The sequence below is a fragment of the Podarcis vaucheri genome (genome assembly GCF_965113315.1).
Source record: "Podarcis vaucheri genome assembly, chromosome: 6".
Taxonomy (NCBI): Eukaryota; Metazoa; Chordata; class Lepidosauria; order Squamata; family Lacertidae; genus Podarcis; species Podarcis vaucheri.
The window spans coordinates 90,423,183-90,567,361 of record NC_138764.1 but is presented as its reverse complement, the minus strand read 5'-3'; the positions used below and the strand labels follow the sequence as shown (position 1 = coordinate 90,567,361).

The 144,179-nt window shown below is 44.2% G+C and overlaps 2 protein-coding genes and 2 long non-coding RNA genes across 9 annotated transcripts; 2 read left to right on the top strand and 2 right to left on the bottom strand.

The window, feature by feature from the left end:
• Window positions 1-15,222: 15,222 nt before the first annotated feature.
• LOC309534401 lies at window positions 15,223-16,790 on the bottom strand. Its single transcript, XR_014220681.1, has 2 exons — window positions 16,474-16,790; window positions 15,223-15,536 (listed from the first exon to the last, which is right to left on the bottom strand). It is a non-coding gene; the product is annotated as an uncharacterized lncRNA (long non-coding RNA).
• A 98-nt stretch (window positions 16,791-16,888) lies between these two features.
• Window positions 16,889-33,709, top strand: CYP24A1 (cytochrome P450 family 24 subfamily A member 1). 2 transcript variants are annotated; one of them, XM_082226170.1, is made up of 12 exons: window positions 16,889-16,990; window positions 18,808-18,998; window positions 20,124-20,217; window positions 22,018-22,114; window positions 23,134-23,225; window positions 24,536-24,647; window positions 26,126-26,271; window positions 27,782-27,948; window positions 28,554-28,632; window positions 29,845-30,036; window positions 30,925-31,037; window positions 31,884-33,709. In XM_082226170.1, the coding sequence occupies exons 2-11, from the start codon at window positions 18,844-18,846 to the stop codon at window positions 31,033-31,035; spliced, it is 1,245 nt and encodes a 414-aa protein (XP_082082296.1). In that variant the 5' UTR covers window positions 16,889-16,990; window positions 18,808-18,843; the 3' UTR covers window positions 31,036-31,037; window positions 31,884-33,709. The 2 variants fall into 2 exon arrangements, with proteins under 2 accessions (XP_082082296.1, XP_082082295.1); XM_082226169.1 differs by having other exon boundaries at window positions 16,982-17,804.
• LOC309534461 lies at window positions 21,129-21,384 on the bottom strand. Its single transcript, XR_014220749.1, has 2 exons — window positions 21,237-21,384; window positions 21,129-21,182 (listed from the first exon to the last, which is right to left on the bottom strand). It is a non-coding gene; the product is annotated as an uncharacterized lncRNA (long non-coding RNA).
• Window positions 33,710-84,036: 50,327 nt separating the features above from the next.
• On the top strand, window positions 84,037-136,911 carry BCAS1 (brain enriched myelin associated protein 1). Of its 5 annotated transcripts, XM_082226057.1 has the most exons (13): window positions 84,037-84,190; window positions 88,565-88,644; window positions 90,171-90,258; window positions 97,807-98,375; window positions 111,535-111,711; window positions 115,192-115,236; window positions 117,941-118,075; window positions 120,370-120,405; window positions 121,700-121,927; window positions 124,840-125,001; window positions 125,790-125,855; window positions 131,186-131,431; window positions 133,821-136,911. In XM_082226057.1, exons 2-13 carry the CDS (start codon window positions 88,573-88,575, stop codon window positions 133,893-133,895), a joined length of 1,899 nt encoding a protein of 632 aa, XP_082082183.1. In that variant the 5' UTR covers window positions 84,037-84,190; window positions 88,565-88,572; the 3' UTR covers window positions 133,896-136,911. The 5 variants fall into 5 exon arrangements, with proteins under 5 accessions (XP_082082183.1, XP_082082186.1, XP_082082185.1 ...); XM_082226060.1 differs by lacking the exon at window positions 117,941-118,075; XM_082226059.1 differs by lacking the exon at window positions 125,790-125,855.
• The last annotated feature ends 7,268 nt before the right edge of the window (window positions 136,912-144,179 follow it).

Below are 144,179 nucleotides of genomic sequence, written 5' to 3'. Positions count from 1 at the left end.
ACACCAGAGGGTCAAACCAAAGGGCCAGAGTAAAATGTGAAGATTAATGTGTAGGCAAACAGGAGAGCTTCCACACTGCACAACAGAGGAATCCAAAGCAGCAGTTGCACCAGTGGAAATTCATTGCTCAGCAGATCCCACCATCTATTGTGCAACAAAATTGCCAGCAAGCTGTGCAAAAACATTTCACCAGCAGGACAAACATACCACCAAGTGGCTTCATCTTACTGCTACCTTGGCTACAACCACTGTAGTACTGTGCCAAAACTTGTACAGTGGTACCTCGGGTTACATACGCTTCAGGTTACATACGTTTCAGGTTATAGACTCCGCTAACCCAGAAATAGTACCTTGGATTAAGAACTTTGCTTCAGGATGAGAACAGAAATCTTGCTCTGGCGGCGCAGCGGTAGCAGGAGGCCCCATTAGCTAAAGTGGTGCTTCAGGTTAAGAACAGTTTCAGGTTAAGAACGGACCTACAGAACAAATTAAGTTCTTAACCCGAGGTACCACTGCATTCCAATTTCTTGAAAGTGTTTTTTTCCCTAAGAAAAAGGATTCAATTTTTCTCTCTCCTTCTCAGGGCACTTAAGAATATCTTTGGAATGTATGTGGGTACAGACTTTCCAGATTCCCTTCTTCTTGTTGGCTCAGCCTGGTGTGTGTGTTTCCTTCCAGTTAACATTTCCCCTACACTCTCCAGCCTCCCTGGCTGCTGACACTTCCAAATGCCCCCCTCCGGAGTTTAACTGAGGAGCGGGCACCCAGGAAGGCTGCAGAGTGCAGGTGGAACAATTTGTAGCATTAGTGAAATCACATCCATAGGCATTCTTCAACCACCTGAGGGTATTTCTTCCTCTCCTTTGGTAACATTCTAATGCAATTTCACTAACTGACGAAATATGGTCTGAACTTAATTACAGGAGGGTTGAGGTTTTTTTAGCAAATGACTACAATTCACACCTCTGATATACTTAATAGTTTTTAAAAAACAACAACAATATTTTGCAAAGGTGAGTGAGTTGCTTCCTCTTCTCCAAAGGGAATTACCCTAGGTGGGTTCTTTCTCCCAGAGACCCAATGACTTCCACATATGAATAATCCCTGCTATGTCTGAGTCAAAAAGAATTTCAGATAAAAGTGAGGGGGGATGTTGTTGTGAAGGCTAGGATGGCTTTACAGCTTGACAAAGAACTCTTTCCCCCGCATGCACAGGCAAGACTGGTCCTGGGTACATGTTGCTGAGACGGAGACTTATTTTAACTCCCTGGCCTTTAAAAGTGAAAGCCGTGTCCTTGGCACAATCAGATGAACTCTCTGAACTCGCTGTCCTTTACTGCAAGGAGGCGGCTGGCTGCTTTGAAGTTGTGTGGGATGCCTTCCTGGTTTTTCTGCTTCTTTCCACAAATGTGAACAATGTCATGCTTGCATAACAATAGAATCATCGCAGTGGCAACACCACAAAATCCAACACAATCAAGGGTCCCTTAAGAAGGCGAATGCAGCTGCATTTCATAGTCATGCATTCTTGCTAAGTCATCCTTACAGCTAACCTCCTTGAGGATATATGGTTATGGAGGAATTCTTATTTATTTCACAGACAACTGAAGGCAGCCCTGTTCAGAAAGCTTTTTTTAAAATTACTTTTTTATTCAAAATTAAAACAAAACATATTATCCAGAAACATATCATCCTTATTTTCCCCCTTTTTTCCTCCCTCCCACGCCCTCCCCCCACAGAACCCACCCACCCCCGCCCCCCAACTTTCCTCAGTTCCAGTCTTTGATTTCTCTAAAAACGCTGTTTTCTGCATGCTACACAGTTGTATAGATCCTCAAGCTATTTAAGTAATAATTATCAATAAAAGGTTTGTGAATGTTTATTCAAAACCAGCCAAGGAGTCCAGTTTGCTTTGTTGCGTCTTCAAATACTTTGTAAAGGGTTCCCATTCATCCTTAAAGTCACAGTTATCCTTGTCCCGTAGCCTATATGTCAGTTTTGCCAGTTCTGCATAGTCCATCAATTTTTCTTGCCATGATTCTTTAGTTGGGGTTTCTTCAGTCTTCCATCCTGGTGCTAAGAAAACTCTCACGGCCTGTTTCAGGAAGCTTTTAATGCTTGATTCACACACACACACACACCCCACACTATTTTTGTTGGAAGCCACACAGAGTGGCTGGGGCAACCCAGTCAGATGCATAGAGTATCATCATCATCATCATCATCATCATCATCATTATCATTATTAGTGTTAGAGAAAGAACAACTATTTGTTTACCACCACCCTTCAGTCATATTCTGAAATGACAGAAAGGTATTTTCTGAGCCAGCTTCCTGGTTATGGATTTGAGACTAGCACCCAAAGGTGCTGAGACAAGCCCCAGGGCCCATTTAGATCAGCGTTTTATTGCGGTTTATTCTGCAACATGTTCTTTATACGGTAGCAGCACATTCATGGTGGATTTATTCTGCTTTAGTTTTGTTCTGCAATGTTTCCCCAGCAATGCCACATTATTGCTGTCCAGAGGGGCCATATAGCACCACTAAAATGGGACAAAAACCAGAACATTTCCAGCATGATGTGAAGGAATTTGAGCAGGAAGTTGCAGGCTACGCACTGATTGGAAAGGAAGCAGTGTGACCACCCCGAACCTTTTGCAAGTGCAAACCGTATTGACAGCAGAATTGCATCATGGACACAAATAATCATGAATGCATAACAAAGACCCCCCCCACACACACACACATTCCACATCCCAGAGCTGATGACTAGTAGTTGAATCAAGCTCCATCTGCACTGTACATTTAAAGCAGTATTATACCACTTTAAACATTATGACATTCCCCAAAGAATTCTGGGAACTGTAGTTTCGCAAGGCTGCTGAGAGTTGCTGGGAGACCATTCCCAGAGTCCTCTGGGAAAAGGGATTCTACTTTGGGAATGGTAGCTCTGTGGGGGGAGCAGGGGGAATCTGTCCTCTCCCCCATGCTTTTCAACATTTACATGCGGCCGCTGGGAGAGATCATCAGGAGGTTTGGGCTGGGTGTTCATCAGTATGCGGATGATACCCAGCTCTACCTCTCTTTTAAATCAGAACCAGTGAAGGCGGTGAAGGTCCTGTGTGAGTGTCTGGAGGCGGTTGGAGGATGGATGGCGGCTAACAGATTGAGGTTGAATCCTGACAAGACAGAAGTACTGTTTTTGGGGGACAGGAGGCGGGCAGGTGTGGAGGATTCCCTGGTCCTGAATGGGGTAACTGTGCCCCTGAAGGACCAGGTGCGCAGCCTGGGAGTCATTTTGGACCCACAGCTGTCCATGGAGGCACAGGTCAAATCTGTGTCCAGGGCAGCTGTTTACCAGCTCCATCTGGTACGTAGGCTGAGACCCTACCTGCCTGCGGACTGTCTCGCCAGAGTGGTGCATGCTCTGGTTATCTCCCGCTTGGACTACTGCAATGCACTCTACGTGGGGCTACCTTTGAAGGTGACTCGGAAACTACAACTAATCCAGAATGCGGCAGCTAGACTGGTGACTGGGAGTGGCCGCCGAGACCATATAACACCGGTCTTGAAAGACCTGCATTGGCTCCCAGTACGTTTCCGAGCACAATTCAAAGTGTTGGTGCTGACCTTTAAAGCCCTAAACGGCCTCGGTCCAGTATACCTGAAGGAGCGTCTCCACCCCCATCATTCTGCCCGGACGCTGAGGTCCAGCGCCGAGGGCCTTCTGGCGGTTCCCTCATTGCGAGAAGCAAAGCTACAGGGAACCAGGCAGAGGGCCTTCTCGGTAGTGGCGCCCGCCCTGTGGAACGCCCTCCCAGCAGATGTCAAAGCAATAAACAACTACCTGACATTCAGGAGACATCTTAAGGCAGCCCTGTTCAGGGAAGTTTTTAACGTGTGATATTTTATTGTATTTTTGGTTTTTATGGAAGCCGCCCAGAGTGGCTGGGGAGGCCCAGCCAGATGGGCGGGGTATAAATAAATTATTATTATTATTATTATTATTATTATTATTATTATTATTATTATTATTATTTTAGTGCCCTGTCACAAGTTACAGTTCCCAGAATTCTTTGGGAGAAGCCATGATGTTTGAAGTGGCGTGACACTGCTTTAAATCATAGCTGTCAGCTTTTCCATTTTCTTGCGAGGAATCCTATTCGGAATAAGGGAATTTCCCTTAAAAAGGGGGAAATGTTGACATCTATGCTTTAAATGTATGGTGTGAATGTGGCCAATGTTATCACATTATCGGTGAATAGAGGGACACTCTTTTTTAAAAATAGAGGGACACTCTTGCAGGACAAAAGAAAAAAGAAAATCCCAAAACATTTGTGGTATGAAAATTTACAGGATTTCAGCAGGAAGGAACTGGGCATGCACTGATTAGAAATGAAGCAGTACATGTGCTTTGAAACTTTTGCAGCTGCAAAAAGTATTGAAAGGAAGATCACATATAGCTGCCCCGTCGTGAACACATATCACCACGTGCGCACAATTTAACAAAAGATCTTCGAGTGGGTGGGGGAGGGGGCCTTGTATGTTCTTTCAGTATTGACCCTACTAGAGTAACTAGAAATGTGTCGCCTTCCCTTTCCAAAGTTCCCTCTCTCCACCCCCCCCCCAATCTTTTCCTTCTTATTTCATCACTTAAGCAAACTCCCTGGGGGCTTGAGCGGGAGACGAATGCTGGTAAGGGCTTCTGATCTGCTCTAATTGGAGGCTGGGCCCTCTGAAGGGATAAATGGTGCAATCATCCCCCCGTCCCGTCCCGTCCCCCCACCCTGTGGCAATATGTGCACTCCGTAATCCAAACCATTCCTGAGGAGGGAGAATCGCAGCTGGGCTGGGAATGGAAAAGACAGGCAGGATCCAAGGCAAAGAGTCTGTCCAAGGAGCCTCCTCGGCCCGACTCATCTAATCTTTAACATCAATGCACAAGAATGGAGATATCTAACCTGGTGCTTAGAGGGCGCAGAGTTCAATCAACTGTGGCCCAAGAGTTTGAATTAACTGTCATTGAGACGGCAGGAAAATGGAGTGTGTGTGTGTGTGTGTGTGTGTGTGTGTGTGAGAGAGAGAGAGAGAGAGAGAGAGAGAGAGAGAGAGAGACTTCTGCAGGAATTCCAAAAGTTGGGGAAGAGGCATTTCAAAAGGCATTGATAAAGCTTTAGAGCAGACCTTGGCTGAAAGCATACAGGTGGGAGAGACAGGCGACAGGCTGGCAGAGATAACAAAGAGACACAAATCTGGGTGGACGAGGAGTATTGAAGATCATGACCCCAATAACCGAATCCTGAGTAACAGAACCAACTTGCCTAGAAGAGACTGGTATGTGAGCCCACACAGAACTCAGTAAAGAACTAATCTAAAGCCTGCAAGTGCTTTGTCCCAATGAAACGTGGTGGTCGTGGTTCTTTAGGGATTCATGGAGTGATTTTTGGACAAGCAAGCAAGCATGCCCGGATTTTGCAGATGAGCCTGGCTCAGGAACAGACCCACTGGAAATGGGAGTTCGGGCTCAATATAGACCTAGCCTGGATGGATTTTTCAGCAGAAGCAGGTGTTATCAATTGGACCTTTTAAGCAGGAACGTGTGACTGGGCTGGCTGGTTGCCAGATCCACACACACACACACACCCCAGTTACTATAAATATCATGCTAGTTTAACCTGCCTGTCTGAACACCTTCCCCTGGGACCCGCTGCTCAATTCTTTTTTATACTACCTGTCTGCTATTTTAATCTTGAAAGAGGTAATTAAAAGTCTGGTGACATCTCGTGTGCCATCTCTTTTAACTGGCTGGTGAATTTGGAAGGAGGATTTCCCAAAGATGTTGTTCCTCCTTGACAGTGGCAAGGCGCACAGTGGTGGCAAAGCAGATGGTGGCAACAAGATCAAGGTGGCAGTACCAGGTGGCAGATCAAGGCAGCCTCAAGTGGCAAAACGGGACACACCACCCCTGGGTGAAGAAGACACCTAGATGTCCTCATAAGAGCAAAATCCATACAAAGTGTAGGCAGTTCAAAATGCTGTTGCTTGCTATGCCAACAGAGTTACAAAAGCAAGCAATCAATAGATTTTATACAAATAAATAAATAGTGGCCTTGGTCAGCATTTGGTTTCTAGTAATATTAATGGACGCGGTGGCGCTGTGGGTTAAACCACAGAGCCTAGGACTTGCCGGCCAGAAGGTTGGCGGTTCGAATCCCCACGACGGGGTGAGCTCCTGTTGCTCGGTCCCTGCTGCTGCCAACCTAGCAGTTCGAAAGCACATCAAAGTGCAAGTAGATAAATAGGTACTGCTCCGGCGGGAAGGTAAACGGCATTTCCGTGCACTGCTCTGGTTCACCAGAAGCGGCTTAGTCATGCTGGCCACATGACCCGGAAGCTGTATGCCGGCTCCCTCGGCCAATAAAGCGAGATGAGCGCTGCAACCCCAGAGTCGGTCACGACTGGACCTAATGGTCAGGGGTCCCTTTACCTTTACCCTTTAATATTAATGTGAAATCTGAAGTCCATCTAGGACCATAGAAATGTAGAGTTGGAAAGGACCCTGTGAGTCATCTAGCCCAACCCTCTGCAATGCAGAAATCCCAGCTGAAGCCTCACTGACAGATAGCCACCCAACTTTTGTTTAAAAACCTCAAGTGAAGCTGAGTGTGCTACCATTCAAAGAGCTCTCACCATCAAAAAGTTCTTCCTAATGCTTTGTTGGAATCTCCTCTTTCGTACCTTCGGGAGCAGCAGAAAACAAGCTTGCTCCATCTTCCATGTGACAGCCCTTCAGATATTTAAAGATGGTTATCATATAATCTCTCCTCTGCAAACCCCTTCTTTATGTGTCGGGTGGGTTCAGCAATTACCCAGAAGTGAAGTGCACTTTGTACCTGCTCAGAGGCATGTCCCTCCCATCTTCCACCACATCAGAGCTGAGCCGCAATGTTGCCAGGTGAAAACCCTGGCACAGGTTATATTTCAGGCATGGCATGCACTTAGCTCTGGGAATAAGGGGCTCAGCAGTGTGAGAGGAGTAAGGGATGCAAAGTCTGCCCTGTATCCACACACACACACACACACTTTTCCTGAGGTCAGCCTTGTGCATTCTCTCTTTTTTGCTTGCTCTCAAAGGAAGGTGGAGGGACGGGAACAAACTGCACCCCAGGGCAGTTTCTCAGCATCAGCAGAGCCCATAGCTCCGAGTTCAGCAGTGTCTCGAAGGCTGGAAGGTTACTTGCTTATCGTCAGTTTATTGTCTTTCTCAACAGCTCCAATTACTCACTTGGCGGTGAAAGATTGACAAAGTCATCTCTGTGTTTCACTTAGAACAGCACTGGAAAGGGGCGTATAGTCCGTCAAAATCCGTTGCAAACCATGCTCAGCGCCGCTTTTATCAAAGCACAAGTTGCACGTGTGGTCCTGAATGACATCCACATAGATCACTTTCCTGGTGTGTGTGCCACATCATTCGATACATCGCACCAGGAAGGGGGCTTGAGCACAAGGAATTCACATTCCAGTATCTTGTTGCAGGTAACACTTATTTTTACTTATCCAAGCCCTCTAACTGTGCCTGTGTATGTGTGGTACTGCAGCAAAATGTTGCAGTGTGGATTGCTTCTGTTCAGCTACTCCATTCCATCCCTGTTTTTCATTTTACTCTTTTTCAGCCATCAGGTAGCATTCTGTGTCAACTCAGCATGCTCATTCCTTACAGAGCTGCTTTTGTGGTTTCCCCTCCTCAGGATTTCGCCACACACAAATACCACAGGTTTCTCCTAAGCATGTGGATATCTCTTGCTTGTTTGTGGGTAGCCCTGTTCTGGCTACATAAATGACAGCACATCAGGGGAATGATGATAAATTTCTGGAGATGCACCAAGGAAGTAGAACAGTTCATCAGCCTCAGCATTTGACATCTTGAGAATTTCAGTGTTTGTGTTTTAAGGACCAAAACAGACCCAATGTTCAAATCAGAGATTTGATTGGGGCACGGAATAGGTTCAACCAACTTTTCCCTCATGCCACTTCTCCAGTTTAAATTATTCTGTTTCCTACAGTCTCAAAGCTACTCAGGATTCCTCGTGGCTGTACAGTGGTACCTTGGGTTAAGAACTTAATTCATTCTGGAGGTCCGTTCTTAACCTGAAACTGTTCTTAACCTGAGGTACCACTTTAGCTAATGGGGCCTCTTGCTGCCGGCGCGCCACCACCACACAATTTCTGTTCTCATCCTGAAGCAAAGTTCTTAACCCGAGGTACTATTTCTGGGTTAGTGGAGTCTGTAACCTGAAGTGTCTGTAACCTGAAGTGTCTGTAACCCGAGATACCACTGTATTTACACACCAACCACCACCAGCCAAACAACCAATCAACCTTGCATGTTAAATGCATTCATTTAACTCTATGAAGCTTGGAAATAGAATGGTTACTGCATTTATTCCTCCCCCTTTCCCCCAAGGAGCTGAAGATGGCATACATGCATGGCTGTCTTAAGCATATGTGGTGCTGGGGTGCAAAGATCCGCCTGGCGCCCGCCCCCCCCCCCCGTTGCCCAGTCCCAGGTGCACAGGTGGGGGGAGCCAGCCAGCCGCCTCAGCGTCTCACTGCTCAGTCGCAAAGCCGCCCAAAGACTCTCTTTAACACCATGTGGTGCAAATAATTCATAGCGTTGAAACATTTGAGATGGAAGGATTTGAAGATTGCATACCTGAATACTTGGGCAGAGCCAGCTGAAATGAAGTTCTTTCTCTGAAAGGATCCAAAGGTTGGGGAATTATGTAAGAGACTTTACAAAGGGCTTAGCGAGATCTATTTTTGCATTGCAAACCTACCTTAGCCACACTTCATACGAGTCCTGAACATATCAGTTTTTGGGGGCTCTTGTGTTTGCTTACTGATAAAAAGGCTATGCAGTGCACTCCCTGTTGCAACATTTATGACTCAAAAAGGCTTCTCACAAAGGCTATCTGACTAAGCCCTTGTTTAGTGTGCATTGGAGGAAGGAGCAGGGAGTAGAAACATTCCTACACCTTTCGGTTTTTCTAGCTGGATTCTGCTCCTGTCGAAGGCAACCTCCTTGTTTTGCCACTCTACCGAGCTGATTTTCAAGTCAAAGTCCTTCTTAGAAAGAAGGTGTGCTTATCTTCTTCATTTATCGGCTTATATTAACACCCAGCTTTCCTCTGGTGGAGTTTGCTGCCACAAATATGAGTCTTCTCCCTCCTCCCAAGTCTTTCCCTCACAACAACCCCATGAGGTTGGTTTGGTTGAGAGGGATGGGATGGCTGGCCGGTGCAATGCATCCACTTCCAGTGGCACACAGGTATCAGGCTGAAGCAGGTCACTTCAGAGGTATTTGGGGCCTCCACCCAAAGTCAGGATCTCCCAGAGGCATGTGGGTGAGAACAGGATGCTGGGATAGATATGGGCTATTGACTTGGCCCAGCAGGTTCATCATCATCATCATCATCACCATCATCATTTATTTATACCCCGCTCATCTGGCTGGGTTTCCCCAGCCACTCTGGGTGGCTTCCAACAAAATAATAAAATACAATAGTCTGTCAAACATTAAAAGCTTCCCTAAACAGGGCTGCCTTCAGATGTCTTCTAAAAGTCTGGTAGTTGTTGTTCTCTTTGACATCCGGTGGGAGGGCGTTCCACAGGGAGGGCGCCACTACCGAGAAGGCCCTCTGCCTGGTTCCCTGTAACTTGGCTTCTGACAGCGAGGGAACCACCAGAAGGCCCTCAGTGCTGGACCTCAGTGTCTGGGCAGAATGATGGGGGTGGAGATGCTCCTTCAGGTATACTGCACCGAGGCCTTTTAGGACTTTAAAGGTCTGCACCAACACTTTGAATTGTGCCTGGAAACGTACTGGGAGCCAATGTAGTGTAGGTCTTTCAAGACTGGTGTTATGTGGTCTTGGCGGCCGCTCCCAGTCACCAGTCTAGCGGCTGCATTCTGGATTAGTTGTAGTTTCCGGGTCACCTTCAAAGCTATCTTCTTATGAAGTGGCTCTTCCCAAAGTGGTTTGAAGTGAAGCTGGATGGTCCCAAAGCTTTGGATTTACTTTTTGAAAATACCAGGACAGCCATCATAGCTTCAATGCAGGCCGTTGAGCCTAATACTATGTAGGACATCTGCCACTGCCATCTGTGTATGAAGATAGCTGTTAAAGGAGGAAAATAAAGGCTGAAAATTCAGAACTGTCTGCAGAGGGGAATGAGAGAAGCCTACCTTTCCCCACAAGGACACTTAGAGGAGCAGGGTCCCTGATCAGGGCTAGGCTTTGCTCCACCCCAGTGACTTTCAGGACTTCAGCCTCCCCCTGTGTGCTTTCAGAAAACCTACCATGTAGTTATTCAGTGGGAGAATCAGAAGCAAGACTTTGCTGACAGATAAGAGGATCTGCCCATTTTGGCTTCTCATCCATCGCTCCATTTTGAAGTTCAGATCTTTGCATTCCCACACCAGCCTGCACTTATTATTTTAAACAAGTCCCTCATGAAAATTCATCAGCATTTTGTGCAAATCCCTCCTACTATATAACCTGTCCGTATGCAATTTTGCTGAAGGTGCAGAGCAATTTTCCCCTAACGTAATGCATCTCTGTTGGTTGTTTTTACTAAGTTCTTTTAACTTGCTTTTAATATTCTGCTTTAATTGGCGTAACCCACGCTGGGACCTTAGGGCAAAAGGAGGGTATTAATTATAATAAAATAAATAAACACAAGAATACATACATAATTGCATTTTAATGTACACTTTATGCGAACATATGCATCTTTGTACACATGACTTGTCTGAAGGACTACATTGCAAAATTCAAGGGAATGTGAATCCCAAAGCATGGCTGACCAAACCGGTCATGCTCCCCTAAATCCACCTCTGGCGGCATGCTAGAAGTTTATAAAATTATACAGTGGTACCTCGGGTTACAGACGCTTCAGGTTACAGACTCCGCTAACCCAGAAATAGTACCTCGGGTTAAGAACTTTGCTTCAGGGTGAAAACAGAAATCGTGCTCCAGCGACAGCAGGAGGCCCCATTAGCTAAAGTGGTGCTTCAGGTTAAGAACAGTTTCAGGTTAAGAATGGACCTCCAGAACAAATTAAGATCTTAACCCGAGGTACCACTGTACATGGCATGGAGAAAGCAGACAGAGCAAAGCTTTCCCCCCTCCCTCTCTCATACTAACACTAGAACTCATAGACATCCATTGAAGTGGAATTTTGGACGCTTCGAGACAGGTAAAAGAAACTACCTCTCCACACAGAGCATAGTTAAACTATGGAACTCTCTCCCACTGCAGTCAGGGGTGGCCAGCAATTTGGATGGCTTTAAAAGAGGATGGGACCAAGTCATGGGGGAGGGTAAGGCTATTCTCTGCCTCCAGAGTCCAAGGCAGTGATGCTTCTGAATGGCAGCTGATGGAAAACCCAGGAGGGGAGAGGGCTTTTGTGCTCAGGTCCTGCTCACGAGTTTCCCACAGGCATCTGGGTGTCCACTGTGATGTCCACTGCTCCAGCCGGCTCTTCTTACGTTAGGGTGGCAGACTTCCCATACTGCAGATTTTGCAGGCTGTTCCAAGTATGAGGCATTGGAGCAACGTTTTATCTGCCAAAGCCAGAGGTTTCTAGACACACACTCCATCCAGGCAGGTAAGAGGCATTATAAGGACACAATCTATGCAGGCAGCAGCAACAGCAAGGACTGTGGCCTGATGAGAGAGGCATGGGCTGTGGGCGAGATAAACAGACCTGAGTTTTCCCATCCCTGCTCTCAAAACTCAAAACAACATGAACCTGTGCCAATTCTCAGTTCAGTACAAGCAAGTTAATAATGCGGATGCAAAATCAGTTCAAGTGATGTGAGAGGCCCTGGTTGTTTTGAGATCTCAAGGCAATGTTGGAACATGCTTTTCAATGAAAGGTTATAGCTAGCAACGCAGCTCTGTTCAGCAAGCAGAATAGCCCTGTTTAATTACTAGCGAAATTGCAGTTACCCAGTGAGATGATGATACCGATCTTTAATTAGTTATAGTTTTGATGGAAATCTCTACAGGTTTCAAATACTAGTGGTTTGCCTTTTCATGCTGCAAATGGATAGAGGATTCTTTCAGTGCCTCTCCAAACAAAAATAACTTTGGTTTGCATAAAGAAAGCATTGCTGTGTTATTTCTTGCCTCGCCACACACAAACACAAAAGCCTAGCTGATTCAAAAGGGAGGAATAGCTCCTTCATGTAAAGCCAACATCCTGCTTGACTTGAGAGAGTGACAGAGACCAAAGTAGATCTCAAATGTACCCTTCATATTTTAGGGCATGTTTTTGTCCGCTGGTTTAGTCTGGCATTTATTTGTATTGCCATCCTGTTTATGGGTGAAAACAGGCATGCGCACAGGAGATCTGTGATCATATTTTCCATTTCCAGGAAAGGCAATTGCAGAGGAGTCAAATTCTGATTTGATCAGCAGTGTTGGGTGTTCAAATTCTGTCCCCTGTGCTCTTTCCCCATCTAAATCACACACAAATGTATCCACATGTGAACACTCACAAATCTGCCACCAAAACTTCAGCAGAAAATAACCTGTGCTATTATTCTCCACCCTCCCCAAGAGCAAATTCTAGCAGCAAATTCAGGGACGTGAGCTTGATCAAGGAACCAGCTGCAATTAAAATTGGATTGCCTCCCTTCACACACCCCAAGTTGCTTTAAATTGAGAAATATAGGGAAATATTTTTGACTCCAAGGCAAAAGGGCCAGGTCTATCCCACTGCATCCATCAGACTACACTGTGTAACATACCAAATGTAGTGCTTAAATTTCCAACAAGTCTGCCTTGGAAGTCGCTGCCCATAAATGGCTACCATCCATATGGGCTATGTTCCAGCTCTGCTGTTGAAAACCAGTGCCTGAATACCAGTTACTACAAATTGCAGGTGGGCAGAATACTATTGTGTTCGTGTCCTGATTGAACATGTATCTGGTTAACCACTGTGAGGACAGGATCCTGAACTTGATGGACTATTCACTTAATCCAGCAGGCTCTTCTTATGGTCTATAGACATTATACAGGTGTCCTGGCTATGCAGTTTTAGATGCTTGATTTCTGTAATTAATTAAAGCAAACCTACCCTCCTGCTCACCCACACAGTTTACTTACCTATGTTGGTTTTTTGAATTTTTACTAATTTTGTGTGTTTTGAGGATTGGTTTCATTGGTTTTCTTAAGTGTTTCCTGGATTTTAGTTGCTCAATCTACAATCTTAATATGTACATGTTGCGAATATGTGGCTTATAAATCTCTCAACATAATTTTAAAAATACTGTATGTCTGAGGTTGCCTACAGGTACTGTACTTTCACATGCTCACAATTAAAGATGTAGACAAAGTATACAAAGCAGCACTTTCATGTTTATTCCATTCATGCATTATTCCATTCATCCCAATGCAATGTGAATGAAGCCAGGGAGTCTGGTGGACTGGTGATGGAAATGTTGCTGTCACGTGTCCTGCAAAGAGGCCATATCCCACCCTCACCACGGCCCTCCAAACACTATCAGTCCATGTGCACCCATCAATGAGAGGACTGCCTTCTTACATAGCAAGCTCTTGGAGACTGCTATGGATGGCCCGGCCTTCAGGCATTCAGTGGGTGGCTTAGCACAGTGACACAAGGGAAGTTTCTCCAAAGAGAAGTTCGCTTTGCTCTGTCCTGGGCAAAGTCCAAGTTATTTGGCAGCTTCTCCTTTCTTACTTGGTTTTGAAAGCCACTTAGTTGGTTTCTGCAGCACACGTGATTAATTTCTTTTTATTTTTATGGGATTTCAAATAACAATAACAATATAGGTAAAGGAGCCCTGGGTGGTTAAGACCAGTCAAAGGCGACTATGGGGTTGCGGCACTCATCTCGCTTTCAGGCTAAGGGAGCCAGCGTTTGTCCAGCTTTCCGGGCCATGTGGCCAGCGTGACTAAGCCGCTTCTGGCACAACAAAACACAGTGACACAAACCAGAGCACATGGAAATGCCATTTATCTTCCCGCCACAGTGGTACCTATTTATCTATTTGCACTGGTGTGCTTTTGAACTGCTAGGTCAGCAGGAGCTGGGACAGAGCAATGGGAGCTCACCCCATTGTGTGGATTCAAACTGCCGACCTTCCAATCGGCAAGCCCAAAGGGCTTAGTGGTTTAGACCACAGTGCCATTCACATCCTACTGATGATATAACAATATGGCCCTATAAGGATACCAATCTACCACATATTCATTAAAGTAAAATGCAAATATGCTGCACCGATCACTATTTCTGGATTTGCTAATTGCATTCGTTTGTAGATTTTACAAAGCTATCTGACCTTTTTGAAAATGACTGGGGAGATAATTATGGCTGTAGTCCAATACACATTCACCTGGGAGCACATATATATGAAATTAATAGGACTACTAAATATGCCTGGAAATGAGGCCAACCCCACCTGCATGTTTTGAAATATACAGTATTTTTTTATGTGTCTAGCGCAGTGTTTCCCAACCGGTGTTCCGCGGCACACTAGTGTGCCGTGAGACACCGGCTGGTGTGCCGTGGGAGGGAGGCGGGCGAGTCGGGCGGCGAGAGGCGGCGGCGGCGGCGAGGATCCGCGTCGAGCCGGGGGCAGCTCCGCGGTGGTGGTGCCGAGCGGCGGGGCAGCGCGCGCAAAAGGGAGGAGCGCGAGACAGCGGAGGAGGAGGAGGCCGGCATGTCCGGGCAGCAGCAGCAACAACTCCCGGCGACGGCTCCTCCTCCGCCCGCTATCGCCGCCACCACCACAACAGCCGCCGCCGCCTCAGCTGCCGCCGTCCCTCAGTCCCTCGCTCTGCTGCCTCCTCCCACCCCGGCAAGGGGAAGGGAAAAAACTTTCACTTTTGTGCGTCCCTCCCGGCGTGACGCTGCGCGCTGACGTCACGGGGCGGGGCTTTAATGGTGGTGTGCCGCGAGATTTTTTTCCGGTAAACAGGTGTGCCGTTGCCCAAAAATGTTTGGGAAACACTGGTCTAGCGGCACCAGGGAGTGGAAAGTGGCCAAGATTTTTCAAGCAATCATCTCTGATCCTGCAAAACCATCTTGTTCTGGGTGTTCTAAAGTTCATCAACCAACCTGCCCCCCCTTTTTGCTAGAAATTGAACATGTGTTTGTCCTGCACATGGGAAGGATCTGAAGATGGACAAGGAATGGCTGTTATGTCTGAAACATTTATTGTGACCTTTACAAAAAACAAAATAGGAGGCAATGATTAAGTACTTAACGAAGGGAATAGCAGATGTCTTGACTTCCTCGCCTGTGGGTTACATCACAACCACAGGGCTGGAATCAAATCTCCTTTTCCATTCCAGAAACTTCAAAAACAGCTTATGAAAACGGGGAGTGGCGTGCATCTTAGCAGGAAACTTCTGCCTCAGGCCAGTTCTGTACTTCCTGATGTAACAACTACATTCTCATTCAGCCTTCTTTATATTTATTCCAGCATTTCAGCAAGGGGGTAGCCCCTGATGTGGAAGGAAAGAACTGGTCTGCTGCCTATAAACTATAAATCTCTCTTCCCCATCCCCAACTCGGAAGCGTGTGATGATCCACTAAACTTTAATAACAAACAATATGCAAATTGCAATAACAAACAAATGCCAATTGCCATGTGCAAACTGTTAATGAATATGACTAAGCTGTGGGCCTTTCTTAAATTCACCTCACCTCTGGACCTGCCTCAAAACTGTGGCAGAGAGGGACTCACTACTGAAGACAAATCTCAGGCACTAGGAACAACCTAGATCGGATACTATTCATGTTATCTGGACGTGTGAGCAGATAGCTTTGAAAAAAGTAAATTTCAGGCATGGGATATGAGCCAAATCCAGCACACTGAAAAGGGGAGAAGGGTTAACTGTTTGCCACTTCACTGTGGTCTAAACTTATATCTGGACGGGGGCTTCATGTACGGTATATTTACTAGATGTCCAGGTAAGAGTGCATAGGGTTTCAGCCTAGGCTAAAACAATCTGATGCTCAATTACCAAAAAGTAATTTCCATTGAAACTAGCTAGACATATTGCTGAGTAAAAAAATCACAGGATCGGGCCTAAGTCCTTGAGCCCACCCACCAAACTAGACCACGCACCAATATCATATACCCCCCCACCCCACTGAGCGCTAACAGCTACTGGCGGGGGGGGGGTCGTTTAGGGAATTTTAACCCTATCCCGCCCGGCGCCGGTGTCCCAATTAAAATGGTGCAAACTTCGCGGCGCGTAGTTTCCTTATAGAAACAAATCGGTGCGCGATGCGACGCCACAGGTTACTCCGTGACATCTGCAAACTCCATTCGGACTCCTCTTTCGCTTTTTTTTAGCTGGCGCGCCAAGAGAACATCCTCGCCTCCCAATTTCTACCTGGCTCTGGAACTGACGGTGCAATCCTACGCCTACTTACCTGAGAGTAAGTCCAACTGAACTCAATGGGACTTACTCCTGAGCCTAGGGCCGTCCTAGTAGCGCACGCTACTTTCAGTTGTTGGCGCAAAGATCGGAGGCTCCTTCAAAACGAAGGGAAAACTCTGGGCAAGAAGGCCGGGATAGTGGGGAAGGGGGGGTGGGGAAGGTGTCGAAAGACAAGGATCTCGCCGAGGGCATCCCGAGCCGTTTTAGCCTCGCGGAGAGGCTTCCCCAGCTGCCTTCGTCCTGCATCCACCGCGCGGGAGGGAGGCGACAGCGGGTGGGTCGGGATTTCGCCCGGAAAGTCACCTGATCCGCCCCGCAACCCGCCAGCCCCGCCGCGGCTTCCCACGAGGGCCGCCCGCCGCAGCCGCCCCTCCCCGCGCCCTGCTCTCCTCCCCTCCCTTCCCATTGGCCCCGGAGGAGAGTCCGGCGTCCAGCCCCGGAGGTTTATAAAAGCCGCGCTCCCAGCCGTCGATGGGACCTTCTAACACCTGGAGCCGGCGCGTTTAGTGGTTATTTCTTTGTCTGTCTCTCTAGTTTTTTCCTCTTGCATGGAGTTAGATCTCTTGAAACCAGATCTCTTGAGAGCAAGCAGCCCGCCGCAACCACAGCCCCGACGGCCGATCGCGAAGTCCTCCCCCGAGGCTAGTTTGCGCCGGGGGAAACTCTCCTCTCCCCTTTCTCGGCTTCTGCGCAGATCTCCGCATCGTTGCGCAGCGCGATCCTGTGGCTTAAAGCGCGCGGCTGTTAGCGGGGTCGGCACTTTCCTGCACGACCCTCTTAGTGCTGCTACCCCGTCGGGCTAGGAGCCCGCCTCTCTTTTTTCCTCACCACCTGCATTTAAATTCAACTTGCTGCATGCGAAGTTTTACCGGCTTCCTGCTGCGCGCGGCTTTTAAGGTTAGATCCAGCCTGTGGCCAAATCCCACCGAGCGCCGGAGCTCAGGTTAGATCCCTCCGCTGGAGAGAGAGACCCCGACGTGGTTGTGTGTGCGTCTCGATCCACGTGCGGCGAGCTCGATTCCTTCAGGCTCCCTCCCTCGGACCATTCCGGGCATCATGAGCGCCCCCTTAAAGCGAGCCCCGCTGCTGGGCTCCCTCGTGAAGCGGCGAGGCCCTGGCAGCGCGCCCGCCCCTCCGCAGCAGCAGCAGCTGCTGCCCACCTCGTCGGTGTGCGCCTTGCAGCCCAAGGAGGAGATGCCCGTCTGCCCCAGGCAGGCGCCCCACGCGCTTTCCGCGCTGCCTGGCCCCACCAAGTGGCCTCTGATGGGCAGCCTCTTGGATATCCTCTGGAAAGGGGGCCTCAAGAGACAGCACGAGACGCTGGTGAGTAACTTCGGCGAGCCTCCACCACCAATCTTTACAGGTCCTATGGCACAAACCACCTGCGGGATGCCTTGGGTTCGAAATCCTTTTGGCACAGCCCCTAAAACAGCCCAAGGCAGCCCCATAACTCAGTGCTCCATCAGAGGAAGCCACAAGTGTAGTCCTGGCCATCTCGGGTAAAAACTTGGGTCTTCAGTGGCATAGCCGGGAAGCCTTGACCGAGAGTGCTTCCAGACTACCTACTTGCTGGGCGTTCATTATTATTTGTTTGCATGGTGTGTTTGTGTGTCAAATATATTGCGTGAAATTCTGTCAATTTCCAGTGCAATCACTCATCCCTTTCCTTATCCTTTGGGGGAAACTGATTGGTTGCACCAGACCTGAAGTTGCCAGTGTGTGATTGAGAGCCAGTGTGGTGTAGTGGTTAAGAGCGATAGACTCGTAATCTGGGGAACCGGGTCCTCCACATGCAACTGCTGGGTGACCTTGGGCCAGTCACACTTCTCTGAAGTCTCTCAGCCCCACTCACCTCAGAGTGTTTGTTGTGGGGGAAGAAGGGAAAGGAGAATGTTAGCCACTTTGAGACTCCTTCAGATAGTGATAAAGCGGGATATCAAATCCAAACTCTTCTTCTTCATCATGGTGCCTGAAAATAGCTGTAATCTGGAAGCGTCCATTGATGGATAGACTGGGGATACAAAACATGTGGTTTCGGACCAGTTGCTGTTCTAGAGTAAGGTTACCAGATGTCCTCGTTTCCCAGGGACAGTCCCCGGATTTACAAATCAGTCCCCATACAAAATCCATTGTTGTGTCCCTGGATTCATTGAAAAAAATCTGGTAACCTTATCCTAGAGGGGAGTGATGCTGGCTTGCAGGTGCTTTATCTTCTACTCGCATTGTCACCTGGGGTGAATCTCCGTAAGTGCACACTTGTATGTGCAACTTGGATCCACAGTGGCTCTCCTCTTTACCCTCCCTTTCCTTCTCCCTTTGGCTGCAGGCCGATTACCACCGCAAGTTTGGCAAGATCTTCCGCATGAAACTTGGTGCTTTTGATTCGGTGCACATCGGTGCACCCTGCTTGCTCGAGGCCCTCTACAGAAAAGAGAGTGCCTACCCACAGCGCCTTGAGATCAAGCCTTGGAAAGCCTACCGGGACTACCGTAAAGAGGGCTATGGTCTGCTTATCCTGTGAGTTAGGATTGAGTTAGGAGTTAGGATAGTGAGTGGCATGCATAGCTGGGGGCAGAGCCAGTGGGCAATGAAGGAAGGCACTCACAGCATCCTGCTGAAATCACGAAGTATCACAAAACTTCCTATGATGCTAGTGGCTTGGCACAGAGTTCCAAGTGATGTTAAGAACAGGATGGTTTTCTCGTGCTTATAAATTTAGCTGGGGGAAAGCCGCATTGATCAAGACCGAATCAAGCAACTGCTTTAATTTGCTTAATTTGTTTTTTTGCGTTTGATTAAAGAAAACAAAAACTTTTGTACCTCTCCTCAGCTATTTGTGCCGTGTGTGAATGTTGTTCAATAGAAGGTTGTCCACAGAAACTAAATGTCCGTTCTGGCCTATGGAGGTTTTACATTCATATTGTGAAAATAGTTCAGCATAAGCCATTTCAGAGCATCTTCTGTGTACAATCTGGTGCACTGTCAGCATCAAGCTGCATGTTATGCTGGGAGATCTCTGACTCCTCCTCTCCAAAATGCTTTTTAATAATTAATTAATTAATTAATAATAGTAAGCTTTAGGAAAATCAACCAGTCTGGTCACAGCTCTGGGACTGGGAGAAGGGTCTGAGTTATTTTCTCTGCTTTAACATGTTTCCCCTCAGCAGAAAAAAATATGGGGGGGGGGAATTAGGTATGACAGGCGAAGCACTTTGAGATAAAATGCACTATCTTGCTAATGCCACCATCTTTCAAATCAGAAGGGGAATAGAGAATGTGGGGAACATTCTGTAAAACTGATTTTGAGCGTCACTTTTGAAAACTACCCAGGAAGTGATGCTTTTAAGCATAAGGCCATTTTTTACACTGTCAGATTCATCTTAGGCATTTTCTAACCTTCCTTGGCATATATTAGCATTTATCTGTAAATTGCTCAAACCTAGTATTTGCTCAAGGCACATCCAGCTAATATACTGCTTTTAGATTTCAGCCATCAGCATATTCTGACATTTCACATTAATCCACACACAGTGCTAACTTAAGTAGAAAATGTCAGCATTTGCAGCATGTCTGGAATCTAGTATAGTAGACATGTGTAAATGAGGATCTCCTTTAACTTCTTTCTCTTTTTCATTCACACAGAGAAGGAAAAGACTGGCAGCGAGTAAGAAGTGCATTTCAGAAGAAATTAATGAAGCCCACAGAAATTATGAAACTGGACACCAAAATCAATGAGGTATTCATAAGGACTTATGCTTAATTTTGTCTTCTAAGTTGTTAAGGCTTTAATTCAATAGCCGCTGAACACTGTAAAGCTTACTTCTCCGTAGACATGCATAGGATTAAACTGTAAAGCATCATGAAATCCAGTTTGGGTCTCATCCAGGCACAGATGTAATTGAATATTTTGAGCTACCTTATTTGTGAATGGACTCATTTAGAAGAGGGAGGTAAGAAACAATCCCTGCAAAAATCTCAATTCATTCACACACATAAATCCCTGCATGTAAAAACCTAGTATATCAAATAGAGGGCTATACTAGAACTTTCTCCCTGATGTGCCAAGTTTCTATATTCAGGGTGAGCTTTTATATGGAGTAATGCGTGCAAAATGCAGTCCCCCATTTTCAGTTCCAAAGGTTGAGTCCATTGAGACTATACACTTGATTTTGATGAATGCATGGCTCTGCAGTCAATCAGTTCCACAAGTTATGCGTCCATCTCTGCCTTTGGTATTGGCTGTGAATGGATTCACGTAACCAGACAAATGTTGGTTGCCAAGTAATGAGATTTTGTTTGCTAGTCTATAGAATCCAGAGTTCATTGGACCCTTTCAGTCTCACTTGATTTTTTTCGCCAGCACATGGCAACTGAAGTTGTTGGTGCTCATGGTGGGAGCAGCACTGAACTGACTGGGCAATATTCAAGTTTTATCTATTGAAATTAGTGAACCTAACATAGCCATGTTTATTAATTTCCTTGGGTCTACCTTATTAAAACTTAGTTGAATATCACCCATTGACTCCAATTTGGAGGCTGCCAGAGAAATCCCCCTTTTCTCTGTAGATGTGCACCTATGATTTTGCAGGACTCATTAAATCCCAGTTTATTTGCCCACCCAGGGCAGAAACAAATTAACTTTTAAGAAACTTTTATTGATAAATGCAATACTTACAAACACAAACCAGGACACTAAACAAACTTATTATACATAGATACATACACCTCTCAACTTAGATTACAAAAAAAGAAAACAAACATACAAACTAAACATACAGACATAAATCTTGACTTTCCTCCACCTATATGTGGCTTCCTTTGTTTCTTTTCTTCTTTTCGCAGTGTTATCAATATTATGAAACAAGTTAACTTGAGTTAGTTGAGACGTTACACTTGGAAGCGTCTTTACAAATCACAACAAAGATACTGTATTTTTTGCTCTATAAGACTCACTTTTTCCCTCCTAAAAAGTAAGGGGAAATGTGTGTGTGTCTTATGGAGCGAATGCAGGCTGCGCAGCTATCCCAGAAGCCAGAACAGCAAGAGGGATTGCTGCTTTCACTGCGCAGCGATCCCTCTTGCTGTTCTGTCTTCTGAGATTCAGAATATATTTTTTCTTGTTTTCCTCCTCCAAAAACTAGGTGCGTCTTGTGGTCTGGTGTGTCTTAGAGAGCGAAAAATACGGTACATTAATCATTTGCCCACTGCTGTGAGATATTCTCCAATAGCAGCTGATGTACATCAACCTTTACAGACATGAGGTGGAGCTAGTGAGTTGACTAATGATACAAGAACAAAGAATTCTCAGAGTGGTCTACAAACCTATCAGTACTAACAAAATGGAGTTTTTATAAGCCTTATCTGTGGAGCTTTATTTTCAGCTTAGAAGGGGGGCGGGAATAACACATTCCTGTACTATGGAACATGTGTGTGTGTGCATGCGCACGTATGTGCATTGCAAAAGAGTGTTTGTAAAAATAATGACCTGTGCATATTTTGCGTTTCACCAATATTCCACATTTAATTCCTTTTTTAGGTTCTAGATGATTTTATGCATCGGATAGACACACTTTGTAACAAGAATGGAGAAATAGAAGATTTGTATTCTGAACTGAACAAATGGTCATTTGAAAGTAAGTTTCCGTTTAGCCTGGGGTAGGTAACAAAAGCACAAGGCATGCTGCCACTCTTCCTCTTTTCCATCTTCCTTTCATCGTGTGAACTGCAGTGACTGATAGTTTGCAGTCACTGGGATTTCCCCCCCATATGGGGTAGATCCAAATTACATATTTGTGACTTTAAGCCCAGGCATAGGCAAACTCAGCCCTCCAGATGTTTTGGGACTACAACTCCCATCCCCCCTAGCTAACAGGGCTAGTGGTCAGGGATGATGGGAATTGTAGTCTCAAAACATCTGGAGGGCTGAGTTTGCCTATGCCTGCTTTAAGCCTAAAGCCTGCCTTCAAGGATCACACTATGCTCAGCCTGATGTAAGTAAGCTTCTTTTTGTTACTTTAAATACGATTGTGGCGTCTTTATTCTTTTAAGAGGGATAAAAAGGGAACTTACCAGGAACATACAATTCAATACTAAATTGTATGATAGTGAGAGGCCTACACAAGCCTGCAACCAGCTATCTGCTATGCTGTGTAAAGGGGAATGCACTCTGCTAAGTAAAAGGAACTTGCTAACGCAAGTTAGGAAGGATATTAATAAACAATATATCCTCTCTTGCCTTCCTGAACATTCCCACACTGCTACCCCAGTCATGTTGGACACATGAGCAGGTTCATTTGATTCCCCCCCCCCCCAGTGTTCACGGCAGACTAGGGAAAGAATCACTCTATATGAGTTCTGGCTGGGTGTGTAATGTCAAATGATGGTTTGGCATTGCATCTGAAATAAACCATAGTGCAGAGTGTGGCTTAACTCTTTGTTCCTCATCCCCAAACAAAATGAACTTTGTATGTGCAATTTGCTTGTCTATACCTCTTGTTTCTATGGGCTTTCCCTTTGCACCCCTTCTTCAGTTATATATAAGGATGTAAGTTATCTTCAGACAAGGATTTGTGAGGCTCTTTTTTCTTTTGCTTCTGCTATAAAATGCCCTGATGGCAGTGCATCGATCCTTACGTTTTCTTTTCTATGATAGGTATTTGTCTGGTACTGTACGGGAAGAGATTTGGGCTCCTGCAGCAGGACACTGGAGATGAAGGCCTGAACTTTATCAAGGCCGTAAAAACGGTATGAAAAAATGACACGCTGAACATTTTAGCCATTTGATGGACAGCAATGTAGGAAGTTGCCTGATGTAGTGGTGGTAAACATAACTCTGAATAGTCTGTGCTAGCCCTCTCCCAATCTAGTGTCCTTTGTACTTCAACTCACACCAGGTCAGTGGGATGCAAATGCGCTGGTGGAGCCAATCCAGCACTCCTGCCAGCCCATTTGCATGTCACCATGCCCCTCCCCTTTCTGGTACGCTGCGGAAACTCAACCAAGTGGAGGTCAGGTAAGGAGTGCAGTCTTGCTCCATCAAGGTTGGGGGATGCTGATACAGTCAAACCTCTGTTTACCTAACCCTCTGGTTACGTACACTTCAGGATGCACATGCGGCAAACCCAGAAGTATTTTACCGGGTTTCACCCCATGTGCATGTGCAGAAGCGGTCCTCAGGTTGCGGAAACCTTGGGATCTGACCGGACCTCTGGAACGGATCCTGTCCGCAACCAGAGGTACCACTATATAAACCAACTGAAAGCAGATCTCCAGGGTTTCGGACGGGAGTCTTTTCCTACTCCTACCTGGAAATTATGGGAACTCTGCATGCAAAACGTGCTCTACCACTGATGATGTAGTTGTGACGTTCTCTAGAAAATAGTGGTTTTCTTAAGTAATTTCTGGCATGAATGGACCACTCATGGGAATGGACGATTGAGTAAATTGATTGAGTGAATTGACTAAAGGGTCTTTTATATCTAGAAGGAGCATGAATAAAGATGCTCAGGAGCTGCAGGAATTCTATTGACTCAGCCCTTCTATGCATTGCACAGAAATAGTACTTGGTGCCCAGTAGGATGGCTATGTTCTGCCTCCTCTGTTGGAGGCAGTATGTGTCTCTGAATGCTGGCTGCTGGGAATTGCAAGTGGGAGAGTGCTGTTGCACCCAGGGGTCCAGCTTTTAGGCTTCCTGTGGACATTTGGCTGGCCATCAAAAACAGGAAGCTGGATCAGATGGTCTTCCAGGCTATTTCAGCAGGGCTCTTAACCAGATGCCTAGGAAACACTTAAAGCAGGACCTGGGTGTGCTCTGCTCACTTGCAATTCCCAGCAATTGGTATTCCAAGGCATACTATCTCCAACAGTGAAGGCAGACCACCCAGTACCATGACTAGTAGGCATTGACAGCCTTGTCCATGAACTTGTCACATCCTCTTTCAAAGCCGTTCTCTTCTCTGCTGCAATCACCGGTTTGATTCCTGCTCTTCTTTGTTTTAGTGCACGTTTTGTTTCATTTTAATAATGCAGTTCATCTCTTCGTTGCCATTTTGCAGATGATGAGTACATTTGGGAAGATGATGGTGACCCCCGTTGAGCTCCACAAAAGCCTGAATACTAAAGTTTGGCAGGCTCACACAAAGGCGTGGGACAATATCTTTAAGACAGGTAGCTGAGCACACCTTGTGGCACTGGCGGTATTTTGCTTTGCATCTTACAATTTAGCAACTGTACTGCACTTGACCTGAAAGTTAATGTATCAGTTACTCTCGATATACATTTGAAGTCTTCTCTGTGGAGCACATGGCAGCATATCTGGAGTTAGCACGTGTTATTTTTCACAACAACCCTGTGAGGTTGGTCAGACTAAAATATAGTAATTTCCCCATTAAGCTCCATGACTGAACCAATAATTAAAGCCAGGTGTCCCTGGTCTGAGTTTAGTGCATTCCCTCCTACCCCCCCCCGCCCTCCCCCCAAAAAACTTGGCTTGCCAGAGTGGCTGTTTAGCTTCTTGTTATATATGCCCACTATAAAATATGAAACTGAAATTGGTTATGGGGAGATATCAGGCTTGAGGGATCTAATTTCTTCTTTGCAAGAACCATGCGATCTACCAATTGGAGCCAGGTGCAAAAGAAATATACTCAAAGTAATGAATGCCGAGCCCAGGAATTTGTGTTTTTTCAGTACTAGAACTGAGTAGACCTCACAGTCCTTCCACACACAAAATCACTCCTGTGTGTGAAGCATTCCTTATTTTGGTGGTATCACTTAGGATGGGGAGAAGGGCATCCTTTTGTTGCTCCCATAGTTGGGAGCCTGAGATCCTTGGTGATCTACAACAGCCCTATCTTCTGCCCACCCCTAGCTAATTGGGTCGCTTGAGTTCACCACGGAAGACTCAAAAGCTCTGGTAGAATAGACCAGTGCGTAAAGCAACTTCAGATTGCTTGGCTCTCTTCTCTCAAAGAGATGGCCCTCTGTTCTTCAGGCATTTCGTAAGTGTATGCTGCAAGCTTCCTCTGAAGGAGCTCAGGGTAGCATTTCTGTAGCCTCACAACGACCCTGTGAGGTTGGTTAAGCTATGAGAGAGTAGCCTGCCTAAGATCAAACCAGAGAGTTGAATCTGGTTTTCCCATATCTAAAATTCTTCCCCTTTGCAAACAGAGTGGGAGGTGCAGTATTTAAAACTTTAGGCAGTGGCTAGCATGTTTGAATGATCCTCTCTGTTAAGTTGTGGGTGAACATATCAGACGACACAGCAATTCTTCAAACAGCTCTTGTTTATTCACAGGCCAGGACAGAACTGAACTGAAGGGTTCAGTCAGCCTGCTTATATAGAGCTCCAGTACAACGTTACTGTAACAACTTTCTAAAACTATCCAATCACTGAACGTCACTTTCGACCCCTTATTTGCATAACTATCTACAGTATCCCCCTGCTGGCCCAGGGTGATAACTTTAGTAAATAACACTCTCTATAATACAATACAATAAAAGCCTGCACATAGAAAACTATTCAACGATTGTCCTCGACACCTAGTTTTCTGTGTGCAAGGAATTTCTGATACAGAGGAACATTGCAACTTACAAGGCCTATAAGCATTGCAATTGCTCAGTACTTCCTCTCTTCCCTCCCGCAGTGAAATGCTCCATTGACAGCAGGCTGCAGAAACACTCTGCCAACCCCAGCGAGGATTTCCTCTGTGACATTTACTTTGGGAGTCAGCTTTCAAAGAAGGAGCTGTATGCTGCCATCACGGAACTCCAAATTGCTGGAGTTGAAACGGTAAATCCTAGCTTGCTTCTCTGTATTCGTGGCAAGGATCCTCTTAACGGTCACCCAGCTAAAAAGATGATAGCCTCCTCTTTCCTGTGACCCATTTTCCTCATTTGATTTCCTCCCTTCTTGTTCTTACTAATTATCATCACCATCATTGCCGTTTAATAGGTTGCAATCCTGTTCCTCCCCTGAACAATGCCTTAACATCTGCTAAGTCTCCCCTGGGTTGTGCCATGTTGTTTTTGATGCAACTTTTCAAAAATCTAAATACAGAAGGCCTAATGCAGGGATAGGGACGCGGGTGGCGCTGTGAGTTAAACCACAGAGCCTAGGGCTGGCCGATCAGAAGGTCGGCGGTTCGAATCCCCGCGACGGGGTGAGCTCCCGTCGCTCGGTCCCTGCTCCTGCCAACCTAGCAGTTCGAAAGCACCTCAAAGTGCAAGTAGATAAATAGGTACTGCTCTGGCGGGAAGGTAAATGGCGTTTCCGTGCACTGCTCTGGTTCGTCAGAAGCAGCTTAGTCATGTTGGCCACATGACCCGGAAGCTGTACGCCGGCTCCCTCAGCCAATAAAGCGAGATGAGCGCTGCAACCCCAGAGTCGGCCACGACTGGACCTAATGGTTCCTTTACCTTTAATGCAGGGATGGAGAACCTATGGCCCTTCAGTTTCTGGTACTGCAGCTTTCATCAGCCTCAGCTGGCATGGTCATGGGAGATGAGAGTTGGTTAGGTAACATATACAGTGGTACCTCGGGTTAAGAATTTAATTCATTCTGGAGGTCTGTTCTTAACCTGAAACTGTTCTTAACCTGAGATACCACTTTAGCTAATGGGGCCAGCCACTGCGCTGCCACCACCCAATTTCTGTTCTCATCCTGAGGCAAAGTTCTTAACCCGAGGTACTATTTCTGGGTTGTTGGAGTCTGTAACCTGAAGTGTCTGTAACCCGAGGTACCACTGTAGTGCATCACTGATATCTCATTCCTCTCCTGATGTTTCTAAATGCCTTTTGTACTACAGTGGTACCTTGGTTCTCAAACGGCTTAGTTGCCGAACAAATTGGCTCCTGAACGCCGCAAACCCAGAAGTGTTCCAGTTTGCAGACGTTTTTCGGAAGCCAAACATCCAACACGGCTTCCGACTGAGTGCAGGAAACTCCTGTAGCCAATTGGAAGCTGCGTCTTGGTTTTTGAACCGTTTCAGGAGTCGAAAAGACTTCCAGAACGGATTAAGTTCAAGAACCAAGGTTCCACTGTACTAGGAATCCAGGTGGTCTGAAGAAGAAGAAGAATATTTATATACCGCCCTATGCCCGCAGGTCTCCTAGGCTAGAGCAGAGCTCAGTTTTGAAACGTAAAGAAGCCAGCTGCAGATAATACATATAAATATTCTCCCATTGTGAAAGGCTTCATGTTGTTGTTGTTGTTGTTGTTGTTGTTGTTGTAGCAGCTCCTTACTCATGTTAACGTAGCAGCCCTGAGTGAGCTCAGTCAGTCTCTCTTACCGTTTTGCAGACAGCCAACAGTCTGCTCTGGGCTCTCTACAACATCTCCTGCAACCCTCACGTCCAGGCAAAGCTACTTGAGGAAATACTGGCTGTGGTCTCTGCTGAAGAGACCCCAAATGCTGAACATCTGAAGAAGATGCCCTATTTAAAGGCGTGCCTGAAAGAATCTATGAGGTAAATTTCCCTGCCTAGCATGAAAATAAACTGTCTCTCTTTTCTTTGGCTACACCCATTTAAAGCTTTTCGAACAGGCGAAACTGACAGGGAAGATCAGAAACCAGGAAGATCAAGTATTTTTTAAAGACTGGAGTAAATTTATTTCAAAGACCACTGTAAACAGTTAAAACCATTGGCAGGGATATAATGACACTTGTAATGTGGAATTAACTATGGTAACCATGGATATGTAACAGATGGATAACGGTAGAAGATGCAAAATTTAATCTTAAATATGGAACCCATGGAGGGAGGGAAGAAAGTCCGAAGGTTCAAAGTCAAAAGAACCTTTTATTTCAATGTTTGAAATGCTTAACGTTTAAATGTATAAAATTGTGTAAAACCAATAAAAAAAAATTTAAAACGTTAAGCATTTTGAACAGTTATGACTTCCCCTAAAGAATCTTGGGAACTGTAGTTTGTGAAGGGTGCTGAGTTGTTAGAAGCACCCTTAACAAACTACAGGATTCTCAGGATTCTTACCATGATGTCATCATCCGGCTCCTGGTAGATCTGTCTTGTAATCATAGTAAAAAAGGTGCTTTGTTGTTTTTTTGCTGTAGGTTAACTCCATCTGTGCCATTTACTACTCGGACCCTGGACCAAGAAATGGTCCTTGGAGACTACGCTCTTCCTAAAGGGGTGAGTCACATTTTCCAGCAGCAAAATTAACTTCAGATGCAAAGGACTTCCCCTGTCTAAGCTGTTGTGTACTGTGATTTATACATGGTATGAGTGTAGAATTGCAGCTGCAAAGTCACTTTTCTAACACATCGTACTCTTGAAGGAGCTAATTTTCAGAGTGCACAGTTAAGTCACTCCAATGGAATTTGAGCACCGTAAGGTGTAATCAATTATTGCGACAACGTGAGACGTATAGGGGGAAACAGAGTGTGTCTAGCTGGCTTGACATGTTGCTTTGCAGTGCAGGTCAGTTTGACTTAATTTATGAAAGAGGTTCCTGAGATCAAGCTTGCCTGCAAAACACACCCTCTCCAGGCTTTGCACATTTTCTTCTGACGTAGCTCTTATGCCTTTAATACTGACAGGCAAAAATGCTCATCCAGATCTGCCTCACCGTTTCCCCCCAAAGAAAACCCAATCTTTTCCACTGAATCAGAGCCAATGGCAATCGAGTTTTCTCTGGATTGACGTTTGCTCAATTTATCACTTAAAGAACAGGTTTTCTGGGGGAAAGCTATGGGGCAACTGCTTGGATCCATGCTAAGCACAGGGCAAGCTCAAGTCTGGATGAGTGCAGCTCCCCACCCCCATGTGGTAATCTGCTGCAGCAGAAACAGCACCGGTTGAATTTCTGAGTTTTCCACTATTAAAGGTATAGGCCTGAAAATTTGGGTGCAGACTGAAGCCTGATGACATCTGGATCAAACTAAGCTTTGTCTCACATTGCACCTTGTTTGCTTGGTGTGTTTTTTTTTTAAAAAGCACGCTTAGCCTTTAAAACACTCACAGGCAAGAGAATAGTATCTATTTTCTACTCTGAATTGGCTCTGAAGGCAATTTCACTGAAAAGATTAAGGCCTCATCTGCTTTCTTCCGTTTTGAAACTCCTGCCTGGAAATAAATCCCAACTTGAAGTTTGTTTGGAGCTTCTTAGAATTTTTCTTTAAAGTCTCCTGGCTGTTGCTCCATGTTTTTCTCGCTTGCCTTGGAAGCGCAACAGCCTTTATGCAACATCATGGTTCTGTCAGAGAAAACAGCTTTTCATTTTTCCTGCAGCCCTTTTTTTCCATTAGCAACACAAGGCTTGATGTTCTGTCTTTAGAAAAACTGCACCTGGCTGACCTTCACTCCCCTCTCTCGCTCGCCCCATGCTGTTTTCCATGTTTACAGACGGTGTTGATGATCAACAGCCATTCTCTGGGATGCAACGAAGAATACTTCAATGACTGGACTCAATTTAAGCCAGAGCGTTGGCTCCAGAAGAACATAAATCCTTTTGCTCATGTTCCGTTCGGGATTGGAAAAAGGATGTGCATCGGACGCCGCCTGGCAGAGCTACAGCTTCAATTAGCTCTCTGTTGGGTAAGATGTTTGCAATTACATCTTCTCACCCTCCTTCAAATAGCAGTCACTGTGTGTGTGTGTGTGTGTGTGTGTGTGTGTGTGTGTGTAGGGCTGAGTACATAAAAATTTACCTATGCCCCAGCCTTCATCACAAGACCCTAAGGTGTGTTCCATACATCAAATCCTATTGGTTGTATCCTGCTAAGTTTCACATGGAGTAAACCCATTGAAATTATCGGACCTAAGTAAGTCGTGTGCTATTAGCATTGAATGTTGTTGTTGTTGTTGTTGTTTAGTTGTGTCCGACTCTTCGTGACCCCATGGACCAGAGCACACCAGGCACCCCGTCCTCTACCACCTCCCGCAGTTTGGTCAAACTCATGCTAGCAGCTTCGAGAAAAACTGTCCAGCCATCTTGTACTCTGTCGTGCCCTTCTCCTTGTGCCCTCCATCTTTCCCAACATCAGGGTCTTTTCCAGGGAGTCTTCTCTTCTCATGAGGTGGCCAAAGTATTGGAGCCTCAGCTTCAGGATCTGTCCTTCAGTGAGCACTCAGGGCTGATTTCCTTCAGAATGGATAGATTTGATCTTCTTGCGGTCCATGGGACTCTCAAGGCTCTCAAGCATTGAATACACCCATATAAATGAAGTGGGTGAAACTGTTAGGTACCCCCCTCCCCTGGGCCATGTGAACAGGTGGGAGGGGCTGCTCACTTGTCAGTCATATTGGACATCACAGCGAGGGATTAGCCTGCCATGTTAAACTTGGTATGGATCATAGCTGTGTCATTGTGAGTAGGTTCAGACTAACCCTTAGTTACAAGTTGGGATGAGTTCCTTCCCACAGGTGCTCACTAGGGTGAGTTTGAGCAGCCCGGATTTGATTCCTTCTGTCTTTGTGTTGCAGCTTATACGGAAGTATCAGATTGTAGCGACCGATGACAAGCCGGTGGAAACGCTGCACTTGGGAATCCTCATCCCCCATCGAGAAGTTCCCATTGCATTCAGAAGGCGATAAAGGTAAATGAAGCTGGAGCTCTGTGGCCAGGCTGGTCCCAGAAAATGGCGTCTTAATGGACTCTCTTCTTGGCCCACTTCTTATAGGGTTGCCATATTGAAAGTGAAAATCTGGACAAGTTGTTGAGCACATGTTGGGGGGTGTTGTTGTTGAGCTTTTAAAAGTTTTGCCATACATTCCAATTTTCCCAGACATTTTGCCAATTTCTGCCCAGGCACTGCTTGTGATTGCATTATTCCAAATATGCCTGGGAAATTCTGGGTGTATGGCAACCCTACGTAATTCGTGTTTCTGAAAGTTAGGCAGTGCCTGAGTTTTACAGAGCTTCCTGAAGAGTTACAGTAGATTCACAAATGTGTTTCTCCTTTTCATGAGACATTGGCCCAATAAGAGCTTTTTTCTTGTCCGCTCCATCTGTTCCTGAACATTGAAAACACCACCATGCCATAATTTGCTGCGAGGTTATACAGTGAAACTATGAAATGAGCAGAACTGGCTTTTCATTTAACTATCATCCTAGAGCCAGGATGGGGAAACACTTGGCCAACTGACAATACTCAGAGCAGCAAGGGCTCCTGGCTGATTCTAGCTTCTATATATTTTCAGAGCAAATTTCTAGCCCTCATTTTTGCAGAGCAATCGGGAAGAACAGAAGGAAGCCAGGAGACAGCTACCATCCAGCCAACATTTCAAAAGTGTGCACAAACCATGTTAACCACATGATAAATTTTCCAATATGGCTTGTGCAAGATCTACCTCTAAATACCATCAGTGGACTACTAAGATAATTGATTACTTTGACCATGTAAATGTGTAAATGTTCTTTTCTCTCTTCCCCTTTCCCTCAGATACTTTTTGAAGGAAGACAGTTGCTTGAGTACTGCCTTTTCTGAAGACAACCCCCTTGAATGCTTGACACCCAACTTCCTTCAGCAACCAGGGGCTAAGCATGTTTTGACCTATGTGCTGTCGATGGAAGAGAGATCAAGGAGCATCTGAAGTTAGCTTTGACCTTGCTTTGGGGGGCAGATCTGTCAAACCATGCACCTAAGCAATCTTTTGAATACTGCAATGAAAACCAACAAGGACCAGCCTTTATTTTAAAAGGTGCAAACTGAGAAAACAGCAAAAAGACTGGTGCGAGACAATGGATCTTTGCATGCAGCCCTGACAAAAAAATCCATTTCTGTTCACCTGCCTGTGTGAAATCTACTGGTCGTGGCTCAGTACATCCTTCATGTTAGATGTTTTTAAGATCAACTGGCCAAGGGTGGATGAAATGATACTGTGACTTCAGTGCTGAGGTGTAGGGGGAGGAAATTTTTGCTGTTTCTTACATCCTGCAGGAATTGTGTGGGGTTTTTTAAAGTGAGGGTTTCTGTCTGCTGCAGGTCTTGTTCAGCCTACCTCCTTTTACAAAGGAATGTTGTGACAAGGAGAAAGAAGCACTCCAAGAGGGTCCTGGTGTTTATATTTTTTTAAAAATTTTTTTACAAAGGGGAGAAAAACTGCACTAAATCCATTTCCCTTTATATATTTGTTAAAACTCAGAGCCTTGCTGCAGTAGCCGTGAAACTTTTACCATTATATGATTTTGATAAAAACTGTATTTGGGGGAAAAAACCAACAAAGTACCAAACCTCTGCTGAGGGTTCACACTGCAGAAAATGTGGACTGATTCAGGCTAGCTCTGCCTGGAATATCCCCATAGGCTCTACATAGTTCTTCATGCTCATGAACAGACCATTACAGGGAATCCAGTGCTCTGATGCTCTGGATAACAACTTGACAGGACTGGTGGGATGTGCACAGGCCTACAGAACTGCTCTAGTTTTTAAAAACGCACTTGCCCATTTCAGGTCTTGTGCTTATGGGTTGAAGAGACTAATTCAGTACAGTCAGGCCTGCATAAGGCATGACTCACCAAGCCACACACAGCACCCCAGCAATGTACTGGAGCCTACCAGGGGCTGCCCAGAATGCTTTGGGGTTGTTGTTTTTTTGTGTAATGTGGGTAATGTCTGAAGCACCTTGGCTGCCGAAATAAGTGGCTTTTTTCACACAATGCAAGAATGAATGAACTCACAAAAATTTGCTGCTGCAAGGCGATGTGATGGGCTTTAGCTTAGATGGCTCTGAAATGGGATTGGACATTGTCATCTGTATGGTTGTATGTAGCCTCCCAGGTTCAGAGGCACGATTGCTTCTCAATATCACCTGCCGGGAGCTACAATAGGTGAGGAAGAATCCCTTCCACAACTTGTTTGCTAGACAGTGTGGGGAACAAGTTGCTGCTCTACATGGACCATTGCTCTGATCCATTGCAAGTGATCTGGTGGTCTTGTATTCAGCTTGGAGAGGCGCAGAGACACACTTCAGCATCATGATCTGCAGTAGCATATGAGCAGCATTATTCATGTTTTCACCCATTCCTGAATAATATACGCACAGCTTCCTTGTGGTGGTGTTGGAGGGTTTTTTTTACATGAATTTTTGTGTTTTTTTTTTCTATTTTAAATAAACATTTTTTATATAACAAAGATCCTTGTACACTTTGGAGAACTGTCAACAGATGCTGATTTATTGTACAGAATTGCTATTTTTTTCAGTGTTCGGAATTTCTCTTGTTGATACCTAAACACATGCTTTTTTGTAATAAAAAAGAATTTCCAGATATGATGCCTCTACTTGTATTGAACATATCATCCAGTATTGTTTTAGAAAGTCACCTACATTCTTTGTGAGTTGCTCATATTTTGCCACCAGCTCAGAAGAAAAAAAATCCAAGCTCTGTGTGCTGGGCCCGGGGGTAACCTGTGAAACACGGTCCAGGACCGGTCCAGAATCCAAAGGTTCCGCTAGGAGTCAGTCCGATAGGTCCAAGGCAGGACACGAGGCAGAAAATGAGGCAAGGACAGGTACAGGATCTCAGGCAGGATCTAGCATACAGCAATGTTGCTCCCGCAACCTGGGGCAGGGTCTGACAGCCTTTTATCTTTGTCGGGGTAGCGGCCGGTCCTGATCCCCCAGCGACTCACCTCCCTGTTTCGCCTGGAGACAAGCACTCCTCCTGCGAGTACTCCGGTCTCTCCTTCTTTCAGACCTTAGTCTCTGCAGCTCGGGACACATTGGTGGGTTACTAGACCCAGGGGCCACCTCAGCCTCACCTGACCAAACTGGTAGTGGAGCAGCTGTAAGTGATGGCCCAGCTGAAGGCAACAAGGTAATCCCGGCATCTGGAGCCAGTGCAGGCTCAGGCCCCTGACTCGGCCCAGCTGGTGTTTTTTGCAGGGGAACCTGTGCAGACTGGGACTCTTCAGGATCAAGCCCCAGACTTGGTTCAGATGATGCCTGAGGCAAAGGATCCAGTGCTGACTGAGACTCCTCTGGTTCTGAGCCCGAGTCCTAGGCCATCACACTCTAGTGTCTGAGAGCTACTCAAAAGAACTTTACTCAGAACTTTGCTTGCACCATGGCTTAAGAGATCACCTGCAAGTCCATGAGGAACTATCAACCTGTTGAACCCACTGGTGGCTGATTAGTGCAAGTATTGCTGATCTTGAGAGTTTACAGTAGGGTTTGTCAACAGTTTTCAGATATTTAAAATGTAAGGAAGAGACAAAATCTCTGTGTGTGATACCTGAAGCACCACAAGCAATATATTTTTTAACTACAAAGAAAGCTAAATTCCACATGAGGAAGAACTAGTAGGATCTGCAATCAAATGTTGCCGTGTAGCCTCTTCATCTAACAGGTGTGCTCCTATTCAGTCAACCCTGCTCGCCTCCAAAATAGTACAAGATGTAAGGAACTCAAGAAGGGACACACACACACACACACACACACACACACACACACAAATAACATTTTACATTTCCAGCTATACGAGTATTATTTCACTACTGAGCATGCTCACTCTTCTAGGGTTGTTTTTGGAGTATTTCCACCAGTAAGGGTCATTAAAAAGAGATGGTGAAGAGCTCCAAAAAAGACCTCTCCAATGGAGTGAAGGGACAGTAAAATGACAAATGCAATTCAATGTAAGCAAGTGCAAAGTGATACATGCCTTTGCAAACCAACAAAGAAACAAACCACCCACCTAATTTCACATATAGGCTCATGGGCTCTGAACAGGTGATGATTGGGGGATGTAGTGCACAGTTAATGAAGATGTTAGCCTTACGGGGTCTTCGCTGCGGGATCACATTCATCCGGTGCTATACCAGCTGCACTGGCTCCTGGTGGAGTACAGGATCAGGTTTAAGGTGCTGGTTTTAACCTTCAAAGCCCTATACGGCCTAGGACCCTTGTATCTACGGGACCGCCTCTCCTGGTATGCCCCACAGAGGAACTTACGGTCCTCAAATAAAAACGTCTTGAAGGTCCCAGGCCACAGAGAGGTTAGGCTGGCCTCAACTAGAGCCAGGGCTTTTTCGGCTGCGGCTCCAACCTGGTGGAACGCTCTGTCACAAGAGACAAGGGCCCTGCAGGACTTGACATCTTTCCGCAGGGCCTGCAAGACAGAGCTGTTCCACCAGGCCTTTGGTCAGGGCGCAGCCTGACTCCCTCCTTTGGCAATCTTTACAATACTTTAGTTTATGGTTGCCATCAATTTTGATTTTAATTAATTCTTATGATGTTTTTATAATGTTGCACTATTTTAGTGTTGTTAGCCGCCCTGAGCCTGGCTTCGGCTGGGGAGGGCGGGATATAAATAAAATTTATTATTATTATTATTATTATTATTATTATTATTATTATGTGTGACAGCTCTAAAAGGCAAATCCCATGCTAGGGATCATCAGGAAAGGAACTGAAAGTAAAACTGTGCACTGGTCACCTTGCCTCAAAAAGGATACTGCAGAGCTGGAAAAGGCTCAGAAAAGGGCTACCAAAATGATCGACGATGACACTATGAAGAAAAGTGGTGGCATTTGGGACTTCTTAGTTAAGGGGAAAGGCGGGTAAGAGACAACGTGATGGAAGTATATAAAATTATGGGTGGCATGGAGGAAGTTCATAGAGAAAGGTTTTTTCTCCCTGTCTTATAACCCTAGAACTCATGGACATCAATACAGCTGAATGTTGGAAAATTTGTGACAGATAAAAGAAAGTGCTTCTTCACGCAGCACGTAGTTCAGCTATGGAACTCTCTCCCACTGGAGCCAGGGATGGCCAGCAATTTGGATGGCTTTAAAAGAGGATGGGACCAAGTCATGGGCAAGGCTATTCTCTGCCTCCAGAGTCCAAGGCAGTGATGCTTCTGAATGGCAGCTGCTGGGAAAACCCAGGAGGGAAGAGGGCTCTTGTGCTAAGATCCTGCTTACGAGTTTCCCACAGGCATCCGGGTGTCCACTGTGAGATCAGGATGCCACCCTGTTCCAGCTAGCTCTTCTTACGTTAACCAAGGTAGGGTGGCAGACTTCCCATATTGCAGATTTTGCAGGCTGTTCCAAGTATGAGGCATTGGAGCAATATTTTATCTGCACAGTGCGGCATTCATCCTTCCACAAAGCCTATATATCAATGCATTATGACAACTTGTGGCAGCTGAAATTACAATCTATTTTACATAAGACCTTTATCTCAGGTGCATAAATCCTACAGTCTGAATTCCCAAAACACACACTCTTGAGTTATAGGCATATACACGCCTCACTTTCTGGGACTATCGCCTACTCAACTGCAAAACTGCAAGATGTTTGGCACAAAAGCCAAGTTGCTGACACAATAAGATAGATAAACAACTATACTGTAGATCTTACATGTCACCAACTTGGCTTTTACACTTGTAAAATCAGCATCCAAACTGAAATAGTCCTCAGGCAATTCAGAACAAACCTGTTAAGCTTGCCTTTAGGGTTTTGTTTTTGCTTCACGGACAACAATATATAGTATGAACTTTGGTGGTCTACATTGAAATGCAATTTCCTTTTAAAATATTTGCATCATTTTGTTATACTTTTCTGCATCAGTCAATATGTAAGCTAGTTGGTAAAAAAGTGGTTTTAAATAGTTATATTTGTCTTGTATTTTGCTTTTCAAAATATATAAATTAAAATTATTTTTTCAATACAACACATTTTTCCAAAATGATTGATTGATTGACACCTGCCTTTCTCCCCGATGGGGCTCAAAACGACTTAGGGATAAAAATGGAAATAGGGACGCGTCCTAAGGAAATATAGAAAATTCCAGGTTCAAAGCAGAAGCCAGAACAGCTTCTGTAAATCTGGGACTGTGGTTGGAAAATAAGGACGCTTGGAGGGTCTGTAAATGGCACTCTCATGCTTTCCCCGGAGCTGCACTCATAGGCAGTCTACTCTCTCCTCCTTTCCTTCTTTCCCTACCTGCCACTCAAGGATCATTTTTCAGTTGTCTTCCCAACTTCAAAGCACTGCCAGAGGCAGTATGCCTCTGAATACCAGTTACTGAGAATGGCAAGAGCTGTTGTGTTAATGTTCTCATGGTGGGCTTCTCACAGGCATCTGGGTGGTCATGATGAGAACAGGAATCTGGACTAGATATGCCTTTGGCCTGGCCCAGCTGGGCTGCTCTTTTTTCTTTTGTTATAATTTATTTAATCATTTTTTCAATACAAACAACAACTGCAGAAGTCACATACAACAAAAACCACAATAACACTAATAACACAATTTGACAATTCAGATTTGAATACTGATATACCTACACCTTTTTAACAATATTTCCCCACCTCTTCTCCCCCTACTTCCCCCCAGTGTCTGCCTTATCGCTTAAATATTCCTTCCAGATTTCTTCATATTTATCCATTCTTAATTTGCGTCGACATGCAGTTCGTTCGTATGTAGCTAGTCTGTCCATATTATCAATCCATGTGCTCAATGGAATCTTTTTGCGGCTCTTCCAATTCATCAAAACAAGTTTCTTTGCTTCTAATATGGCACGGTACATCCATTTTTCCTTACGTTCTCCTGAAATAAATTGTGGGACCTTCTGGTTCTACAAAAGAGGTACTTGAAAGCGTTTCCCTTGCAGGTGGTTCTGATTACTGGAATCTGATTACGAGACAGAAGGCTAATTCATGCATTTCCCCCCTGTGATGCGTGCCATAGGCATCCTCCTCCACTTCTCTTCTCTCCCCCAATAGACTCAGTCAGATTCATGGCATTCATGGCAAATCAGCGAGAAACCGATCTAAAAAAGATTAGCCTACAACAGAAATGTGTGCCAGAGCGTGGGTGGTGCTAAGCACGACTTTGCGGACAAATGAATTCCAGACTTTTCAACAAGTGTTATGAAACTGAACTCACATCCTCTTTGCCTAATTCCTACTTTTGCATTGTTTCGAAGAGTATGAAGCCGTTAGAAGCACAGAGTGGGAATTAACTGTTCTCGGGCCATGTGTGTGACACAAAGAGGAAGAAACTCTGAAAGGGGGGCATCAGGGACACATGAAAAACGTTTATGGACTTTACAGGACACTGCTAAGGGGCATTGTTCTACAACAGTGCCATGGCATATGCACTCAATTTATACCTGCAGGTACCTTAAGGCAAATTAAAGTGGCAGTGGCTGGGGTTTCTTGGTCCCTGTGCTTTGCCCGGGCCGTCCCCTAACAAGAACTGGGTCTTTTTCACTGAAATCAACTAGGGTTTTTACTAGTGCTAAATTGTTTACGCAAGCTCAGATTCTCTTGCTCCTTGTTAATAAGACTAGCACTTTTATTCTCCTTCTAAACAGTAAAAAGCCTTGATTTGAAACTCCATTTTACTGATAAATATCCTGTGAATAGGTTGTTGCGGGGACAACTCTATAACACTTTCTGGCATCCTTGGTTGCAAACATAATTTTATCAGGGTGAATTGAAAGGACATGAGCAGGTAACAACAACAACAACAACAACAACAACATATTATTTATACCCCGCACATCTGGTTGGACTTCCCCAGCCATTCTGGGCGGTTTCCAACAAAATATTAAAATACAGTAATCCATCAAACATTAAAAGCTTCCCTAAACAGGGCTGCCTTCAGATGTCTTCTAAAATTTGGTAGTTGTTTTTCTCTTTGACATCTGGTGGGAGGGCGTTTCACAGGGCGGGTGCCACGACCAAGAAAGCCCTCTGCCTGGTTCCCTGTAACTTGGCTTCTCGCAGTGAGGGAACTGCCAGAAGGCCCTCGGTGCTGGACCTCAGTGTCTGGGTAGAATGATGGGGGTGGAGAAACTGATGGTTTCAAGGGACCTTGGACATATGCCTTTGATTTACTTCATTCGCCTGTTGTGACAGGTAGTAGAATGGTCTTCTTCCCAGAAATTAACTTTATCCAAAGGTCATTAGTTTGTTTATTAGTAGCGGGTGGGCATCAATCCACAATTTTGTTCACTCAGAATGGTAGAAGGATGGATTCCCCTCCCCTCACCATACACACACACTTCTTGCATTCACAACAGAGGTGGAGGAAGGTTTATAGTCTTCCCTTGTAGTTGCATGCTACTGGTAGGTGGGGCCAAAAGCAAAATATTCTTTCTCCTATGCAGTATTATTTCCTTATTTTAAAAGACTTATATACCACTAAACATCTAGGAATTTCAAAAGAGTGCAATTGAGATTCCAGCATTTAGTTGTGGGTTGGACTATATGATCTGTGGAATCCCTTCCAATTCTACAATTCTATGCATCTATTTTATGTAAATAAATAAATAATACACATTACAGTAAAATGCAATTTCCACAGCAGCCAACAAGACACACACCAGTATCCATAGCCAGGAAATTCTTGGGTGAGCAAAAAGTTATTTACCATACACTAAAGGTATGGAATAGATGGTGCATGTCTTGTTTCCAACATACTTTTTATATTTTGGACAGTACTTCTGGACAGACTAGCCATGTAAAAGCCAGATCTGCACACAAACACACAACGTATTGAACTCGCATCTCTCTATCCAGGCAAGCAAGAGGCATTATCAGAGCTCAATGGTGCATTCCAGCCAGGCAAACACACTTTAGAAGTGTTTGCAGGAGGTCTGATACAGCATATGGCTTGGCGTAAGGGACATTACCTAGATAGAGTCTCAAGGGCCAGGGCTAGAGGGCTGCATCTGAAAGATAGGAAAGCATTGTCATCAGAAGGGAGAATCAGAATCCCATGGGAATGCTTGGCACATGTCCATGGGCTTCTACAGGATTTTCAGGCTTCTCTTCCACCTAAATTCACTTGAACCAAGGTTGATGAGGGTTGAAAGTGATCTGCCTTGGAAACATGGCTCATATGAACAGACCCAGCCAGCAATCCCCTATGGAAGGCAAGCAAACCTCCTTGTGTAATCCAAAATACGTTTAGCTTCTAGAGATATTCTCAAAACAACAGCAGAGAGGAATGCTGTTGATTACCTGAGAAAATTACCCTTTGCTTTCTTGGGCATGTTCCTGCTGGCAAGTTAGAACAGTTTGGCACTTAATTGTTAAACGTGTCCACTGAACTCAAAGTGGTTCATATGGATGGAAATGAAGCAGAGGAGGCGGCAAGTCACGTGCCGAGGGCAGAAAATTAGCAGCATATGATTGCTTGGTAGCTGGTTTCCAGCTGGCAGAGGTACAGCCGTGCCATCAGGATTTGGGCTGGAGATGGCATTTCCCCCCACCTTTTCTGTAAATGTGAGAACCGGCAGGTCTGAACACAGAGCCAAGGAGGCTCATATGTGCCAATGATATGGATTTTGTTTTTGTCAGAGCTGTGAGCATGAAAGAGTTGCACCACACTTCAAACAGCAATCGAGTCTGCTGCATGTATGCTGCTATTACATCCGTGCTTCCCACACAGCAAACACATGAAGGAAGACATGAACACTTAAGCATCCATGTGCATACATCATGGAGTCCCAACCGAAAGAGGACTTCCAGTTGAATGCATATGCCAGTTTAAAACGCACACAGCCCATGGTTCATACTAAGCCATATGCCTTGGCATGAACGCACACAGTCCCAGCCATCCTGTTCCCACACCACGTGGCGCTAAGCCATGGTTTGGCTTAGCATGACCAAGGCTCATGATTTGTCTCACTCCAGACAATCTCAAGCTGTAGTCAAGGTTTGTTTTTTGGTTTTTTGGAGGGTTGTCAGGGACTGGGCAGAGGAGGAATGGTGGTGACCGTCTCCCCAGCCTGACCCTTCCAGAGAAAAAGAAGACAGTTCAGAATTACAACAGGAGTTTGAGGGAGATCACAGCTCAGAGGCAGATGAGAGGTGTGGCGATCACACAGGATCCCCAGACGTTTAACGGTCTATTGATCCCTGTGCCACCACTGTGCTTGCTTCCCTGCTGCCACCAACCCCTTACTCTCGGTAAGACACTGAGTCCAGACAGTTGTTAAAATTGAACCAAATAAACAAGTTTATTTTATAAACATTAAAAAGTTTATGTTTCTCAGATAATATTCCTGTCAGTTTCTTAACTTTAGTTTCTTTACCGGCCTATACCTTCCTAATACCTTCTGACTGATTATATCAACTGTTTGACTGACTCCTCTTAACAAATTCTCTCACTCTCGCACATCAGATTAGCCCAATCCACGCTTATCCTCTCTGTCTCTTCTCACCCCAGACTGTCTTCTCAACCACCCTAACTCTAACTCCTCCTCTAGGGTTCCCATTGGTTAGTCATTTTACAATTAGTTAACCCTTTCCTTATGAACCCAGTATGATGTCACACACCTAGGAGGGCAAATGCCACAAGGGGGAAAGTTGGAAAATAATGGAAGAGGAGGAGCAGGCAGAGCTGGAACAGCTGCCTGACATGTTACCACTAGAAAGCATCCCAGACCCACCATCTCCGAGAACCTGGCGAGCCTTAAAAATAGGAAAGCAAAGAGCTCAGAAGCAAAGGGCCCTCAGCGCCAACCATAGAATGGAGGACGAATGAGGAAGTGGGAGAGAAGGGGAGGGGACATTTACTAGGAGCAACGATATTATTCTGAGATGCCACATTCCCGAGCCTCTCTGTGTGAATATTAAATAAAAGCAGATGGTAAGGACTTTCCCTTCTCTTGTCCATTTCTGGCAACCTGCCATGGGGGTTGGTTCCTCTGCTGCCTGGCAAGGGTTCAGACACCATGCTAAGTAGAAGGGCACAAGATTCCAGGTTCAATCCTTGGAGTTTTCTGCTAAAATGATTTAAGATAGCAGATCTGGGAAATACTCTTGGCTTTGACCCTGGAGAAGACAACACTTAATTAGACATAGTTCAGACAGAGGAAGTCCAGTGTCTGGCTTGGTGTCTTAGGATGGCATCATTGGGTATTTGTGACCAGCTGTGGCCGCACTACAGTGGTACCTCTGGTTGCAAATGGGATTCATTGCAGAGGCCCGTTCACAACATGAAAAGAATGCAACGGGTTGCAATTCGCTGCTTCTGCGCATGTGCGAGCGGCGAAACCCGGAAGTAACCCTTTCCGGTACTTCCGGGTCACTGTGGGACACAACCTGAAAGAATGTAACATGAAGCGGACGCAAACATGACGTGTGACTGTACTGACTACTGGAGTCTCCTGAACCTGATGACTGCTCTTGTTGCTGCTGTAGCCTCCTCCCCTGTTCTGACTCAGAGGAAGAGCAATGAAGGTAAACAGAAGCCACGGCAAGCAATGAGAGTGAACAGAAGGAGCAGAAACTGCTGTCGCCTGTAAAATTGTTTGTCCTTTCCAGGCACACCAGCCATGAGTGCCCTGGCCCCCACAATAATTTTAACGAGGGGGCAGTGCACCCACAAACTCCACAAGCACGCTGTGGGGGCATGTGCACACAAAATCATCATGCCCCCCTGGTGTGCATGTGTGTCCCAATGACAGCACGTGCCATGGGCACCCCTGGTGGCGGGTTCAAGCTGGTGCCACTGGACCTTTCTCTCTGGGTATTGGTAAAGATTGAGCTCAGAGGCAGAGGGTGTGTGTGTGTGCGGCAACTGCAAAGAGGCAGTGAGAGGCTGAGTCTCCCCGAACCTGAATCCAGCACCGACCAATGGCCTGACTCAAAATGCTTGTATAAAAGACTGAGAATGGATGGCATTACTCGGCTTTTGCATAATATGTTCCCACATTATAAAAGAAGCTATGTGGCGAACATTCGGTTAGCTTGCATTGTTCTCTGATTATCTCAGGGCACTTTCCCCTCTTGTGTTTCTTTTGTTTTTGCTGCCCTTATAATCATGCAAGACACTGTGTATTTATGATAGTTTCTTACATACTGCCCCCCAAACAGAAATGAATCACCCAAAAATATGTCACATATGAGCCTTGCAATTGCACATGCTCATCTATATGTATATTTGCAAATTTTCTATAAATATTTACCAGAGTATAAATACAGTAAATTGTGTCACTGTGGAAAATACTGTGACCTGATGGTCTGCTCACAGACTCTTGTCCTGCCCAGCCAGATACTAATTGTTGATAGGAAATTTTAAGGGCTCTGTCCTCCCTTCTTGCTGTTTTTTATCCTTAAGTGCGACTTGGGCTGGACAGTCTTTCAAATAGAAACCTGTCTTCACTCAAGCAGGACATATGGCTACAGTATGAATCCACTATATCTATTTCAAGAAATGCAATGAAGCTTCAAAAGGACATTCCAGAAAGCCAAGGTCTCAGCTTGAGCGATCTTGCATGCAGTTACAAAGAAAAACCTGCAGCTTTATTTCTTTCCACTAATTGGACACTTTCTTAAGCCTATTATCCAACCATTATTGGCAGATGCAAGCACAGCCTTACCCATAATGAGTTTGCAAACCGTTGGCACACCAGAAAGGGGCACTTTTAATCATTAAGGGCTAAACCCAGGAGCACGTTGGATTTTCCAGCCCATTAAGAAACATTGCACAACTAGCAGCATTGCGAAATTTCTGAATAACTTTGAAGGATTAAAAACAACAAAGTATATTTGTGCAAAAACAGGGCGAACCTGCAGTTTCTAAAGGGATAGACCAAGTGCATCATCTTACCAAATTTAATGCATCAAGCGTCTCTACTTCCAAGACAAAGCAGCGGATTTTGATACACTGCAAGCTATTGCTACAAACAACAGTACAGTACACACAGGTCTTAGCTGGTTTCCCCGAATACTTGTTCATACCACTTATGTCAGGAAGTAACCACATCCCAGACATTCACTGGGCAAAGGGATTTCCAAGATTTTCCTGAACACTCTCCTTTTATCAAAATAAACATGCTTCTGACTGTTTTTACGTTACTAAGACCTGATTCACACAAAAATGCATGTCAATGGTGAGATGACTTCAGTCTTGTGTGGCCTAAATTCTACAGTCATTCTCCACTTCTTAATCCATCGTTTATGAAGCCAAGAAGGGAGAGTCAGGACCAGACATTCTTTCCTGCTTCCTCCCCACCTACCAACACATAATGGCTTAGGTGCAAAGATTCTGTCTTGCAAGAAGCCATAGAGGTGTGCTCTTGGCTTATTTTCCTTGTTTGCTGCCCAACATTAAGTCAGAGTTCCCCAAATATGGGCATAATTCTATCTTAACATAAATCAGCAGCTTCACACAAAAGCTGGTTGTGGGAACAAGGGAGAGAGGAGTGCTTTGTTCTGATGTTCATTTCTGGTTTCGTACACAATAGTTTATGAATCCAGGGGTGATTGTCCAAGCTGGGTCTACTTTTTATAAAAAACAAAACAAAACAAAAAACAAAATTGGAATCCTTGTGCAGTGATGTATGCTAATTTTTCTAAGAAGGAACACACACTCAGGATCTCTTTGAACAGCTCAGGTATAAATAATAAATTAATTTTAAAAAAGCTGCAATCAATTATCCTGAGCATGTCCTTTTGCTTAAGAACACGAGAAGTGTCTTGCAGGATCAGACAAGGGTTCGTGTAGCTCAGAATTCTGGGCAAGAATTGAAAAACACTGGCCTGCGAGTTTTCCAATTGGAGAACAGCCTTTACCAAAGGTGTCATGGGTTCTGAAGACACTAGAATTCAGGGTGAAAGGGAGAAATGTGCTAAGAGGAAGGCTTGCTTGGCAAACCCTCACCGTGATCAGCTCCCACCTGGAAACCTATGTCTGCACTGTGGAAGGATGTGTGGATCCAGAATTGGCCTCCACAGTCACTTATGGACTCACTTTAAAAACTCTGTTTATGGAAGACAATCTTACTCAGCTATGAGTGATAGAAGAAGAAGAAGAAGAAGAAGAAGAAGAAGAAGAAGAAGACGAAGAAGCAGCTTCTGAAGACCAGTTCCTGGAAAATGCAGAGGGGAAAGTACTCCTGAACTCAGGACCTGCTTGCAGGTTTTCCAGAGGTACCTGGTTGGCCACTGAGATAACAGGGTGCTTATCCAAGCGGGGCCTTCTTTATTCTTATGAAGTGGTGCTTAACACTATTAGGAAATGCATTTCTTGGAGGTGCAGGGTTGAAGGTGGGGAAGAAGAAAAAACTTTTTTGGGTGCATGGTCAGGATTTGGTCGTGTCTAGTCTTTGTACCTGAGGTCTGCTCAAAGGAGGGGCAGGACTTCCCATTCCCAACCCATGCACAGCTTCTTTGAAGTTCCAAACCCTGAGTTTTATGCACAGTCTTTCTGGAATGAGAGGAACTGAACAACACTGTCCTTCCCGTAAGACCTTTCACTATCTAAAAGAGATGTGGCTGGCCTTGAGATTGACCCAAATCTCCATGTCATAGCTGGTTAATGATTGGAGGCCACACACACTTATAAATGTGTGTGTCCACCTCCCATTTAGTTTCAAGAAAATGCCACTGTTCGTTTATTTCATGGGAGAACCTCTCCATATTAACGCGGCCTGGTTGCACCCGATGACACGGAATGAGAAACTCTATCAAAACAGTTGACAGGAGGATTAAGTTTCGCAGTCATTGGGTTCATTCTGGAAAAAACACACAATGGCAAAATGAATTTTTTCACTTGCCTTCCACTATTGTGATTAAATCCCAGATCATGTCAGAATGACATACTTTGTGTTAAACAAATATTTGATTTTTCTGCTGAGTACGAAGCATAGGAATGTGTGACATTTGGAGGAAAAACAACAATGCAGGACAAATAAGAGAGAAAATCCTGTGTTTTATATAAGGCAGCAATACAGCTAAGCACATTCACAGCACAATTCTATTCATTACTCGGAAGTAAATTCCACTGGGGCTTATTCCCTAGTAAACATGATTAGGATTGTAGCTTTAACCTACAGGAAGGCTGCAATTCAGCTAAAGTTAGCTCTGCTTAAGACTGAAACCCTGTACAGTGTAAAAAAATAATAATACTGTTTTGATAATGGATGAATTTCTCTGTGTTTTGATAATGGATGAATTTCACATTACTCTGTGAAACTGGATAAAAACAGTATATAATTTGAGGAGAAAGGAACGGAGGTTTTGTCTTTTGTTAAGAGTTCTGAGAATTGTAGCTAAGGGAAAACTACAGTTCCCAGGATATAACACTTTTCATTAAACAGGATGCTAAGATAATTTTACCTATAACAATAACAGGGGAATTCAAATGCTGTTTGTTATGAGATAATACAAAACCATACCTGGCACCCAGTTACCATTTGTCCTGAAGGAATGGACCTTTCAACGCGCAAGGCAACCTTCAATGCTGATCTTTCAAAGTATTTCTGAGAAAGGGTGATAATTATGACCTTCCCAGGAAAAAAATATGTTTAATTTATTTGATTTTTATAAACATACAAACATTACTGAGTAGTTTTACAGTATCCGAATGACTTTGTCTGTTCTATGTCAATTGTATATCACATTTCCCCAACATTCACAGTATAAAATGTGACTGGCGTGGGACTGTGATAGCAGCACCTCATATTCCTTATTTTTATTAATGTAAAGGATTGTGTAAATGATTATTTGTTTCACTCTTCATCCCGCTGAATTCAAATGAATTTATTCCCAGGTGTATGGATGGCTCTACATCACCTTTGGAATCAGTGGCAGCATTCTTTGACATTTTAAACAATTATGCAGTTGAAAGGGTGGAGGGAATCCTTATCAAATCTGCATGTGGCACATAACCGAGTAGCTAACACTTCAGAGGATATGAATCTAAATCAAAATGAACTTGATAGAATGGGAAACTAGCAAAGTGAAATTCAGGGGCAGATGCAAAGTTGTGTACAACCCTTTATATTTTCTTTTCATGTGGTGCGTGCTGCACAACCACCCTGCGATGCAGGTTAGACTGTGGACTTGCCTTTCCTCCGTGGTTTCCAGGCATGGTGCTCACTTTAAAGCTCTGTGTTTGAGCACCCTTTTTTGCTGTTGTTCCAGAGCTTCCCCGCTAAAAACAACAACTCACTCTTTAAAACTGAATTGGAACAAACAATAATCTGCAGCAAACCCAAACAGAGAGGACGTTACATCCACACCATTTAAATCACATGGCTTTCCCCCAGAGGATCCTGGGAACTGCAGTTTACCCTTCACAGAGCTACAATTCCCAGCACCCTTAACAACCAAAGTTCCCTGGAAGGTCTCCATGTGCAGTGGGGCTTTCCCCCATCTCCTCTTCCTGCTTGTCCCTGCACCCCACAAAATTGGCACTGGAAAAGAATCAGGAGAACTCCCCAGAAGAGTGTACAGTGGGCAAGGAGCGAACGGTGATTCTGTCTGACTCTGGCAAGCCCAGATGCTTGCTTTACAGATCAACTGATGCAGTGCTACTTTGATTTCTTCCCCATGTGCTTAAAATGTGCTGGTGTGGATGTGCACAGCATGAGTGGCTCAAGGTCACCAGCAAGCTCCACGGCTCATCAGGGATTTGAACCCTGGATACTCTGGTTATAGTGTAACCTGTTCCAATAATCTGGTAGAGATTAGCATGCACGGGTAAAGCTGCCCTTAGACTCCATTTACATAATCAATACGCTAGAACAAACAATCGCCTAAGATTCGGTCATGGCTACAGAGCAAGTTATCTCCGAATCAGACACGTTCTTAGTTTGCACCATTAAATAAGCATTTAAATGTACTCCCCATTCTGTCTCCCAGGCTCCAGACAGCTCGTAACATTGACAAAGACATGATGACTGTTTAATAGTGATGCTCAGGGTCGAGTTCAGGCTTCCTAACACTCTCGTCTTATTGAACGGAAGCATTCCCAGTCTTGTTTACTGCTGCATATTCCAGGCGATGTCAAAAGAGCTGTCAAGTTATCCAGAAAAGGAAAGCAATCCTATGGAGGTTACGGGCAGTAGAAGAGAACAGTAACTTCTTAAGTCAAGCTGGATTTGTGCTAGCCATAGCACAAGTGGGTGTTGGTGGCTTTTCTGCTCTGTCCAACCTTTCACAACTCAATCAATCAATCCCTCTCATTTGTAGCATAGGAGATAAAATAACAGCTCCGAGTCTGAGGCAGGTATAGCTGATCTCCTTTGTCAGGGGCTTGTCAGTTGGGATGTACAAGTCTGTCTATTTCAGTTTCTCATTTTTCTAGTCTTAAATTCAGCTCTCTGCATTTCCACATTGCTATTTATTCCCCCCTTTAAAAGTCCCCATTAAACGTCACCAGCATTTTAGTGCAAAACTGCAAAACTCACATATTTTTTATGTGCATTGCCTGGCTGGTGGGACTGCAAAGTTGGGAGCAGTGTGAATTTTGATTGATAGCTGTGTATTATTTCAGAAAGTGAATCTGGTCACTTTGCCTTCAAATGCAAACTGAACTGAATTTCTCCCCTATCCTTATATCAGGGGGACAGGAGGGCTTAATGAAGAGTGCAGATCCAAGGTACATAGGAACACAGGAAGCTGCCATACTGAATCAGACCATTGGACCATCCAGCTCAGCATTGTCCACAATGGGTTTCAGGTGGAGAGTCTCTCCCAGCCCTATCTAGAGATGCTGGGGATTGCACCTGAGTACTTCTGCATGCAAAGCAGATGATCTGCTACTGAGCCATGGTCCTTGGCATCCCCGAGAACCCTGAGATGTCCCTTTTTGTCAGCGGAGCAGCAACAGGGAAAGAGGTCTCCACCATTGCAATGAGAAATCCTGCGGAGGTAGACCTCCTTCTCTGCTCATGGAGGGAGGTCAGAAGAATCCAACAGCCTCTCTGCCACAGTTCCCAGGAGTGTGGGATTTTTCCCCATAGAGCTAAACTCGTTTGTTTATTTATTTTTACACCATACAATCTGCAGGGATTTGTGCAACTCTCAGCAGTGGAGTCATATCAACACGACTGGCACCCTCAGCAGATTTGGCGAGATGCCTTCTGCATTGTGCCAAAACCAAAATAAGGATATTTGGCAACAAGCTCTTCATTATGCACTCATTATGATGCACAAAGTGCTCTGATGATATGAAATATGGCTGGAAGCATCATAAACATGAATATGGAGTGCAGAAATGTTAACAAGGGTGCTGCAATTTTACATGGCTTGGCTCGTTTTCAGGATTGGAAGATCCGTTTACCCTGTTACCAAACGACAGCAAAATAATAAAATGATCATTTCAACTTTCATCTTTATTATATAGTCCTCACATCTTTTATGGCATGTATGCAATCTCCAGCCTGAGTCCTGCAACAGCTTGTGCTTAAACAAACCCAGCACATCAAAAAACAACTCTGAAAACATGAACTATCCAAGAAAACAGTAATCATCCAACATAACATTCCTGCCTTCACCCCAATCATAGTCATGTTTAACCTACTTATTAGAGGACAAAGTACTTGTTTCCAACTGCTTCATGATTCATGACTGCTGGAGGCAGGAGAGATATCTTGCAGATGCTTGATTACTCAACAACAAATAACATTTTGGGATTCTTGGAGCATCCCAGAGGCTTATTATACAAGCAACTCTAGAAAATTCTAGTTCTGTTTGATATACCCCATAAAAGGCTTCCAAATGACCTAATTCACTTTCTGCAAGTGTGTGTTTATGTAACTCAACAGCCAGGGCTGGCTCAAAACAGTTTGTGTCTGAAGCAAAGGACAAGATGGTGCCCACCCCCGTTCCATATGCAGAAGCCAACCAGACTGGCAGCTGATTTGTACTGCCACACTGGCAATGGGGCACTATCTTCCACCGCACCTGAATTCAGCAGGCTAGCTTAGGGGATGCAGGGCAAGCTGAATGGGACACACCTAGTTCTGTGCTCTAACACCTTTCTCCAGCATCCACAACTAAGGCAGCTGCTTTGATTTGCCTGATGGTAGAGCTGGCCCTGTCAATCAAGCCAAATGCTCTCTGTGCCAGCCTCATGGAACACCTTTTTCCCTTACCATGGCCACGCCCTCTCCACAGAGGCAGAGACCTCTGTCTCTGCCTACAAGAAATCTGAGATTGTGGGGCGGGGGGGGGAGAGGGAGAAGAGGAGAATAAAGATCCTTTGTACGAGGTACAAGATCTTTCATGCTTGCATACACAAATGTACAGAAACTGAAGAGTTGTACATGCCACACTAACTTGCTGCCAGTTGTTTTAGGGAAGGCAATGCCATGCAAGTTCCTAGCAAGTCTATAAAGTTCCAAGCCAGAAAGCAAGGGCCTGTTGCTATGGGGCTGACACAGGGTGGAGCTGTGGTCTAAACCACCGAGCTTCTTGGGCTTGCCGATCAGAAGGTCGGCGGTTCGAATCCCTGCGATGGAGTGAGCTCCCATTGCTCTGTCCCAGCTCCTGCAGCTCCAACCTAGCAGTTCGAAAGCACACCAGTGCAAGTAGATAAATAGGTACCACTATGGTAGGAAGGTAAACGGTATTTCCGTGCACTCTGGTTTCCGTCATGGTGTTCCATTGCACCAGAAGCGGTTTAGTCATGCTGGCCACATGACCCAGAAAGCTGTTTGTGGACAAACGCCAGCTCCCTTGGCCTGAAAGCAAGATGAGCGCTGCAACCCCATAGTCACCTTTGACTGAACTTAAGCATCCAAGGGTCCTTTACCTTTACCTCTGCATAATAAGCTTCCATGGTAGGCAGTCGGCAAACTGGTACCATGCAAACTAGCAACAGACAAACCAGTAACTAGGGTTGCCAGACCCTCAGGGCTGCCCTGAAGTCTCCAGGTTTGCTTGGCCCCCTACAGGTGGCAGCAGGCCGTACTTGAATATCCAGGTGAGTGTAAGTGCATTAATTTTTGTTTTGTTTGCTAAGAGGGCTATGCATGCAGCTTTCAAGCTGCAGCCTGGCAGGAGTTGGCCGCAAATGACTGCATAGACTCTCTTGGGGATCTGCCTTCCTCTGTTTCCTGCTTCCCTCTCCGAATTAACGTGTTTGCATTTTTATGCCAATATACCCAATTTGCATTTCCTGAAACAATGTGCAAGCTAAGCAGATTTGAGTCCAGAGAATGCCTGCATGGGGGACCAACTGGAAACTAAATGTAGAACACAAAGTGCTCTCTATAGAAAAGCAGCAGGAGGAAATCCAATAAATCACATGCCGTAGGGTTGCCCTATCTGTCCAGATTCATGTACCATCAAGATCTTCCCATTCATGTAGAACTTGAGTCATGCCTTTCATGTCCTCACACCACCTTTTTTGAGCAGCCCTTTCATGCTGTGACAAGATCCATGGATAAAGTGCACACTGTTGTTCGTCACTGCTGCTCTTCTTTTTTGGACTCTTTGGCCAAAGGTTTATTCAACAGCTTGATTTCATGCAGTTGAAGAAAACCCTGCTGCCCTCCAGGTGTTTTGGACTACATCTCCCATCAGCCCCAGCCAGAATAATCAATAGTCAGGCCACTGGCTATACCAGCTGAGGAGACAGATGGAAGTTGTAGTATCTGGATCTGTAGTATCAGGTTGGAGAAGGCTGCCCTGGAGAGTTGCTGTCAGTCAGAGTAGACAATATGGGTCTAAACAAACTAATGGCAGAGTGGCTTGAGAGATGAAGATGACAACGACAACAACAATGATGATGATGATGATGATGATGATGCTCTGCCCATCCGACCATATTGCCCCAGTCACTCTGGGCAGTTTCCAACATATCTGAATTTATTATGAAGTGCACAAAATCAAAATAAGGTAAAAGGAAGCAATGGAAGGTATTTGTGTGGCAGGTTTAAAACTCAGTGATATAGCAGCTTTTTTGAATTCAAAAAATTGAGGTTCAATCCTCAACATCGCCAGGCTGGGAAGGTATCCTGCCTTAAACTCTGGAGAGTCACTACCGGCCAGTATTGATGATGCAGATCTATGCTTCTCTCTTTGAATATTTTTAACTGGGAAGCAATGCATTGCAAAGGAAGCAGCTATCAAAATTGCAGATCCTCAAGTGTCCCTGCTGGCAGAATCCAAATTTTATTCCTCTGGTATTTGGCCTACTGAAAACTTGAAAACTGAATTGTTAGTTATTATGCTTATTCCACAGTTTAAACAGCTCTTGAAGGCACAATGACCCCTAGAAATGTTTTTGTTGGCCTGCCAGGCCTGTTGTGGTACTTATTTTTACCTCAGCAAATTAAAGTTTTACCAAAGTTGGACTTTTGTCTATTTTTAACTTTCTTTCATAGAAAACTGACCAGGACAAACCTTCACGACTGACCCCTTGAACCTAGTGTGCTATTAATAGAAAGGTACTTTGGCCTTGTTTTCACTGAGGTGGCAAAATATGTCTTTGGTTTGTACCATTGCAGGCTGTAGCAGTGGTTCACAGCGGTGAATGCAAGAACAAAGCAAAATTTTCACACACACAACACACACACACGGTGCGGGGAGGGAAGCCACCCATCAAACATACAATTCTTCTACACAGAAAACTAATGTAATAACTAATGTTCCCTCTGATGTTTAGTTTTCCGTGTAGGTGGAAATTTTGAATGAAGGAGCATTGAATTAGGTGAGTCATAGCACAATCCAAATCCAAGTTATGCTGGGATGAGAGTGTCAGGATTTGTCGGATATTAGGCTTTTGCAGGTCTCAGCCAGCATCAGTGTAATTTATGCTGGTATAAGTGGCAAAAAAGGGAGGCATTCTGGAAGTGTGGCCATGGCAGGCTGGGGCAAGGGAAGACTTATACCTGTTCCAAACTCTTGGTCTCAGGAACCATCATGCAAAATTTGGTTAAAGTCATTGCAGTTTTGAAAGGTTTGTTCTACCACCTTGATTCAAAATGTCCAAATGTATCCAAACATGGTCAAAAGAGATCTGTGAGAAATCTGATTATGATATCTTAAAAGTTGTCAAAATGCATAGCAACTTTCCAAAATATATAGAAGAAGATCCTAACCTAAACCACTTTAGGAATATTGAATGGAAATAGATCAAATACAAACTACTACTATTTTAGAAAACATATCTGGATAGATATTACAAAAACTGATCTGCAAACTAGTACTTTCTGATAAAAGTCTTTGGAATAAAGTAGGATCTTAAATTTCTCTTGCTTTAAAAGACCTTGGGTTCTGGCTAATGAGTTTGCTTATCTGTCCAGAAAGAATCATGGCAGAAGCAATAACTTCCTGGGTTGCAGCACTGTTCCTATTTTAGCAAGGCTAGAAGTATTTTAAAACTTTTGTTCTTTATCCAAGGATAGACACAGTGTCTGGTTGGGTGCAGGAACGACTCAGGTGTCTTAGCTAATGTAGCACCTGTTTTGAGACTCTCAGCCACTGCCTGCTGGAAAGCCTGTTTCATAAAGAACCAGAAGAAGGGCAGCAATGGTCTGGTGTTTCCCATTTATGAAGGCACTACTTGGGCACCAGGTTGAACAGCCACACAGGTCATCTGACCACAGTCTTCTCCATTCTGGGGAGCTGTATTTCTATTTAAATAATTATTCCTAGTTCTACAGCTAGATGTAAGAATAACCGTGTGAAAATGCCACGCAAATCTGTACCCTCTATTGTCCTCTTTTGAGGGGGGCTCCTAGGAATGGAGAGTCGCGGGTGGCACTGTGGGTTAAACCAGAGAACCTAGGACTTGCTGATCAGAAGGTTGGCGGTTCGAATCCCCATGACAGGGTGAGCTCCCGTTGCTCGGTCCCTGCTCCTGCCAACCTAGCAGTTCGAAAGCACGTCAAAGTGCAGGTAGATAAATAGGTACCGCTCCGGCGGGAAGGTAAACAGCATTTCCGTGCACTGCTCTGGTTCACCAGAAGCAGCTTAGGCATGCTGGCCGCATGACCCGGAAGCTGTACACCGGCTCCCTCAGCCAATAAAGCAAGATGAGTGCCGCAACCCCAGAGTCGTCCACGACTGGACCTAATGGTCAGGGGTCCCTTTACCTTTTATCTAGGAATGGCGGGTGGAGTCTGCCCAGCAGCATTTTGGACCAAAATGAAGTTTCCTAGCTATTCTCAAAGGAAAACCCATGTACAATAGGTTGCAGTAGTCTAATACAGAGTTCAGGACCGAAAAACCCAAACCCTTTGCTTAAATTTGCTCAGTTCAAACCGGTTCTAGGAATTCACCCTGTCTTCAGAGAATGAGCTGTTATGGATAAAATTGACACTTTTCCTCTGTTTTTTTTTTAATCCTTTCCCTTTCTTTGCCACTTGTCTTCCATGTATGGTTCAAAGGCTAAGCATCACTTCCAAGAATCGTTTTGTTTCCCAAGCTTCCAGTGACTAACATAAAGTTCAAGGGCTCAGCAAAAGGTCAGTTCCTCTAAAAGCAGAAGGGAAGTGTGAGGCAATTGGCACTCCTTGAAGAACCCATTAGATGATTATTTGATACTGAACGTTGTGCAAACAAGTAGAGGCTGTGTTTTCTTTGGGTCAGGATACACTAATTCTTTAGAATTCTGCAAGGAAATGTTAGCAGTGGTTCAATATACGGGGAGGTGCATGGACAGGTTTTACATGCCATGCTTCATCCCTGCCTTTGAGCATGTGCAGAGTAACTTTCCATCATCACTGAATGGCATTTCAGATAATTACATTTCCTTACTCACTTTTAAAAAATATGTAAGGGAAAGAAGTTGGGGGAAGCATTAAGAACTGACTAAAAGCATTAAGAACCATGCTAAAACCACAGCATAATTTGGAGATTAAATAGTGTTTTGAAAAGGTATGAGAAAATATGAAGGTATTTGCCTTGAGACAAAGATGAAAAGTCATTAAGTACAGTGGCAGGCAAGGCCTCTTTTGGGCTAGCATTCCACAACGGGGCTATGGGAGTCTACTGAGAAAGCCCCTTCTCTTAGGAGTATCCTCCATGATTCAGATGATGGGACATTCAGAGACTTAGAGCATCTAAGAGTTCAGGTATGGTCTGAAGGCACATTTGCTGAAGGTAATCAGGTCTAGGTCTGGGCAGCACCTGGATGACTGACTACAAAGGAACCCTATTTATGCTGCCTTGGGTTCCATGATGGAAGCAAAGCAGGTTATAACTGTAGAAGATAAAAAAATAAAAAAGAAATGGGCTGATCATATTGTTTCTTCATCCTTCAGGCTTGAAGAATAACTACAACAAGCATATTATTCATCTTTTCGTCTTCTGTAAACCCAACTTGCTGTTATCTGCGAAGGGCCATAGAGGAGGATTGTCAGGGGAATACAGCATATTATTTCCCTGATAAGCCATAATCTGATTGGTTTACAGCAGGGAAACAAACAGCAGAGAGACAATTAAGGCAGATACTACGCTGAAATGCTGCACACACTCTTTTTCTTCTCTCTCTTTGAACCTTCCGGCACCCTGTGTACAACTTTGCCCTAATGGGCTTAACAAGACACCTGAATGAGTAAGTCATCAATAACACTGGGTGAGTAAGAGTCATCAATGGCAATGAGAGTGGAGATAAGAATGACAGAGGCGGCTCATTAAATCACCCTTCCCCTCTGAGAACTCTGCCAAGCACTTGGTAACCCCAGAACTTCTAGAAAACAAGTTGTAGCAGCACACGACCTTATTAAAGGAGAGGCGGGCAAGGGAAAATGCCAAGTAAATGAGGGCATGATCCACTAAAGGCCACCACTTTACACAAAGGGATTTCAGCAAAGATGCATTGGAGGAGGATGTGGAGCAGCAAGGAGGAGAGTGTGCCATCTTCCCTTGCCACACCCTCCAATCGGTAGGGAGATTTGTCTCCTCTGGCACTGATAAAGACTGATTTGGCAGGAATGCATGTGCTGCTTTGAAGCAGCAAATTCTGTCAACGTAGTAAGTTGGTGGGCAGTGGACTAGGGGGACTAGAGCAGTCCCCTAAATTAGGGTTACCAGACGTCCCTGTTTCCTGGGGACAGTTCCCGGGGACAGTTTGTAAATTTGTCCCCAGACAAATTCCATTCCTGGAATGTCCCCAGATTTCATCTAATGTCCCCGGGAAAGGTGGCAGCAGCAGCGGCAGTCTCAGCAGCCCGGAGCCAGCCTGGTAGCGCAGTTGGCTCTGGCTGGCTTCAGGAGCTTCCTGCTGCCGTGGCGCCCATCATTTTGCCTCGCTGGAAGTCCCCATATGATGTGTTGCGCATAAGACACATCATATGGGGACTGGGTGTAGGGGCCGAAGATGTGATGCTGGGCGAGAGCTGCACGGGGTCGTTGAGCTTGGTGCGCCACTCCAACTTGGCACTCAGCTCGCCATCGGCACCACTGCCCAAGGCTGCCGGCTCGGCCTCCGGGTGGTGCTTGGGCAGGTGTGGCTGCTGCTTGGTTTCGCCATTGTGCTCCTCAACTTGCAAGCGGTGGCTTAGCTTGTTGGCCAGCTCATTGTTGGCCATCGCGGACGAGAGGCAAGCAGGAGACGAACTGATCTGGCCCAAGCACACCTCCTCCCACTTGCTCACCACCAGCTCTGCCCCAGACCCACTGACTGGGTGCGCCACGGCGCGGATGGGTGGCCACTGGACGATGTCTGTGCAGGAGACGCCCAGACAGGCAGGCAGGGCAGCAGCAGGAGGAGGGGGTTTCTGCTAACACTTACTCCTGAGTAAGCCTCTAGGGGATCACAGTGCAAGATGAGGGAGGGAGGGAGGGAGGGAGGGAGGGGGGAAGCCCGGCTAGTGCTCCAAGAAAGACCAGGACCTAGAGGAAGGCCACGCAACAGAGGAGACCACAGAAGAGAAGATATTACTTCTTTATTTTTTTATAACTTTCCCTCTCTTTTTTAAAATATTGATTGATTGAGTGATTGATTGAGTCCCCAGATTCACTGAAATAAATCTGGTAACCTTACCATAAATCTTCCTGGTAAATTATAGTATTAAAGCATCTGCCAGGCTTAGGGAAGGTGAAGCGATGCTTATGCCTTTGGCCCTAGCTGCAACAGTTTGTGCCAATTTTTTTTTAAAGAAAATGTCTTCACAATAATTCATCAGGAATGTAGGGTGATTTCCTCCCCTAACCTATACATTTCAATGCAATGCTGCCTTATATACACATTTTCCCTCCAATACAATGCATTTTGTACATTATCTTTATTAATATATGCCTTTTTGAATTCACATTCTCCTAATATACACATTTTGGGGTTGTGGAAAACTGCACCAAGAAATTCTGAAAACTGAATTTCAAAGGAAAACTGTGTTTTGGTCTGTGTATTACTTTAGGTGTTGTGAATTAGATACCTTCACATAAAGTATGAACTGAATTGAATTTTCTGCATCCCTAGAGATGAGTAATCTCTCTCTTTCTCTCTCTCTCTCTCTCTCTCTCTCTCTCTCTCTCTCTCTGAAAGCTTTCTCCATTCAGAACATCCCTGAGGACTCCATCTAACTCTTAAGCTCCATTATGGAACCATCAATCAGTCATTGACATAATTTCTGCCTGCCAAAGGCTATGGCCCTGCGTAACAATACCTGTTTTAGCACAGCTCTGGTTGGAAATGATGGTAAAAAGTTTGCTGTTGTTATTCAAAACCTCCATGCCTTATTGAAGAATACGCCTTTCTGAAAATTCGGAGATTTGCACATAAGCAAAAAGATTTTCACAACCCCTGATGTTTTAGCACAAACTTCTCAAGTAAATATTGAGTTTGAAGACATGTTCAAAGCATGCTTATGTCACTTCAGACTGCTGAATGTTTGAAAAGTCAAGTATCTCATGTGAGTGGGAATGAAGTAAACCACTTCTAAAACAAGATGGATTGGATTGCTCTTGATTTGGGACACTGTATTTACTTGGGAATGCTGGCAAAAAGACAAAAACAAAACTGCTTCCTGGTCTATATCCGCTTTCTTATCTAGCAGTTGCTGCACTCAACAGTCGCCCCCACCCCAAAGCTTTTACACTTTGATTTATCAATAGAATCATAGAATCATAGAATCATAGAGTTGGAAGAGACCACAAGGGCCATCGAGTCCAACCCCCTGCCAAGCAGGAAACACCATCAGAGCACTCCTGACATATGGTTGTCAAGCCTCTGCTTAAAGACCTCCAAAGTAGGAGACTCCACCACACTCCTTGGCAGCAAATTCCACTGTCGAACCGCTCTTACTGTCAGGAAGTTCTTCCTAATGTTTAGGTGGAATCTTCTTTCTTGTAGTTTGGATCCATTGCTCCGTGTCCGCTTCTCCGGAGCAGCAGAAAACAACCTTTCTCCCTCCTCTATGTGACATCCTTTTATATATTTGAACATGGCTATCATATCACCCCTTAACCTCCTCTTCTCCAGGCTAAACATGCCCAGCTCCCTTAGCCGTTCCTCATAAGGCATCGTTTCCAGGCCTTTGACCATTTTGGTTGCCCTCCTCTGGACACGTTCCAGTTTGTCAGTGTCCTTCTTGAATTGTGGTGCCCAGAACTAGACACAGTACTCCAGGTGAGGTCTGACCAGAGCAGAATACAGTGGCACTATTACTTCCCTTGATCTAGATGCTATACTCCTATTGATGCAGCCCAGAATTGCATTGGCTTTTTTAGCTGCCGCGTCACACTGTTGGCTCATGTCAAGTTTGTGGTCAACCAAGACTCCTAGATCCTTTTCACATGTACTGCTCTCAAGCCAGGTGTCACCCATCTTGTGTTTGTGCCTCTAATTTTTTTTGCCCAAGTGCAATACTTTACATTTCTCCCTGTTAAAATTCATCTTGTTTGTTTTTGCCCAGTTCTCTAATCTGTCAAGGTCGTTTTGAAGTGTGTTCCTGTCCTCTGGGGTGTTAGCCACCCCTCCCAGTTTGGTGTCATCTGCAAATTTGATCAGGATGCCTTTGAGTCCATCATCCAAGTCGTTGATAAAGATGTTGAATAAGACCGGGCCCAAGACAGAACCCTGTGGCACCCCACTAGTCACTCTTCTCCAGGATGAAGAGGAACCATTGATGAGCACCCTTTGGGTTCGGTCAGTCAGCCAGTTACAAATCCACTGAGTGGTAGCATAGTCAAGACCGCATTTTACCAGCTTCTTTACAAGACTATCATGGGGCACCTTGTCAAATGCCTTGCTGAAATCAAGGTAGGCTACATCCACTGCGTTCCCTTCATCTACCAGGCTTGTAATTCTGTCAAAAAACGAGATCAGGTTAGTCTGACATGACTTATTTTTCAGAAATCCATGCTGACTATTGGTGATCACAGCATTCCTTTCTAGGTGCGCACAGACTGTTTGCTTAATGATCTGCTCCAGAATCTTCCCTGGTATTGATGTCAGACTGACTGGGCTGTAATTATTTGGGTCCTCTCTTTTCCCCCTTTTGAAAATAGGGACAACATTTGCCCTCCTCCAGTCTGCCGGGACTTCGCCTGTTCTCCAGGAATTCTCAAAGATGACTGCCAGTGGTTCTGAGATCACATCTGCCAGTTCTTTTAATACTCTTGGATGCAGTTCATCTGGCCCTGGAGACTTGAATACATCTAAACTAGCCAAATATTCTTGTACTATCTCCTTAGTTATTCTGGGCTGTGTTTCCTTTGCTGAATCATTTGCTCCAAATTCTTCAGGTCGGGCATTGTTTTCTTTATCGGAGAAGACTGAGGCAAAGAAGGCATTGAGGAGTTCAGCCCTTTCTGTGTCCCCTGTTTGCATTTCACCATCTTCTCCTCTGAGTGACCCCACTGTTTCTTTGTTCTTCCTTTTGCTACGAACATACCCATAAAAGCCTTTTTTGTTGCTTTTAACGTCTCTAGCAAGCCTGAGTTCATTCTGTGCTTTAGCTTTTCTGACTTTGTGTCTACACATGCTGGCTATTTGTTTGAATTCCTCTTTGGTGGTTTCCCCCCTTTTCCATTTTTTGTACACATCCTTTTTAAATCTTAATTCAGTTAAAAGTTCTTTAGATAGCCACCCTGGCTTCTTTAGGCACCTTCCATGTTTCCGTCTCATTGGTATTGCCTGACGTTGTGCTTTTACTATCTCCCTCTTAACAAACTCCCAGCCATCATGAACTCCCTTTCCTTTTAGTATTGTTGTCCATGGGATCTCACCCAGCACTTCCCTAAGTTTTATGAAGTCGGCTTTCTTAAAGTCAAGAAATTGAGTCCTAGTATGCTTGGCTGCTCCTTTCCGCTGTATAGTAAACTTCAGAAGAGCATGATCACTCGTGCCTAATCATCCTTCCACTTCTACCCCACTAACCAGGTCATCAACATTGGTTAGGACCAGATCTAAAATGGCTGATCCTCTTGTTGCTTCTCCCACTTTCTGGACAATGAAGTTGCCTGCAAGGCCAGTGAGGAATCTGTTTGACCTTATGCTCTTGGCTGAGTTTGACGTCCAACAAATATCCGGGTAATTGAAGTCCCCCATTACTACTATCTCCCTTCCTTTTGCATGCTTGGCCATCTGTTCCAGGAAGGCATCATCTATGTCCTCCGTTTGGCTTGGGGATCTATAGTAAACTCCCACAATGAGGTCTCTGTTATTCTTCTCTCCCTTAATTTTGACCCAAATGCTCTCACTTTGGCTTTGAGGATCTAAATCTTGGATCTCTTCACAGGTATACACATCCCTGACATATAACGCCACTCCTCCTCCTTTCTTGTCTGGTCTGTTTCTCTGAAATAGATTGTATCCCCCCATTATTACATTCCAATCGTGGGACTTATCCCACCAGGTTTCAGTGATGCCTATTATGTCATATTTAGTTTGCTGTACCAAGAGCTCAAGCTCATCTTGTTTATTTCCCATGCTTTGCGCATTAGTGTACAGACATTGAAGTCCATTAATCATTCCCCCGTGTCTCTTATTTAAGGATTTTTTTCCTCCCACCACTAGGTCCGCGTGCTGTTTGCTCCATTTGGTCTATGACCTTTGGATGATCATCTTCATTAATTGATAGACTCCTACCTTCAGGAGCACTGTCTCCCTCCCCCACATTAGTCAGTTTAAAGCCCTCCTGATGAGGTTTCTGAGATTTTTGGCAAAAACATTTCTCCCAACCGTTGTGAGGTGCAGCCCATCACTTGCCAGAAGTCCATCTTCAAGAAACTGCAGTCCGTGATCTAAGAATCCAAACCGTTCTTGTTTACACCATTTGCGAAGCCAGCTGTTCACTAATAATTATTCAGTAAAGGGGCACCTCTCTCCTAGGCTGATGTCTTGAAAAAAACTAAACTGATCACATTGCCTTTGCATCCATACATGTAATAACATCACATTCTTAGCCAAACTCACATCAAGCAGGCCGTCAAACACCCACTCACTTTTTTTTTAATTCTTCAAAGAAGCCGCTGTTTCTTCAGATAAAGGTGTGGTATCATCTATTTATAGCAGTGTTTCCCAACCACTGTTCCGCGGCACACTAGTGTGCCGCAAGATGTTGCCTGGAGGGAGGCGGGCGAGTCCGGCGGTGAGAGGCGGGGCGGCGGCGGCGAGGAGCCAAGCCGCGCTCTCCTTCCTGCCTCGCTTTGCTGCCTCCTCCCCCCCCCCACCCCCAAAGCTTGGAGGTTCCCCGGCAGGAAGGAGGGAACTTAATCCTCTGCAAGGGCTGCGGAAAACAGACATGCAAATGGGGGCTTGCCAGCTCTTCAAGCGCCGCCGGCTTTCTTCAGGAATTACCGCCCGCCGAGCCCGGTAACGCTGACAGGCCGAGCCGTGGGGCTTGGCAGCGCAGCCGGCAGAGTGTGGGAAAGGGCGGCCGCCACGCGCCGGGCAAGGCGAGACTCGACAGGGAGGACACCGGCAGCAGCGCCCCCCCCCCAACCCGCTCCGGGCAGGTAATTCACAGAGAGTGGACAGAAGGAAGCCTTAAAGGGCTTCAGACTCCCAGAGTGGCGGGGAATAATAATAATAATAATAATGATAATAATAATAATAATAATAATAATAATAATAATGATAATAATAAAATTGACAGGTGGTGTTTTTCTAGGTGAGGGGGTGGGGACTGTAATAACAAAAAAATCAGCTGTATATCAACCACTGTTTTGCAGTGAGGAATTGCAAATAAGGAAGATCAAAAGGAGAATGTTTTTTTTTGGGGGGGACTCTCTTCCTCTTCCTCCTCCTCCTCTCGTTCTTGCTCCTCTTCCTGGCAAAAGGGCTGCTGAGACCACTTCTCTCTTGGGTGCCGGTGGGTGCTGTGACGTTGACGCTGCTGTGGCAAGTGCCTTTACTTAGCAGAGTGCATTCCCCTTTACACAGGAGGGGAGGGGGAAAATTGAAACTTGCACTTTCGTTCGTCCCTCCCGGCGTGACGCTGCGCGCTGACGTCACGGGGCTGTAATGGTGGTGTGCCTCGAGATTTTTTTCATCAAACAAGTGTGCCTTTGCCCAAAAAAGGTTGGGAAACACTGATTTATAGAATGGCCCCCAAATGCCATTATAGGAAGAGTCTCCATCATATCTACAGACATGGAAGAGTGATTTTGTCGAGCCTTCAGAATTATATTTATATAACAATATATTTATTATATTCATTTTATTATATTCATTTCCCTCTACAGCATGTGCAGAAACCACCTTCTTGGCTGTTAGACCCACTACAGAGGTACCTCTGGTTAAGAACTTAATTCGTTCTGGAGGTCCATTCTTAACCTGAAACTGTTCTTAACCTGAGGTAACACTTTAGCTAATGGGGCCTCCTGCTGCACCGCCACCGCATGATTTCTGTTCTCATCTTGAAGTAAAGTTCTTAACCTGAGGTATTACTTCCAGGTTAACATAGTCTGTAACGTGAAGTGTTTGTAACCCAAGGTACCACTCTCTTGGTCTCATCCACTCAATCCATCTGAGTCTGTCTTTGCATGCAGAGGAAGACTCTAACTCGCCAAGGTTTTGAGACCCATCGGCTACCCTCACCTGACACCTTCTAGGAATCTCAGGTGAGTGCAGGGTGGGGACCAAAGGTGGACAAACCACCCAAGAAGCAGCATGTGAGAAGGAGCTAGTGTTTCTCAAACCACAACTTCCATGATCCCTGACCACTGGTCCTGCTAGATAGGGAAGATGGGAGTTGGAGTCTGACAACAGCTGGGGATACAAGTTTGAGAAATACTGCTGAGACCCCACACCCCTTGAATGCCTCTGCCTGGCTGGAATGTGTCCTTGAATTGCGATAATGTCTCTTGCTTGCTTGGGAGGAGGAGGAGATATGTGGAGTGTCCATTTGCAAGGCTGGACTGCAACCTACTGCACGAAGGGAAGAGTTGCATCCATGGCCCTGCTCACATCTTTGCATCAGGCCCTGTCCACCACAGGCATGCCGCTGCATACTCTCCAACATTTCTCTGATGAAAACAGGGATGATCTAATCAACACACACACACACACACACACACACACACACACACACACTCTTTATATCCTGCCCATCTAACTGGGTTTCCCCAGCCACTCTGGATACTTTCCAACATACATAAAAACATAATAAAACATTAAACATTTTAAAGCTTCCCTATACAGGGCTGCCTTCATAGGGAAGTTGTTAAATGTTTAACGTTTTATTATGTCCCAAGGAAAAGCGGGTTATTTCGGGATCAAATCAGAAACTGGGACGGCTTCTGTAAATCTGGAACTGTCCCTGGAAAATAGGGACACTTGGAGGGTCTGCCACTGTGGGAAGGTTGTCCATGAGAGAATGTCTTCAGCCTGAAAAAAAATATATTATGCCACCAATGCTGTAAACCCAGGAGGGTTAAAAATAATGCAATGAGGTGGGGTGTGCAGTTCCTGCCTCATGTCCCCATGAATGTGGTCCTGAAAAGGATTTCTATCCATTGAGTGATTGGGAACCTTTATCATGAAATGTTTTAAATCAGGGGTGAGGAATCTATAGTTCTCCACATGTTGTTGGATTACAACTCCCCTCAACTCTGCTGGCAATGCTGGCTGGAGTTGATGGGAACTGGAGTTCAACAGCACCGCAAGGCCCTTTTTAAAAATGCCCACAAGTCCTATAAAAAGGCTAGAAGTTACCTTGTGACCTAAACTTAGCTGGTACAGTGAGGAAGCTTTGACTCAGAGTCTTTTCCATTGAAATCATCAACTTCCCATTCCAGAGTAAACCATTTATTTGCACTGGAAATTGAGATGGTGCTAAATGTATTATGTTGTTTAATCCCATAGTTGGCAACTATCCTGTGTGGGGAGGGAACTGTTCTAAGAAACTCAACCTTTAAGAGGGGAAATTCCTAATGCATACAAATGTGTCTAAATTTTAAAAGTAGGAATTTGTTTTCTTTGTCGCAACTAAAGAGACACACAGAGCTGACAGTGGAAGATTTGGGTATCATGGCCTGCTGTCCATCGCTAGGGTCATATATGCTACTATACCACCCATTCCTTCAGTGATGAAAGTCATGGAGCTCAGAGCACAGATTTCCTGCAGCTGAAACCACATTGGTATACAGCTGTAGAATCCTCTTATTATTGCTCAGAAGAATACAAAAGTGGAGACTGCTTAGGGTATACTTAGTGGTTAGGTAGAATGAGTGGGAAGAAAATCAGTATATCCATTTCCAGTAATGGAAACCTCCAAAAAAGTCTTTTCAAAGCAGCTGAAACCAGAGAGTTAAAAAAAGACACCAAAGCACTATTTCAGGGCTGTGGGGTGGACCAGAAGATGGGAAAATCAAAAATAGAATCATGTCGAGAACCTCAAGGTCTAGGTTTCTCCTTGTAGTACAAACCAAAAAGGTCTGGGTGTTAGCCAAGTTTCAAATGGGGCCTGGTCAGTGGGCAGACATAATGCAGCCCAAATTGAACAATGTTGCCTCCCCATTAACATGGACACAAGGGGTCACAGTCATAGTAAGCAAAGATACGATGTACCTTACGTACAATATAAAAATAATATCCTTTAATACAAAAATACAACCTAAAACCAATAAAACAACAGTATACAAGAACATAGGGACGCGGGTGGCGCTGTGGGTTAAACCACAGAGCCTAGGACTTGCCGATCAGAAGGTCAGCGGTTCGAATCCCCGCGATAGGGTGAGCTCTCGTTGCTCAGTCCCTGCTCCTGCCAACCTAACAGTTCGAAAGCATGTCAAAGTGCAAGTAGATAAATAGGTACCACTCCGGCGGGAAGGTAAACGGCATTTCTGTGCGCTGCTCTGGTTCACCAGAAGCGGCTTAGTCATGCTGGCCACATGACCTGGAAGCTGTATGCCGGCTCCCTCGGCCAATAAAGCAAGATGAGCACCGCAACCCCAGAGTTGGCCACGACTGGACCTAATGGTCAGGGGTCCCTTTACCTTATACAAGAAAATAAAGCAAAGAGTCAGAGGATCCACACACATAAAACAGGGTCCAATCTTATGAACCAGGGAAAGACTAGGCAAAACATGGTACATCTTTACGCAACATCTAAAGCAACTGATGTTCCCTGCTTCACATATGGCAGAGGGAAGGATTTTCCACATTATAGTAGTACATGTTGTCAGCCACAAAGTATGGATCCTGTGTTAGCAACCAAATTATAGGTGAGTAAGGATGAATCATAATGCCAAGAAGGAAAGTATGCAAATTTTGTGGTTTGGAACTAATTCCAGACAGTTCCCCTGTGGCACTGGCTGAATTTCAATTGAGGGTACTGAGTTTTATGTGGGGGTTTCCCCCCCTCCCCTTGTAAATCTGTGGGAAAGCAAGGAATAAAATAGGTAGCCAACTCCACCAACCAAACCAATTGGGGACCATTTTATTCAGGGCTACACCATATGCTCTAGTAAGCTTAAATGTATAATTCATACAGGCAGGATAAAATTAGTTTGCTCCATTGTTTGTGGTTTAACTAGCTAATGGAAGTTAAAAGAAATGAAATCTCAGTGACAAGTCAATGGTATTGCTACAACAGAAATGCATTTGGAAAGACTATGTTGAGGCATCATCGCCTTCCTGCCATAGGAGCCATTTCAGATTTCATTAAAGGGGACCACATGCTTTTGGTGGGGGGAAGGAAGTGAGATGAAAGGTTAAAAGGCCCATTGTTGTATACATTCAAGGTAAATGTACACAATAAATAAATGGATGTATTCTGTGCGCTGAAAACAAAATGCGTACTCGGTGGCTGGTGTTCTATTAATAGAAGGAGACTTTGATGGATATTTAACCGCAGGAGCTTCAAATAGCGATGCTGCCCTTTCCTTAAGGGGTAATTGATGTGTTAGACATGTAACAAAGCTCCAAAACTATTAATAAACAATAGACTTAGGGGGCTGCTGTTCTGAGCAGAGGAGGGATCCTTGTCGTCTATTTTCTATGGAAAATGGTCTTCTGATCCTTTCCAGATTAATGCTTACAAATAAAAAAGAATAGAAAAAGTTGGTGATTTGTTTCGTGCATTAATGTTCAACACACCCTTAATTTTGTGGGATTGATGTATTATTGCCTAAATGAGATAGAAATGGCAGGGCTGTCTGCCATTAAAGCCTTGAATGTGTGACATCTTGTGATGCTGGTGATGCAATGAAAACAGTGTTAGATTCGGACCATGAAGTTCAAGAAGTGACCCTGGCCCTCTCCCAACTTCTCAGCCTAACCTAATTCCTGGAGTTCTTGAAGGCCCTGCCCTGCCATGTTACTTGGTATGCCGTCACAAACTCCTTCCAGGAAGATTGGGATGAAAAACCCAACAAATGAATTATGATTAACTATCTCTTCAGTGGTTCAGCTCATCTCCTGAAATCATTGGAGGAGTTCAGGAGATCAGGATAAAATGCAATAAATGAATTATCATTAACTATCTCTTCAATGATAAACTTTACCCAACATGTAGACAGGCTAAAAGTAGAGTGTGGATTGAGGAACAAAATCACATGTAATCTGTAATACAGAGCTGGGGGTGGGGTGTCCTTCCTAAATGATGATGTTCACCAGGGTTGGAGGCAGGTAATGTGGAAAAACAAAATTGGCCTTTCTTAGGATAAATGATGGTCCTCAATATGTCGTATCCTCGTAACTCAGAAGCATAGAATATTATTGTCCAGAGATGTTCTTATGAAGTGCCCAATGTACAGGAGCAGGCCAAGACCTGGGGGTACACTGAGACCTCCACCATTCCTCACAAAAATAGGGACATTTCTCACTCCCTACCCCAACTGACCCTCCTCAAACTCTCACCCCATTTTTGTGTCCGTCCCCCCCAGCATTTTCTTTCATTAAACGGGCAAGTGCCACCACCACTTCACCAAGAGGACACAACACACACACCCTCCACTGTCCTGAGAAAACCCCTTAATCCTGATTTTATTTTATTCTTTGGTAGATTTACAAAAAAGAAAAAAATATACATACCAATAAATAAATATTAGAAAGGGGCAAGATTTGACGTGGACACATGGAATACAGTGGTACCTCGGGTTACAGACGCTTCAGGTTACAGACTCTGCTAACCCAGAAATAGTACCTTGGGTTAAGAACTTTGCTTCAGGATGAGAACAGAAATCTCATGGCAGTGGCATGGCAGGAGGCCCCATTAGCTAACGTGGAGCTTCAGGTTAAGAACAATTTCAGGATGAGAATGGACCTCCAGAACGAATTAAGTTCTTAACCCGAGGTACCACTGCATATATATAAGTCTCCTTGTGCTCCACTCCTCTCTCCCTTCCTTCCCACTCAGGGTAGCCCTGCCCATTGCCTATCCCTAAGAGTTGGTGTGTCATACGGGCTGGGCCACAGCAGCTTCTCCTCCTCCTCTCCTGTTCTCCAGAAGCTGCCATGACCCACCCAAGGGAGGAGGCTGGCAGCGGCAGCTGTGGAAAGGCAACGGGATGCTCCCTCACCACTGTTGCCACTGCTTGGGACAGGCACCAGCTCATCCCAATCTCAGTGGCGGCAGCACTGGTGGGGAAAATAGGGACGTTCCAGGCTCAAATCAGGAGCCATGATGGCATTCGTAATTCCGGGACTATCACTGGAAAATCGGGACCGAAGACTTAAGCAGAAGTTGTCATATATCTTTAGTTTTCAGCTGCAAGGGAGCGGCATTTGCTTTGTTAGAGGGCGGGTGGCAAGGCAGAGGAAGCAGAGTTTTGGGGGAACATGAGGCAAGAGTATGATGCATACCCTACAACATTTCTCCGATGAAAGTAGAGATGATTCTATACCCTCCAATGAAAATAGGGACGTCCAAAGGAAAAATGGGACATTCCTGGATCAAATCAAACCAGGGCAACTTCTGTAAATCTGGGACTGTCCCTGGAAAATAGGGACACTTGGAGGGTCTGCAATGATGCTTGTAAAATATCCCAGGTTTTGTGGCATTTTCCAAGAAAAGTTTGCTCAAACATTTGACTAAATTCATCCTAGGATCTCTTCTGCCAATTCAGAAGAGGCAGAGGCAGGGAATCTGTGGGTCTCCATATATTGCTGGACTCTACCTCATCATTCCTGACCACTGGCCATGCTGGAAGGGACTGGTGGGAGCTGAAGTCTAGGAACACCAGGAGGGCCACGGGTTCCCCAACTCTATTTTAACACTTTGGATCCAATGGTGAATGCCTAAAAGTGGAGTTACTGATTAGAACAGGGATGGTAAATGTCTTGGGGGATTGGAGCAGTAAACCCTGATTCTTGTGAACAATCTCCTTATTAAACTAAAACCACTAATTAGGAAAATCAGGATCGTCTTATATATTGCTCAACGGAGTGCTCCCCCCCCATTAGCTCCTTAATGATGTTTCACTTTCCTACTCTTAGGTTAGCTGAGTAAAGCAATACATAGGAATTTGACCTTTATCTGAAACACTTTGATGTTTTTGTAACAAATCTGTAAGGAATTCCTCCCTGTGACATGGCTTGTTCCACTTCACATTTGCAAGTTCCTAGGAACTGATCGGCACAGAAGCTGGGAAGGGAAAATAAAGCTGCTAATGAAGGAGTTTACAGAAAGCAAGAGTGGGAACTGGTCCCAGGATTTTCCTGTAGTGAGAGAATAAATGTTTCTACATTTCCAGACTATTTCTTGCACAATTAAGCTGTGGGCATGAGACAAACCAGCAAAGTGCAGGCATGATTTCGGAAAGCTAAGCTTGCAGAAGGAAGGTGCATGTGCAGCTTCTTCTTCTTCTCGTTCTGAATCCAGTACACTCTCTTGGTTTGAGAAGCGGGGCACACATGAAATTAGTCACAATCCATATCTATTCTTCAGTTTCTTCTGAAATCCTTTGTTTTGATGCGTCTTCCTCCCAAGCTAGCTTTGATCCAAACAGAGGAAGAATGACCTAGCTGAGCTTTAAGTCAGTAATGTGTACACAGCCTTGGACTCCCATAACATTGGGAGGGCTACAGGTTCCCTGACTGCTTAAAATGGATGCTTTCGGCGTGTTTGTTTACCATGAACTTTCATAGACATAAAGTACACTCCTAGTAGGTTTTAAGGGCTTTGTATAAGCCCTTCACCAGTAGGCCCCAGAGCAGTTTATATCAATAAAAATATACAACAGTAGAACAGACTAAAAACAAATGTAATAAAATATAATAAAACAATTCACATCTGCACCACACATTTAGAGCTTATAGTACTATAAGCAATCATGGTATTCCCTAAAGAATTCTGGGAACTGTGGTTTGTTAAGGGAGCTGAGAGTTGTGAGACTCCCTGTTCCCCTTCCCAGAGTTTCCTGGGGAAATTGATTGGTTGTTCAACCACTCTGGGAACTGGCTACATGAAGGAGCCTCAGGATTTCACATGCTAGTTCTCCATCTTCCATGCCCACAAGGATGAGTCAATGCCTTCTGTTTTCAGTTTTAAGCTAACCACAGTTCACCGCGATGTACAAATTTAGAAAACCGTGGTTTTGTTTAAACTGTGTTAGAACAAGTCAGAATCAAGCTGTGGTTTGAGATCCTGGCTGGTTCTCAAACCACAATTCTTCAAGTCTGGCTGTCATCAGGAACTCTGGTTAGTTTGAAATAGAAAGTTTCTCCTCCCCACAGCAGGAAAGAAAGGTGAGGAGAGGCCCCACTATTGGAGGAGAGCTGGTTTGTTCCATATGTCTCAAAAGGGCACTACACCAGGAATCTCCATGTTCTCTCCCCCCCAGAGTTTGGAGAGATGTCTTCTTGCACAAAAACAGTATTTTTCATAATATATAAAAAAATAAAAATTGTCCAGTAGCACCTTAGAGACCAACTAAGTTTGTTCTTGGTATAATCCTTTGTACACACTTCTTCAGACACACAATTTTTCATAGTCAGTACATTCAGCTGTCCTCAGAGCTGTCCCAACCACTAGGCAGAGTGAGACGACCACCTCAGGCAGCAGATGCTGAGGGATGGGAGGTGGTGACAAGGTGATGGAGAGCAGAGATGTGCATGCACAGCTTGCCCACTAAGCTATTCCGCTGCTCCTCTGAAGTACAGAAGGGGAAGGTGGTGGTGGTACCATCTTGTCCTTCTCTCTCAGCAAGCATCCCATCCTGATTGGCTTGTGGGCTGTCCAGAAAGCAGAAGACCATTTCCAAATGCTCTGAGGCAGTAGGGCACAGTTTTAAATGGGCCACATGCCCCTACTCTTAGGAACCTTTCCAACCTACATTGCCAATGCCCACAACCTAGAGCCCCCTTCCTATTGCTTGAGGACAGTTGGGCATGTTCACAGAGGGTCCATGTGACTTCTGTGATGGAGTTGGTATGGTGGCCTGAAGTTCAGCATTTACTGGCATTATTAGTTTTCAAGGTTAAGCTCCTTCCTTTTGGCTCAGAGTGGCAGGGTATTGTTGCATGCCACCCCCAATCTCGGTGTGGTGTGAGACTCCAGGGTTTGTGTTTCCTTTTGGAAATGAGGCTCAGCAGAGACTGTTGTATCTCTAGGATATACAGTTTATTTACACATATACACAACCTGGGCCTACAATGGAGGCATTCACAGCATTAACACCCCAAGAGGGTCTTGCCTCTCCCATTGGCACAGTCTTGGATCCAAAACAAAAATCAGCCACTGAGCTCTGACCCTTTCTCCAGCTCATCGCCTTTACTAGGCTGCAACCATTTTCCTCCAGGTCACATCCCAGCCAACCCTAAAGACTCCAGTTGAAACTTGGCCTTTGTCTTCTAACTCACTCTGAGCTAAGGGAGGCACGCCTGCCATTGGCCCTTTTCTTTGGCTTTCCTAATGGCTCATCACCTTCCTTTTGTTCTCGTAGTGGCCCATCACCCAGGTGATTTCACCAGGAAACTGGATTGCCTTATATTTTAACATTTGCTGAATCCAGGGGTTCAATGTCTGGCACCCAGAAACTCATAACACAAGGGAGTCTGAAACTCTTAACATGGAGCAGTCTGACCACCAAACTCATAACAGTATGTTTGTAGTAGAGGAGTCACCTGCACTCTCCAGAGACCAATCACAAGGAAGAACAGATATTGTGCCCTCCCACATGGCCCTGAGTCTTCCACAGTTCCATTTTCATTGGGCGATTCTGGGTTCAAGTCTTGTGAGAGATGCATTAAAAAAAATAACATTTCATCTGCTTTTTCTACACCATGCACTATTTTGTCCTCCCACACTTTCCCCTCTAAACTTTAAAAGCACACTTTTTAATAAGGTCAAAAGGTATGAAAGACATTGCCCCAAACTCCACACCCCTGATCCAGAAAATTTAATCGGGGCAGGGGAGGGTGTTAAAATGTGAGCTGCCAAAAAACTGCAAAAATGTTTTACAGAAAACCCAGGGTCAGGTGTATATGTATTGTGTGTATTTGTGTGAATGAGGGATTATTTCCTCAAAAGATATTAGTCCTATGGTGGGACAGAGAGGCTGTCAGAAAATCTGTTTTCTAAGCACCTTTTCCCACTTCACTTCATGGCCTGATAGTTTTCCAGGCAGATTGGGAATATATTTAACTGCCTGCCTTTAAAATTATTCAATGCTGTCATCTGCTGACCGTATCAGGGATAGCAAGCATGTTACCTAGGCTGTGGGCATGTGCTGGTAATAAATACATAGGAAATAGAAAGCAAGTGAAATAAAAGGTGATTTTGTTGGCCTAATGGGTCAGTCATGCAAATGAACAGGTATGGTAAGCATTGATGGAAGATTAGCAAAGTATTTTGCCCATGTTTTTCATGATGGGCTGAACGTGTCCAGAGGAGGGCAACCAAAATGGTCAACGGCCTGGAAACGATGCCTTATGAGGAACGGCTAAGGGAGCTGGGCATGTTTAGCCTGGAGAAGAGGAGGTTAAGGGGTGATATGATAGCCATGTTCAAATATATAAAAGGATGTCACATAGAGGAGGGAGAAAGGTTGTTTTCTGCTGCTCCAGAGAAGCGGACACGGAGCAATGGATCCAAACTACAAGAAAGAAGATTCCACCTAAACATTAGGAAGAACTTCCTGACAGTAAGAGCTGTTCGACAGTGGAATTTGCTGCCAAGGAGTGTGGTGGAGTCTCCTACTTTGGAGGTCTTTAAGCAAAGGCTTGACAACCATATGTCAGGAGTGCTCTGATGGTGTTTCCTGCTTGGCAGGGGGTTGGACTCGATGGCCCTTGTGGTATCTTCCAACTCTATGATTCTATGATTCTACTATTACAATACAGGCAACCCCCAATTTGCACGGGGCTTGAGTTCCAGGTCATCATGCATGTTGACTGAATGTGCACAAGCCTGTCACACCCCCATTCTGCCCTCTTCTGGATCTGAAACCGGCATGCGCCTGCACAGTCGTGCGTGCTTGGAACATATGCAAAATGGGAGTTGCCTGTACGTTGGGCTTTTCCATACTTCTGTTTGTCCCTACCTATGCATTTGTTCTGTGATTTCTAGGCATGGGTCAGAGAGGTTTTTCCTTTGCCCGCTTTCCCCTGGAAAACCTGCTCCCCAGGAAAATCATCTATCCCTGGCATTGAGGGGGAAAGAAAAGAGAAATAGCAGCTGCCACAAAAAAATGGTGCCTCTCACTGGTAGCAACCATTTTATTGTGGATGGTCCTGTTTTATTTGCCCTAAATGTTACGGAGCCATGTAATATTTGGAACATCTTGGGCAAGGTGACTCCAAGTTCATTGCAGAATGAAATTGGCAGCATCTTCCTTCAGCCTCGTGGTTCACTGAAGCAGAGGACCAGCCCCAGTTTGCATTCCTTGTATGCTGTTTAAGGTAGAAAGGAACAGAGTCTGACTGAAATACGTGGAGGGAGGTTTGAATCTGTGAGCATTGCAGGTTTACTATACAGAGCAAACCTGGAAGTGCATTTTCTAAAATTAATCCAGAGTGTGTTTTCATTGCTCCTGACATAATGACTTTAGCAGACTAGTATATGACCTCTGCAGTGGTGCAATAAGGTAATAGCCTCTGAACTTAATGTCCTTCCAGAGAGCTCTACATTCACTTGACTTTCTCCTCATATTGGATGCCCTCTCCCTCACTAACTTACCTGCAGGAATATTGTTGTTAGTGCTGTTATAAAAGTTCTATGATGCCTTACCTCCCAATGGAATTGAAAACATTATCATCTAAAAACATTTTGTAAATATTTTCAAGGACACAAGTTATTTCAGCCACTGATGTGTGCTGAGTTCCTCTTGAGAGTTAATAATGCTGGAGACACACACACACACACATCACCAGAGAGGGCATCCCACAAATGGGAACCACCACCTAGAAGGCTTTGTCACAGGTCAACATCAACCAGACAGCAGCCAGTGGTGGCACCACCAACAGGCCCTCTCTAGTCCGTTGTAGTGGCAGGTGACAGCCAGGATGGGCCCTGTCAAGCCCCACCATGCCCCACCCTTGTAGTCCCATTGCCGAGCAAGTGTGCAGAGCTCAGTGGAGTGTGAAGCCAAGCGAATAGTAGAGTCTATACTTGCCTGGAGGCAGAGTCAGAATATGAAGTCAGGTCCATTCCAAGGGTTGGACAAACAGCAACCCATGTAGTCAGACAATCCAGAGGTCAGGGAGTTCAATGATCACGAAGCCAAGAGTCCAAATGGAGAGCTGAGAACAGCAAGCATTGTGACTGCTGCTGAGAGCTCTGCTTAAGAAGGCTGCAGCCTTCTTTCCCATCAGGGCCTTCTCCATATCCTTGAAGGTTGATCAGCTGCAGGTGGAGTCGTTCCACCTTCTCCTGCTTCAGGCTGCTGTTCAGCAGGTGAAGCCAACTCCTGGCTCATGACACCCCCTATGGCAGGTGCTGGCACTGGGCCTGATGATAATTCCTTCCATGCTGGTATCTCTAGCTGGTGGAGGGAAGCGGGTGGCACTGTGGGTTAAACCACAGAGCCTAGGACTTGCCGATCAGAAGGTCGGTGGTTCGAATCCCCATAACGGGGTGAGCTCCCATTGCTCTGTCCCTGCTCCTGCCAACCTAGCAGTTCGATAGCACGTCAAAGTGCAAGTAGATAAATAGATACCGCTCTGGTGGGAAGGTAAACGGTGTTTCCGTGCACTGCTCTGGTTCGCCAGAAGCGGCTTTGACACGCTGGCCACATGACCTGGAGGCTGTATGCCAGCTCCCTCGGCCAATAAAGCGAGATGAACGCCGCAACCCCAGAGTCAGTCAGAACTGGACCTAATGGTCAGGGGTCCCTTTACCTTTATCTCTAGCTGGTATCTTACCCCTAAAGCAGGCCAGGCCATTCTTTTTCTGGCCAGCTGGCAACCTGAATAGCTAGGCACAATGGAAGACGAGGGACCATAAGTCTGAAGCAGACAGTAATGGAGGGTGGTCAGTGAAATCTTTCATTTGTCTTAAGATTTTTAGGTGTGGGTCTGATAAGTTTTCCTTTTGTCCTAGTGCTTTCCCCAGGAAAACTTGTGGGTTACTGAAATATACTTGGAGTTGAGAAACAGTTACCACTGAATCGGAACAAATATCAATTCACAGAAAACATAGATATCTGTGAGCATTCATCCTGATTTCTTTGCAGGTAGGTTAGATTACCTTGTGTCAAAGCAAGTGTCATCCCCCAGTTTCCAGTGCATTTCCCCATCACTTTCCTTATTGCAAAAAGTCCGGTCTTTATTTGGGAAGCAGGTTGGCTACTTAAAACCTCCCAGCTAGAACGGCGCAACCTGAATTTACCAGTATGTGAATGAATCCCACTCAAAAATGCCACCAGTTTGGAAGCGCCCTGTGACAGGTCTGTGAGCAGGCAAGATCTGTTTGCATGCAAATTCTACGTCAATGGGCATTCACCCTGATTTGCTTATGAGATGTTTCTTCATCTTCCCGTTAATCATCTGAGCGTCCCACACTTTTCAATGAATTTATGTGTCACTTTCTTAAGCACAAAATGTCTGTGGTTGTTTTTAAAGTGGATTTGTTGCAGTGGTGTGATAGAGGCACTTTAATCCCCTTTAATTGCACAAACCTCGATTTCCGGTTTGTGCTCGAATCCCTAGAGCAAAACTGGTGGCAGTCTAGAAGCAGATCCTCCTGCTGGTGCACTGTATCAGTGTTTGCCGTGGTATTAAAAAAGCCCCAGGCTGATCCTTGCAAGAAATGTTTTCTGTTTGATTACTGGACTAGCCTGGTAGTAGCAGCTTCTGAGCTGGCACTGCAGCAAAATACAGACACCACCGCCATCAGCAAAGTGACATGAAAGAGATCAGTCTAGACATGAATAAGCCATTTGTTGAGTCAGCTGAGCTCCTCATGCTTTACTCTGAAAGAGAGGAAGAGGGGGGAAAGATGTCGGAGATAACAGCCTTGCTTAAAAACGCTACAACTGCTTTGACGAGAGGAGGGAAACCGTTGTCTCCACTTTGCAGCAACTTGCATTAATGGAGCGAAATATTTAGCATGGTATTGCAATCAATGGGGCATATTTGGTGGGAACGCAGAACAGCTAGCACAAGGGGAGCGATTGTGCTTCCCAAATGCCTGCCCCACCCACCTCCCGGGCATCCTCACAATGGCTTTCTGTTTTAGTTTTGCTTTCTGACACAGTAACCTTCTCTCTTCTCTGGAAGGCTCCTACGTGAAGAAATAGCTGCTTTCACTTTTGTCATTCTTCTTAAACGTTATTCCCTAGTTAAAAATACGAATATTAGAGGTGCATTTATTTCCTATCACTTTATTAAGAGCCTCTCAAGGGACAGCCTTACCAAGATCCAGAGAGAGGAGGCCTTCTCACAAGGCAAATTTGCAGGGCACCACTTAAAGGTAGTGAGTGCCTGGAGGCGGTTGGAGGATGGATGGCGGCTAACAGATTGAGGTTGAATCCTGACAAGACAGAAGTACTGTTTTTTTGGGGACAGGAGGCAGGCAGATGTGGGGGATTCCCTGGTCCTGAATGGGGTAACTGTGCCCCTGAAGGACCAGGTGCACAGACTGGGAGTCATTTTGGACTCACAGCTGTCCATGGAGGCGCAGGTTAATTCTGTGTCCAGGGCGGCTGTCTACCAGCTCCACCTGGTACACAGACTAAGACCCTACCTGCCCGCGGACTGTCTCGCCAGAGTGGTGCATGCTCTAGTTATCTCCCGCTTGGACTATTGCAATGCGCTCTACGTGGGGCTACCTTTGAAGGTGACCCGGAAACTGCAATTAATCCAGTATGTGGCAGCTAGACTGGTGACTGGGAGTGGCCGCCGGTCCTGAGAGATCTGCATTGGCTCCCAGTACGTTTCCGAGCACAATTCAAAGTGTTGGTGCTGACCGTTAAAGCCCTAAACAGCCCCGGTCCAGTATACCTGAAAGAGCGTCTTCATTCAGCCTGGACACTGAGATCCAGCGCCAAGGGCCTTCTGGCGGTTCCCTCATTGCAAGAAGTGAGGTTACAGGGAACCAGACAGAGGGCCTTTTCAGTAGTGGTGCCCACCCTGTGGAACACCCTCCCTTCAGATGTGAAGGAAATAAGCTGTTATCCTATCTTTAAAAAGCAGCCCTGTTTAGGGAAGTTTTTAATATTTAATTATGTATTGTTTTTAACACCTGATTGGGAGCCGCTCAGAGTGGCTGGGGAAACTCAGCCAGATGGACGGGGTATAAATATTATTATTATTATTATTATTATTATTATTATTATTATTAATTATTATTATTACAACAGTCCATCCTGCTTAGTATTGTCTGCACTGACTGGCAGCGTTTCTCCAGGACTTCAGAATAATTTCTCTCCCAGACACATAGACAGGGGCACGTAGGCGAGGGAATGTATTGGGTAGGAACACGGGTGCTGGATCCTAGGGGGCAACCCCTTTTGAAGGCCCCTATATTTTGGGGTAGTGTGGAGCTGAGCGTGGCATGCCTCCAGTGGCTGTCTCCTCCTGCTGCTGCCACCACAGAGGGGAAGGAGGGTTGAAGCAACTTCCTGCTGGAGGTGGCGTCATGGAGGAAGAACCAGCCGCTGGAGGCACACCATGCTTGGCTCCACAACCAGCTCCTCCAGACATCGCATGGGTGATGTTGGGACATCATGCATGCAACATTGAGCCCCCCCAATCACCCTAGCAAACTGGTGTCCCTTGGTAGGAAGAGCAGAAGTGGGGGAAGCAAACCAGGACAGGACACATCCATTATTACATTTATATCCCACCTTTCCAACAAGGGTGTCAAGGGGCCATGACAAGGTATTCCACCTCTCTGTGAGGCAGGCTAGGCTAGAAGACAGGGATTGGTCCAAGGTGATATTTGTGAGCATCATGGCTGAGTAAGAACTTCAACCTTCATCTCCCAGGTCCTGGACCGACACTCCAACGACCATGCCATGCGTTCCATTCCAGGAATGTGGACCTAAAGTATTTCCCAATCTATTAAATTGCCACTTTCTCGTTTAGAGCCAAGAATCCCTCGATTCACAGGTAGGAGAATAAGATCATTGGGAGGGAGAGACCTATTTGTCACACAGAGAGGCATGGTGATGATGCTGAATTGCACCACCTTGAGTTCCTTGGAAGAATGGCGGGACAGAAGCAGCAACAACTACAAAATTAAATTAAACTAACCATTGGAAAGGGGTGGTTGGGAGAGCTCGTTCCTTGTCATACTTTCCACCCCACCAGCACACCTTGATGGTAGACCCAGGCTTCCTTCAGATTATTTGTTTATTAACCATTCATCCTAACTTGCTTTACACAACGGTTAGACTTCATTGAGCATTCATTCTGATTAGTTTATGGGGCAGTTACACGACAATGAACATTCATCCTGATTTGCTTGCAGGGTGTTTGCACAGCTTCCTATTAGGAGTTTGTTCACTTTTTGATGTATCACTTTCCAAACAACCATTTTATTTTTATTTTTATTTTTGCCTTTTTAAAATTCAGTTTGTTGCACTAGGGCTAATACACAAGCCTAAAGTTCCAGCATGAGCTTCTATCCTTCCTGCAAAATACTGACAATGTGTAGGCATCCCTAGAAGTCATATTCTACCTACACAAAGCCAGTTAAAATACATTTTAGTGAATAAGCAGAATATTATTATTTCCACCATGGAGAGTTTCCCTTTTGCTTGTCCACATAACATGCAGATGTTTCGGTCAGCGGTTGGCTCAGATCATGTGGGCCATTTCGACGCCACCGTCAGCTGTTTGGAAGCAATTACAGAGCACCTCTTACTGTCACCATAATGAAGTGTAATGTGTAAATGCTCTACAAGATTACGAAATGATAATGGTGTTTCACTTGTTCACATGTGAGACAATGGCACCACACAGGATTACAGCCCTGATGAACCAGATCTTAAGTTTCCTCCAGTAGTGGAACAAGCAGATGATAGATAAGCAGGGAAGCAAACAGAAGCCTTGCTAAGTAAACACTGAGTAAGTCCCACAACATTGAAACAGTATTAGTAATTGTCACTTGAGCCCGTTGTTCCTTTTTAGAAGCACACACCCTTCAGGTGCTTGTGGGAACACGATATGATTGTTGGATTAACAAAGCCAGTTGTAATTTATCCCACTTTGGGGGGCAACCTGAAGCTAAGGAAATTGCATGAATATAAAGACATAATAAATTAACTAGCTGAACAAAGGATCCATCTCAGGCCAATAATTTGTTTTCAGCAGTGACCAACCAGGTGATCCTGAGACAATCACAAGTAAGGCATGCAAGTAAAAGTAAAGGGACCCCTGACCATTAGGTCCAGTCGCGGATGACTCTGGGGTTGCGGAGCTCATCTCGCTTTTTTGGCTGAGGGAGCCGGCATTTGTCCACAGACAGATTCTGGGTCATGTAGAATAACTAAGCCGCTTCTGGCGAACCTGAGCAGCCCACAGAAACACTATTTACCTTCCCGCCAGAGCGGTACCTGTTTTTCTACTTGCACTTTGATGTGCTTTCAAACTGCTAGGTTGGCAGGAGCTGGGACCAAGCAACAGGAGCTCACCCTGTCGTGGGGATTCAAACTGCTGACCTTCTGATCGGCAAGCCCTAGGCTCTGTGGTTTAGACCACAGCACCACCCAATTGTGCCACCAGATTTTGATATTCAGAGGACAGCAGAAGTGCTGGCCAGCACTACCAGCTGCCTTTATTGCCAGGGATGAGGAGCCTTCAGACATTGATAGGTTGCAACTCCCATTATCGCTGACCATTTGCCATGTTGGGTAGGGCTGATGGGAGTTGGAATCCACAACATCTGGAGGATATCAGGTTTGGATGATTCATAGCTCAGTAGGAGAGCATCTGCTTTGCACAGAGAAGGTTGCAGGTTCAATCCCGACATCTCCAGGAAGGACAGATGAAGTCTTCTACCTGAAATCCCGGAGTCACTGCCTGCCAGTGCCAACAATACTGAACTAGATGGGCTAATGGTCTGACTCTGTACAAGGCAGCTTCATAAGTTCATCTGGTCTCCATTCCTGTTCTAAAGGTTACAATCCTCTCATTCATACTGGGGAGCCTTTATAACCCGTAGGGCTTTTATAACCTGAATACACAGAGGGGCAGTGTCGTGTAGCGGTTCAAGTGTTGTGCTAATATGTGGGATACTCAGGTTCAAAGATTTAGTCAGGAAGCACCTTGGGCCACTCTGCCTAATCTCACAGGGTTTTCAGTTTTAAACAAACCCCAATGGCTTTGTTTTCAGTTTTAAACAAACTTTAAACAAACGCCCACCACCTTCTCATGGGCCCAAAAAGGGATACCAACTTTTAGGGCCCATTTGTAAACTGGAGAAAGAATTGTGGGCATTGTGCATATACTGCAAACAACTGCACAGACCTGTGCACACTTGCTTTTCAATTTTGTAAGCCTATTTTGAAGTAGGCTTCTGGGAGAGTACAGTTGGGGAAGGGGGGACTTGACCTTTCCTTTCCAACTGTAATCTCCAAGAAGATGGTCTCTTTCCCCCACTGCCCACCTTGTATAACTATTAGGCTTTTATTGGAGCCAATGGAAGGCTCCTTTCAAGCCTGATTTCAGCAGGGAGAGGGGCAGGGCAGGGGATGCTGTAGGTGTGGACAGCCCATGGTGCAGAAGGAGTGATGGAGTGTCTGTGAGTCAGCTGTGTTCAGAAGAAGTGACCCCTCCCCAAATGCACACACACACCACATCCAGATTTCACCAGCACCAGCACCTCCCCACATCGCTTCTCTGGACAGCCATGTCCATTCACTTCTCTGGTGGGTGGGCTTGGAAGTAGTTTTCTACCAACCAACCCCCCCCCCAAAAAAAACACCACATTTCTTCTCCTTTCTTTCCATGCCGATGTTATCTGCAAGTAGGCAGAAGGAAAACAGAAAGAAAGCAAGGGAGTATTTTAATTTCTGGAATGCATGAGTCAGGCTGAGATCAAGCCAAGTCAGGTGACACGTTAAAGAGAAATGTCTGGATAATGAGTGCCACAGAGGGTGGAATAAACCTCAAGCAAATAAAGGAAAATGAATATCCACCAGGGTAAATACGGCAGGGCAAAGCCCAGAGGAGGACATCCTGCTTGCTGCAGGCAAGTTATGGACTGGTCTTATTAAAAGGAGACAAGGTGTATGGACCCAAGCATCTGGGCATTAGAGAGTCAGCAGTATTTCTCAGGCATCTAGTAAGAACAGACACAGATTTGCCAGTAATGAACTGAAACAAGTGAGGTCTATCATCAGCAAAGTTTACAATAACAAGGTTTGGTTGGAAGGCACTTGAGGCCACCACCTTTCTGAAGGACTGAGTCTGGCCAGAGCCTGGATGGGTGCCCACCTGTGAACCATGGATGGAATCCAGTGCACTTGCTTGGCATCCAAACCTGTTCCTGATCCCCTCCCCTAACTTCAAAGCAGGATGGGGAACTTTATTCAGCTTAAGGGCCACACTGGCCCTTGGACAGCTTTCCAGGGGACCACATGTCAGTGGTAGGTGGGACCAGGACTTTTTTTCAGCCAGAGCTTGGCTCCAGCATCTCTGGTGGGCAACACTGCCACTCTAAGAGAACAAGGGAGAAGTTCATGGTGAGCTCCAGCTCCTCTTTTTCTAGAAAAATAGCACTGGGCAGGACCGTAAATTGAAGCTGGTGGTGCAATAGATGTGATGCTTTGTACCATAGGCTACATTCCAGCCGTGCAATCGGCAGAGGTTCCACATTCTTCTCTATCCAGGCAAGCAAGAGGAATGATCCAAAACAAGCTTTCAGCCCACATTAAAGATGCATGTAGTTGGTTCTTTGTGGTTGCTGCCTTTCCAGAAGAATGGTCGCCAGTTATCACATGCTAGCAGTATTGTACCCAGCATTACTCAGGAAGTCTAAGAAACCAAAACATCAGAGCAGTTTTAAAAGGTTCGGCCCGCCATCTTGATTCAAAATGGTGGCCTATTGTATCCAAACAAGCTGCTCCTTGATATCAGGAACCACGATGGAAAATTTGGTTACAGTACCTTAAGAGCTGTCCCAATTCATAGTGAACAAACAAACCACTTTCCAAAATATATCGTTGATGAAGATTCAGCAAAAATAATGAATAGAGGAAAATAGTCGCATCTAAATATTTATTTTGCAATGTCAAAGGGGGGAGGGAAGAAACGAAAATAGTTCTGTGATTGTAATCTTTGCTGATCTTCGGTGTCTGTTATTATTTATGACTTGAAGTGTACAAGAAACGCTAGTTATTGCCCTTTATAAAGATAATGTTTTATTACACTGGTTTGCCTATGAAAACATTGCTCATTATTCCTAATAATTCCTGGAGATCCAGGATGGCCTAAACCATGGGTAGGCAAACTAAGGCCCGGGGCCGGATCCAGCCCAATAGCCTTCTAAATCTGGCCTGCGGACGGTCCGGGAATCGGCATGTTTTTATATGGGTAGAATGTGTTCTTTTATTTAAAATGCATTTCTGGGTTATTTGTGGGGCATAGGAATTCATTCACTCTTTTTTTTCAAAATATAGTCCAGCCCCCCACAAGATCTGAGGGATAGTGAACTGGCACCCTGCTGAAAAAGTTTGCTGACCCCTGGAAATGCTGTGGGCCAAAGGTGTCTCTCCATGTTTCCCTTGGGACTCTCCTCAGCAATACCCCGTGTGTGTGTGTGTGTGTGTGTGTGTGTAACCCTTAACTTTTTATATCCTGCTTCCCTTTTACCCTTTCCACCTTTATCTTATGGACATGGAACTAAGTGTGATTTACATGCAAAATGTTCAAATTGGTTATTCTCAAAAGTCCTGAAGCTTTCCTCTTAGGGATAATAGAGACGGAGGTTCCAAAAAAGATGGTTAAACTATTTACATAAGCAATAACAGCAGCCAGAATCCTGTATGCACAGAAATGGAAAGAATGATAAGTACTAACCAAGGAGGAATGGCTTCAAAAGTTAATGGACTATGTGGAAATGGAGAAATTAACAGCAAAAATAAGAGATAAAAGAGTTGAACTATTTATGGAACTGTTCATGGAAAATGACATTTTCCATTTTTGGACTATTTGAAGAGCTGCTACAGTCAAATGAAAATGTGGACAGGGTTCAAATTATGAGCAGCAGGATGGAAGCAATGGTAAGTGAAATACAGTGGTACTTCGGGTTAAGAACTTAATTCATTCTGGAGGTCCGTTCTTAACCTGAAACTGTTCTTAACCTGAGGTACCACTTTAGCTAATGGGGCCTCCCACTGCTGCCGTGCCACCACCGTGCAATTTCTGTTCTCATCCTGAAGCAAAGTTCTTAACCCAAGGTACTATTTCTGGGTTAGCGGAGTCTGTAACCTGAAACGTCTGTAACCTGAAGCGTCTGTAACCCGAGGTACCACAGTAGAGGATAATTGTATTAGATAAAAGTATGTTATATAAAGCGGGAATAAAAACATCACAGAGATAAGGGTGGGAAGTCAAAATACAGTGGTACCTCGGGTTACATACACTTCAGGTTACATACGCTTCAGGTTACAGATTCCGCTAACCCAGAAATAGTACTTTGGGTTAAGAACTTTGCTTCAGGTTGAGAACAGAAATTGTGCTCTGGCGGTGCGGCGGCAGCAGGAGGCCCCATTAGCTAAAGTGGTGCTTCAGGTAAATAACAGTTTCAGGTTAAGAACGGACCTCCGGAACGAATTAAGTACTTAACCCAAGGTACCACTGTATTAGAAAAAACATATACTGTATTGAAATTTAAGTAAATTTGTAAAGCTTGTGGAAATCAATAAGAAAAAACCTTTTTTAAAAAAGGAACTTGGTATGATTTACCTCTGCACAAACATCTCCTTAAGTTGCATTCAGAGTACAAGGAGTGCACGATACCTGACTGTGCAGACTTTTATTTTACTCACACGGAGTTAACAGGCATCATCAACTCCAGAAAAGGACGCTTGTAACTGAACAGGTTTGGGTGGCCCTGGAAGCCAGGAAGCAAAAATACTTGAGCAGGGACTCCACCCTCTCCATATGTGGCTAACCCAGTGTTTGCGCTATTTCGTACGGAAGATTGCCCAAGGCACAGCAAGGCACCTGTTGGCCTCTGGGAAGGACTTTTGTAAACTGCAGCACCTCTTCCTGAACAGCTCCGAGAGAGAACTACGCAGCAGTGCCAGGGTCTTGGCGGAAAAGCATCCAGGGTAAGCTGTCCTTTTCTTTTTGTTGCTATGGTCTTCTCAGAGCTTTCAGGCTTGGAGCATTTCCTCCTCCTCCTCCTCTCTCCCCTGCCCCAAGGCATTAAGAAAGCTGAAGGATGGCCCTTCATATGGGATTTTGCCAGTTTCTGGAGCTGCAAAACAGTGTTGTTTTGTTTGCCTGTCAACATGGCTATGTGTGTGTGTGCTGTTCCTTCTTGCTTCTGCCTTAGAGTAGAATCATTCCTCCTGCCCTTGTTGAAATCAGATCTCTGATGGGGGATAAGGCCAGCTCAACTACACAAGCAATCTCAGATTTCTTAAGGGTCGCAGAAGGAAGGTGGTGTGCTTAAGGGTCCCTTGCAATATCACAGAGGATCCAAAACAACGATACTTTATCTTAGGGCAGGCTACTTCATTCTCACAATAACCCTTAAGGGCAGATTAGGAGGGCGATGGGCTCAGGGGTCACTCTGTGAACTGAGATTCAAGCCTAGGACTCCCCAAGTCAGTTCCAACACTCTAGCTGCCGCATCACACTGCTTCTCAGTGGGATATTGATGCATCTTCCAGGCATGGAAGATCACTTTGCCCAGTTACCATTTCCAGGCTAATCTACCTCACAGGGTTGTTGTAAGGAAAAAGGAAAAAGGAAAAAATGGACTATGCTTCTTGCTTGGAGCCCCTTGGTGGAAGGTTGGGGTAAATGAAAATACAACCGGAGAGCTGTATACAGTTTGAAGTGACTTATATAGAACCGTAGCTGTATCTTCCTTCTCATTTTGGTATAGTCTCTGCATCTAAACATACTATAGTAAGTTTAATTGTGATGTTGCCGCCAGGAATCCAATACATTGGAGTATTTCTGCTCGTTATCATCTGAGTTTTGTACATGACTACCAAAGGTGATGGTGGTATTATATTATCACTATTTGTTATTGTTGTTTTAATTATATTTATTACACACCCTTAAATAGAAGGTCCCAGGTTAGGTCACGGCAAAATAATAATAAAAAAGCATCAAAGACAATTAAGTAAAATAGTAGTGGCAGCAGTTGTTCCTCTAGTTTTTACTTACACTGTGTGTAGCTTAGCTGGTGTAAGGTGTCATCTTTTTAAAAAAAGCATTTTCTTAATCATTTTCGCAACACTCTTCTAAGGTTGATTACTATCATTCCCATTTTATAAAAGGAAACTGAGGCTGAGAGAGAGAGATTTCAAACGGAGTGAGTTCAGATTACGAGATGTTCCACGCTTTATAATAAGACACGGATAGGAACATCACACACACCTTTTCACACTTTTGGAGTTTGCACAATCTGAGCATTATGCTGTCAGCAAGAGAATGCAGCTTGCATACTTCACCCTTTGCACAATACTCAGAAGTGTTGACAGAGGTTGCACAAATGGTTTTGCACATCTCCTCTTGCCACTGTATTGTAATGCACAAATCAACCCTGAATTCGGATTTGATTTGATTTCTTTCATTGAAAAGGGCTGGAGGGCTTCGTGAGAAAGGTTGGCTCTGTGGAGGAATGTAGTGCATTCTCATGAATTATATAAATACGTTGGCTAAATATGCCACATTTGGAACCAATTCACATGTTACAACTGGCTGCAAATTTCCTTTCTCTTCTCTCCTCCAGCTCATATTAGCAGCCACAGGTGGCGCCAGCAGCCAGAATCCTTGGGCAGCTGCCAGGGCTCCACTTGCCCATTTACTACCTCTGGTGTAGTGTTGCTCCCTGGGCATTGTGGGAAATTAAAATGACAGATCACATTGCCTAACTAGGTCAGGCCTGACCCTATGACCAGCACTGGGTAACAATCTACTACCTGATGTCTCACAAAGTTATGGTCCAACACTGCATCAGATGCATTATGTGAGATTAAATTGGCACCTCACTCCCTACATCCAAGTGCTGCCTCTGCGAGGAAAGCCAGACATTGGGCCCCAGTGATGCACGGTGAATTCTGTTAGAGGGCATTTCAGCAATTGCCTGGCACTGACCCTGCTTGCAACCTCTATGACTTTGCAATGTTGTGAATAGGCCAGGAAATTCCAGAGCATTGCAGCAGCAGCGTTCATGACACATGGCACTTCCAGATTACCTGCTTACTGAGCGTTCACCCTGATTTGTGTAGAATAAATGTTGTCCACACTTTACAGTGTGTTTTCCCATCATTTTTCATACAGCAAAAATAAGTCTGATGGGGGGAGGCAGGTTTGTTGCACAAGATCACCAAATCTTTGTGCAACCTGAATTTGCCAGTAATGATTGAATCCCATCTGATTCAATGGTTTGGAAGTGCCCACAGTATTCTGACTTGCACATTACACTGGTCAGCCAAGTACATCCTGCATACATACAAGCAAGCAAGGAACAGAGGCAAGCAGGGGCAATGAACATTATTACGTTAACAAGGCCTGATCCTTGCTTTTTCTGAAGAAAAGGAGGTTTGACTAGAGATGTAGCAGGTGAAGAGGGGTTGCTTAACCCTTTCCACTGCCAGTCGTTTGTCTGCTCCAAATCGCCCTCCCCTGATCCACTTTCCCCCTTTCAAAGTTCCCAGGGCCTGTTTGCCTTTGGAGTCCAATATGTGAGTTTCCCTTGTTAGGAGAATTCAGCACAGGGAATGAGCAATCTGGAGGCTTGCTTTCAAGGCCAAGCAGAAATTGCAGAGGCTTCAAATAGGACGTGAGCTCAGCTGGGTGCCTGCTTGAATTGTTCAAGGGTGGTTCTTGTTTACTCCGAGTGACTAATCCCAGTCCCTTCCCTTAGCGGTCGGCTCTGAAGCAGAGAAATTGCTTTCAACACAGAGTAGAGACAGATAGAAAACTTTGCCCTCCAGATTTGTGGTGGGCACCACTTGGCACACATTTCCTGGGACCAGCAAGACAATTGCAGAAATGCCAAACCAACGTTTCTACAGGTTGCCAACCCTTCTTTCCCCTCGGGTGTGTACACAGGTAGTAGCATCCGTCTACTGAGTGCCACTGCTGGCTGTGCAGCCGGATATTTGCTTAGCAATAAGTCACGTGTCTGACATATTTCACATGTTCCACATTTTTCCCCACCCGTGTCTTTTGCCATAGGCAGGTTGGCACCTAAGGCTTCAAGGCTCATGATCCAAACTTCATATTTCTGAATTTGGTGATGAAACTTCCTGCCTTTTACATTGTATTACATATTGTATACATCATGAAGGGTTGCCCATTGCTAAGCAAACTTTGAGCTGCTGACTAACTCTAGTTTGCTTTGTAATGTTATGTACTTAAGCCTTGATTTTGGTTGTGGGGTTTTGTTTTGGGTTTTTTGCAGGATTGAATTTATTCTGCGTTTGCCCAATTGTTGATTTTTGTCATTCTTGAATTTACTGACATGTTCTGCATTTTGTATATTTGTATTTCCAATGTTCTGTATTTTTATTATTTGAATGATTGCTGTGAGCCCCTTTGGGCACCGTTCACTGTGGAAAGCATCATATAACTAAACTTGTCCAGTCAAGATGAGCATTTGGCCTGATTCACCAGGAATCACCTTATTCCTTATGTTGTGAACATATTTTGCATGATGGAGGGCAGAGGTGTCATGCCTTGTCTCTACTACATGAGCAACAGATCTGGGTTTGAATAGGACAGGGTTAATGGTGTCAGAAGTACTGCTGGTAGACTTCCTTAATGGGACATTTATTGTTAGGGGAACTGCAGATTAATGGCTAGGGATTTTCATGTGATGTTGATTCCATGGGACTAAATTATTGAACAATTGCTTATTGATAAAGCATCTGTAGTTTTTCAAATGGGAAGAGCAACACCTTCCCCACCCTAGCTAAGGATGTTGTGATCTAGGTGTTTGTGTGTGAAAAGAGGAAGACTACATTTTGAAATAGATGCTGAGACAGAGCTGAGTTTGAGCTAACAGCATCTTGAGGTGCAGCCTGCTTCTCTCAAGAGGTCCTATGTGGGTGCAGTGGATTGCACAGGGGTAGAATAGATGCCGCTTTGGGTCCCTTCCAGGCATACAATTCTATGAACCTATGGTTCTATGACTTTCACTGTCTTGTGGAGTATTTGTAAGTTAAGCTGTGCTCCCACCTGTGCTCTGCCAGTACATTTGCTAATACATGTAAATACTGCCTAATGCCACTAAGCCTCCAGTAACCACCTCCCAAAGGTAATTTAAAACTGGGTAAACAGATGCATCTGAAACTTCTCAACGACTCAGAGAAGTGGTGGTGTATGTGAGAATACGAACTACGGTTTAGTGTCTCTCACATCCCCATAGGGTCCTTCAAATACATCCCTGCTCTGAAGTGTGGCTAAAGGCTGCTCAGTCAATCCCATGTTTCCTAATTTCTGTATTTTCTCAAACACAGCATCCACTATGGGAAACACAATGTCCATGCAAAGGGAACCTGAAGACGATGAACCTGTTCACATAACAGCATATTCAGAGGTAAAAATCTGTAGATTTCTTTGTTCTGCTTTGTCTGGTCAAATTGTATTGAAAATGCACAAGCCAGGGGTCAGCAAACTTTTTCAGCAGGGGGCTGGTCCACTGTCCCTCAGACCTTGTTAGGGGCTGGACTATCTTTTGGAAAAATATATATGAATGAATTCCTATGCCCCACTACTCATGTAAAAACACCAGGCAGGCCCCACAAATAACCCAGAGATGAATTTTAAATAAAAGGGCACATTCTATTCATGTAAGAACACACTTATTCCCGGACCGTCTGTGGGCCAGATTGAGAAGGCAATTGGGCCGGATCCGGCCCCTGGGCCTTGGTTTGCCTACCCATGGCACAAACTGTGTCTCTGGCAGCCCCACACTACGCTTGTTGGGCTGAAAGAAATGAAGTCTGTATTTAGAGACTGGGAGGAGATGGAGACCCAGCTATGCAGCATTTAAATTTTGCTTTTGTGTTTTGTACTGTGTTGGGAAATTGCAGGGATATGTGCATGCCTGGATGGATGGCCCTACCTATAAAAATGGCACATGTAAGGAAAAGGCTCCAGGATGGTGGTAGGGATGGGATACATCAAGCAAGGACTGTGAAGGGCAGCGGTGAACAGGGTGGATCTCTAGCTAAACGATGATTAGGTAAGCAAATAGAACACCAACCAGGGATAGACAAAGCTTTGCGGCTCAGAAGGGTCAAGTCCCATGCTATTTGTTTGTCGAAATACCCAAATAGAAATGGGAGTGATCCAAGTACAAAAGTAAATTTAAGAATTCCATAGCTGAGTCTCCTCCAACCACACATCTCCTCCCAGGATGCAAACACACTATACATTTAAAGCACATTTGAAGCACATTCTTTCCCTCAAAGCACTCTGGGCATTGTACAGTGGTAACTTGGTTCTCAAATGTAATCCATTCCGGAAGTCCGTTTGACTCCCAAAACGTTCGAAAACCAAGGTGCTGCTTCTGATTGGCTGCAGCAGCTTCCTGCAGTCAAGCGGAAGCTGTGTCTGATGTTCGGCTTCCAAAAAACGTTTGAAAACCGGAACACTTCTGGGTTTTTGGTGTTCGGGAACTGATTTGTTTGTCGACTAAGCTGTTCGAGAACCAAGGTTCCACTGTAATTTGTTAAGGGTTGCCAGGAATTGTAACTCGTTGAGGGGTGAACTCCAGTGCCCAGAATTCTTTCATGCTTGCACATCTTAGGCTACCTTCCTCTTCCTTCCTCTACTCGCATTGTCTCATTCTTTCCCTGACTTCTAGTTTAATGGCAAGCCATGGTTTCTTGTTACACACCTGAGCCTGGAAAACTGGTTTGAGCAAAACATAGTTTGCCCAGTTCTGATGTAAAGGGCATGATGGGAACAGGGAGAGGAAAGAGGGAATGCACAAGCCCAAGGTAATAATGAACCACTCTCTTCTGAACTGAGTCAGGGTTTATTACTGCAGTGTTCAAAATTGTGCAAGGGTTTGTGACCAAGCAGTTTCAACGACTAACCTTCAGTCTGATGATCTAGGTTTCATCTGAACCTCCTGAAAACCTTAAGAATGGACCTGTCACAATCCCGACTGTACAGACTGTTCCTTCTGCAAATGGTGATGCAGGTATGTTCAGAGAAGGAAAGGCTGTCATGCCCATTTCTGGATTGGCCCTCCAACTCCAGCTGATTTAAATAAGCCCCCTGTGCAAAGAGAAATCCACTTGCAAACATTTATGCAAATGTTCACTTCCTGGGTATAAAAACGTGCAAGATTTTAGGGGACAGTTGTTATGTAATCTGATATGAGAATGTGCCTTTGTGATGCACATTAGTGGGTCAACCTCTGCTAATCTAGGTGTTCTGCTAATCTAGGTGTTCACTGGTGGAGAGCCAGTGTGGTGTAGTGGTTAAGAGTGATAGACTTGTAATTTGGGGAACCGGGTTCGTGTCTCCGCTCCTCCACATGCAGCTGCTGGGTGACCTTGGGCCAGTCACACTTCTTTGAAGTCTCTCAGCCCCACTCACCTCACAGAGTGTTTGTTGTGGGGGAGGAAGGGAAAGGAGAATGTTAGCCGCTTTGATACTCCTTCGGGTAGTGATAAAGCGGGATATCAAATCCAAACTCTTCTTCTTCTTCTGTTCAAACTCTTTGCTAGCTGCAATGGATAGAGTGTTCAGGACAGCTCTATGTGATTGCTACATATAATCCAGCCCTTATTCTTGGACACATATGGGGACAATAGGTGTTTCTTAGTTATTTCACTCAGATCATTGTCTAGAAACAAAATACTTTTTATTCTGTGTCATTCATCAGTTTGCCTCTTCCTATACTGATTGCAGTTCAGACCAATAAAAGATACGATCTCTTTGGCATTTCTCTCTGGCATTCCTTTTCACAGGAGATGTATGTAAATCATACAAATTAAGCAGACATTAATCATATTGGTATACAGTCCACACTATATGCTATAGTATATTATAGGCAAAGGCTGGGAGCCAGAAACAATGACAAGCCAGGAAGCTTTTATAAAACATGCATGAGATAAAACCATGTAAGACAAAACCACATCATTTATCACACCCACGAGGAAACACCTGCCTGCTTAGTACAAGCTGTGTGGCTTCTGCATGGCTAGTTTGCTGTATTTATGAAAGTGTGTGTTTAGGATCAATGTATGGGAATCTATTTGCAAAACAGAGAGCTGCATATGTGTCATGCAGTGAATATTAATGCAGCTGGCCCTTAATGTGATCAAGTGATTCCACTTGGGGTCTGTAATGACTCACTTCCCAAAATGAGTGCAACTTTAATGTAAAATCATCAGGAAAAGTGATAGGGGAAGAGAGAGGGACATGTTGCAAAACATAAAGTTAGACATGATTTGAGGGAAAGTTGATCATTGCCAGCAGACCAGAAAGGAGGGGTCTGGCCTAGCTGGTTTTGTTTTCCTTTGAAACCGTATAATAGAAAAGCAAGGCAAAGTTTGAATTCTTCCAAACTCCTAGCCTATAAAGGGTTTGGATGCTTTTTGCTTTGGGCTTTAGGGCAATCTTCCAATGTAACGATTGGGATGGGGACTGCAGAGCTTCCTGGGTGTGTCTGTGAACAGGTTACTAGATTACTACTGGATCCCATGAACAGACAAATTTGTGTGGACTAATTTCTGCATAACATTCCCACAAAAGACCTCCAGGGGATTGTTTCAAAATGGCTGCCCATATTCTGATGGCACCAATCTACAAATGAACCCTATTCTCCATAGCTCTGCTTATATTTGATTTATTTATTGGTCACGTGACTCTTCTCTGTGTACAGTACATAGGTGGAGGTTCAGGCGCAGCACAAAAAGCAGATATGTCAATATCATATATAAGTTGTGGGTGTTAACTCAGAGTGATTAATGGTATTTGACTTCTTTCTCTGACTCATTCAGAAGTTGGCTTGTCTGCCAGACCATGCTCTCTGCAAAAGAGGATTGACATTTGCCATGCTTATGTCTGCCCGTCTTGTGTGTATGCACACACAAGGACAATGGGAGTCTTCTTCAACTTGTAACACAGAGGTCACCAACATGGTGCCCTTGAAGTCTTCCCCTGGTGTGTTTGAAACCTCTGAGCCCCTATGCCCTGGTCATAAAGTGGTGGTAGAGAGTGTTCTTGCTCATGGGTTTCCTGCAGACATCTGGGTGGTCACTTTGGGAACAGGATGCTGGACTAGATGGGCTACTGAACTGATCCTGCAGGGCTCTGCTTATGTTCTGATGACAATGCCTCTACTGTCCCACCCCCCTTGGAGGGATATGAAGTGTTGAAGAAGGAAATCAGAAGAGTGCTGTTCTTTCTCACTTCCCATTTTACTCTATATGCTTTTCAGTGTGGTGTAGTGGTTAAGAGCGGTGGACTCAGAATCTGGTGAACCGGGTTCGCTTCCCCGCTCCTCCACATGCAGCTGCTGGGTGACCTTGGGCCGGTCACACTTCTTTGAAGTCTCTCAGCCCCACTCACCTCACAGAGTGTTTGTTGTGGGGGAGGAAGGGAAAGGAGAATGTTAGCCGCTTTGAGACTCCTTCGGGTAGTGATAAAGTGGCATTCCAAATCCAAAACTCTTCTCTTCTTCTCTTCTTCAAAGCTTAGATTAATTTTACTGAATCCGACTGAATCCTACTGAGTGCACAGCACTCCCTCAAAAATCCAAATGTGCCCATGGGCCCAAAAAGTTTGGTGACCCCAGTTGTGTAGCACAACAAGCAGAAACAGCCCAACACCTGGGGGTTGATAAACCTCCTGTTTTTGTTTTCTGCTAGGACTATAAAACAGGAAAAGCAAAAAACAAAAACAAAACAGGAGGGGATGTCAAGCAATTGTCAGAATACAGACAACAGGTGTGCAGACTTGGTGTCATTTAACTTGTTTTGTGTAACAACCTGAACAAGTGCAGCTGTTCACATAAAGCTTCTCTGAAGATAGTAACGCTTGTTTTAATGGCGATCTTGATTAAAAAGATAAGCACGTACTTCCCTCTGCCCCATGTCTGTATTAAATCAGAAGCATTTCTTTCATTAAGCAGCATGTTTTTGCAGCTGTTTGCTGTCTGTCTTATGGTGCCACATCCAGCACACATCGTTCTGATGCATCAAATTTTAGCTGAACCCCAAGACACTTGGCTTATGTGGATAGTTGCTTCCAGGTTGTTGGGTCCCACACGGCATTCAAAACTGTGCATCTCTCAAGGCCTTCCTGTTATTTAACATCATAGCACAGGAAATATTTTTACACACCTGCCCTATATGCTAAAAGTAAAATCATTATCTATTGTTTCACACAAACACAAGGAGATGTCAGCAATATAGCCGTCCATGTTTATCCATGTTTGTATCTAGCCTTGCCCACAAACGAAAGTGGAAAAAAAGTTCTGCACTCCCTTTCTCAAAGGCAGTGGTGTGATATTTGGAGTTGCACCTTGGCTTCAAGGTGCATGAAGCCATTTATATGCCTCTTAATATGTAGCCATGGCTGAAGGCACAATTGTGTATTCAAAGCCCTAATTTGAGATGTTGGCCTAAATGCCATGGATTAATAACCCTTTCTGCCTGGGCAAATAAGTGAAGCCCTTTCTCTCAAAAAACAAGCCTAGTCTTTCTGAAAAACTGGCACTTGTTTACTGCACTGGCATGCATAATTTAAGAAAACCATAAATCATTGCAAGATAATCTGAAATGTGCTAGATCTTGATTTTCAAGAAATGTTGCATTACTCTGTTAAGCTACTTACAAACTAAAAACAGGTGCTGGTTAAGAGTCAAACAACAAGAACCCTGCTGAGAAAGTTAAGGTGTAGCATGTGTCTATAAAAATATATTGATAGCTTCTATACTGAGGTCTTTAGGAACCTCAAAGTGTTTTCCATGAGGCTCCCAGGAAGTCTCCTCTGCAGGGCAGGGCAGGGGCATCAAATGGGTGAGTTGGTGGGTAAAAAAGATGATGTCTCACTCTTACTCCCACTCCCCACACCATGCAAAGGAAAATTATATGGAGCAAACATAACCAGTCCCAGTTCACAATTACTCCATACACATTTATACCATTTGCAGATCAAGACCAATAAGCGGCCAAGCTCCAGCTAAGCTTTCTAGATCCTCCTCATGAGCAAGAGAATGAAGTATTCACAAATAAAGTGCCCCATCATAAAGTGATAAAGAATAATGTATCCTAGTGATGCCAAAGGAAACTATAGAGAAACAAAGACATCATGCAGCACCATCAAATTTACAATTTCTGATTCTTTCTCTGTATCTTTCATCTTGTTGATACTTTCCCAGACTTCATAGCACCCTGGCTTGTGTGTATTTAGCAGCATATTTAGTAAATGGGTGGCAGTAAGTTTACCAATCGGCTAAAATAACAAAAGCAACCCAGATAGTCAATGTGTCCAAGCTATTCCTGTGTTCTGGTGGAGCTCCAGAGCCTGAAAAGTTGCCCTCTTCATCTGTGGACCCAGTGGAGTCTATCTGCTTTGTTATATGGCCTGATTCTGCAGCTAAAATACCCAGCTTGTCATTATTATTTATTAAATTTGTATACCACCCTTCATCCATGGTTCTCAGGGCAGTTCACATTATTATAATAGAAGTTGGGTCATATGAATAGGCTGAAAGCTATGTCTAGACCAGGGGTGGCTAACTTGGGAGCTTCCAGATGTTGTGAACTCCCATCATTTATCATACTGGCTGGGGCTGATGTGAGCCGGATGCCTCTTAGAGGTGGAACTGTATGTGTTCAGTGAAGATGCATTTCTAGCTAGATTCTGCCACACAGATGTGAATGGGGAGGAAAGCCAATATCTGTGATTCTCGTGGGGCAGTTAATTAGCTGGGTTTATTAGCCGATCCTGGATTGTTTGGGCCAGCTGCAGAATATGCATCAAACATAAGTACTACTTGGTGAAATTCAACCTTGGTAGGTCACAAGCTGTGCAGACATGTTCATGCAACAGAGCTTGAAATGGAAAGTGGTGACTGTTAAATATCATGTGAATATTGCTCACGATCACTTTCTTTTCCATTTTGCTGATGGTTCTAGACACCCTGAAATAAGCCCCATTCCTATAATGCTTTGCTAGTTCACAGCTGCAAAGGCATCATCACAGTGGGATCTTTCCATTTTCCTGCTTTGTCTTGTACACTTGGCTCATGTCTTTCCACAGCTGTTTAAGAAACGCATTTAGAAATGATTTTCATGTCTGTCTTGCCTCGGTGTAGTTTCTGAAATCAAAGGTATGTCAATCAACCGTGGCAGGCTTTTATCTTTGTGCTTGATTTCACTTGCGTGAGTGAAAAGACGCCATTTTCAGGCTAGATCCTGCTGCCTTGTACATGTTGATTAATGAGAGTTTATGGCAGGTTTTTTGATCCGTTGCACTAGAACCAGAGTTCTCAAATTAAGGCCTCTCTAAGGAGGTTCAGGGATAGGACAACAGTGACTCAAGGGAGCTTGAGGATTGCAGGGATGGCCCCAGACCAAGGACAAGGTGCTATTAAGGACAACAGAGTGGTAGGAAGTCATGGTTCAGCCCTACCCAGTCCTGGAATCAAGGCTCTCTCTCTCCTTGGAGAAGGAGGAGAAAGAGTGTGATCCCTCAGCAGATCTCTGCACCACTAACGGCCCTGAGGACCTTAACAATCTGGCCCCAGGACTGCTTGGGTTCTTGGCTGGCCCTTTGGATCTTCCCTTAACACCCACCCCCAGGTTTACAAGGGCAGAAAAGGAAGAAAGTCCAGCTAGCTCAGGATTTCCTAAATTTGCGCCTCCAGTTGTTTTGGAACCACAGTTCCCATTATCCCTGACCACTGGTCCTGCTAGCTAGGGATGATGGGAGTTGTAGTCCAAAAACAGTTGGAGACCCAAGGCTGAGGAACACGCATGTGAGCTATTTGAGAGGAGGGTGAAGCACATGTAACACCTCAAATCAGGACCTGGGCTAAGTGCTAGGAAATGATGGAGCCTCCTGGAATATGGCCTGCTCCACTGCTGATCAGCAGCAGCTGGCAGAGCAGGGCAGGTGTGGCTGTGTTGCTGTCCTGATGGTCCAACTGGGAGAGTGGGTTGGCCAAGGCAGTAAAGAGTTCAGCACAGTGCAGGCCTGGTAGCAGGAGCATCAGATTCGCTCTGCCAGCAGGCCTGTACCTGCCAAGCTCCCTGCTGCCTTGCCACCCACCCTCCTTCCTTGTAAGCATCCATGATGCACAGTGTTGGGAAGTCAGGAGAGCAACACAGCCACACCTACACCACCCAAATGCTGCTGCTGAAGTGGCAGTTCCAAGCTCTAAAGCAAGAGACAGTGGAATGCAGGTTAGCAGTAGACTAGGGGGTTAATGATATGCTGGTTGGCACACTCAGCTCTGCCATTCAAGGGAGGGGAATAGCCAAAGGTAGGGCTGGTACCAATTTAAAAGCAGCATTGGAATAGTCACAGCAAATAAGAACACAGATTCCTTCAGCTATTGTGCTTTGATGGGAGTTAACAATTAGATTATTCATTCTGCAATAAAAGAACAGGTTTTGTTGCATTTCCACATTGTTAATTCTCAGAAACTGTACCTTGAAACCTCACAATTTTCCTTTGCCTTTGAGGACAATTTTACACTGTTTCTGGCAAGGGGAATCTTGCCTTTACTACTAGAAATCTCATCTTTCTCACAACAATGCAAATACTTATCAGATTTCTAAAGATTTCCATTCCCACATTTTCAGGAACTAGCTACACTCAACTCAAAGCATGCTCTGCTTTTGAATTCTCCAGCATGCAGTTCCTTATGTGGTTTCAGTTTCTAATGATTCAACAAAGAACGATAACTGGGAAGCTACACTTTTGTAACTTTTGTCTTTAAAAACAAAAAAAATAATTGTGCCCGTTAACACACAGGGCATGCAGAGACAAAGCCTTTGACAAATCCAAACTGCTGTAAATGATTAACAGTAGGTTCCTTCTAACCCTGTCATTCTATGCCATCATCAGGGAGACCCCTGCATCTAGCAGGCTTGAATCCTCAACACATCAGCTGGTGAGCGGAGAATTCTATCCTGCTCAATTGGCCATATCTACCTGTCCCCCTACTGTGAGCAAACATACAAAGCCAAAATACAGTGCTGGGCTATTTAAAAGCCCTTTTGCAAACAGCCCCATGTTGCTCTTTAAACATCTGGGTTTTGGACATTCAAAGTGCAGCATGGAGCTGTTTGCAAAAGAGTTTTCAAACAACCTCCATGTTGCACTTTGAAGTCCCAACAGTTGGGGCTTCAAAGCACAGCATCACCTGCTGTTTCTAGGACACTCACCTTTCCAATTTAGTTCTCCAGAGGTAGGGAGATCTGGCCAGCTGGCCAGAAAGAGTTCCTCACCCTTGTCCTATAGCTTAAGGGAGCATTCCAGTGTCATCAAAGTGTGGGCCATAAATAGTCAACAATGACAATACAGTGGGCTTCAGCAACCCATATTGCATGTGTAAACGGATAGGCCAAAGCTCACACTCTGTAACGAGAATGACACGTACACACTGTGCTTGTTTAGCCATTGCAGTTTACAATCAGTCCATTAAATACACAGGCAGCTATGATTAATAGTGCATCTTTCCTGTCATGATGGATAATTGCTGTTTTCTTGTTTGTACTTGTAGTGGATGCAAGAGTGAGTGTTGTCCAGGATAATGTGGCCGTTTCTTCCCAGAAGACAATGGAGCTCAGCTCCAGCTCCGAGGCCAGTGGAAATAATCTTGGGAAGGAGGCCAAGGCGGCCCCACCAGCTGCCAAATCTCGTTTTGTCTTTGCATTTTCACGGCCTGTACCAGGACGTACCGAAGAGAAAGCAGCAAATGCATCGGCTGGATCGGCTCAGCTTGATGTCAGCTCAGAAGCACCCCAAGCGAACAAAGCCTTGAGTGAGAATGTGGACCTTCCTGCTGCAGCTGCGACAGAGGAAACTTCAGATAAAAACCTAAGGGAGGAATCTCTCAGTGAAATTGAACTCACAGCACCGGGGAAGGCAGAGGAGGAGGATGCCACTTTGTCCAAGCCCAAAGAGTTAAGCTTTTTCGACAGACTCTTCAAAGTGGAAAGGGGGAAAGACAAGATCAAAGCACAAGACCAAAGCCAAGGGGAGGTGAAGGAAGAGAATCCAGGTGTCATCATCACAGCAGAAGGAACTGCAGGATTACAAAGCACGCCAGAGAATGTCTTGCAGGGGAAGGCAAGTAAACAAAACAGGATGGTATAATTTGTTTCTAATTAAGTTTGTCTGGAGGTGTTTTTGTTTTTTTTAATGGGACAAGATAGCATCACACTGTACAATGTGATGAGAAGCTAAATCCCCGTTGAGTGACATTGGTGGAACAGCCACCTGTTGGAGAGAAATAATAATCCACTGTAGCTGCAATGTTAGCTCTGCAGCACAAATTTGGCCCACTGAGCATCATTGCCTGCTCCCCGCCACAGTCTCACTGAATGGTAATTAAGGTGTGGTGAGAATTTCAACTACCTGAAATATTTCTATCATAAGAAAAGTTATGAAAATTGGAGACATTTCTACCAATGCTTTTCTTATGTTTTTGCGTTCTTATCTTCCTTGGGTTTGGTGTTCAAGATTCAGCCATTGGTCAACTTGTGGTGACCTTAGTGTGAGGCAGGTGCCACCAAATTTATGTATAGAGTTTCACCATGAAACTATATACACCAGAAGGCAAGGTGAAACCAACGTAGACTTCTTTCACTTTCCTAGAGCAATTTCTGGCTAATACTCTTGAGATTACAACCATTTCTACAGTTTAAATTCAGCCATGCATTTTGTACTAACCTCATCCCCTGCTTGTAAAGAAGTAAACTCTATTTATTGTGCAGGTTGTTCTTTAAAATAAAAGGTGGAATTACTACTAATAGGATTCTGTGAATTGGGGGGGGAGTTTTTAAAATAATCTCTCTTGTACCCCCCCCCCCTTTTTATTTTTATGTTGGGTTTTGAGTTTGCCTGCAGTTGAATTTTGAGCGTAAAGACCCAATAGCTTTTATTTCTAACAACATATATTTTGGATACTTCATACATAACCCCCAAACATTCTGATGGCTTAAAAAAAACAAAAACTTCTGGGTAATGAGAATCCTATGTGGCTTATTCCATTACTGAGAGTTACAGGGCTTCATTTATTGTTGTTACATTTAACACTCTGTCCGGCAGTAGCTCTCCAAAGGTCAAACTAAATGAGATGTGAATGATTAGATGTCCCAACTTTTTTTTTTCCTTTTTAAAGCACACACAAACCAAACTGGATTTTGTCTATGGTTGACCTTCATCCAATTACATTTTTCTTATAGGGAGCCATCTTATCCCAACTCAGAACATTGATCCACCCAGCCTGGTGTTGTCTACTCTGGCTGGCAGCAATCATTTAGAATCTCAGAGGTCTTTCTATCACCAGGTCTTTTCCTAACCAGAGGTGCAGGGATTGAACCTTGGATCTTCTGCATTTAATGTCAGTGATAGGACATAAGTACTTGTGTGTTTTCAATGGTAAGGCAAGTAGCACTTTCAGGGAAACAACTGAGATTGGGAAAATGTTTTCCCCAGCTATGGCCCTGGTGCAATTCACACCACACCACCCAAACATATCTGCAATTGCAGGGGGTTGGACTAGATGACCCTCAGGGTCCCTTCCAACTCTACAATTCTATGAATTTGGAGAGAGAGGGAAGTTACATCCCCTCTAAGTTGGCCCTTAACCTCTGCAGAAAATTTAACTGATTACTCTCCTTTGTCTTTCTGGCATATCTCAGTTCTCTAGTTTAGCTGTTTACTGACATATACATCACACTTTTTGTCACCATGCTATGGGACATAGGAATTCATTGCGCAAGAAAACTGCAAAGACCTAGCCAGGCCACACTAGACAAAATTCACTACTGTGTACAGCAAGAGAAGCCAACACGAAAGTCCTCCAGATGTTGTTGGACTACAACTTCCATCATCATTGGCCATGCTGGCAGGAGCTGATGAGCGTTGTAGTCCAACAAAAATCTATACATCACCACAGTGACTACCCCTATTGATTGGACGAAACAGCATTGGTAGTGGTTCATCCCATGGTTTGGGTTCACAGTGAGTTTTCTATTGGTCCAGTTGGTAAAGTCAAGTTTTGTGGAATGAAGTGAGGCAGGTGGCTCAAGCAACAGATGTTGGACAGCAGGAAGGGTTGGCAATGTTTTGGAGCTCAGAACTGCATCCTCAAAGCTACCCTGAAGCCCTCTGGTGCAGTGAATGGTGTTTTTCTGTCACTTGTATAGAAGTAAGATTCAGCTGCCAATCTAGTCAAATTCTTTTCCTGGAATGAGAGGGATAACATATTGCCCAGTGCTTCAGGCAGCAAAATGTCCTGGACATTCCTATAGCTATTTACATACACCAAACCATGGATTTTAACTGCATTCATGCAATTAATGTTTGCGTTTTACTTTGGTCCTCATAGCACTAAAATTTTAAGAAGGTGTAAAGGTAAAGGGACCCCTGACCATTAGGTCCAGTCGTGGCCAACTCTGGGGTTGCAGCGCTCATCTCGCTTTATTGGCCAAGGGAGCCGGCATACAGCTTCCGGGTCATGTGGCCAGTATGACCAAGCCGCTTCTGGCGAACCAGAGCAGCACCCAGAAACGCCGTTTACCTTCCCGCCGGAGTGGTACCTATTTATCTACTTGCACTTGGACGTGCTTTTGAACTGCTAGGTTGGCAGGAGCAGGGACCGAGCAATGGGAGCTCACCCCGTCGCGGGGATTCGAACCGCCGACCTTCTGATCGGCAAGTCCTAGGCTCAGTGGTTTAACCCACAGCGCCACCCGCGTCCCACTTAAGGCATACAAAAGAGCAAAAGATAGCAACAGTGAATGATATCCAACATGAGCCATGTTCAGAATGGGCCCGTTGACTTAGCTAGATATCACCCAATTATTTTCCATGGATGCATTCCAGAAAACAGCAATATTTATTGGTAACTAGAAGCAGTTGGAGCATAGGGAGCTTACTGCCAGAATATGGTTATTGAGATAAGGTATAGGAAGCAGGGGTTGTTTGTTTGTTGAGATTCTACTCAAAAAAACTGTGTGTAGAACTTGAAATTCCAAGTATTATAAAATGCTAATTGTTTTTATTTTGCCATCAAGCTATAAGCTTTATGAGGCAGATCTTTACTTTTCCAGACATATCTTCTGAAATAAATGCAATCTGCAGCTCTTATTTGACTTCCCATTAATTCCGAAGTGGTTTATTTATACAAGTGTTCAGGTGGGCAGAATTAGGCTCAAATAAAAAGCTCAGTGGTAATCAACACACTTTCGATAAAATTGGTATCTTTGGCCTCTGACAGACGGCAGAAAGCCGAACGTCTGATTACTGTATACAGATGAGATATTTCTACTGGAAGTCTAAATATTTGATTTAATCGTAATTTTCCAGATTTTGCTTCAGGCACACTTCACTCTTTAAGTAAGCCATGACTGATAGCTTCTGTGGGAGCTTAATCACTTCACAGCTTTTTCCGCATGTCACAATGCCAACAAACAACAACTAACATTGCTGAGGGAAAGAGAGAGAGAGAGGGAGAGATGCCTCCATTTTAGATTCCAATCCAGGAACTACACAGGCATTCTGTGTTTGGCTGAACCATGGCCTTATTTTCAAGCGCCACAAAACTACATTCAGGAAGCTGCATAATTAAAACAAGGGCAGGTTTCATGAACCGATGAAGCGTTCGCTATTCAAGCCAAGGTAAATTATGTGACTGAAATGTTTCACTGAGTGAGTCGTGCTCTTCATGGGAACAAAAAAGGGCTTGGCAAGAATACAAGCTTTTCATATAGCTTCTCATTATACCCACCCAAAATGGCAGAGCTGATGCTAACACATACACATTTTATAATAACCAGAATATTCTGTATGTACAAAAAATTAAATGGGTAGTGCTGACTCCCCCTCTTTTCATAGCTGTCAACCTTCCCTTGTTTTTGCGGGAAATTCCCTTATTCCAGCACCGTTTCCTGCTGCTACCTGCTGCTATCCCAGATTGTTAGATATCCCGTAGACTGTCCCTGGGACAGGTGAGGCTGCTGATCCCTTATTTTCAAATTCGAAAGTTGACAGCTATACCTCTTGTACTATAGATTTTATAAGCCCCGCCCCCCCAAAATAGATAGAGATGATATAAAGGTAAAGGTAAAGGTAAAGGACCCCTGACAGTTAAGTCCAGTCACGAACGACTCTGGGGTTGCGGCGCTCATCTCACTTTACTGGTGGAGGGAGCTGACAATTGTCCACAGACAGTTTTTCTGGGTCATTTGGCCAGCATGACTAAGCCACTTCTGGCGAAACCAGAGAGGTGCACGGAAATGCTATTTATAGATGATTATAGAGATATAGATATAGATATAGATATAGATATAGATATAGATATAGATATAGATATAGATATAGATATAGATATATTACTGCAGGGCCAGACCATTAAGCAGAGTGACATGGCAGTTTCAGGGTGCAGATACTGGAGGATGTGAATTGGTGGTAAGGTTTTGAAGGATGGAGCTGTATGAGCTATGTGGCCTGTTATGCACCCTCTAGATCATGGGTGCCCAAACTTTTTTCAAAGAGGGCCAGATGTGATGAAGTGAACATGCATGAGGGCCGACCAAACTTGTTGAGCTTTTAGCCCAGGACATATAGTGCCACGGGGGCCAGATTAAATTGGCTGGTGGGCCAGATTAAGCCCCAGAAACGGACTTTGGACATGCCTGCTCCAAATGAACCCTCAGGTGTGGTGAAGGAGGATGCTCTGTTGCCAGTGCTGAAGTAAGGTTCAGCAGCCAATAGGGTTGGATTTTTGTAACTGGGAGAGGTAGCCATCTTGTCTTTTGCCACAGGCATCAAAATGTCTCAGCAGCTCTGACAGGACAAATAGTGAAATGACCATCCTCAGAATAGCCATCTCTCTCTCTCTCTCTCTCTCTCTCTCTCTCTCTCTCAGCGCGTTCCCGTATCACCTGTTTGTTGAGCATTTGTTTGCAGGTAGATGAGACATTGCTGGTTGTTTACTGAGCATTCATTCTGATTTGCTTGTGGGGAGGTTAGATCATGTTGAATCGAAGCAAGTGTTATCTCACACTTTCTAGTTCATTTCTCCATCACTTTCCTTACTGTAGAAACTCTGGTCTTTGGGAGAAGCGGGTTTGTCACACGAGCTCTCCCAACCAACCATTGTTGCGCAACCAGAATTTGCCAGTATGTGACTGAATCCCACTCTGTTGCATAGCTCTGTGGCCTTTCTCCAGCAGTTCAGCCAGGAATTTTATTTATCAGAAATGCTTATGAAACCAACAGATGTCTTATTTGTCATCTGCTTGCCCCCCAAAGCCCAACCCACTCAGCACACAAATCTAAGCCTTTCTGTTCATAACTCTTTTAGGCCCCTGTTGTGTCAAAGTTACCACACACAGAGAGATGTACAAACAAGCTTTTAGGCTTCCAGAATGCTCTCAGGCTTCTTTCTCCACATACATCTCCAGTTAGGGGCTGTCTTTAGAGATGTATGCAGACTTTATATTATATATCTAGCCTTCTTCAGGCATTGTTAGCCTAGTGCTATACATGCGAGGGAAGGACCAGTGTGTATGAGTGTGTCACCTCTACTGCTCATTGCCATACTTGCGCCTTCCAATTCATGGAAGGCAACTGAAATCACAATGGAGGGTGTCAGTGGAGCAAGGACACTGCCTTTGCTGCTAGGCTAATGCATTGCCTGAAGAGGGCTCTTGTCTGTCTGTCTGTCTGTCTAATAAGGAGTTCCACGTTCTCTGTGTGTCAATTTCCCTATATAGTCTCCATGGCTAAGGGTGCGTACAAATGTTCATCCCTATGAGAGCCAGTGTGGGTTTTTTACCTTTTCTACTTACCTACTTCCCAATTGGTAGGAGGGCTATGGATCAGCAGCGGGTTCACCATGAGCACTTCTGAAGACACCCTAAGATGTAGGGCTATATAGATGATGGATTAAGGATACGGAAAGAGAAATTGGCTCAGTTCTGATTGACTCCCATTGAGAGATGGCAAAACCTGCTTCTCACTACAACCTCTAGGATCTCTGAGCTAGATCTACTTAACTACACAAGCAATAGGGGGGTGGGGGAGACATGTGCACAACCCCTGAGGTCCTTGGAAGAATGGACTACAAATTTAATAGTAAGACTAACTCTCTGTACTTGCCTCTACCCTCCCTGGTCTGGCTTGGCCTGGAAGTTTAATGTTTATTTATCTAATTAATCAAAATATAGGAGGGAGATTTCTTCCTACATGGAAGGAAAAGGAGAATGTCAAAGTGACGCTAAAATGTTTGCTTTCCAATAAAGGTGCTGCCAAACAAACAATTATTTCTCTCTCTCTCTCTCTCTTTTTTATAATGATATTTATTAGGAGTTTGAAAATTACAGAAAGAAAAAAAGAACAATAGAAAATTAAACATAACAAAACTATACCTTACAATACATAAAAAAACAAAAAAACAATACAATAAAACAACGAAAAAACAGAACAAAAACATTTAAAAACACATCCAGCCTTTCCATGTCTTTACCTTTCATATACTTGTTTCATCGACCTCCTCGCACCTCCCTTTTTTGTATTCTAGTTCAATTAGCTATTTCAGCAAGTCCTTTCCATCTTTCTCAATTTTCGTTCTAAAATTTAACTTAAGACATTCTAACCTTAAATTTTCCACTTTGGTCCATTAACAATCTATTTTTACTTAATTCTTTATAACATTTCTGCTAAAGCCACAAACAATTATTTCTCTTGCAAAGCCACAGTTTTATTAGCTGACTCTTGCTAAACATTCATTTATATCACAATATCACATTTTGATTCACATCAAGTGCGGCACAATGACTGCAGGCTTTGCTTGCCTCATTGATATCTTTATCGTTATTGTTACGATGACGAAGAATGGTAAAAAATGTGCACATTCTATACGGCACATTATTTTTTCTTGGAAAGCCTTCGCACTACTTTTTGGCAGCTGCTCTTGACCGCTGCATCAAGTTTCTTATTACACGACATTTCTAAACAACGTATTAGGACATTCCAAGCCAACTGATCTGTGTAACTTTTGGAGGTCAGCTTGCAAAATGGTAGGCGGGAGAGATTAAGCAGGCATTATCTTGTGCTTTTGCCTAATAAAACAGATTCATTTAACACATTGGATGCCAGCCGGAGAATGGGCCCTTTCTCCATGAACTTTCCATGAAGCTAAGAAGAACTTTTGTTGTACTGCAATTCCATGCATGCAAAATTTCACACATATCAAGAATCTCTGTCCCCAACCCACAGCTGACCCACTCAGATGTATGTTTCCCTCTAAATAATATGTAAACCATTCTCTATAAATTCTTTATAAGAAGGGGAGGGAAGGAGAGAGGGCAGAACAAACTCAGCAATGTACCAAAGCAATATTACCTTTTTATTATTTTACAAATACTAAATAGATTCATAGTAGATTTGGCTTTATTATGTACCCACTGCAATGCCTGAAATTGCTCTTATATAGAGGCAAACATCCAAGCACACAAAAATAAAATAAAGTGTAAATATTTGGGATGTAGCAGTTGGGTGCCATCATTTGCAACAAGAACTAACAAGAAATAAAACTTACACAAATATTACACAAATACAAAGCTGGTTTTATCTAACTACTGGGTACCCTAAGGAGAAGATTAGGAACAAACGGAAAAATATGCATATTTCAAAAGGCCATCTAAATGTTCTCATGATTTTGAAGGCATTATGATGTTTCTTAGTGCCAAACTATCAGTGAATAAAATCTCCCACGTCTTTAAAAGAGTTGGGCTGCATTCAGACAGCACTTAATTCCCTCTGATGTTTCCTTACCTGATAGTTTCCACATTTTATGTGATCTTTCACATGATGTAAAAACAACTTGGAATCTAGTGGATGTTTAGCATGTTGTTTGCATGTTAATTGTTTCCAGAGACAAAGAAAAACAAGTTAGCAGCCTCATTATTAACTCAGAAAATTACAGGAAAGTTGCACTGTAATTTTCTGAGGTGAAATTTGGGGCGGTATCCTAGCATTTAAAATTTAGCACGACATGGAGGTATATCCATCAAAAGGCCACAGTTCCATAATGCAACAGGTACCACAGTTTAAAAGGAACACTAGAAGCACTAGCATTATAACCAGGAGAACCAATCCAGTAATCCTCACATCTGACTATAGCCTTGATAGCGGCCTAGTAGCCCACATTCTGAGGGCACGTGATGGTTCCAAATTAAAGTTTACCTGGCTAGTACGATGGTCATATATGCAAAAGAGGACAAGGCTGTGCTCCTCTAATAGTTGGGTAGAAAAGGGAAAATTCAGCAGGTGTAGCTACACCTGCTTAAATTCCCTCTCCTACACAACTATTAAAAGCACAGGAGTCATGTCCTGTCTGCCAGTAGAACATAGGTAGAACATAGACATGTTCCCAGGGCTACCAGGTCCTTGTCTTCGTCTTCGTCTTCTTCTTCTTCGTCTTCTTCTTCTTCTTCTTCTTTAAAAAATCTCTTTATTACTTAAGGATTGAATTTTTACATAACATGCTGGTACAATGAGAAAAAGAAACGCCGTCACCACATAATGGATCTGGCAACAATGCCAGCAAAATACATTCTTCCACAAGTGAACATGTGCATTTGGCAGGTTCCAGATGTCCTGTTTGCAGTTAGAAAAGGTTATGAATGGATGCCTGGTCTTTGTCTTGAGATGGTGCTTGCTCCTTTAAGTGCACCGAGCCTATATCCATGCTGTTTTTTTGCTCCATTGATCCTCCACTCCTCTTGTCTGTCCTGGGAGAGATCATCAGGGGGTTTGGGCTGGGTGTTCATCAGTATGTGGATGATAACCAGCTCTAACTCTCTTTCAAATCAGAACCAGTGAAGGCGGTGAAGGTCCTGTGTGAGTGTCTGGAGGCGGTTGGAGGATGGATGGCGGCTAACAGATTGAGGCTGAATCCTGACAAGACAGAAGTACTGTTTTGGGGGGACAGGAGGTGGGCAGGTGTGGAGGACTCCCTGGCCCTGAATGGGGTAACTGTGCCCCTGAAGGACCAGGTGCACAGACTGGGAGTCATTTCGGACTCACAGCTATCCATGGAGGCACAGGTCAATTCTGTGTCCAGGGCAGCTGTTTACCAGCTCCATCTGGTATGCAGGCTGAGACCCTACCTGCCCACATACTTTCTTGCCAGAGTGGTGCATGCTCTAGTTATCTCTTGCTAGAACTACTGCAATGCACTCTATGTGGGGCTACCTTTGAAGGTGACTCAAAAACTACAACTAATCCAGAATGCGGCAACTAGACTGGAGCAGCTGCCAAGGCCACATAACACCGGTCTTGAAAGACCTACATTGGTTCCCAGTACATTTCTGGGCACAATTCAAAGTGTTGGTGCTGCCTTTAAAGCCCTAAAAGGCCTCGGTCCAGTATACCTGAAGGAGCATCTCTACTCCCATTGTTCTGCCCGGACACTGAGATCCAGGGCCGGGGGCCTTCAAGCAGTTCCCTCACTATGAGAAACCAGGCAGAGGGCCTTCTCGGTAGTGGCACCAGCCCTGTGGAACACCCTCCCAGCAGATGTCAAAGAGAAAAGCAACTACCAGACTTTTAGAAGACATCTGAAGGCAGCCCTGTTTAGGGAAGCTTTTAATGTTTGATGGTCTATTGTATTTTAATATTTTATTGGAAGCTGCCCAGAGTGGCTGGGGTAACCCAGCAAGATGGGTGGGGTATAAATAATAAATTATTATTATTATTATTATTATTATTATTATTATTATTATTATTATTATTCCTCTCTTACTGTGACCACCAGAAGCACAGGCACCAAGTGTGGGGAGCCATGGGAGCCAACCCCCCTAATTTTCAGTTAGAGGGTCAGGGGGCCCCCAAACTTGTTTGCCAGCCATGTGCTCATGCTGCGGGGCGTCCACACACCAGCATGTAGCATGCACATGCAACATCAGCACGCTGCAGTGTACACCAACGTCATGCGCAAATGCCTTAATGATGTCGCACAGCCCTGGACCCCCTCAGTCACAGAGGTAAGGTGCATATGAGCAGAAGTCTAAGTCCCTGTCCCCACCACAGCAGGTGTGGGAGGGGTCTGGCAGTGCTTCTGGAGTATATTAAAGGGTTTGCAAGTATGTGTAGAGTAGAGCATCTGCCTTAGTCCAAGATTTAATCTCCAGCATTTCCAGGTAGGCTGGAAAAGCTTCCCTGCCTGAATCCCTGGAGAGCCTCTGCCAGTCTGTGTAGACATTATTGGCTGAATGGACCAAATAGTCTGACTCAGTACAAGGTAGGTTTTAGCAATGTTACAAGCAGGCAAGAGAACCCCTTTCCTCATCTCTGAATGACTGGAAGGTATGAAATCAATTCAGAATTGTCGGAAGGAGGAGGAGTGGGTGGCTGCATGGCAGGTGCCAAAACTGAACTTTGGACTGTGTCTTGGCTTCTGTGCATCATGCCAATCAGCTGTACATTTCTTTGCACACCATTTGAAAGCAAGCTGCAATAAAACCCGGTTGATCCTAGCCAAAACTGCCACTCTCCCTCCAGCCTACAGTTAGAGACAGAAGAAGGTTCTTAAAGAAAACAAACGTTTAAGGCCTGAGAAAATGTAATATAGTTTCTCCATGCTTATATACTAGAGGAAACCTCATTTAAAAATAATAATAACAGATTTGCCACAGGTTGTTTGGACTTCTTTGGTCAAGCATATATCTGCAGAGGTTGCACTTAATGGATGATTAAACTGTCTATGTTGTTGTTTAGTCGTTTAGTCGTGTGAGACTCTTTGTGACCCCATGGACCAGAGCACGCCAGGCACTTCTGTCTTCCACTGCCTCCCGCAGTTTGGTCAAACTCATGCTGGTAGCTTCAAGAACACTATCCAACCATCTCGTCCTGTGCTGTCCCCTTCTCCTTGTGCCCTCCATCTTTCCCTACATCAGGGTCTTTTCCAGGGAGTCTTCTCTTCTCATGAGGTGGCCAAAGTATTGGAGCCTCAGTTTCAGGATCTGTCCTTCCAGTGAGCACTCAGGGATGATTTCCTTAAGAATGGAGAGGTTTGATCTTCTTGCAGTCCATGGGACTTTCAAGAGTCTCCTCCAGCACCATAATTCAAAAGCATCAATTCTTTGGTGATCAGCCTTCTTTATGGTCCAGCTCTCACTTCCATACATCACTACTGGGAAAACCATAGCTTTTACTATACTGACCTTTGTTGGCAAGGTGAACTTCTCTACTTTTTAAGATGCTATCTAGGTTTGTCATTGCTTTTCTCCCAAGAAGCAGGTGTCTTTTGATTTCGTGGCTGCTGTCACTATCTGCAGTGATCATGGAGCCCAATAAAGTAAAATCTCTCACTGCCTCCATTTCTTCCCCTTCTATTTGCCAGGAGGTGATGGGACCAGTGGCCATGATCTTCATTTTTTTGATCTTGAGCTTCAGACCATATTTTGCCCTCTCCTCTTTCACCCTCAATAAAAGGTTCTTTAATTCCTCCTCACTTTCTGCCATCAAGGTTGTGTCATCTGCATATCTGAGGTTGTTGATATTTCTTCCGGCAATCTTAATTCCGGCTAGGGATTCATCCAGCCCAGCCTTTCGCATAATGAATTCTGCAAAAACTGTCTATACATCCCATTAATTATATACTGAAAATACTAAAACAGCTTTCTCGGTTGTTCAGTTCTGTTCTTCTGAGAGCATTAGGGGAGACTGTTTTTGTACCCACTCTAAGGAAGCAAGTTCCTCCCATAACAAGGATCCTAAAATGAGCTTTATTCATTTACAATGCATTGTGTCTAAGCAGATGTAAGCACCATTTAGCTCAATGGGACTTAATCCCAAGAACCTGTTCTTAGGATCACAGCATTAGGGTACAATCCTATGCATGGGGAAGGCCACAGCTCAGTGGTGAGGTTTTTGTTATGCATGCAGAGGGTCCCAGGTTCAATCCTCAGTATCTCCATGTAGGGCTGAAAACATCTCCTTTCAGAAACTGTGGAGAGCCATTGCTAATCAACATGGACAATAAGAAGCTAGATAGACTAATGGCTTGGCACAGGAATCTCCTTGTGTTCCTTTTTACCCTGGGATAAGCCCCACTGATCACAGAGGAAACTACTTTGTGGTAGAAACAAAGAGTATATTGCTATTAAGAGTGTAACCCAAAGCACACTTCAAGGGGAGTAAGTCCAATGGAAATCCCGAGTAATCGTGTTTAAGACTGCACTGCATGTCTGCCGGGATGAGAACAAGGATTTTGAAGAGAGTGTTTTGTGAACGTTCTTATGGCCTGTAGGCACGTGAGACCACCACCTTACTGAAGCTAGGTAGGTCTGATCTGTGTATGTGGACCACTTTGGGTTCCATAGTGGAAGAAATAGAAATGTAAGGAAATGCATTTGGGAATGCTCTGCCACAGTGTATATCTGATATATATATAGAGAGAGAGAGAGAGAGTGATATTTACTTTAAATAAACAAAGTAAATAAATACTTTAAATAAATAAATATTGCAGTATTGTCTACACTAACTGACAGCAGCTCTCCAGAATTTCAGTCAGGAGACTTTACCTGGAGATGCCAGGGTTGTACCTGAGACCTTCTTCACACAAGGCAGATACTCTGCCACTGAGCTATGGTGTTCCAGCCTTGAAGGTACATTCCCCTGAGCTCATCCGCTAATGGACTTCACCAGAGATTTAGAATCCATGTCCTCTGATTCAAACTCCAGAGTGTCCCTCTCCTCAAGTAAGCAACATTGATATTTTTTTAGCTGGTTTTAAACAGATAAGCCAACAAACCTGAACTTGCACAATGTGTGTGTGTGTGTGTGTGTTCTGCCTGCCTTCCTGGAAAAGAATAGTAAACTGAGCACGAGTAAACTGTATGTGGTGTGAACTGACAGTAAAGAATTCAGAGATCAAAGCCGCAGACATGTGTTGCTTGCTATTCAGTGTTCAGCTGCACTGAACAGAAACGGAGATTGCGTGCCATATGCAACCTGGCTTCTTGTATTTGCTATTCTCTCTGGTTTGGAACAATGTTCCCCCGGCCAACGGCAAATGCTGCATATATTAGACGGGGCTTGCATAAATGCCCAATTGTTCTGGATATGTAGGCTGAAGAAATATGGATGGAATTAGGATTGTGGCTCAGAGAGCAACATGATGCAAGTGGCAAACAGGCTACTTTTACAATCTTCTACTGGGCATTCAACAAGCGAGGAACTGACCGAATTGTGCTCCCTTTTTATACAGGACGTAATAGATGAGTGCAATCAAAACACTCTGCAGCCGGATTCAGCAGGTGTCAATTGCTTGGCTGCTGAGGATCTTGCTCAAGGAGACGTAAAGCCAGAGAACGATAAGACAGCAGCAGCTGGGACAGACTATAACAACTCTGACTCTGTCATCATGAGTTTCTTTAAAACCTTGGTAAGATTTTTGCCATCACTTTATCTGAATGGAATTGGTGTATGTATGAATTGTTGTAAGATAAAATTGCTGCCCCGCGGTTACAGAGAGACATTTAGGAGGGAAGAGGTGCTTTGCATCACATGGGCAGCACAAACTAACACAGTCAAAGCTGCAAAGGTTCAGTACAACGTGAAATGATTGCAAACAATGTATGTGGGGCAGGGGATTCAATTTAGTGTGCATTTAAAGGGAAATTTATTTCATTTTCACATTGGGAAACACTACATGAATCAAACTGTCCTTTGACAGTTGCACTTCTCTGAATTTCGCAAGGCAGTTCTTCCTCCAACCAATGTGTACAGAAATGCATACAGCAGTGAAAATACAAAAAATGCTTTTCAGACATGGGTATATTGGGCACAATTGCATACAAAAAGTGCAAATGGAGGGGAGGAGGATCACAAAACAAAAACAAAACTGCAAACTGATGTGGAAACATGGAGAACTGAATTTAAGACTAGAAAAACAAGAAAGTGAGAAAAACCAAAACTGATATATTCAATAGAATGAGTATCAGGTGTTGTTGACCGAGGCAGAAAGCAATTTATTTGTCGTGTAGCTAGATGCGAAAAATGAATAATTCAGCACTTTTAATAGATGTATAGGAGAGGGCATTTCTGTGGGTGTAGCTTATTATGCAAGCTACACCTGTTGAAACTCCTACACAATTACCTAAGAAGCAGGAGCCCTGCCCTCTTTTGCATTTAGCTACTCTACCTGAATTTTGAAATGTCATTTAACTAGAAAAAAATATATCTTAAGTGTGCATGGGGATGTTTTATTCATTAGCTGTGAAGGTCAGATTAAAACCATTTGTTATCTACACTTCCCTTTGCCCCACTGCTTTCCCCCGAGAAAATCCATGCTCTTTAGCACTGAAAACCTGCTCTTTAGCACTGAATCAGAACAAATGGCAACTGGATTTTCTGCAGATTTCCATTTGTTCTGATTTAGTGCTAAAGAGCAGGTTTTCCAGGGGGAAAGCAGTAGAGCAAAGGCAAAACCACTCTGAACAGTGTCTAGAAAGCATGGGATAAATGGAAAACCACTTGGATCTGTGCTTTCAAGGCACGGGAAAAGTGGAAGTGTGGACGATGCCTTGGAAAATTGTTCTGATGTTGTGGAAGGAGAAGGAAAGCTAAATTAACAGAGGAATCACAGACATCTTTATTCGGAGAGAAGGTCCACTGAGCTCAATGGAACTTGTTTTCATTTACGGAGGACTAGGGGACTGGTTTAGGAATAAAAATGCATAGGGTTGTGTAATAAATCTAATAAAACATCTCTGCAATATGACAGGAAATGTTACCAAGGAACTTTAACTTTCCTAACATGCACTTTGTCTTTGTCTGCTTTTTAAGTATTAATCGATTTAGTTGTAGGCAGCATTTGCCACAAAAATATTGTGTTCAAAGTAGTGCACTGGTTCACCATGGGGTGGCCGGATGCAGAAGCAGATAGGGTTCTTAACACACCAAGAAGGTGGCCTGGCTATTCCAACAATTGAATCCTTGCCAGATTCAAAAATTAGAAGGGACTTGGGCATACGGCCTAACCCTGTCCCTTCAAAACTCACAACAGTATGTTTATTTAGACATATGTCCCATTGAGGTCTGTGGGACTTACTCCAAAGTCAGCAAGCAAAGGATTGCTATCATACTTGGTCTAGGAAATCACTATTGCCTGTGATTGCTTAACTGCTGATGAAACAAGCTTTGCAAAAAAAAATTTAAGCCTAACTAAATATACATGGCTAGAGGCAATGGAAAACTTGAAAAATTGTGTACAGTTATGGCCACTACAGCACTAAAAGAAGATCATCAAGCTAGAAAAGGACAACCAAAATGATCGAGGGGCTGGAGCAGCTGCAAGGGTACAACATTTGGGGCTATGCAGTTTTAGCAGGCAAAATGTGGTTAAGAGGGGACCTGATAGAGGTGTGTAACATTACACAAGGTGTGGCGAGAGTGGACAGAGAAGTTTTTCTCCCTTTCTCACAATACTGGAATCATTGATGCTGAATGGTGATGGGGGAATCAGAGCAGGCGAGAGAGAACACAACACATAGTTAAGACTATGGAATCGGATGTAGTGACGACTGCCCATTTGGATGGCTTTAAAAGCGGATTAGACAAATTTAGGGAGAATACAGTAAGGCTATCAGTGGCTACTAGACAATCCATTGCCTCTAGTAACAGGGGCAGCATGCCTCTAAATCCTAGTTGCTGGGGAGAGTTCTGTTGCACTCCTGCCTTGCCTTGCCCTGCTTGCAGGCTTGCAGAACCATCAGATTGGCTGCCGAGGGAACACTGAGCCAGACTGGCAGGCAGGCTTTGGCCTGACCCAACAGAGCACTTATGTTCTTGCATTCTTGGAACAGCATAACGGGAAAGAAGAGTGGGCACACCACAAGCGATGATGGCTCTATCATTTACAGCTAGGATTCTGTAACTGGGATTCCTGCATTGCAGAGAGCTGAGCTACAAAACCCTTTGGGTCCCTTCCAACTTTACAATCCTATGTGCCAGGTGCTGGTGTGGTTGCTCGAGAGCAAACAGGCAAGACTCCGACCTGTCTTTTCCAGGCTTTATTCTTAGTGCAAACTATTTACAGTGAAGAGCGTCGTAAGTTCATGTCTGGCTCAATCGCTAGCAGAATCTGGGAGAGGTCAGTCCTTGTACCTCCCCCAGCATAACAGTCGTGTGACCCCCCAACCTTCTCCTCCCCTCCCTGCGCCGAGTGGGCGCTGGCAAAGGGGTACTTCCCTCCTCTCCGGTTTGCTCAGGCTCGGTGTTGAGGCTCTCCCTAGCATCCCCTGGTCCCACCACCTCCTCTCCACTGGAGGTGGGGCTTTCCTCCTTGCCAGAAGAGGAATTGCTTCGCAAGATTTTCAGAGGTTCCCTATAACACAACTGCCCTTCCACTTCACACCTCTGAGCTGATGGCAGTTCCCTGACACTATGGTTCCATCTTACCCCTTTCAGCTTTCTATGCGGGGAGGGTGCTCTACAATCTTGTCTTCATGCTGACAGATGCCCATTTAATTTGCCTTTGAAAAATACCTCACAATCTCCCTAGGTAGCTTGTTCTAGCTTTGAATTACTTTTACAATTAGGCTGTTCTTTCCAGTGCTTAACACAAGTCTGTCTCTGCATTCGAACACCATTGGCCTTTGTCCAATCCTCCTCCATAGAATTGGAAGGAACCACTAGGGTCATACAGTCCAACCCCCAGCAATGCAGGAATCTTTCACCTAGCATGGGGCTCAATCTCATGACCCTGAGATTAGGAATCTCATGAGCTGAGCTATCCCAGTTTAAAATTTGCACACTTAATGTTTTTCTTCCAGCTAAATTCTCATTCAATTCATATCAAGAGTTTGGTCTGGTTTTGAATATTTCACATTTCATGGATTGTTTTCTTTTCTTGAATTGAAAGGTATCTCCAAGCAAAGCAGATTCCAAGGGAGACACTGAGGACAAGGTGAGTGATTGGATCCTGGCAATATGAGTTCAATATAGACCCCCTCCTCCCTTTTCTTGGGATACTTTTCTAAACTGGCTTAATGTGTACTTTGGGACTGGCTCACACATGCATGCACAATCCAACCTACATTGCAAATAATTGCATTTGATTTGATGTCAGGCAATATTAAAGACTTGTGTTATTGGTTACTGCAATTTATTTATCTGACTTATTGCTTTTCATGCCACCTTTTTTCAAGGTTCTCTGGGTAGCATACCAAATCACTGCCTTGTTTTATCTCTACTACAACCTTGTCATGTAGCTCACACTGAGATACAGCGACTAGCCCAAGGTCAATCAGATTCCTAGCTGAGTGGGGCTGCTACATTTTTAAGGACTATACATGGGCAGAGGGTGTTTAGGTGCATGCCAATAATGTAAATTGGCAAATATATATTTGAGAGTACCTGTCTCATATAGGTTCATGTGAGAGAAAACTAAGGTGTGCTGCAACTCCCTGTTGCAGGGGGGGGTCTGGGGAGTTGCTTTTTTCTGTTCAATGTATGAAATGGCCCTTAGAACTGATTTGTTGTTCGCCTGTTTCAGCACTTCTCTTAATAAAGCTGGAGCCCCAGCCTATTAAGAACCCAGACTTTGATATTCAATATTTCTTTGGCAATTTGACACATTTGTGCAATTGGTTTTGAAAGCGTTCGTTGACGGCAGAAAACTAAATTCTGCATATAGTGGTGCATTTCTGCAATATATCAATTTACCTTTTTATGTATAATGTTGTGCCTGAGCACACGCTTAATAACTGGGAGATCTTTACCACTAGGTGGCACCAACTTTATTAGGAAGCTGGCTGTTCTTGGCCCCTAGATCATTTTCTGGAGAGTACAGTGGCCCACAAGACATCTGTCTTCTAGACTATTAGTCCTAAACAGGAAGTTAAACAGACTAAAGAAAAATCAGAAAGCTCCCTACAGCATATGACTATCCTTGGCAGAAGGACCAGTTTGCATAAGCAGTAGGAGACTCCCAATTATAGTATATTGCTTCTGAGCAGCCTTTCTCAAGGAGCATCATGATACCTGTGGCAAGCTCCCAGCTTGTTTTGGGGCTGCAGGACTTGGGACATTATGTAGGAAAAGGAAGCATCTTTGTGTGTCTGCCACCTTCTTGGCCCTCCATGATGAGAAGCAGGGGCTCAGGAGCATAGCTGTCAACGTTCCCCTTTTTTAAGGGAAATTCCCTTATTACAAATAGGTTTCCTCACAAGAAAAGGTAAACATTGACAGCTATGCTCAGGAGTGCAGCACACATCATTCAAAACACGTATTCTAAGTTGCGCTCATCCAGGACTGCTGCAAAGCTCAGCATGTACCTTTTATGCCTTTGCCAAATGTTCTGCGACACCCCAAAGATGTAGGTGTTTCTCAGCAGATGAATCAATATTTGAAAGGGTTCCATGAAGGCTGAAGGTCTGACTAGCACACAGAATGGTGTGCTTATGCAGTACTGGTTATAATAGTGATTTCCCCCCCTGCTGTATGATTTACCTTAACACAAGGGTAAGGGGCATTTTTAATCCTAAAGGCCACGTTTCTTCATGGGCAGCCTTCTAGGAAACACATGACACTTGTATGTGGGGCCCAATGTAATGAAATTTTAAAAAGTAGGCCGATAGATGTAACTCTTGACCTTATTCAGTGGGCTGCGTTCCAGCCACACCAAAGCCAGACGTTTCTTCAGAAATTCATCTCTCTCTGTTTTCTACCCAGGCAAACAAGAAACACTATCACAGTTCAAGGACACATTCCAGTCAGGCAAAAGCGCTGAGGAGCAGGGCTGCTAAGGGGGGTGACCAGGGAGGGGGCTGAATTAGATGCTCACCAGCCCAGCGTCAAGAATGTTTTGGGGGAGAGACAGTGAGATAATTCTTAAATAAGTGAAACGCAGAGTCCTTTACATTGGAGAAATGTGTAGATATGGGAACTATTTTATGACATTCTAGTGCATATAATTCTTCTCATGCATAGGCACATTTACAAGTGTCACAAAAGATTTGTTCTGCACTTGTAAGCAATTGATTTTTGAGTGTGCAGAACCTATTTTCTTGAACTCCCTGCCTGTTAATATTTGGCCTAGGTTGTACTCAACACTGCTAAAAAGCTTTTTTTGTTAGGGTGAGCACCTATTGCTCAGTCCCTGCTCCTGCCAACCTAGCAGTTTGAAAGCACATCAAAGTGCAAGTAGATAAATAAGTACCACTGCGGCAGGAAGGTAAACGGCATTTCCATGCATTGCTCTGGTTTGCCAGAAGTGGCTTAGGCATGCTGGCCACATGACCTGAAAGCTGTACGCTGGCTCCCTCAGCCAATAAAGCGAGATGAGCGCCGCAACCCCAGAGTCGGCCACGATTGGACCTAATGGTCAGGGGTCCCTTTACCTTTTTAACAGGATGTGTAATTGTATTATGTACATGGGGGGGGGGGTTAAGAGAGCTGCTGATTTTTATCCATATTTTGATACTGTTGTTACCTGCCCTTTTTAAAAGCTTTTTAAAAATGAGTATTTTACGCTGTTCTGCAAACCTCTGCCATAGAGATATTTCTTTGATTAAACGGTATATATATCTTGCTAAGTAAATAAATGTTGTGAGCAAAAGGACAACAGAGCCTGCAGTGGAGACTCAGCTTTGAATGATGTCGCCCAAAAGGGATCTCAAACAGGCCTTGGCGGGCAGCTTTCCGAGAAGACGGCGGCTGATTCCCATGTGAAAGGCACCAAGAAAAAGAAGCCAGACAGCCCCAGATTAGGACACAGTACATTTAGCAAACTGTTTAGGCATAAGGTTGGTACTGGAGACTAACAAAAATGGAACCCTGAATGGCAGCAGATGAGTCTTCGCTTTGTTGACGCAGAATGAAAAACTGCAAGGATCAGACTCCCTGAAGGGCAAAATCCGGCTTAGTGGGGAGGGAGAAAGAAGACATCTTGAGCGTTTTAGAGTCTGGAAATCTACCCCTTAAGCAACATCTGTGAATTCAGGGTTCAGGAAGGAAAACCCTCTAACCAATTCATAATGACCATGTCCCCAGTTGTGTTAATAACTCCCTCTCACTAACAATGCCCTGGCTGCCTTTAACCTGAGGTTCGATCTGACAAACAATGAAGTCAAAAAGAGACTATTAAAATTACACCTACCTGCATGTAAAGCGTTCAGAGAATTTCACGTGCCATTATGTTAACGATCCTGCAACAGGTAGGTGGCACAGTGGTTGTGCTATTTGTGGTGTCTCTTTCTAGCAGTCTTGAAGCTCCAGAAAGCTACTGGACCAGCACTGTAAAATTGAAATATAGAATAACAGAATTCTATATAACTCCCATCAGTGAAAGGGGGAAATTTGAATGTGCTCTCCACTCGTAAGAAGCATTCCACACCATAGCGGCCACTTGCGCCTCCAGTGACAATGACGAATCCAAGAGTACCCTCAAGCTACAATCTTGCTCCTTTAGGATAACTCTTCAGATAACTGTAGACAGCTGGTTCCCTGCAACTCCCTCACACTTGTAAAGCAAAGCAGTAGCCACAATTCAGCAGTAAAGACCCAGAATGAATGAATGCATGGCTAATTTTGAAGAATCGTAGGATTTGTATTAGTACAGAATCGTAGCCAAAACCACGTCAACGTATTATTATTCAATATTAAGTATCAATATTTTTGTTTGGAGGAAAAGAATGGGAGCATTCTATCCTGAGGAATGCATATAGACAAAGACCCTTGAGCTGTGGATGGAAAATGAAGTTAATTTCTAAGTGCAGAAATTCCACTCAGACACCCACATGGAATTTTTGGGAGTAGAGGGGATTACATAATAAGTGCATTGATTTGGAATAGAATGGTACTGGGAAAGGCACTTAGGCTGCTCTGAAACGAAAGTATTGTATCGGTTGCTGTATTTGAAAAGGAAAGATCCACACATTCACCTGAAGAGGGATGAGCTATAGAAGTTGTAACTACAAGATCCTATTTAGGGTCAAGAGAAAGGTTTTGAGGCTCCAGCCCTAACCGTGCTTAAAAAGAAATAAATATCAGGTAGTTCAGGGGTTAGTATGTCTGAGTAGACACGAGGATCAAGCTGGGGAAAGGCTGCTTCATAGTACGTTTTGCTAATTAAATATATACATTGAAAGATGCACGCTCACACTTCAGCAAGACGTGCATCTTTTCCCAGAGGGAGATGTGCAAACTTCACGCTGAAATTTATAAAGAGGCACAGTGAACAGGAGCTGCCAGTCTTGCTTCCTGTTGTCCCTGTACCTCATATCTTCTGAAGCCAGCACATTCTTCCTCAAAACCATGGTCACCTTCTGAACCAGGGAAACATTGTTTTTCAGGTCTTAATGTTAATACTAATTTCAACCAAAAGTATGTTTTCTAAAAAAAACAACCAAAATAACATAAATACTAAATACTAAAGCTGGATACAGGTTCATTGGTGCATTGGGATTACATGAGGAGGTCATTATTGTATACAGTGGTACCTCGGGTTAAGTACTTAATTCGTTCCGGAGGTCTGTTCTTAACCTGAAACTGTTCTTAACCTGAAGTACCACTTTAGCTAATGGGGCCTCCTGCTGCTGCCATGCCATCGGAGCACGATTTCTGTTCTCATCCTGAATCAAAGTTCTTAACCCGAGGTATTATTTCTGGGTTAGCCAAGTCTGTAACCTGAAGCGTATGTAGCCCGAGGTACCACTGTATGAGAAATTTACAATGGAAGTTATGAATGCATACTATGTTTTCAAAAATGGTCACTTTCACAAGGAATTTATGGTGGAACAGGAACAGTTGCAATGACTGTCACTTTGAACAACAACAAAATATCTAGGCACACTTTTTAATAACAAGAATACAAAGCTGAAAATGAAAGAACTGCAGTTAAAATATTATGTTCATTTTTCACATGGTCTAGTCGTTCCCCTGCCCACCCCCCTAATATTCTTAAAAGGGTCTCTTCTTCAGTCTTCAGAGAATAGCTGGAAGTGGGGAGGCAGAAAAAGGTCCTACTTTCCTTCCACTCTGCAGTTTTAATCTGACATAGCCCCAAATGACTTGTGTTGTGTATTTCCTCTTCTTTTAGGCAAAGAAAGATGCCCAGCAGGCAGCAAATACCAAAGTGAGTAACATTGTTGAAAAGCATTCATGAGTTTCCAGTTGCAAAGAACATTTCGACAAGTTTCAGATTAATAGAGAGCTAACAGCCTCGTACCTGGCATTGCTCAGGAATTCAACAAACTTTAAAAGAAAAATCAGTGCCATTTTGAAACTAGTGGTTAAAATCAGTGCAGAACAGCTCTTGATTCAAAATGGCATCCAGTTGTATCAAAATAGACAAAAACGTGCTCTTTGATCTCAGGATCCACCATGTAGAATTTGGTTACAATATCTTAAGTGTCCAAATGTATAGAGAGCCATCATGTGCCCAAAATGTGACTTTAACAGTCATTTCCTATAAATGTTATTTCCTCTTCGCCCATGCTATAACCCAGCCTTCCACAACTGGTACTCTCCAGATGTTTTGTACTACAGCTCTCAGCAGTATCAGCCAGTGCTGCCATGCTGGGAATTGTAATCCCAAACATCTTTGTTGTTTAGTCGTTTAGTCGTGTCCGACTGTTCGTGACCCCATGGACCAGAGCACGCCAGGCACTTCTGTCTTCCACTGCCTCCCGCAGTTTGGTCAAACTCATGCTGGCAGCTTCGAGAACACTATCCAACCATCTCGTCCTCTGTCGTCCCCTTCTCCTTGTGCCCTCCATCTTTCCCAACAACAGGGACTTTTCCAGGGAGTCTTCTCTTCTCATGAGGTGGCCAAAGTATTGGAGCCTCAGCTTCAGGATCTGTCCTTCCAGTGAGCACTCAGGGCTGATTTCCTTAAGAATGGATACGTTTGATCTTCTTGCGGTCCATGGGACTCTCAAGAGTCTCCTCCAGCACCATAATTCAAAAGCATCAATTCTTCAGCCTTCTTTATGGTCCAGCTTTCACTTCCATACATCACTACTGGGAAAACCATAGCTTTTAGAGGGCACTAAATTGGGGAAGGCTGCCATAATGCACAGGGTATGCATAAAAATGTAGGAATGGATGCTCTTTCATAAGCTATAGTTGTGCCATGTTATCTTGTCTCTTTCCCCCATCCTTATTATTCCCCCCACTTTGTGAAAACACATTCAGCACACATTACGCTCCCCATCCAAGAATCCTGAGAATTGCAGTTTCTCCCTCACAGAACTACAGTTCCCAGCACCGTTAAGAAACTATTGTTCCCACGGTTCTTTGGAGGAAGCCATGTGCTTTAAATGTGTGTTGAGCTTCAGCTTAATGTCTGTCGTGGGCCAACACCGCCCCATTCTGCAAATCTTTAAATGGCCCTTTGTCTATTTACAAATTCTTGTGTATGTTTCCAGATTGCTGAGCAGCCTGTAATCACTGCTACCGTGACATCGGAAGCAAACGTTGCTCCACCACAGGAGAGTCCAGCCGCAAAGCAGAACACAAGGGCTCCTGACCCTCCTGCACCACCACCAGCCACAGCGACAGTGATTGTCACCAACGAAACTCCAAAAGAAATAATAATAACAAAGGAGAGATCTTCTTCTACTCCTACACCCCTAAGTAAATTCTTTCGAAAAAAGGTACGTGCGGATTTTCTGGATAGCCATTTTCCTTTCTGGCTAGATTTATTTATAGGAGTTTTTTCATATACCTCACAATAGGTCCTGGGTTGACCCAGTGTTGAAAGGCTTCTTAGAATGGAAGATGCCACAGCAAAGCCAGATTAAATGCAGGTTTTCCATGGGAGAATCTTTATTTATTTACTTGCACATGTCAGTGACTTCAAAAATCCAAAAATTGCTCATTGGGCAGCACAGCTAAAGAAAATAACCGCTCATTTGTCTTATATGCATGCCCTGTCCATTTCTCAAAAGCTCAAAGCAACCTGCAATATAATAGCAACTTGAAACATCAAACGTCGCTTTTATTTGTGCTAGATTTAATTACAGCCAATCGCTTCAAACATACCTCTATTAACACATCAGCTGAGGTATCCCTATCAACAAAAGTAACTGTCATCAGCAAATGAGAGCCAAATCAGTAGCAGGGGTACCATCAATAAAACATTGTGTTTTTGGTAAGCCATAAAATAGCCAGTCATTTAGGCTTCCTGGGTGACTGGATATTTTCCTTGAACCCAGACGTGCCTGGAATTTCCTCCCAGGATACAACTGTTATCACTAGTGAAACTAAACCCACTGCATCAACATAGCATGAGAGACAGAACGCATTTGGGCTACAGCTGTAGCAGCACTGGCTGTAATATGATCCCACACTATACTGTTTTTTTTAAAAAACCAAGTCCCAGGAGATTGCTTCTGCTCTGCTCTGCCTTATTGAGGATGTATTCTGCTTTGGGAAGAGAACAAACTCCTATAGCTAGATAACTGGTTACATCTGGTGAGCTGGAAGACCAAATATAACTGCCAATGGCATCAGTGCAACAGCTAATGCCATATGCTAATAAAATTTACATCAATGGGGATGCCGTTTGACAAGCACCACATCAATATTTGTTGTTTTGGAGTGCTTAAAAGGCTTTCTTTGAATGGTGCCATTGGATTTTAATGTCCATACTGTATTTTATTTCATAGCTGTGATTTAAAGTATCCTGTCTTTCTGTTGGGTCATCTTTTGTTGCAATATAGCAATGCTGCATTACATTTTATACTAAGAGTAAAATAAAAGTTGAAGATGACATGGTGACCATATCACAGCCGCTAATAATGGTGCTGGTTCTTTTTAAGGTTGTGTATTTTGTTGATTCCTGGTTTATTATTTGTTCTAACAGTCTTGTGGGTAAACTCAGAACCCCTCCAGACATCCATTTTATGTGAATTCATGATTATTTGTGCCGATGGTGGTATCGGGGCGATTATTTGCAATCCTGCTTTCAGTGGGGAAAACATACGGATGCATTTCCAAACAGTGCATCTCCCCAACTTCCTCCTGATACCCTGTAACATTCCATACCACAAATGTTCGCTGTTCAGACCCCTTCCCAACATTTCAGCAGCATCTCCGAACAACTAATAAAGCAGACTGTCTGGTATAAATCCACCACTAATGAACACCCACAAATTGTCTGGAGGGGTCCTCAACTGATGCAATTTCTATTACTACTGTTAATAACACCACAGGCTAAGTAGCTAATGGTTACTTCACTCTTGAATTTAAGCGTGAAACTGCACATTGTGATGCAAACAGTGGGTTGCTGGCAAGAAAAGCAGCTCTGTGTTCAGTTTTCTCCTTTTTCCTTGTGACTATTTTGCTAATCTTGCCCACATGCTTGACAACACAGCTTTATGGGTTTCTCCAACTCTGCTCCCCATAACTGACTGCCCCCTGGTCAGCAGCAGGGTAGCACATTGTGTTGGTCAATACCTTGGGAAATTTCACTTCACGCTACCAAGGAGAAATGGGAGAACTGGATCACAGACTGCCACCTTTCAGCAGCAACTCTCTGCTGCCTAACATTCAGTTCCTCCCCAACATCTAAACAGGCAATAGGGATTTCATAGCCTGCCTCCTTGGCACTTTGTTAACCACAGTGTTGCAGAAATTCCACCATTGCCATGCCAAAAGTGGACTGAGCAGCGATATTTACAGATACCATGGGCATGTGAATGTGAGCTTTATCCATACATACAGTGAAATCACTTGTACTCTTGCTATATTATACCACTTCATGCTGCAGGTAGGCAGGATGGCATGTCTGAAGTTTCCCTCACATAAAAATAAATGCCATGCATGTAGAAATGTAGCATGCCAGGGGGAAAGGATCTAACCGAATTTTCCACCTATCATGCTGATTTTCTTTGTGAAGGCATCTGATGGTCTGTTTCTTTAAGTCATTTGTGGACTATCAACAGATCTCAAAGTAGTTTACATCATTGAAGCAATTTGTTAGCTTTTATAAGCAGCTAATTATACTCAGGAAGTTACTAGAAAGGATTTTCTCCAAGGAAACTCTAAAATCCAGTTGTGTTTCACAGAAGGTATCCAGGGTGCAAAAATCCAACCTGTTTCCTATAAAATCTGTCTCTTTAAGTTTAAAATAAATGTTCAGCCAGTGTGGTGTAGTGGTTAAGAGCTGTAGTCACGTAATCTGGGAAACCGGGTTCATGTCTCCGCTCCTCCACATGCAGCTGCTGGGTGACCTTGGGCTAGTCACACTTCTCTGAAGTCTCTCAGCCCCACTCACCTCACAGAGTGTTTGTTGTGGAGGAGGAAGGGAAAGGAGAATGTTAGCCGCTTTGAGACTCCTGAAGGGGAGTGAAAGGCGGGATATCAAATCCAAACTCTTCTTCTTCTTCTTCTTCTTCTTCTTCTTCTTCTTCTTCTTCTTCTTCTTCTTCTTCTTCTTCTTCTTCATCCTTCTGAGATGATGGCTCTTATTCCCGTAAGTGATTCTGAATTTCTAAAGTAGGCCATCTTAATTTATCTAAATGCATTCCACTGTTCCTTAACATTTGTTACAAATAACCTGCAGACTCCAACAGATGACATCGAGGTGATAAACACGGAGAGGATCGAAGCATCTCCCCAAGCCCCAGCTAAAGTCGAAAGCAGAAGTCAGGAAGCAGCGGAAGTAAAGTCCAAAGGAGATGAGAAGCCCAGCAAAACTAAGGATCTGAGGAAATTATTTAAATTGGTAAGAAGAGTATTTTTGAATCTGTATGGGAGGAGGTATAAAGTATGACCTAGAAGGGATTAATCTGTAAAGTATTTGAAATAGCCAAACAGAGGGAGTAGTTAGAGTACCGCAACATTTGTTGGTGGCCTATGGCAAAGCAACTCCTCTCATGATCTCACCATCTCACCTCCCTTCCTTAGTCCCACCCCCTGCAACAGGGACCATATTAGAAACAGTCAGACCTATAGAGTAAACTCACCACCTCCATAAGTCATACAACAGATAATGGGCACTTAGAAGTTCCAGACAGGCGTGTATTGTGGAATTAAAACTCTTCATACATGCAAGTTTCTTGCATTCCATATAACACTGCCAGCATCAAAATTCCAATGTATAATTTCCTCTCATTTACCTTGATTTCTGGAGAACCTTAAGGCCATTCCCTCTTCTAAATGTTTGTTGATTTTTCACCCGACACACTCAGTCAAACAGCACCCACCAGTGAACTCTAACAGGACCTGCCCAAAGTTGTCTGCCTTCAGAATCACAGCAAGCCTATAAAGAACACTCGAGGAAATGAGAAGTCTTGACATTTGCCCAAAATTGACATGTTTAAGGGGCTCCGTAGATTGGAAAGAGGGAGGTATGCATTATCTGGATTGGATTCATTTGAAAAAAGTTCACAAGTGTAAAAACAGAGTTAGGGGCTAAGGAATCTAGCTAGCATTGCCTGTTAAAGTCCTCTGTAACCCCAGCACTACAGAAACATGGCAAGAAGAAATGCATCTAACCCTTTGTTATTCTAGCCAGTCAGAGGTGACACAGTAGTAGTTGCTCCAGAAGAGGTAAATGGGCAAGCCCCTGATGCCCAAGTAAGTGTATGGATTCGATCTTCTCTTGGTGATGGGTTCAGCTGGTATCTGCTTCCGGAGCTTCACTTTGCTGTTTCTTCTTCTTTCATGACAGCAAAACTCATCTGTCCATTGAGCATGTTTTGTTCAGCCTCTGACCAGTTGTGTTCCATGCTTTATTTCCTTCATTTTTTGCAGCTGAATTTGGGACTGTTGGGTTTAAAAACTGTCACTATCGCCTTTGGAAACAAATCTCTGTATCCATAATTGCAATCAAAACTAAAATTAATAAATTGTTTGGGTTTTTAAATGACCAGATTTATGAAAAGCACTGCAAGCATATATCCAATAGTTCATAGGTGTATGGATTTTATACATTTCTAAAGAACCTCTAACATCATTTTAAGCTTTCAGATCTTTACAAAAATTCAACGTAAGGATAAATAAAGACAATTCCGTCTTATCTGTATGTTTGTTCTCAAGTTTGTCTTAAAACCCTCCCTGTGTTCTTATTTTGATGTGTAGTGCATGTCAGTCTGGCATCTGTGTAAAGTTCTTAATACTGTATCAAGTCCATTCACTTCATATTAACTTAGTTTGCTATTTCTTCTACACTAGTGAAATAAGACATGTAAAGTTAATGCGAGTGTATCCAACACCGCTGTTCTGCTCACACAGAACTTCAGAACTTCTCCCTCTTCTCCTTTCAGTCCCTGATCACCCTCAATAACTGTTCCAGAGGGTTGGGGGACTTTCCAGAGCAGATTTGGGGTGGAGGGTGTCACAGGAAGAGAAGAGGAAGGTCCTATCTTGCAAGTGGAACTCATGTTCCATTGCAAAAGTGAACTTCCAACTAGTATATTAATTTACTGCACTTAATTAAAGGTTAGCTCTTTATCTTGCAACCAGTGATTATAAGTACCTTTGCTTCTTTTTCCCAGTTATGTGCTGTTAAAACCTTTGCCACCATTAATACATAACGAAGTAGAAATAGCTGTACTGCAGTCTTCATATACTGGATCAATTGATTTGAGATTTAGTACCTGATGTGGACAGTACAGGCTGATTGCTTTCATTTGTGAAATGTGGAAACTCCTTGCTGTCCATTGTGAATCACAAAACACAGGCCTATTGCTGGAGCCTGTGAGCTAGCCGAAGCTTATCTTTTGGGGGCTCAGGGGTCCCATTGGCCCATTGCAACCCCTCCAGGGGCAACATGAAATTGGAAGATGCACCCAGTGTGTGGGGTGTGTAAGCTCTCTGGATGAAGGACTGACTGCCCATGAACCATATATAAGCCACTGTGAGCTCTTTGCAGGAAAAGTCAGCAATAAGTGTAACAAATAAACATCCCTTCTCAGTTTGCACTGGATAAATAGGGGACACTTACTTTTCTTTATGATGTTTGGTGTTGGGCATTGCACTGGTTGTTATCAATTCATTTAGCCGACCATCCCTTTCAGTAAGCCTTGAGGCCTTACGTTATAACACTGTACATATGCAATGTGCCTACAACACTTCACCGTTGCTAAGGGAACAGTTCCCAATCAGCTCCATTTAACTTCATGGTGGTGGCAACAGTATAGAGCCCTGAAAGAAGAGGGGAGAGGTCACCGCACAGCTAAAAACGTGCAGAAGCAGACTGTTTGCCTCACCACTCTGGAGCACTGCCAGTGCAAGGGCCCATTTGTCCTCTGATGGGGGCATCCCCTCCTTGGACGCTCTGCTATCCCTTTCCTGATCTTTACCGAAATGCAGTCCACCAAAGGTTGAAGAGTTTGATTGATTCAGGTCTCAAGTCAATTAAATCTCTGGGGCAGACGTGAGTAGAATTCATCGGGGAAACTATGATCCCGTTAATCTGGTTTTCCTTTCTCAAGAAATGCTTGCTGCCTACAAGCTGAGACAGATTGTTGGGTCTGGATCAGCTGTTAGGAACGGGAGTGATACAGTTCATTATTTACAGCTTTCCTTTTTTCTATTTCCCTGCGTTCTTTCCTTCAACATTAAAATGTGCCAAATTTGCTGCTTTGAAACATGCTGATATTCTGCCTGATTCAAAGATAAGATGATATCCTGAACATGCTCTTTCCACTTAGCTCAAGGGTAACCTTTTCTTGACACCACCATTTGTTCTTCACAGTCAGCTGAAACTTGTGAAGAGAAGGAATGGGGTGATCTTAGAAATCACAGGGTGGTTGCAGTGGGGCTGCATTTTAAAAAACGCAGAGCTCCTGTGTTTTTAACAGTTTCACGGCAGGTGGAAACGGGGGGGGGGAACCAATTCTTTCCTCATAACTGTACATCCTTAGCAATTGCTAGGGGGTCATGTACTTCCTTTAGTGCTTCCCCAACCCACCTTTCCCTTATATCAGTCCCTCAGCTTTTAATTCAAACCAGCCATGAATAGTTTGTGTAGACGTAATGGCCCAGTCTGCATGGAACACTAAACCAGATCATGGCTTAGTGCGAATGAGCAGGCATGTGGGTTCCTGGAGAGAACTGCTTTGCTTCTTCTCTGGTCCTGCTGCTGCCCTAACCCTAACCCAGGCTCATTGTTTAACTAGCAGACAAACCAGGAACTGAAGCCAAAGTTTGTTCCATGGCTTACTGCTCATAGTTTGCTTGTTTGCATTAAGCCATGGTTCAGTCAGCCATCCCTAGCCTTTAGTCATGGTTTGTTGTAACCATGGTGGACAGTGATGCGCCTAAGCTAACCTTTGTTTCAAACACTGGGCTTGTGTTATCACAGTGGTTAACGGTGTTGCTGATAAAAACTGTAGGTATTGGGAGAAACTGAAGAGCTACAGAGAGAAGAAGGGAAGAGTCTACAGTGAGGGCAGGAGTGCCAGCATGGCCCCGCGACCATGGTTGCCTGGGGCCACGGGTGCCATGCAGTGTGCATGACCATGGCACCAAAATTTGTAGGTGCCTGGCCCCTTCATGGGGAATTTTGTGGGTGCTCCCAGGGTCCCAGGGAGTTGGCAACTATGAGTGAGGGTCTCTGCAATCAAGCAGCCCACACCTACATCTCTTAATTATGGTTTGAGTCTTGAGCAAGGCACTGTTTGTGCACCAGCCTAGACAATAAAGTAGGGATGTTTGAAAAGAAACAGCATGGGAACTTTCTTCATGCAGACTCCAGAAGCTGATTCTGCAATCTGTAAATGTTATTATGCCAGAGGTATGGATTCAGAGGTTTCATACACCAAGGCACGCTGCCTGAGCAAATTAAATTCTTAAGAGTTTTATGTTAACCCACAAGTTGCCTATAAACCCTGAAAATATCATGACCTGTGACTTTCAGCCACCTTTAAAGCATGTGTGTGGCTTCCAGATGTATAGCTTGGGCATAACATCCCAGATGCACAATAATGGCAGGGAAAGGGGTGCATATTATTTCGTTTCACTTTGTAATCTAACATTGCTGTTCACTTCCTCTTTCTTTTAAACAAACTGTAGCATTTTGTTGTGAACCTTTTTGAACTTTGTCCATATCCTGTTCTTATTTCACTCCCTTTGCTATAGTGAAGTGTCTTGTAATAGTTGTTACTTTGGAAACAACAATAATAATATTTTTAAAATGAATGAATGTAAGAAGTCATGTTTTCTCCATTTGCAATTCCATGCAGAATTTTCTATGGCATTGGACTACCTTGACCAAATCATGGCTTGTCAATCTTCTGGTGGAGTATTGTAATTTTACACTGTGGAAATTTGTCCGTGCAATCTTTCTCTTCTGTAGCCCAGTGTTATTTATTTGTTATCTTGATCTTTCAAATCTTTCTCTGTCTCTGTCTCCCATCTTTTGGTTTCATGCTTCCTGGCTTGGGAAGAGAACACTGTTACTGCTTTGTTGTAATGCTGTTGTTGTATGCATGCATGTGAAAACATTGTGTCTCTAGGGTTGTGTTTAGATGGTAACTTCCTAGGCTCCAGATTATAGATCCTATTATTATGCAAATTATAGCTGATGACATTTCCTCCTCTGCATAACTATGAAAGGTGCAGGAGCCCTGATCTCCTTTGCATCTAGAGTCAAGCCAGCAATCTATATAGTTCAGTACTGACTACACTGATTGACAGTGGCTCTGCAGGATTTGAGACAGGGGTTCTCCAAGCCCCACCTGGAGATGCCAGGGATTTAACTAGGGCCTTCTGCATGCAAATAAAGTGGTCCCATTAGGGATTCCAAATTTTAGGGTTCATAGTTAATGTTAAGTACAAACCCTGTCTTTGATGTATCAGTTACTCATTTTGTGGGGTGCTGCAAAATGTGGGGTTTTCACTGCAAAACAACTGCAGAGGTTTGGCACAGGTTTGGAGGGGATTCCAAATTTGGGGGTTCATAGTTCATGTCCAGTACGAACCCTGTGTTTTATGTATCAATTACTCAGTTTGTGGGGCGCTGCAAAACACAGGGTTTTTGCTGCAAAACAACTGCAAAACCTTGGCACAGGTTTGGAGGGGATCCTAAATTTTGGGGTTCATAGTTAATTTTTGAAAAGAAAGTGCTCTGTCACAAAAAGGGGTATACCTTTTTGGTTTAGGAAACTGTGGTGGTTATTGCAGTACGCCATGCAAATCCCACGTTCATCTGCAGCTGGTTCCAGTCAATTGGGTGAGCGGCATTGATTTAAACAGCCCCTGTGTCTTGCCATCTGGTTCAAATATTGCCGCAGCCTTGAAGTCACTAAGCAGCCTTCAGCAAACTGCTACCTCTTAGACTCAGAACTCCATCTATAATATGGGAGTGGCAGTCACCCTGGACTGCTTTAGAGGATTGTTGTAACTACTACCAAGGTTATATTTGTGGCATGCTTTGGACACTCTCTAAAAACAGGTTAGGAAACGCTGTTTGTGGGATGCCTGAATAAGATCCATCTAGACATGGCCCTAACTTCAATGCCTTTCCTCAATTTTTTATTATGCATGGAGAAATAGAAAAACAACAGACATGTGTAAAAAGAAATGCTTTGCAGAAAGCCACTTGTGCATTTTCCTCCATGAGAGTAGTCCCAGAACTGTAAAAAGGGCAACTTGTGTGTGAGAGAGGGGGGAGGAGGGTGGCAGGCTGAACATACAGCCCGATCCTATGCATGTGCAGGGAGAAGTACCGTAAGCCCTACCATGGCTCATATTTCCTCATTAAGTGTGCATAGGATTGCAGCAAATAGATTTTCCACCATTTGGGTTGCATGTGCATTGGAGGCGAGGTAGCTTTAATTTTAAATAAACTGGGGGGCCTCCTGCCAAATGCATTTCTTTCTTTCTTTCTTTCTTTCTTTCTTTCTTTCTTTCTTTCTTTCTTTCTTTCTTTAAAAAATAACTGCTGTTTGAAACTGCTTTAGACACTGGACTTCAAAGACAGGCCCTTGACCCAGGCTGAGAACAGAGAACCTGTGGCTGAGAGGAGCCAAGAGAGTTCAACAGAGAGCCAGCAAGGAAACAAACAGGAAGCCAAAGACCAGCCAGACTCCACAGAGCAACAAAGAGCCGAGACAGACTCCCTTCAGAATGGAGGGGAAGCTGCGAAGGAAAACACTGTGAAGAGGATAGAGAAGAGACAGTCATTCGGAGGGTTTTTTAAGGGCCTTGTACGTTACCTTTCATTTTTCTTTAGCAATCCTGGTGTAGCCACCATTCTGGGAAGCTTTTATGTATAAGCATGTTGGGTCTTAGCCTCCAAATCTGTTCCCAGGAGTTCACTTGTATGCCACAATTTGTCAATTGGGGTTGTAATGCGTTTGGTAAAGAGCAGGGCCGGTGCTAAATTTGAGAGGGGCTGGGCAAGGAGCCTTCTGCTTAGGCATGGACAAATCTCTCAGTTTCTCAGTTTCTCATTTTTCCAAACTTATATTCAGTTCTCCATGTTTCCATAGCAGTTTTCAACTTTTTCTTTTTTAAGTCCTCTGCAAAAAAATAAGAATATCTGGGTTTTCTCCTGATCTATACACTTTCGTGTGCGATTTTGCCTTATATAGACATTTTTGCAAACAATTTTCCTACTATGATGCATTGTTGCATGGTGTTTCTGCATTTTAGTACACATTCCCCTTTTTATACATTTTTGTAAACAATTTTTGGTTGGAGAACTGAATTGCAAAATTCAGAAAAGTCTGGATTTTGATGGATAATTGTGTTATGGTTCATGCATTGTTTGGGGACATACAAATTAGATATTTTTGCACTAAAATTGCATTAAAATGCAAGTAAGGTAAAGTTCTCCCTACTACTCCTTTCTCCTTCCACCCCTGGTGGTCCCGTAACCTTGTCCGGTGGCGACAGAAGTGGGGCGGCACTTAGTCCAGTACTGAAAAGAGAAACACGGGGTAAGAAGGCTGATTCACCACCACCGCCATCATACATTTCCTGTGAATCTTGGACTGTGAACCTGACTGCCTGTTTTACATCTTTTCTTCTGCTGGATCAATCTCACTTCTTACCTTTTCCCATCTCCTGTTCTTATATGTGTCATGTCTTCTAGATTGTGAGCCTTTGGGCAGGACACTTTGTGCTTTATTTTTTCCCAATTGCTAATCATTTAGCAGGGGGCACTAAATTAACAACAGCAATACATACGTGTATATACTGAAAGCACTTTTACTTCATCTCTTCCAACTGCTTGCTATAAGGAAAGCTAAAGGCATAAGCAGAGACGCCTGGAACTTCTTGGGGCAACTGCTAAGAACACCATTTATTTGAGCCTTCCTTATACATGTGAACGCTAATGGTGATTTATTTTTTTAAGCAATATATGTACGTAGGGTCCAAACCTTTAATATGTTAGAACTTGCAATTCTACACTGGTCTAAGCTCTTCTTGCCCACCAGATCACACAAGGCCCCACAACATACTGGCTTTCTGCATGAATAATTCAAACCACATGAAGGTTATCTTATGAATGATATTAAATGCAAAATAAACTTTCCTGAGGCATGAGCTTTCAGATGCTACAGCCAGGACTGTATGTTTTCTGTGATTCTGCACAAGCACAGAGAAGGTGCAAAATGGGATCACTGGGTGCATAACCTCGTCTTTCTTTTCTTAAAAAACCCAAGTTTCTAGTCCTTTTGCTTACCAACCTTAAGTTGCAAGCATGCAAACAGTCTCTGACTCAAGAGGTGCTGAATAAGATTTCCAGTAGTCTAGGTGTACTATTTCAAAGTCCTGGCTCCTCCCCATAACTTACTGGTTATGGACATATTACAGGTTTTCTTTTGATACTGTTTTTGTTTTACTCAGCATTGTGCAGAATTGTTTTTAAGTGAAAATTTACACGCAGCCTATTTCACTGTCTGTATAACATGGGCTACAAGCTTAGTAAAAATGTAAGTGGAAAACGCCTATGTGACGCTCCAACATACCGTATTTTTCGCCCTATAAGACGCACTTTTTCCCCTCCAAAAATGAAGGGGAAATGTGGGTGCGTCTTATGGGGCGAATGCAGGCTTTCGCTGAAGCCTGGAGAGCAAGAGCGGTAGGTGCGCACCGACCCCTCTCGCTCTCCAGGCTTCGCGGACCTCTCCTCAAGCAGCGGGAATGCTCCCGCTGCTTGGGGAGAGTTGCCGGCATCCTGAAGCCTGCGCGCGCTGATCTCAGCGCGTCCAGGCTTCGCGGATCTCTCCGCAAGCAGTGGGAACGTTCCCGCTGCTTGGGGAGAGTTGCCGGCATCCCGAAGCCTGCGCGCGCTGACCTCAGCGCGTCCAGGCTTCACGGATCTCTCCGCAAGCAGTGGGAACCACCGCTGGGCTCCCACGGCTTGCAGAGAGCTGCCTGTTTGGGGGCTGGGGTCGGGGGAAGTTCGGGCTGCCCCAGCCCCGCGCCTGGGGGGGGAATATTTTTTTTCCTTTATTTCCCCCCAAAAAAACTAGGTGCGTCTTATGGGACGGTGCGTCCTATAGGGCGAAAAATACGGTAATCAGCTATTTAGCATCTTCATCAATATCTTTACATCTCTCTCTCTGTTTTTTCCCCCGTCAACAGAGCCCCAAACGGATGTCCGATGCCGAAGTACAAACAGATCCAGTATCAATTGTGCCTTTTGTGAAACCCAAGTAATGAATACACCGAACCAAATGACAGATCGTTGGATCTCCGCCATCATTTCCCCTCACCCATGCAGTGTAAAAAAGGAGACGTGCTTTGGTTCATTTTTCTTCCCTTCCACCCCCTTGCTTCATATGGTTGTTGCCAAACAATAGCTGTGCTAGGCTCAAGCAAAGACTGGTGTACATTCTGGATTTCTTCACAAGTTTTCTTCAAATAGGCTAACTTAAAGGTCACAGAAAAGCAATGGAGAAACTCTTAGAGTTGAGGAGAGCTCAGCTGCTGGGAAGGTTAATGGGAAAGGAAAAGAATAGAGAGTCGTGTCAGTCCAAGGGGTAGGGAGAGCGATATTGACTATGGCCACTAACATAAAAATCCTCACGGCATAAAAGCTCACAATTCTTAGGGCAAAGCCAGATGTTACTTTAATAGCTCTATTATCAACCACATCTGTGTATGTGTGCATTTTAAAATTGAATACCAGGGGCATGTGGGGAGGGGAGGTTTATCCCTCCTCCCCAGCTACGATGCTGATTAAAATTAACCAAAGGGAGCATCTTCTCCCACTTTGTCAAAGCTAATTGCTGTTAGTGGAGGGCATTTTTTGTCAGGATTGCATCTGGGAAGAGAATTGTTAAGGTTCCCTTTCCTTCATGCTGCAGTCCCTATGAAAATTGGGGAGGCGGGGCAAGCACGTGCCTGGTCTTGATTTTTTCAAAACAAGATGTGGTTGCTAATTAGAGCATTAAAGTAATGCTTGGTTTCGACCTGAAATGGAGACTTCTGCTCCCACATCTGGCCCTGTCATGCCATCTTATGGCAAGGTCGTCCCCCCCATGCTCTGTCTCTGGGCAGCCTCACTGAACAAAGACATACGTCTCTGATGACCAGATCTTAATGTGCATGCCTTTGGCCAGGGCTGAGCCCAGCAGATTGATCCACTTCACATCCCCTGCAAGGGGAAAGCAAAATTATGAGAGTCTCTTATTACCCCCAGCTGCAATAAACATGTTGGGCAGTTAATTAGAGCTTCCAAATTTAGTGTACCCAGTTAGCATATTCATAATTTGTATCTTCATTGCTTTTTTCTTTACACAATATGCAGATTGTATTTTCCTGGTTTGCGGGCTGATCACAGCCCTAACTGTGCCTTATCCCAAGCCTGTATTCCAAGCTCTCCCTGCATGTGTACCTATGCAGATAAGGTCTACTTGTATGTGTACCTATGTGTACCTATGTGCAGATGTCTACTTGTTAACAATCTTTACAGCACATCATACCATTTTAATCTGGACTGATTAGCATAACAGTGAGCACGCAGCAGTGTTGCAGTCAAGTGGTGTAGAATCCTTCCTTGTCATAAGTGTGGAGAATAGTGCAGACAAAGTTGGTCAGGGAGATGGTGTTCAAAGCACAATGTTTGCGTTAGCCAGCAAAACTGCAACCTGAAGATTCATATCTTCCCACTTGCCTATCTCTGGGCATGGGGAAGTTATCTTATACTGTGTGAGACCATTCAGCATTGCCTCCACGAAATGGTCATAGCCCTCTAAGATCTCAGGTCTTTCCCATCCCAATATGTGAGATTGAATCTGTCCCCTACAATATTGCAAAGTATGAGTTCTCTCACTATGCTGTTGTTCCTTTCGATTGCCTGTGGCTACTCTAGGAATCAAAATCAGTTTCAGTTGGGAGTATTGTAGATGTACGGTCAGGTGAGATAGACAGCCTTTTAAGAGGAGGCAGTCATCTTACACCTCTCTGTAACCTGGTGCAGACATAATGGGCATGGTTAGCATTTGTTGCTAACCCTGGTTCTATCCTTTGCAGTGAAAAGATCTAGTTTTCCTAGTTATGCTCTATAAACAGAGAATAGTTCAGTTCAGTTAATCATTCTCAGCTTCATAAATATGTGGTTTCATAACCTGTGACTTATGAAGCCTGAAACAATTGTCCAATGTATATAGGGAGAACTTGTTGCCTTAACCGTGGTTTGGTCATTACAGATGCAGTACATAACCACAGCTAATGCAAACTATGGTTTGCAAACACACTTCAGTCCATAGTTTCCCACCCTATTTTCCAGGCAACTCTTAATGATCATCTAATTAATCAGATGCAGTGCTTAACCATGGTTAAGAAAGTAAACCACAGTTAAGTGTTATGTTTGCATAGGGTAATGTGGAAGATGGAATGATTATTCTAACAAACAAAGTAAGAAAACATTCTAAGCCTGCAATTCTAAACAAAATACAATTACTCAGATGTAAGATTTATTGAACAGTAAACATTGCATTGGGTTGCACAGCGTAATAAGGGTCCTGTTTAAAATAATTATAGTTAGATGGAGGTGATAAGAAGGATTCTGTTTTTGTGGCAAAATTATGTGGAGGGTGGAAGAATAAGTATAAAGCTTTTAAAATCATCATTTGATAAATTGAACATTGACAATATTTTTTTTAATAAAAAAGTTTGTGGTTATAAGTGCCAAGGTCATATAACTCAACTTTTAAGAGTGTGCTTCAAATTGATTTTCAAGTTATTAATATTGAAAAGGGTGAAATGTACAGGACTTCTAACTCATTCTCATCTATTTTCTTCCTTGATGTAATAAAATGGGGGGAAATTAGCTTTTGAAAAGAAAGTGATTAAAGTATTAACAAAAATGCAGCACAATGGAGCCCTTTATATCACTAACTCAAAGGATGTATTTACTTTTGTTATTAATTTTTTTCTTATCATTAAAGAAAAACACTTCAGTTTTACAGAAACGTTTTTTAGTTTATGCCTGTAACTAAACTTAATTCCTTAAATGAAAACTATACCAGATTATAAGACTGAACAAAATTTTGCCTGCTTCAAAAAGATCATATGAGATGCAAGTTTAATAGTGTTCATGGAAAATTCAGATATGTGTGTTATTGTAAAAGCAAGGAAGAATAAGACTAATAATATAAACTAGCACCTGAATTCTAAATAGTTGTATATTTTGATTTTCTTCTGATTCAATAAACATTCCTGAAAAGAACTCATTTGCATTTTTAGTGTTTCAACTGAAAGTCATCATTCATGGTCACAGTTATTTTTAATCTGATATGGAGTTGATGGAAGAAGATTATACAATATTATTTAAAATAACCAGTGATCTACCAGAGACATCCAGTGATCTACCTGTTTGATGTGCCTGCTATAACCTTTCCTCTTGGGGGAATCACTCTACCCCCTTTTATCATTTTGGCTTACCTTTTCTGAACTTTCCCCAACTCTACAATATTCTTTTTGAGGTGAGACGACCAGGGCTAGTATAAGCTACTACAAGAATTTCAAACCTAGCCTGGTAGCACACAATTGATAGCAAAATAATTTTAATACCAAAAGTATGTCTCGCATGGGGAGAGGAATGACCATGTTCTCTGCTTTCTGGAGGGTTTTTTGTTTTGTTTTTTGCAGGGGGAGTTGACAAGTGTGTTGGGTCATTTCATTTCACTTGTATCCTGTCCTTCCTTCTCCTGCACTAACTGTAGTTGATGCGGTTCCCTTTAAAGCAAGAATCATCTGACTTTGTGAACAGCAATTAACAAGCATTAAGTGAATTGGGAAACTACTCCCAAGCAATTTCTACAGCACTTGAAAGAAGACATGTGTGCTTTCCTTTCACCCTTCATCTCTTCCACACACTGGAGCAATTGCAGGGCAGTTTTTTCCACCTAGTGCATCTTGAGCTCCAGATGTGCTTGAGCGCAACTGAAATCTGAGCCTCGCTTTATAGTGCTACACAATTTGTCGCACCACAGAACATCAGTCAGGCCAGTGGAGTGGGGGAATTCAGTTTTCCATAACAATGAAATAAAATGCTCCTGGCTCTCCCTGTGACCTCTGTGATGTTTCTGAAGGATATCTTCAGTTTTATTAGGTTAGTTCGTGAACTTAAGCACAGATACATGGATGCAAAGTAACTTTTATATCAAGGAGACTGCTTAGAAAAGCCTGACTGCAAACATCTGTCCTAAGAAGGAGGAAGGGACTGCACGAACAATTCAGAATTGGCTCTCGCAAGAGGTAGAGAAGGCCGCCAATTTGCATTGCTTTAAAAGATTAGACAAATTCAGGGAGGACAGGGCTTTCAGCAGCTACTAGTTAGAATGGTTATGCGCTGCCACCACTGTGGGAAGTTGTATGCCTTCCGGGTGAATACCAGTTGTTGGGATTCACAAGTGGGGAGAGCACTGGTGCATTCATGTCGAGAGGCGCAGATTGCAGCTATAACAAAGGCGGCATTTTTTCATCTCCGCCAAGCTAAGCAGTTGGCCCCTTATCTCTCTCGCCCTGACCTAGCCACTGTGATCCATGTGACGGTCACCTCCAGACTGGATTATTGTAACTTGCTCTACGTGGGGCTGCCCTTGAGACTGACCCAGAAACTGCAGCGGGTGCAGAATGCCGCAGCGAGACTCCTTACGGGGTCCTTACTGCGAGATCACATTCACCCAGTGCTCTACCAGCTGCACTGGCTCCCGGTGGGGTACAGGATCAGGTTTAGGTTGCTGGTTTTAACCTTTAAAACCCTATATGGCCTAGGACCCCCGTACCTACGGGACTGCCTCTCCTGGCATGTCCCACAGAGGACCTTACGGTCTTCAAACAAAAACATATTGAAGGTCCCAGGCCACAGAGGTTAGGCTGGCCTCAACCAGAGCCAGGGCTTTTTCGGCTGTGGCTCCGATCTGGTGGAACGCTCTGTCACAAGAGACTAGGGCCCTGCGGGACTTGACATCTTTCCGCAGGACCTGCAAGACGGAGCTGTTCCGCCAAGCCTTTGGCCAGTGTGGTTTAGTGGTTAAGAGCAGTAGTCACGTAATCTGGGGAACCTGGTTTGTGTCTCCGCTCCTCCACATGCAGCTGCTGGGTGACCTTGGGCCAGTCACACTTCTTTGAAGTCTCTCAGCCCCACTCACCTCACAGAGTGTTTGTTGTGGGGGAGGAAGGGAAAGGAGATTGTTAGCCGCTTTGAGACTCCTGAAGGAGAGTGAAAGTGGGATATCAAATCCAAACTCTTCTTCTTCTTCTTCTTCTGACCCCCACCTTTGGCAATCTTCACAGAACTCTAGCCCAATGGTTGCCATCTATTTGATTTGAAGTAATTTTTTAATGAAATGATTTTAGAATGTTGTATTATTTTATTGTTGTTAGCCGCCGCCCTGAGCCCGGCTTCAGCTGGGGAGGGCGGGATATAAATAAAAATTTATTATTATTATTTATTATGCCCTGCTTGCAGGCTTCCCATGGGCATCATGTTGACCACTGTGAGAAAAAGAATAAATGGGCCTTTGCCGAAAGGGAAGCAGAGGCTTTTGTACAAAGTAAGATGATTAGAAAGGAAAAGTAGATTGGAAAGAATTTGAGAGGAGATCTTTCAGGTGAGGCAGAGAATGCTGTCCAGGAAATGGTGGGAGGGAAGTCAGAAGGAAGAAAATCGAAAGGAGCTTTGGCTATCATGACATAAAGCAAATTTAAAGAGGGAAAGGAGTAGAGATGCAGACCAACCTGAAAAAGGGCTGCACAAGACAGAAAATAGTGGAAAGTTTGATTGAGATACAAGATACATTCAGGCTCTGCTCATGTCACTCATGCATGTAACACAATGTGTCACATGCACGGTGTTCATGTGACACATCAGCAAATCGCCCCTCCTTGAAAATTTGGGGGTCCCTTGGCTCCTCTGCCCTCCTTAGATGGCAGCATTGCAGTGATACTTGGGCCCTGTTGCAAAGATTAAAGGTAAAGGTAAAGGGACCCCTGACCATTAGGTACAGTCGTGACTGACTCTGGGGTTGCGGCGCTCATCTTGCTTTATTGGCCGAGGGAGCCAGCGTACAGCTTCCGGGTCACGTGGCCAGCATGACTAAGCCGCTTCTGGAGAACCAGAGCAGCGCACGGAAACACTGTTTACCTTCCGGCCGGATGTGCTTTCGAACTGCTAGGTTGACAGGAGCAGGGACAGAGCAATGGGAGCTCACCCCGTCGTGGGGATCCGAACCGCCGATCTTCTGAACGGCAAGTCCTAGGCTCTGTGGTTTAACCCACAGCGCCACCCGCGTCCCTGTTGCAAATATTAGGGATGGACAAATTGGTTTCTCTCCATTTCTCATTATTCCAATCTTAAATTCTGTTGTCCACATTTCTACATCAGTTTGCAATTTCTTTTTTTAAGGTTTCATGAAAATTCATCACCCTTTTAGTGCAAATTTCCCCTAAAATACACATTTTTGTATGCCATCTTGCCTAATAGGTGCAATTTTGCAAGCGATTTTCCCCAACAGAGTGCATTCTTGTAAGTAATTTTCACTAACACATATACATTTTTATCCATACTTTCCCCAAATATGTGCATCTTGTACACATAATTAGGCTGGAAAACTGCATTGTAAAATCTGGTGAAGTGCAAATCTTGAAGGACAGTTGCACATTGGTTTGTGCCTTGTTTTGGGAAATGAGAATTAGGAAGGTCTGCCTTTCAATGCGGACTGAACCAAATGTCTACCCCATCCCTAAAAAAGATATACCATGACACAGGATTGGTTTGCTAACTGCTATAAATCCCAATACTTCAGCTTAATTAGCTCATGTGTTTGCCTTCAGTTGTGTTGGAAATGAATAGAAAAGCACACAAGAATAAATGTTGTCTTCTGTACTTTCTGTTTCTGTTAAAATTCTAACACAAACCTTTTCCCAGATGACTCAGGATGCATTTTTCGCTGGAAATTACATTTCTGGCTCACCCAGATTTTGATTCGCAAGAAACTGGGTGTTCCAATTACATGTAGCTTACTCCAAACAGTTGTCCCTTTCAATATTTCTGTATGGTATTTGATTGGGTTTCCAGCTCTCCACCTTAAAATGGATCTCAATGATGTATAATACCAGTCTTGCCGGAAGACAAAAGCAAAAACCCCAGCGAACCTCTAATTCCACTGAGAACCAGTGTAACAAAGTAGAAACTTTTGGGGGAATGCGGGCAGGAAAGCTCTGGGCTCCTGCTTGAACAGAACTGATGACTAACCATAAACAGAGCAAAAAAAACATGGCCTAAAGTGACTTCCCCTTCTCACTGCCTTCAGCCCGCAAAGTAGATGCTCTCTGATACCACATCTTTGCTCTGTCTTAATGACAACAACAATAAATAGATGAAGCGATATTGTTTATGGTGAACATAAGATGCCCACCCGGAATCCTGTTTCCTGCCCTGGCCACCAGATGGCAGAAGTCCATAAGTGGGTTGTTGTTGTTTAGCCATTTGGTCGTGTCCAGCTCTTCCTGACGCCATGGACCAGAGCATGCCAAGCGCTCCTGGCTTCCACTGCCTCCCGCAGTTTGGTTAAACTCATGCTGGTAGCTTCGAGAACACTGCCCAACCATCTCGTCCTCTGTCGTCCCCTTCTCCTTGTGCCCTCCATCTTTCCCAACATCAGGGTCATTTCCAGGGAGCCTTCTCTTCTCATGAGGTGGTCAAAGTATTGGAACCTCAGCTTCAGGATCTGTCCTTCCAGTGAGCAAGTGGGACATGAGGGCAATTAGATCAGACACTGAGCGAGAGCTCCTTCCTCTGTCTTACAGCCAGCCAGCTAGCCAATCCTTCTTTAAGAATGCTCCATTCTGTTCGCCTGCAGGATCAGACAATTGGTCCATCTATCCTAGATGGTTTCTTTCCAGGATCTCAGGAAGCAAGAGGATTTTCCCATCAACTGCTACCTGCAGGTCCCCCCTGTACTCACCAACACAGAGTGCCAGCACCTCTTTATTTCCAGAGCAACCATGTTGTGCCCCCCACCCTCTTATTAATATATGAGTACCGGCACCTCTTTTTTTACACACACACACACACACACACACACACACACACCGAGATCCTTTTCTCCAGTGTGGTATATTGCGCACTGTTGGTAACATAAATTATATTTCCCTAGTAAATTTCTACCCAGAAGAGCAAGCACCCTTTTTGACTTTAAATCAAAGCAGGGCAGGCTGTTGCAGAGGAAATTAATTCAGCACACAGTAGGTGGATAAGAGGTTTCAATTGTATTTTCACTCCATTGTGTTTAATTATATTTTTATGATTATATTTAATGTATTGTTTATGTAAGCCAGCCAGACCACAAATGTGGAATAATGAGATATAAACATTATTTACTTACTGGAGCAATGATTGATGCTCAGCATGTATGGGATGGGGGGGGGATGATGCTTAGTTTGAGAACAGGTGTGTCACAAATATACAACAGTATCCTTATTTTCATCTTGTCCCTTATGCACGTGCTGCCTGCATACTGGCCAAAGCACTAAAAAAGATAAAGGTAAGGGACCCCTGATGGTTAAAAGGCGACTATGGAGTGCAGTGCTCATCTCGTTTTTCAGGCCGAGGGAGCTGACAGCTTTCCAGGCTGCAGACATCTTTCCAGGTCATGAGGCCAGCATGACTAAACCGCTTCTAGTGCAACGGAACACTGTGATGAATGCCAGAGTGCACAGAAACGCCGTTTACCTTCCCGCCGCAGCGGCACCTATTTATTTACTTACACTAGTGTGCTTTCGAACTGCTAGCTTGGCAGAAGCTGGGACAGAGCAACGGGAGCTTACCCTGTCATGGGGATTCGAACCGCTGACCTTCCGGTTGGCAAGCCCAAGAGACTCGGTGGTTTAGACCACAGCACCACCTGCGTCCCAAAGCCAAAGCACTGCAACCATCTGGAGAAGCCTTCCTGACGATCCCAGTTATGTCATATTCATTTACTTCCTTTTAGCACAATGACACCAGTAATTTGGAGTCCCAACAGGGGAAAAGGTGGGGTAAAAATAAACAGAACAACAACAAAATTTGGAGCACTGTTCTACCTACAATCCTGATATTTCACCACCTGCTGAAAATGTATTTGTTTCACCAAGCATTGGCCTGATTCCATATTGATCTTTTGTTCTGTATTTTATGATTTGATAATTTCATTATTTTTTTAGAAGCTTGTGGTATGTAATAATTTTATTGTGCAGCAACTTGAATCTTTTGTATGCTCTTATAAACAAATAAAATATATTGGTGGAATTTTGGGGAATACACTGTTGCTTTCTGCTGCTTGCAGGGATCCTTGTTCTTCTGCAGATGCAGATTTTTGAAAACTTTGTCCAGACATACAATTATGTCTTCATGACACACAAAGATACACACAAAAAGGAAAGATAGTCATGTTGCTTGTAAGAAAAATGTCTTAACTCCACATTAGGGGGAAACCATTATTAGCCCAACCAAAGTGTTATAAAACTCTGCCCATAATAGCCTTTTCCTCCTCATTACAGTCATGGATCCTGATATATAAGAGCCAGCATCCATAAAATATGCATGGGCCGCCTATGACTATCTCACAATGTCTTGCGACAAAGCACATTTTCTCCTCTTTACTTTGATTAAAAAAACCCTACTCCTGCTCTATGAACTTTAAACTATAATACATCAATTGTACACGCCTCTCTCTCTCATTGTTTTGGCTCAAGGAGTGGCTGACAAGGGCATTGTAAACCAGCTGGTGCTTAGTGTTTCCATTTAAATAGGTTTCAGAGTGAGCTGCCAAAACTGTAAAGACGTTCTGCTTTGTGCGGAGGAAAAGAAAGCAACTTGGACGATATCTCAGTTCCATTTTTCTAGTAACTTCTGTCTCACCATCTTTAAATGTACAGAGAGAAAGAGAGAGGAGTGTTAGCACAAGGCCTGCTAACTATAGTCCTCACTAATACTGTGATTAGAAGTTGCCAGGTTTTGCCCGGTTTCATTAACAAAGATCCTTCAACAATTGCTTCACACCACTTCCACACTCCAGTTTCTTCCTGCTTTCCCCCCACACAGAGACTCCCTTCCAGAGTTTTAACCTTCCATGACCAGTAGAGGGGGCCTTGCTCTAATTTCTGGAAACCTTGATCAATAATAGCTCTTTTTCTCTCTCTTTTCCAGAAAACATGCAGGAACGCTGTAGAAATGCACTTATTGTGTCTTCGTCAGATAGTTTCCCTTCCAGAAACAAGCTCAATGCAACTACTACTTCTACTTCTTCTTCTTCTTCTTCTTCTTCTTCTTCTTCTTCTTCTTCTTCTTCTTCTTCTTTTTATTTATTTTTATTTTTATTTTTTTTGGGTCAGTTTGCTACAAAAGCCAGTACACAACCTTTTATTCTTTCTTTCTTTTTGGCCAATTTGCAGCAGAGGCAAAAAACCGTAAGACGAGAGAGCTAAGGGAGCACTATCAGCAGTGAGTCC

Bases quoted from the DNA above. Each gene is read 5' to 3' on its own strand.
- BCAS1 (XM_082226057.1), top strand. From the start codon at position 88,573: ATGGGAAACACAATGTCCATGCAAAGGGAACCTGAAGACGATGAACCT. The intron at 120,406-121,699 runs GTGAGTAACATT...GTATGTTTCCAG, and splicing joins AGCAGGCAGCAAATACCAAA to ATTGCTGAGCAGCCTGTAAT. The intron at 125,002-125,789 runs GTAAGAAGAGTA...TTGTTATTCTAG, and splicing joins TGAGGAAATTATTTAAATTG to CCAGTCAGAGGTGACACAGT.
- CYP24A1 (XM_082226169.1), top strand. From the start codon at position 17,538: ATGAGCGCCCCCTTAAAGCGAGCCCCGCTGCTGGGCTCCCTCGTGAAG. The intron at 24,648-26,125 runs GTAGCTGAGCAC...TCCCTCCCGCAG, and splicing joins GGACAATATCTTTAAGACAG to TGAAATGCTCCATTGACAGC. The intron at 30,037-30,924 runs GTAAGATGTTTG...TTTGTGTTGCAG, and splicing joins TTCAATTAGCTCTCTGTTGG to CTTATACGGAAGTATCAGAT.